Source organism: Urocitellus parryii, chromosome 3, assembly GCF_045843805.1.
Source record: "Urocitellus parryii isolate mUroPar1 chromosome 3, mUroPar1.hap1, whole genome shotgun sequence".
In the NCBI taxonomy this organism is placed as follows: domain Eukaryota; kingdom Metazoa; phylum Chordata; class Mammalia; order Rodentia; family Sciuridae; genus Urocitellus; species Urocitellus parryii.
In genome coordinates, this window is record NC_135533.1 from 81171191 (window position 1) to 81314536 (window position 143346).

At 35.8% G+C, this 143346-nt stretch overlaps 1 protein-coding gene across 3 annotated transcripts; it reads right to left on the bottom strand.

Annotated features, from left to right (window-relative positions):
- Positions 1 to 9374: 9374 nt before the first annotated feature.
- Hycc1 (hyccin PI4KA lipid kinase complex subunit 1) lies at positions 9375 to 84626 on the bottom strand. 3 transcript variants are annotated; one of them, XM_026414809.2, is made up of 12 exons: positions 84443 to 84626; positions 64996 to 65086; positions 52353 to 52431; positions 46985 to 47086; positions 41071 to 41250; positions 40085 to 40165; positions 39461 to 39576; positions 38980 to 39075; positions 32649 to 32765; positions 29367 to 29454; positions 28695 to 28854; positions 9375 to 14241 (listed from the first exon to the last, which is right to left on the bottom strand). In XM_026414809.2, the coding sequence occupies exons 3-12, from the start codon at positions 52401 to 52403 to the stop codon at positions 13667 to 13669; spliced, it is 1566 nt and encodes a 521-aa protein (XP_026270594.1). In that variant the 5' UTR covers positions 52404 to 52431; positions 64996 to 65086; positions 84443 to 84626; the 3' UTR covers positions 9375 to 13666. The 3 variants fall into 3 exon arrangements, with proteins under 3 accessions (XP_026270594.1, XP_026270595.1, XP_077652108.1); XM_077795982.1 differs by lacking the exon at positions 64996 to 65086 and adding an exon at positions 15059 to 15354 and having other exon boundaries at positions 14161 to 14241; XM_026414810.2 differs by lacking the exon at positions 64996 to 65086.
- Between the last annotated feature and the right edge of the window lie 58720 nt (positions 84627 to 143346).

The window sequence follows — 143346 nt, forward strand, 5'->3', positions numbered from 1 at the left end:
GATAGGTCACTTTTCAGCAGAAAAAGTGACAGCCAGAGGCAATGGGATGACATATTAAAAATATGTCAAAACCAAGGATTTTTTATCAAGTACAATTATCTTTCAAAACTGGAAATGAAAATAAAAAATATTCCTCAAATAAACAAAACTTGTAAGAATTCATTGCTTTGCAGGCATACATCACAAGAAATACTAAAGGAATTCAGGTGCAGTGGAGCATACCTAGAGTCCCAGCTACACTCAGAGGCTGAGGCAAGAGGATTTCTTGAGCTCATGAGTTCAAGGTCAGCCTGGGCAACATAGTGAGACCCTGTCTCTTAAAACAAAAAAACAAAATGAAATATCACAGGAAGTTCTTCAAGCTAAAAGAAAGTAAACCTAAAGGGAAGTTTGAATCCACATAGTGACACAAAAATCATGGGTAAAGAGGTAGAAATAGACTGAAGTATAAGCACTAATTTCTTCTTTCATTTTTGTTCATTTAGCTGATTTACAAAGTAAACATATGAAGCTACCCATGTGTATATGGCCACGTGTGTACATTATTGTGTCTATACCAAATAGAAATACAGTATGCTGGGCAATGATAGCAAGAGAAGACGGCCTGGAGTAAAGTATGGGATTAAGGAAATGACACCAACTAGTGACCCAAACCCACAAGAACAAATGAAAAGTAACAAAATGGTAATAAGAAACAAGATCCAACCATATGATGTTTACAGAATACACATTTTAGATTCAAAGACCAAAAAAATAAAAATAGGTTGAAAAAGGAAGTACCGGTAAAGATATGTTATGCAAACATGAGAAAGCTGCAACGGCTATGTTCAAGCAGACAAAACAGACTTTACAACAAAAAAATTATTAAAATAAAGAGTGACATTTTATAATGATAAAGGATCAACCCATTGGAAGACATAACCATTGTAAACAAACAAATAAAGTCTTATTTAAGACACCCACATAAAGACTGTATTAGGTTGAATAATAAGTCTGCCCCCCCCCACTGGCCCTGAAAAAATTTAATGTCCACCTGGAACCTCAGAATATCCTTTTATTTGGAAGTAGGGTCTTTGCAGATGTAGTTGGTCAAGCTGGAGCCATACTGGGTTAGAGTGGATGCTAAATCCTTGGCTGGGGTTCGTGTAAGGGCATGTAAGGACACTAGGGAGGAAAGCCATTGATGACAGAAGCAGAAATTGCAGTGATGTGGCGACAAGCCAAAACCTGCAGGCAACACTAGAGGTTAGGAAGAAGCATGGAAGGATTTAAGAGCCTTCAGAAGTTGCATGGTCCTGCTGCCACCATAATTTCAGACAGTCTCAAAAAATGTGAGAAAATTAGTTCTGTTGTTTTGTGCTCATTTGTTAACAACAGCTCTAGGAAACTAATACCCCAACCCTGAGTTACTGGAATACATTTTTGTTTATCTTCTACCTACTTAATATTGTAAGTAGGGTAAGAACTCTATTATCATTGAATTGTTTATTTGTTCTGTCAATTTTTCTTTAAGTATTTTGAGGCTAGTAACAATTTTTTTATTTGGAAGTATAACGATCTGATATTAGTATAGCCACTCTGAGTCCCTTTGGGTTGCTGTTTGCATTTTGTGTGTGTGTGTGTGTGTGTGTGTGTGTGTGTGTGTGTATAGTATGGTGCTGGGATTTAAACCTAGGTCTTCACCTGTGCTAGGCATGCATTCCACTACTGAGCTATACACCTAGGCCTTCTTTTTGGATATATTTTTTTATTTTCAACCTGTGTCTCTGTCTTTAAATCTGAAGCATATCTCCTGCAGTCATCATATAGTTTGTTTTTTTTTTAACCCAGTCTAACAATCTCTCTTACTTATATTTTATTCCTTTTCCAAACTACTTAAATGTTTATTGAGTTCTTAGTTTTAGGTCTTGCATTTTTCAATTCTAGAATTTCTAGTTAATTTTTTAAAAACTAGATTCAGGCTCTTATGAAATTCTCCATCTTGACTTATTAATCATTTTTAAGTCTATCTCTGATAGTTCTAGTAACTGTATCATCCATGGATCTGGAAGTTTTGTTTATTTCTTAGTTTACCTCTTTTTCTTTTAGCATTCTTGGGAAATTTTTTTTTATGCTAGAAATTGTATATGACACTTTGTAGAGTCTTTGAATGATATCTTCCTTCAGAGAGGGATCACCCTATTTCCTAGTAGAAAACAGAGTAGTAGCAGGTAGATCACATTAGTTCAATCAATAATTCAGGTGACTTGAACCAGGTTGCTATTTTAATAAGGTTTAATTTACTCTGATTCTCCTGTGTTTCTAGGTTATAGCTCTCCAGAGTTCTGGGTTATATTTTTGTTTTGTTTTTGATTTGTGGTGCTGGGAATTGAAACCAGGACCTTGTATATGTTAAGCAAGCATTCTACCACTGAGCTACACTCCAGCCCCTCTCCAGAGTTCATAATTGAGATTCCTGGATGTGTCCAAGGGCCTTTCTCTCGAGGGGTCCCCAGAGACAATTTTTGCCTGATTAATACCATGATGCAATTAATACAAGCTTCCAAAACCTATGCTATGGCTTTCATAAGGTTTTTGTCTTCCTTTTCTTTTTGTTTGTTGCTGGTTTTGTTTTGTTTTGTTGTTTTAATCTTTCTGATTTGAGCAATCCAAGGATTCAGCAAATACTCAAGCAGAGAATAGGCAGAGTGTTACAGAATCACTTCTCTGGGCCTCTGGCCTAATTGGGATCCTTGCTCTCCCAGTGCTAGTTGGCTTAGTGGCTCTTAACTTTCACCTCTCCAGTCCAGTGCATGGTTGCCATAATTTATTTCCTTCTCTGATTCTTAGCAGTAACTAAAATATTTTTTGTGCCCAAATTTGTGCCCCAAACTGGCCAACTCTGTAAAGGAAAAAGTAGCCATTGGCTATCTGCTCATTTCTCCTGTTATCTTCTGTATTGAGTGTCCTTAAGACCTCACTGCCACCCCAGGCTCAACAGACAATTGTATTCATGGCTATCATTTATTACAGAAAAACAATACACAGTAAAACCAGCAAAGGTGCATGGGGTGAAATCCAGAGGAAACTAGGCACAAGCTTCCAATAGTCCTTTTCCCATGCAATCATGCAGCATGAGACTAATTCCTCCAATACTATATTGTGGTATGATTAACATTTTGTCTGCTAGGGATGTTCATTAGAGACTTATTGCCCAAACTGAATATTGAGATCTGGGCATAGACACCCCCCGCCTCTGCACCTGCCCCCTGCCTCTTGCCACCTAGCACATATCATGATTCCAGACTCCCAGAAGGAAACTAAGTATTCAGTACAGACCATGTTGTTTGTATGAACAGTTTATACAGCAAAAACCACCTTATTACTTGGGGAATGGTGTGACCATTCCTGTAATTCAACTTCCCAGACATAAACCAAAGCCCAACCTTCTAAGAAGAGCTATGGATAGTGTCTCAGCCTACCACATTAACTCTTTTGGCATGTTTTCTGAGATTTTGACTCCTAGAGTTCTGTTTGGCTGAAAGTTCTTCAATGGTTTTAAACGGATATTAAGTAATTTTACCTAACATTGCTAGTTGATACTGAGTGTCACTCTGCTAAGGAAGCATCTGGCTATATTTTATTCTCTGCTGAACATTATATTTGAGAAATTGTAGAACTTGGGGCTTAAGATGATGGGACTTTTCCCCCTCCATGGAATATTTGTTTATTAACAGGCACCTAGAGGATTACTTTCACACAGTTTCAGGAATTGGGATGATTTAAGGCTGTGCTGAATTCCTTGTCCACGTATCTGTGAGAGAGTTGTACTTTCAGTTCACTTTTATTCCCATGGTGGCACATCGTAAGGCCAAAGCATAGCAGTTTTCCAGTCCTCTCCCTGACTGGCTGGCATTGACATCCAGCTTTGTCCTCCTCCAAAGCATTCTTTATCTCCTTAAGAAATGCTTCTCCAGGAAATAAGTTGTGCCAGTGCTGGTCTTGTCTCTTTAGATTTTCATGTTTAGAAGTAAAGAATTGATCAGATTATCCAATTGCCAATGGAAAAATAACATTTCTGGAAGTGGATTTCTACCTCTACTTGACTTCTTATGCTTAAAGGTTTTCAGATGGTGATAGGGCTCTTAGTATAACCCTTAGAAGCCTATCACCCTGGGATTTATGGGGATCAATTTCAAGAAGACAAACAGCTGCTTCTCCAAGAAGAGGAGATTTGATCAAATCAATCTTTCATTAAGCAGCTGTCTGGTCACCTTGGGGCTCATCTTACGATTGGTCAGTACTCCTGGAAAATTGGGCTCATGGCCATGGTGGTAATCAAAGTAGCCTTGGTGAATGGAGGTTGATCTTGTTGAAATCTGTGTAGAGCCAAGATCCTTGCAATATAGACACTTGAATATAGACTAGTTGAACAAGGATAGGATACCAAAGAGCTCTACTGACATCCTCAGAGTCACCCTAGCCACCTGGTTATCTAGCGCCTCCTTCACAATAGGACCTTTGCTTAGTGTTTATGTGGGAAACAATCATTGTTATGATCAAAATCCATTTTAAGAAGTCTATCCATAATTTTTTTATTTTTCCTTCCTTCTTTTTTAATGGTACTGGGGGTTGAATCTAGGGGTGCTCTACACTAAGTGACACCCTCGCCCTTTTTATTTTTTATTTTCGAGAGGGGGTCTCACTAATTTGTCCAGTCTGGCATTGACCTTACAATCCTATTTCCTCAGCCTCCTGAGTCTCTGGGATTATAGGCATATGTCACCACTTCTGGCTCCAACCATATATTTAGCACCCAAATTTTATCACTCACCCTCCAATCCTAATAATTCCATGTCCCCAGCCACCTGGGTGGGTGTAAATGGCATATTCTTGTGATATCTCCCCTTCCATGAAAAGCATTAAGAAATACTGCTCAGATTTATTCCCACTGGAAATAATTATTTTCCTTGCTGACCTCAAGAATTATTTTATAGGATTATAATACCACAGTCTACTTCTAGCTAGTAACAGTGTACAGTGTAGTTCTGCTGTATGTATAAGCAGGCTTAATTTTTTTTCTCTTCAGTGAACTGGCAAGTTTACTATTCCTAATACACATATAATTCATAGCTTTTGTTGCTTGCGTTTTTCCTCCTTTCAGGCATATCACTGCTTCATCAAATTTAACTTGGTTAATGTAAATGAATTAAAAGACTTGAAAGAATAAACATTCAGCTGGGGAGCAGTGTCTGTAATACCAGCAGCTCAGGAGGCTAAGGCAGGAGGATGAGAAGTTCAAATCTAGGCACAGCAACTGAGCAAGGCCCTAAGCAACTCAGTGAGACCTTGTCTCTAACAAAATATAAAAAAGGGCTGGGGATGTGGCTTAGTGATTAAGCACCCCTGGTTTCAATCCCTGGGACAAAAAAAAAAAAAAAAAGAGTAAACACTTCAACAAGATTTTGAACTACTGTGGAATTAGAAGAGAAAGTGGTACCATGTTATTTTGGTGAGGGGTTGTCTCATTTCAAGAGAAATGAGAGAAGAAAATGTTAGCAGAAAATAATGGACAAGACTAAAGTGGAAACCCGTGGCTGACTGAGGAACTTTACAAATTCTAAGGTAAATGTCCTGTAGGCTTTCATGAGTAGGTGTATGCCTACAATACAACCATCAAATAAACTTGTAGTTTCTACAAAAGGAAGCAAGTGAGATAAAAGCGAGAATTCATAGCATTGAAGTGAGGTCTTGCCTACTTTGTTGTTGGATGAGTCTAGACATCATTCATATGCACCACAGAGTACACAGGAGGGAATAATATGGCAGAAAGTAAGAAAAAGTAAATGTCATGGTCGAGCCCAGTGCCGCAGTCCAGCTGCAGCCCAGGAAAACTTCATCCATTTCTCTAAGTAAAAAGAAATATGATGTATTATAATGTACTCTTCAAAAAATTTTTATGCAGGCACATTTAAAATAATCAAAGTAGTCAAATTTTACAACCTTCATCTCCAGGAAGATGTACATTGGAGTGTCAGAGGAGTTTTGCAAATTTCTCTCAAACAGTCTCTCATACACTACCACCACTTTCCTGGATTAGATTCACAGTCTGTTTAGTAAAACAAGTCTTTATTCCTTAGCATGCACTAGGTATCACGTTAAAGTCCCACAGAGTTATGGTCCAGTGAGGGAGACAGACATATAAGAAGATAATCATAATACGATATGATCAATATTTGTATTAGAGCACAGAAGAAGTGTGACCCAGTGCTGTAGGGGCCAAGAAGCTTCAGAAGAAATCTACAAAATCTTCAGTACAACTCTGAAGGGTCACTACAGACATATCTATATGCTATACATTTGACTTACTGTCTTTGAATAGGGAGAGATGAAAAAGAGAACTGAACCCATCAGTGTCACCCTGGCTTAGACTGCAGCCCACCTATGTCCATGAAATTTAGTTGCTTATACCAGAAAATCTGTGCCCAGGACAGAGAATATTGTAAACAAACAAAAACAAGAATGGGCTCTAAATTTTTGTTTGTATAAGGGGATTCTGACAGGTTGGAAACAATAATTGCTTCTTAAACATGTTGATATATTAAGACTTTTGAAGAGCCTCGCTTACTGTGACCACCATTCCTAAACTTCCCTTCCTAGACAGAGATGCCTTAAACCATCTGTGCACAGATCCCAGAGTCCTACAAATATCTCACTTCCCAGATCTGAAACACAGCTAAGCATATCAAGGTGGCACATTGCATTTTTTCAGCAGAGTTTTATTCTTTGGTTTTTCTTTAATATCAAATTATCTAATAATATTTTGGGAAGTTAGACAATAACAGTTTTTTTTAAAGAATTGCTCATGTTAATTTGTACATACTCTTGTACAGAAAAACCAGGTTTCTATGCCAGGTCAATTCATCTTTCACTAACTAGGCTATGTTGATGTTAATCAGTGTTAGTTGGCTTTATATTAGGGAAGCCCCATTTAAAAGACAAGACCCTTTCAATAAGTCCTTTCTAGCTAAAATCCATTATCAGATAACCAAATCATTTGCTGTCAACTACTATACCAAGTCTGAGTTCATGAGTATCAAACTGAGGAACTTGTTGGGAATATCGGTTTACAAGTTTCATGCACAGTGATTCTGATTCAGGGGAATTAGCACAAGACCTAAGAATCTACATATTAAAAAAAAACCTGTTTTTCACAAATGTAAACTGCATTTATACCTCCCTTTGAGAAATAAATGCTCTCCTCCCCATATAGCTGTAAACACATGTATATTACGCATATATACACACCCACCTTAACTATTCCACTCACAATGAAAGTGGGGTCATACTACATACATATATATTTATATATATTTAAAATATATGCAACATTTTATAATACATTTTCCATGGCATGTTTTTTCCAGAACATATTATATAATTTTGTCTAAATCATCACATATAGATTTGCATTTTTTAAATGGTTATATCATATTCATATACACACACACACTATGATTTATCCATTTCTCAATTAATGATGCTTAGATTGCTGTGGGGGATGTATGTTGTAGATGGGCACAATACCTTTATTTATTTTTTTATGTGGTGCTGAAGATCAAACCCAGTGCCTCGCATGTGCTAGGCAAATGCTCTGCCACTGAGCTACAGCCCCAGCCTTGCTGTGGGTGGTTTTTTTGTTTTGTTATTCTTTTCTCTCTTTCTCTCTTTTTTCTATTACAAGCAATAAACAATGACTACCTTGCATGCTTATGTTTATATATTAAGCTAAATTTTATACAGAATATGGAAAACGGAATAAACATAGGAGAGTAGGACTGCTAGGTCAGAGGGTATATGATGCATTTTAAAGATTGATAGATCCTGCCTGTTGAATTGCCCAGTAATTCAGTTTGTACCAATTTGCAGTCCTAATTGTCTCAAGGTAATGACTTCTTCCATACTTATACTAGTATCAGCCTTTTTCATCTTTATCAATCTAACAGATTAAAAAAAGCATATTTAAATTTGATTTTACCATATCTTTAATATCGAATAACCAGAATTCGGTTTACTATGGAAATAATTATCTCAAGTTTTACAAAACATATCATAATTTCATTTTAGGAACTTTTACTTTATTTTAAAACTTAGCCCTATAAAAAAGACTAGATGAATGAATATCACTAGGTAGCACTTACTTAGCATTTTCTTTTACAAAGTGATATAAAAGTGAGAGTTTTAAGACCTGTGTTCGAAGTCTGGTTTTACCATTCATCAATGAGATGTTCTTGGGCAAGTCACCTACCCATTCTTTTTTAATATTTACATCTTTTTAGTTGTAGATGGACATAATGCCTTTATTTTATTTATTTTTATGTGGTGCTAAGGATCAAATGCAGTGCCTCACACATGCTAAGCAAGCGCTCTACCCCTGAGCTATATAATCGCAGCCACCCCGCCTACCCTTTTGAGAGCTTCAGTTTCCTCTTTTGTGAAATGGGGCTTCCACTCATAAAATGATTGTTTTGAGTAAGAAATGAGATAATCATCTTAGTTACAAATATTAGCTGTTACTACTGCCACATTAATAATGCAAGGGAAATTATCAAATAACTAAAATTGCAATCTTTCTTTGTAATTATGTTGATGTTAACAAGTCAGATTCTATTAGGTGAGTCAACTATTTAGTCATATATCATAGGCTACCACACTGTCCATGAAATTGGATTCTGGCTCTGGTTCTCTACAAGTCCTCCCCTAAAAGCAGCTCAGGAAATCTTTCCTAAAGTACTTAGTTCCTTTTATGAAATGGAATTATCCAAAAACACAGTTAATTATACACCAGAATTTTTTGCAAGTTTCTAAGAGGGTTTTTTTGTGAAGTACATACTTCATGTAATGCCTTTGAGATTTCCTAAAGCCAAAGAATGAAATTCTAAAATTTTACCCTAAAATAATACACTAAAGCTGGCATCAACCCAACTCAATCAGTGTCTAAAGTGTCTAGCATAATTCCCTACATAATCTCTGTATTCAAAAGGTAAACTCATATTCAAGTTACAAAAAAGAATAACCTAAACTTGCTTGTGCTTCTGGTATAACAAATAATCAACCATTGCCACGTGACCCATGAAGCACTTCTTCTTTGGATAGATACTAATGGACTTCCTGCACTCCTTATCCCTAGGCCATGTCAAGTACAAAAGCAGGAATGAGATATCATTGTCCTCTGGCTTACCCCTACAGCTCTCAATGGCTCAACTCACCTAAGTCTTCCTCTTTTACTTTTTCCATATCATGATGTTTGCAAATTTATATAATATTTTTTAATGAATAAAATGATCTGGAAAAATATTTTTTTCAGTTTTTATTTCAATAAAAGAAGAGGCAACACTTGCTGTATAAAGTACTACATATGGAGAACATTTACACAAACATACAAAACTTAAAAAAAACTAAACTCCAGTTTATTTCCATTGCCTTAAAAAGGTATAGAACACATAAAAATATCCAAAATCATGTTTGTTCTTTAGGAATGTAAACTCCAGGAATACAATTAGAAACAGTTATGCTTGCTAGGAAGAGATTAGTATCACTACATGATTTGAAGTAAAGATGAAAAATATACTCTCAGGTCCTGATGACAAAAGCAACAATCTGTGAAATAGGATCTTGTGTTTTCCAGTAAAAGCTTCATATTCAGACACAGGTACTCTAGAATTCTACTATCAAAACACGAAAACATCAACAAAAGTGTTCACTGCCAGTCTCTTCAGACATGCACAAGTTATAAAGTACAGAAGACAACATATTTATACTCTCTGATGAAGAAGTTAACAATATTAAATATAAGTCTGAATGAATCAAAGTATTAAGTACAATTCCACTAGAAACAAATCTAAAAGTACACTTTCATGCTAATTAAAGGACTACAGAGTTTTAAGTTTTCATTCAAAGATTAGGAAAACATTATTATACATTATTTTTTATCTACAATGTTTAATTTAAGTATCCATCCAATCATTTGTCTTTCTAAATGGGTTTTTAAAAATATATCCTCTAATTACATTATTCACTGTATGTATTTCCTTGATGTGCTTTCCTTTAATATAGATTTATTGTGCCTATAGACTCAAACATTAAACTGCCTTATTTTAAGTACTTGTTTAAAATTAGGTGAGTGCCTTTTTTCCCTCCATAACTTAACAGTTTAAACTTTTTTTGTTTTATTTTTCCAAAATAGGCAAAAATCCCTTAAAACTGGGATTATATTGATCTATTTTGGTTTAAAATATACATTTCCCCTTAAGTCAACTTTTTTTTTAAAAATGAGCAATATTTGCTGAACAGCTGCTTCACAATTGAAAAGAGCAATGAAATATATTGCTTTTTCAAAACAAACTTTAGTCATCATTGAAGGACTAAGAATTTCCACTTTTCAAGTCTGCAAAACTTGTCTTAAAGAGTTCCACAGTGATATACAAAAGACTCCAGGGTGCTTTCCTGTAGCTTCAGGAAGAAAAAGAAAGACACCTGCCCTGGGTACTCTGGGATATTCCCTTGAAAAGTGTACTTTTTTTTCTCTCCTGCTTAGATTCCAAGAGGCTAGTGCTGGGTCCAGTGTAGCCAGACCACTGCACCAGCTGGGTTTCAAGAGTGAGAAACTGAGTGATGTCAAGAATCTCTGGAGTTTTAAAATGTGCAGTGGAGCTGCATGTTTTGCTTAGATCCTCTGAACTGAGTGTGAGACCCCAGTTCTGTGTGGAATCCTTTTGGTTATTATTCTGGATACACAAGAGGTCTGTTAGCATCTTTATAGGAAAGTAACCTACCAAAGCTACCACCTTTCAAATTTGAAAGGTGAGTAGAAAAAGAGTAGTAAGCATAATAACAATTGTTGCCACAGTTAATATTATTCAATTTTCATAATTATTAGAAAAACTTTCAGGGTATATCCTTATTTGGAAATAGTATCAAAGGTATTACCAAAAAAATTTTATTAACATGATTCCACACTGCAGAAAATCAGCTGATACAAATCACTTGGAGCAGAAATTCAGAATCACTCATTCAATGAGTAAGCTTTCAGAAAAAAAATTTAAAAAGTATATACACATGCAAATTTATTGTGCATTGTTTCAAAGGATACCCTTTTGTACTTGAACTTGGAAGCATCTATAGCTGATTTCATTTGTGGTTAACAATAAAAATACTAAAAGTTACATTTGTATCACAAAAATTAATGAGAATCATTAGGAATTTAGAATTAGAAGACTTAAGAAGTCATGCATCAATGTTATTAAAAAGTTAATTAGTTGTCAAAAACAATGACAATTATAATGATCTACTATCTAGTATGTTTTATCTACGGTTGTGAGGCCACTGAAAATCCAACATATTCGACAACTAATTTGTCTGAACTCTGATACTCTCTTTTCAAATACTAATGTGCATAAAAGTCACTTGGGGATCCTGTTAAAATGATGATTTGATTCACTAGGTCTGGACCTGAAATTCTGCATTTTTAACAAGATGCCAGGTGACACCAATCCTACTTACTAGTCTTTGAACCACTTGAGTAGCAAAAGCCAAGAATAAAACCCAAATGAGGTTTCTTTACAGTACTACAACTTCAAGATTTGATCTTGCATTTGTGACAGATAATGTTTCTGCAAACTTATTCTGTTTTCTAAGCACCTCAAATTGCTTAAAAGGCCAGTCTTTAAAATTAGTTCTTAATGTTTTCAATACTGTTAGTAACTATGCCTAGGGGAAATTTTTTTGTTAAGGAGTTACAAAAAGACAATAGTAAGTTCACAGTGACATTTTACAAATATTTTACATTGTACACAGAATTACTATTAAATTTAATACAATGTCAACTTTCACTGTCTGGTTTCCCTACAGTTTTTGACTATACTTCATGACAATCAATATTATTCCATTTTATTGCTGGAAGTAAAAATATCAAATACAGTTATGTTAAACTACATTGTACTCAAGGATAATGGATAAAAACTAACTCATGCCTTTTGAAGAATTAGGTTTAAACTGATAGGCAAAGAAGTTATAGTCAAGCTGTATTCGGAGTGTAAATGCTTTAGCACATTTCAACACATCAAGTTTTTCATGTGTTTGAGTTGTACAGAAGCAGGAAGAAGAGGAAAGAATTAGCATGTTCTCTTTGTGAGAAGAGACCAGAGCTAGGGACCATGAGGAAGGACACCACTGCATACAACAAGTAAAGCAGCTCAAGAGGTGGACAGCTTCCCAGGCCCTCTTCCCCAGTCACCTTCTTTAATCTGCAGCCCGTCTTCCTTTCTCTCACTCTAAATTAGTTCTTAGATATACTTGCTTTACAGGGAACCTCAACCAGAGCTGAACTGACCACCACTAGAAAACAACAAAAATTTTTTATGTCCACCTAGAGGTCACCTAGTTCCCAATTGCAACCTAAAAATTTGTTCAGCTTCTACCTTTGTTGCCGTTCTTATTTTTGTTTTTTGATTGGGAGCAACTGAATTGACTCTTGTTTCTATATCATAACAAGAACATTGAAAACAGGCCTGTTCACAAACAAGAAACACATTTCACTCTTCATATTTCAAATTTAAGAATACAACCATAAACAAACCTAAATTAGTTTACATGTAAATGTCCTTTGTTCATATTTCACTATTCTTTATTTTTTCATGTCATTTTACAGATGAAAAAATGTATCTAATTTCCTTCATTTGCAATTCAATATCACAGCGTCGATGCTGGTTTCTTGAGAATTGTGTTGCAAGATTTACAGTGATTTCCAGGATGTCTTCAGTGATGTGTGCTCTAAGATAAAGGGATCCACACTAACTAGGATGTCCAAAGTCCAGAAGCAGGGTCAATCAGCTTTATGGCCTATCACACCTTCAAATTGACAAGAGATTTTTTCACCTGCCAAGTTCAGATCAAACATTTCAAACAACATTTTCTACCAGCAGTCCAAGTTTTGACATAAAAATGTTCCAAACATACCAAGAGAAATGCCCCTACCCATCTCTGGAATCACATAATCATCTCAAAGTACTGAGTTGTCAGGCATTTTCCAGTGCTTTGAACAAACTGTTCTAATCCTCAAGATGATCTGGCGACAAATATTTTTTATCAGGCACTTTTCATACTCATCCCTTTTGTTTTCTCACATGCCTGCTTGTCAGCGTGGCTTGCTGAAAGACCAGCTGTGCAAATCGTGGACTTGCTCCTCTGCCCCATTCTTTATGACACAGTTCCCTTACATGAGACCCCCTTTGACTCTGAAGGGCAAACACAGTTATGAAAATAGGAGGCATTAAAAACCAACTCACAACCTCACATGAGATGTAACCAACTTGATCAGACAACCTGCCAAAATTTACTGTTACACTGACAATCTCAGGGCAACAGTAACAAATAAGATTAAAACAAAACAGAATCAAAGGAAAACAGGAATGGGCAGCAAGGTCGGGTGTGGGGAGAGACCAAATAGCAAGAAATAACAAAATCGTATTTCAACTTACTGCAACCAAGACATTGTCTCCTTCATATAGTCAAGGAAGCCTTCAGAATTTAAGACATGGGGCTCCCATCAGGAATAGACCTGGGCATTTTCATAAAGAAGCAAAGTCGTATTTTAGGTGCACTGGTTATAGGAGAAAAACGTTACAGATTAATCTGTGGACAGAGTAATGCTAATACTAGGAGGTCTCTGTGGACCTGCTTGATACTTCAGCGGAAGGTCAGTCCTTTCTGAAATGTAAGCGAGCCTTTCATCTTGGAGACTACAAGCAGAAAACCTATTGGCATCTGTCCCAGTCCCGAGACCCACGACAGAGGGTGGGTTATGCGGAACTGTGACCCCACTGACTTGTTCAAAGGATTTACTAAAAACAGTTGAAGCAGTCTTAGCCAAACTATGGCTACTAGGCTTAGGCAGGGACTGGCTGGTGGTTAAAGTTAGTCTCTTCAAAGAGAGAAGCTCAAGATTCTCACTTTGGGCTCTCTGAGTTTGTTTTCGAGCAAAGTGATCTTTGCAAGATTCCCCTGGAGTTTCTTTTTCTTTTCCTCCAGTTTTGCTTCCTCCTGACCGTCTCTGGTTCTTTCCTACACTTGTCTTGTTACTACAATTTTGACTACTGTTTGATAAACCCGACTGGCTGGTACTAGACGCAGCCCTGGAATAAAATCCCTCGTCAACTTCAGATATCTCCATCAGTTCTTCTTGACCTGTTAATTCTGTATTTCCTAAACAAAGAAATGACAAAGATTAATTAACATTAAGTATCTCAAGCAATTCTTTTAAAAAGATTAATACCAAATCAATTGATCATACTGAAATCAATTAAACTTTATCATAATTTCACAGAGCAACAGATTATAGAAAAAAATCAAAGGATAAATCAAAACAGCTATTCTATAAAAATGACAAAAAAAATAGTTTATTGGAATTAAATGACAGCTATTTAGAATGTATTAAACAAAAAGCATGCCATAACCACAACCCACTATGTTTTTAAAGAGAGTTCTCCTATTATGCATGCAAAAGATCAGAAACAATTAGAAAATTTACCACACATTAAAAGTAGGGGTAAATTCTCCCCAGTAGCAAAACAGTATAAAAGCAAAGCTCTTACACCAAGAAACATTAAAAAAAAATAGTATTAGAATATTTTAAAGTGCTTTTTTTAGAAGGCTGAATTCTCCATTCCAGATTGTTTTATCAAATTAAAAAAATGACTATAAATATCACAAGCTCAAAACTTCTTAATATTCTACGTACATTGTCCTTCATATCAAATATGACAAAAATACAAAAATGGATAACTAATTTTAGATACCAAAACACAACCAGAAAATTACTTTGGAAGCAATTTTCTGTCTCAGCTTTCATAACAGTTTACTCAAGAGACAACATAGGTATTACCATTCCAAAGAGCATTAAGAGTCATTGAGAGAGTGTGATGCATAGGTCATGCACTTTGATTATTAGATGACATGCAAAAATTTTGTGACTGTGCAGCTGTTGTTTAACATGCATCAGTGTCCCTTTGCCTTGAGATACCTTGGAGTGCAGCTATAAAGTGCTCTGCTAAAACTGCACTCTGCCAGGTGAGTTTATTCCATCCTCCATCATTTTTCTTACAGATTTTTGTCTCCTGATCTCTGGCAAGCCTTTGCTCTCAGTTCTAGGATCTGTGGCTGTTTCCTGCACACCCTGCATATGCTGAGCATCAATCTCTCCTAGTGTTCTGCCTTTTTCCCCATTTCCGGTTCTCTCTCCGGACACATTTGTGACACTAATCTCAGGAATGACAAGGATGCCCAATTCAGTAGTATCATTATTGTTGTCAGGTTGCTCTAGAATTGAAGATGATAAGACAAAATAATGGCTGAAAACAAAACAAATAAAAATGCAAAACAAGAAAAACAAAAGACCCAAAACAAAAATTGGACAACTGAATGTTATGAATTAAGCCAAATATTTACACCATAGAAATTTTCATAGTTTACAATACTCTGACAGCACTGGAGACAACAGGATCATTTTCTTTAATTTTACAATGACAAAAAAATTCACAGAGCATCAGTTCATGTTCTGCATTTTTCACACAAATATTTTACATGGAATATGAAACAAATTGTAAATCAAAACAGAATTTCTATTGTTTTTAAGATAATACTGTGACCACATGAACTTATGTCAAGCCTTAGGCAAATGCTCAAGAATGTACAACCCTAGCTCTTAACATCAGGAATGAAGCCACTTCGAAATTCCATTCTGTACCCTTAAAATTCTATTTTTTATTAGACTATATTGAGACTGATTTAATAAGCCATGATATTTGGGAAAGTGATTTTTCATTTATGATACCATGGTTAGCAATGCCACAGGTATAGTTTTTGTCTCACACACCCACCATAAACATGAATTTGGCTGTGAGAGAATTAAGCAGTCAATTTCATCAGACTCATACTGATTCCATAAATTTAGGCCAGCTTGTTACACTTCACTACTATCCTGGAGAAAAATAAAAATTGATTTGAACAAAACAATTGGCTGTCAGTTCTTTCTTCTGAAAATAGCCATTATAATAGAAACAAAGGAACAAAACCCCTAACTAGTTAATATCTGTAGTTGTGATTTTATTCTGTGTCTTAAATCACAAAGTCACAGTTCTATTCAAAACTGTTAAATAACTATCTGTAGCAAATGGAGGGGAAAATAAAATAAAGAGATCTAGAATAGTCCAGTTCAAAACAACACAAGACTACATGAAACAGTATATACTCATTAAAATTGTAGACACAAATCTGCCTGAGGAGCATTACCTTCTATTTTCAAATATTTTTCACTAATGATGCAAAAGGCTGAGAAACAGTATCAGGAAGTAAAGAACTTAGACTAGAGCCACACAGTTTCACTGCCTAAGTTTGCTGCATAGTGGTATCACTGGGGCATCTGTAAAAACTATGGATGCCTGCCTCCTCCTACCCCTAGACATTCTGATTCACCATTAGTGTGAGGACCTGATATTAGGGGTCTTAAAAGCTACCAGGTGACTAATATGAAGAAAAGTTTGGGAAGCACTGCTCTGTTCTGATTCTTTCAAATTGGGAAAACTTAGAAGTTGATGTGGGGGTCCTGCACACTCTGCCCCGCAGCAGTACGCACTCCTGGAAGTGTGCACGACCCCCAGACTGGCCCTGAGCCTGTGAGCCAATGTGCTGCTTTGAGTAGTTCCCCTTAACTTAAGTGCCTCACACACTTTCAACCAAAGAATCCGTAAATGAAATTTCAAGTTCCTAGATAGGCTAAAGACTGGGTAAAGCAGTAGTGACCAGCTGCTCCTGGATGCCCTGTACTAAAGGTTTAATGAGACTAAAAAATCTAACCAAACCCATTTCCCATTGCTAACAGCTGTCTTCAAAGTCTTACTGAGGTAAATACCAGAGGTCACTGGAGCTGAGAGGAAAGTCACCATGGTGCTGTTGGGCAACAGCCAAGACTTGTCCATTTACTTTGTAGAAGCCATTTCACAAAAGACCATTAAAGGGACCTTCAGTCTCAAAAGAAAATCATAAATGGTTGAAATTATACAGACAAAAAAATAGCTTACAAATATTAAAATGTAACAAAATTAAAAGATACACACAGGCAGCCTAATACAATAGAGAACACTGAATGGCACTAAATAGGTTTTTATTTTTGAGTATTCATATAGATTATTCAATGATATTCATGATATTCTCAAAACAATATGTTGGTGAGCCTCTGAGGTAGGCTGCTTGATTCCCATTTACAGAAAAGGAAACTGAAGTTCACATAGAGCTACACAACTATTCAGTGGGGAAGCTAAATTGTGAAATATTTTGACTTCAAATGTCCATTTTAATATACTAGAAATTCTAACTCCTCAATTCATTAGAGTCAATTTGAGTTAAATATCCTCTGACATCTCCCAATTATGTTTAAGTTATTTGCTTAGATTCCTGGTCATTTCATAGACAGCAAATTATTTTACTTTGGCTGAACACAGGGCTAGACCAAATAAATTCTGAAAGAAAGTCACAACTTCCAAAGTTAGGTTTTTTTGTTTGTTTTGTTTTTTAGTTATGGGATATATATATATATAAAAGTTAATAATGTAAATATGCTTCAATGGTGAAAATTTGCAAGAAAAACTAGAAAATGAAAAAAATATTATATAAAGCAGCACTGGGCAATTGAATTATTAATCACATTTATCAGGTTAGTGGTAAAGATCTTCAGTCTGAGGAGAAATTATACTTCTATAGTTATAAATTATATACTTATAAATAATTATAATTTTTTTAGAAACATGAAATTAAATGGCATAGAGAAAAACGAGATCATATGTTTTTCTACGAGAACAAATCTTTGACTAACTGATGTATGCTAACAGTAAAAAATGGTGATAATGGGAGATTTTCTAAAACTGCTTATTAAAGTCATAAAAAGAAAAGCATGTAATTCTATACAGAACAAGAAATAACAGAAACATAATTCTCAGGAAAATTACACACTAAGAAAGGTAATTATGTAACACAAACAAACATTTGTTACTTGATCTTGCTCCTTAACTAATCTGGTGATTTCTTCCTGTATCCAACTCTGTGACCTGATCCCCCATCAGCCTCCACTTTCTTACTGGTCTCTTGGCTGTCCTCCAGGCGGAGAGTGCTATCCCCCGAGTGGCTCCTTAATACCTCAGGTCTTTTCCCAGAACACTTTTCAGTGAAGCTTCCCTGGTCAACTCCACAAAAGTTTCAATATTATATTTGAAATGCCCTCTTTACCTATTTTGCTTCTTAGTATTTATCACTTTCTAATGTACAATTACTTATTGTTCTTGTTTACTAGATAGATTCTTTTCTTCTGGTCACCACTGCATACCTAATATTTGGAAAAGAAGTTTCTATATACTAGGCATTCAATGAATGTTTGATGAATTGAAAGAATCTCCTGTTATGAGGTGAAATTACTATTGGAGTAAATCAAGGTGGAAAAACATATAGAAGACCCAAGAAGTGTAACCTAGGAACGTATTTTTTTCCTTTTATCCAGTCAAGTAATATACAGATTATGCTAATGAGAATTTTTAGATGGCAAAAATCAGCAAAGGCTCTTTGTTTTGGAAAAGTGAAGCAGCTATTTCTAAACATAAATTCTAGTAAAATGCATAGTAACATCAAAAAGATCTTTTAAAAAGTGTATAGTTGTTTTTAATGCTTTCCAAAACATAACATACATAACTAATAAGAGTAATTAATCATTTAAAAAATTATATAAATGATGTTTTAGGAGAAGATAAATACTAAAAAATAGAATTTGGTTTTCCCAGAACTTAAAAAAATCTATACAAAAGGAGTCAGGGTTAATTCATATCTATAAAATGTTAATACTTAGATTTGATTTCCAATAATTTGAAAAGTTCAAAAAAGATCTAAAGAGAAATTTCTTAGAGAACTTTTAGTTATGTAAACTCTATGAGTGTAAATTCTCTCTGTATTTGGAAAAGAATACTTTTAATAGACATTTCTAAATTGGTTCTCAAAAGCACTAAAAAATTTCTCCCTAAATGATTTCTTCTTCACTTTGAAAAAAAAAAAAAGTACAGCAGATGGGCAGAGTGGCACACACCTGTAATCCCAGTAATTTGGAGGCTGAGGCAGAAGATCTCAAGTTTGAGGTCAGCCTAAGCAACTTAGGGAGACTGTGTCTCAAAAATAAGGTAAAAATGACTGGAGATGAAGCGTTAGTTACAACACCCCTGGACTCAATCTCCAGTACTGAAATAAACAAATAAATATCAAAATTAAAGTTTAAAAAGGGGATGTAACATAATGTAGAGTTTTTGCCTACCATGCACAAGACCTGGGACTTAATCACTGGCATTGCAAACAAACAGAAACAAAAATTGCAAATATCATTAAAATTGTTCATAAAAATTTATGATTTCTCTTAAATATTAAATTTTATAATCCCAAGTATCTATTCCATATGTCACTTGTGAAACAACCCCAATTTTTGCTATTATAATTTATTGTACGGCTACCCTGTTTTATTAAAGATGACAATATTAATAAAGAAACACTTTGCATATTTATAGAATTTACACATCTTTGTGAGTCTAAAGAGACTGACTACGATATGAGTCACTTACAAACTTACTTATAAAAATAATAAAATAAGCCAAAGCTTTTATTATACTTATAATGTTTGTGTAATACAACTTTTGACATAATTATGAAAAGTATTTCAGAATAAACTCCAAAAGAAAGTCATACGCATACCTTTACAACTTATTACATAGAAATTTTAAATGGCATAAGATGCCTGAACAAATTCATACTCTTCAACCCGGTCATTTTATAATTACAATTTATTCCATCCAATGGAAGAAAAATATCTACATTTAAATCTATAACACTGTTCCTTGCAGTGTTATTTGTAGATGTAAAAAATAGAAACAAATTATTTAATATATTAGGGACATGGATAAGTAATTGACAGAATATCAACTCAATGTGATATTATTTAGTTGTGAAAATAACTAAATTCACTAAGAAAACTTGAGGAAATGCTTGACAATATTAACTGAACAAAAGAAAAATACTAAAAATATTTAAATAGGGTGCAATTATGAAAAAATCATACATATATGGAAAAAAACTCTAAGCACTGGAATAAATGAATAACTCCTTACCCAGTTTACTATCATTTTATTATACTATATTTCAATAAGAAGGAACAAGTTACTTTTACCCTGTCATAAAATTTTTTATCATGCATTCACACAGCCATGCATTCAACTACAATTTATTGAACATCTAGATTGTGTCAGATATTGTTTTAGGTACTGTGGATACAATAGCCAATAAGACAAAGACTTTGCCCTTGCTGCAATATAAGAACTAAGTAAACAAGAGAATTGGGACAGAAAGTGCAATGAAGAAATTAACCAGGATGGTGAGGAAGAAAGACTTTAGATGGGCTGTCTGGGAAAAACTCTCTGTCAAAGGGATATTGAAGCTGAGATTTGAATGATGTAATGCTGGCTACATAATGATCTGCAGGAAAGTGCAATTTGACACAATTTCATAATCCAAATTTTAGCTCAAATATCCCAAATAACTAGATCAAGCACTTAAGAGAGAAATGATTTAGTATGTTAAAGGGATAGAAGAAAAGAGTCTAGTGGACTAGGGTGAAGTAGTCTTAAACAAGGTCAGAGTAGTAGGTCATAAATGTCATAATATAAAGGCTGGATTTCATTCTGAGTGAAATGGGCAATCATTGACAGGCACAAATATAAACTATTTGCACTTTTTATGAATAGAAATAACACTGTGTAACATAAAATATTGAGCATAAAATATACCCAAAGTTAGAAGAGATACATTGTAGCAATGTTCAACCTCAGCCAGTAATTTGCTAAGCAGATTAGAGAAAATGTAAACTGCCACAGAAAGAGTAAGTATCAAGAAGTTAAAGGCTGCCCTCTGAGCAAGGATGGAAACAAAGACTTGGATACAGAAATCCTGCTCTTTAGGTAAGAAAAGATCAGCCTAGGGCACACAGAGAAAGTCTGGACCAGAATAATTTATTTAGACTCATTGGAGCTATTTCCAGTTTTCTCAAGTAAAAAACAGTCAAATATTTCACTTTTGTTGTGCACATAGAAAATGATAGAATTCTCCTTATTGAGGTGAATTCAAACACCCTCAATTACTTCTTTTGTCATCTTTATTAAGCCTCAAGTTAAAACACACACACACACACACACACACACACACACACACACACACACTTTGAGAATTGCAGCATACAAACACTGCTGGCCCAGGTGAATGCTTTATGATTATTAAAGATCCTTGTGACTTGAGAGACCAAAAACAGATAAGCAATACCTATTACAAAGCTATCTATAAAGTCTAATTTCTTCCTTGGTATGCAATGTGCAGCAAAAGCTCATAAAAAAGTGAAGGGGCACAATATTCATTAATAAACAATAATTTCCTTAACTATAGCAAGAATTATATAAGGCCTCCTTAGTAAAAACGTAGAACACAGTAATTTACAAACCAGTGCTTTTGACTCATAAGACCAATAATTCTGAGCTATCTTGCTGCTGTGCAGATTTTTTTGACCTTATTATATCTGGAAATAGAGTAAGATTTTTTGTTCTCTTAAAAAACTGGATAAGACAGAATTCTCTACAGTCTTTTCTCTCTTAAGCCTAATGTTCACATGTGTCAAATGTACCAACAACATAACATTTTAGCTCTTTAGCTACTATGTCCTTTTTTGTTGAATCATCTAACATTTCCTAATATTTTTCTTTGCTCTCCATGAATATAAAGTTTTCTATCAAAAATGCCAGTTCAGTCAGAAGGAAATTTTTGGCCTAAATGTTTTATCATCTATATTGGGAAAGGAAAATTTGTTCCTCAAATAGCATCTGAGAATGAAGAAATAGAGCTTCTCAAAAAACTGTCTTTTTTATAAAACTGCCATAAATTGTTTTATTTTTTAATTTTCCTTAAGTATAAATAATTTCTAAAATAAAGCATGTATATTATAAACTTCTAATTGAAGCTAAAGAAGTGATTCCAATAGCCACTTCCTAAAAGTTTGCACTTTGGAGCAAAAGTAGGTTTTGCTACTTTTAATTTTAAGACTAATTTAATTAATTTAAAATAATTTTAAAAATTTTAAAATCATTACCATTTCTTTGTTTTCCAATGCTTTTGTTAACTCTAAGGAATTTTATTTCTCCTCAGTTTAAGACTTTGCTCATAAAGTCATGATTCACAAAATAAATATTCCATCTGAGGATTTATGACAGTCTGTTTTCTGCAGTATCTAGAAAGATGATCTTAATATTTTGAATATTCATAAACATTTATTTAAAAATATTTTACTGAAATATGTTTATAATTTTTCACACTTGTTTAATAGTTATAAATTAGTTTCATGCCTCAAAAATGTTATTATATTAAAAATTCATTAACATTTTCTATATCACTAATCAAATTTAAATAAATTATTTTCAAACATGAATTGTACTTTTTATTATTGCTTATTTCCCCCTCATGTAACAAATTAGTACTAAACCACTGAGAAAATAATAACACAGATTTCTTTCTTTTATAATCACAAGTCTCTAACTTAGTTACAATAATTTAACTTTATTTAAATGCTATGGCATTCATTAAATAGAAACAGTTTTACAAACCAAAAATGTAATAAAATTGTTGTAACAAGATGAAACTGCACTTTGTTTGGATTCAATATATGTAAAATGTATTTAGTTTGAGTTTTCATTTAAACATTTCATATGATTATATATTCTAAAATTCTCAGGATATTTATTTTATATCAATAATTAGAAGATTTAAAAGAGATAAGATTTCTTGCCAGGTATGGTGGCACACACCTTAATCCCAGTGGCACAGGAGAATCACAAGTTCAAGGCTAGCCTCAGCAATTTAGGGAGAGCCTGAGCAAGTTAGCAAGACCCTGTCTCAAAATAAAAACAGCATAGAGATGTGGCTCAATGGGTAAGTGCCCCTATTTTCAATCCCCAGTACCAAAGAAAGAGGGGTGAGGGATCGATCTTATTTTCAATTTATATTAAATACATTTTCTAGTAGATGGACACAATGCCTTTATTTTATTTATATGTGGTTCCTAGGATCAAACCCAGTGCCTCACATGTGCTAGGCAAGCACTCTGCCAACTGAGCCACAATCCCAGCCCTCAATTCTTTTTCACTACTTAAAATTTTATACTCTTAGATTTTTCAAGTCAAAATAATTTAAATACAATGTTATTAAAATAAACTACTTAACATATCTGAGGACCAAAAGTAGGACAAAATTCAAAGTATCTAATTTGTAAGTATTATTTTTATTATTGCAACCTACCTGTTTGCAAAGGTGTATCTATACATAAATGAGAAACACAAGTTCAATCTAATTCTATTTTGACATTAACTTGAGATTAGGTGAGGATAATAGGTATTAAAATAACATTTTTAAAATTCTGACTGCAATAGTGACTTAAGTGTTAAATAATATAATTCTACATTTCAGGACTACAAAAATCATTAAGATGATTTTTACGATTTCATAACATATGTATACTTCTGTGCTTTATAGTACTCTTAAACTATACAAGTTTATCTCAAAGTATCCAATTTATTAAAGGGCTAATCTATCACAGAACTATTTGAACAGCAAAGTATTCAACAAAAACCACAGATACAATTACTGTGTAGGTAATAAAACTCATTATAGTTCTTAATTAACAATTGCCTTTATGTGGTGCTTTAAAGTATACTAAATACTTTCCACTTACTTGTCGAATCATCTCACAAATACACAAGTGGAAAGAACGGTAGGTAGTAAAAAAGATGGGGATTTTACTGGTTAAACCTTTTTAAAAATATTAGTTGGCAAAAATTATAAGCACTCACTATTTGCAACCATAAATAAACCAGGGGACTTTTATAGAACGAATGAGTGATACTTCAATAACTATTTTAAAAGAAAGAAAAAATGCTTATGTTGGAAAAACAACAAGTATAGATAATTTTTTTTTAAAAAATAGAATAATGAGTCATATGATGGGGGGACTCAGGGGAAGCAAACAAAAAATAGCAAGGAAATTTGCTCTGGAAGAGGGGCAGCAATGGAAATAAATAAAAATATATTGTACACTAGAATCAATGCTAGAGACCCACTCAGGTTCAAGAAAAGGGGCTCTTACAGTTACAGGGGTAGATGATGAAGATAGCTTTAGAAACAATATTTAAGAAAAACTATAAAAATAAAGCTTAATTATAAAGAAATCCTTTGTTTCCATTTTAGCTAATGTGTTTATTTTTAAAGGAAATATTTAAGCAAAATTGCCCTTTTTGATTAACTTCTTAAAAAATTACAAAAAATTAACATATTACTTCACTAAATTTTAGCTTATTTTTCTTAATGGAATTTTCATTTTGATTCTTGTTATTGTGATCATCATCTATTCATTTTTCTCTTCCTTTATTTAATACTTTTTGAAGTTTACTCTATTTTTATCTTCCTGTAATTGTATTTTCCTTTCCAATAATGACTTCTAGATAGCCCACAATTTGTAGATGGCTTGAAAAATCTGCGTTTGAAAAATAAACCTTTGCCTTGAATTATCTACCATCTAGACTGAATGAAAACTACCACTATGCAAATAAAGCTATTATTTATGAAGTTATATTCTTTAAAAGTCAAAAGCAATAACACATTCTAACTTTAGTTTCCAAACATATGCATTGACATGGATTCATAAAAATCAATATAATTTTTCAAAGAATTAAATACAATGTTTAAAATTTTTGAAACACACAAAATTTTAAGTTAAGCCATGTCAGTACAATGTTAAAATAATCAAAGTGAAAAGTGGTGATAATCAGGTGAACATGCTATTAAATGTCAAATAATTCTCCAAAATAATACCTCTATTGAAACCAAACTTTAAAAAATTCCATTAAAATAAGGATGCACTGTCTGATCAAAATTTGAATTATAGGACCTTATGAATGCACTCTAGTGTGGGATGTTGGTAGTGGAGAAGGCTACATGTGTCGGGGGCCAGAGTAGAGATGAGGATGCTCTGTACTTCCTACTCACTTTTGCTGTGAACCTACAACTGTTCTTAAAAAAAAAAAAAATGAAGTCTATTAATGATAAAATAAAATACAGGGTCAAGCAAATAATAGAATGGGTCAGAATACAATTCTGAAACTTTGGGTTATTATTTAACAACAACAATAAAACTGCAGCAAGGGATGTATAGTCTGAAATATGTGAAAATGTTAAGACTAAAGTAATTTTTTACCTTTCATTAGGATACTTTGCACTAAAACATAAACAGTGGATGGATGTGTGGAGCTTCAGAGAATCCTGAAATTCATTCTAGAATAGTTAAAAAATCTTTTAAGATATAGTAATTAAAAATAACTTTTAAAACACCAGAGTGTAATTTTTGGCTGTAAAGATAATTAAAATTTGTTTTCTGTTACTAAAAATAGAAATGAATAAATGTGGCTTATTGTTACAATCAATGTATTTGTTACTGTATAATAATTTCTGATGTCTCAGATATGCAAACACATTTGTTCACTAGTTTAATTGTGTATAATGATAAAAGGAAATGGAAAGGAAACAAGTGAAAAAAGAAAGTCCTGCTTGGCTGCTTCAGTGGCAGAGCCTCACTTTTTCCCTCTTCTACCCAGATACAAAGGAAAGAGAGGCAAGCAGAGAGATATGGGTGGAATGGGAAACATATTTATGGCTCCATAAATAAAAGAATCCTAAATGTGTTTTCAAACAGTCACAAATTGAATTTACATTTTACAGTACTATATTCTTCAGAAACATTGTGGTGTAAAAAGGCCCTTGTGGGTTATCCTGGAATCTGGAAGTCTTTTAACACTGTTTAAAGAAATGTATTAATTACATTTTGTTGTGATATATATATATATATTATATATATATATAATATATATATATATAATTTACTTACAAATATAATTTTATGTATAAATAAAACCAAATTTAAAGATTTATAATCTGAGAACTATCTATATATTTAAGAGATATATAAAAGATATTTATCTTCTCCACAGGAATTCCATGCTGGCCAGAGAGCTCAGAATAATAATATACCCTTAGAGGAAGAAAGACCATGAGGATTGAAAATTTTTTAAAAAGCCTTTAATTCAGCAAAACATGGTAACTTCATGAGAAATACTGCTTTAGGAAAGTGTCATGGCTTAAGTGTGTTTCCCAAAGATCCATGTGCTGTAAGCTTAGTCCCAGTGTGATACTATGAGAAAGGCAGAACCATTCAGAGGTAAGACCTAGTGGCAGGTATCTGGGTTACTGAGGATGCTACCCTTGGAATTAATTGATATAGGACCCTGATAGAGTGGGTTGCTATAAAGTAAGACCACCCACAATGGTTGGCCTCTTCTGTGTGCAGCTACTTCTCTTTCCTCTCATTGACCACGTTGTGAACCAGCCAAGGGGGACCTTGCCAGATGAGGGTGCACCAAACAGATGATGCTGCCTGATTTTGTTTGGACTTTCAATCTCTAAATCTGTGAGCCGAAAAAAATTTCCTTTCTTTTTAAGTTCTCAGCTTCAGGTATTTTGTAATAGCAACATAGCAGGAAAGCTAAGACAACCTTATAAAAGGAGAATGCAACCTATCTGTAGAGACAGAAGGACCTTTGACTAGGAATACCATATAGTCCACCAGATGAAGAGAATTCACACTACAGAAGGTGGCAAACAAGGCTCAACTGTATTCTGTATCTGCTCATGCACATGACCTGCTTTTCATAGTTGACTCTCTTCTATGACCTTTTTTGCTATCATAAGCAGAAGTTGCTCAAGTGTTGTGAGGTCTGAATAAGTATAGGGGGGAAAGGCTACTTTAGTGAGGCTGCAGCCTTGAAACAGTGCACAACCCCTCAACTGGCAGCCAAAATTGAACCTAGAGGATATGTAAAAACTTAATAGACAATATATTTAAATAGTCTTTTCTCTTGTTTTGGTAATTTTTTCCTTACAAAATATTTCTGGAAAACAGCTTCCATTTTATCCAGTGTAATACCTGCTTCTGTTAAACACACACTTAGACATGCACACACTCTCACACATACATGCACAAGAGAGCTTCGATACTTTTCACATTTTTAACTATAGGACCTACATTTTCCCCCCTAATTCCCCAAATGACAACCTAAACAGCAAGAAGGGAAAGTAAAAGAGAAATTAAAATTCATTCTTGCATTTTTTGTAGCAGTATTTTGGGTCCAAGTATGGCCATAGTGTCCTATAGGGTCTAGTTGGTTGCTTCTGTGCCTATTTTCATACATTAATGCCATCACAGAAAATTTGACCATTGGAGGACTCCCATATCTAACTAAATTACTTTCTACCTATAATATAGTTTCATTCAACAGCATAATTTTTATTGAAAAAACTGAAGTATGTTTAGATTTTGTTGTTTTAAATAGTACCATAATTTGATAATTGCAAACATCGCCACCTTTTTTATGCCTTCCTATTGGACTTTAAGAAATTGTCACACTGACTTAAAAACAGAAAATGAGCAAACATAATCATTAATTAAATGAGATCATTTCATCCTCATTTTTTTTGCACACAATCCCCCAGAGTGTTTAAGAGAGAAAATGACAAATGTTCTCATCAGCTTTCTACTCCACCATACATAACCTCTTCCTTCTCACTTTCCCTTTTCTCTATAGAGACCATAGAGCAGCTGAACTCAATACAGTATACCAAAAGAGCTACAATTTTCACCTCAGTTTATAGTAGAAAAACAGAGACAGGAATTTGTTTTATCCCCAATACACATTTTGCTTGGGGCAAAAAAGTAGCTGCTTGCCTCTCATCCAAAGGTCACCTTCTGAGGAAGGTAATAATAATCCTCTTCATGCACTGATTCTTGCCACTACAATGAATTCTAGGTAGGAGGAAAGTTATAAAAAGAATAAGCAATTAAATAAGGAAAAAAATAAAAGACAAAGGAGGAAAATGGGAAAGTATTAAGACCATGAATAAAATTAACTTCCAGTAAAACTTTAAAATAATAAAATTAAGCAGACAAGAAGAAAGATTAACACAATCTTGAAAGAAAATTAACATAAAAAATTGGAAATGCCTAGGGTTGCATCAATACATCTTTACCAGGAAGTCCAGACAAGATGTTTAAAGTCCTTGTTAGTTGTTCTGCTTTTATACACAAATTTACTTGCTATGGGTTCATTGAGAAACAAGAAGCATTTATTAAGAGAATATCTGAAAGTAAGAATAGAAAACCAAAATGCATGAATAATTGAAAATGCATTTTTCTAACTTTCCTATTCTATTGAAATTCAACTTAAAAACTAATACAACTTTTAAATAAATTTTCATTCATATGTGTACCATAGGGACTCCATTTTCCTTGTCTATTGCCGCTGGATGATAAATTAGGAATTAAAGTGACTCCCTTCTTCCAGGATACTATTTACTAAAGTTATAAGTTCCAGCACCATAAGTGCAGAGCAGAATGTAAAGAGCCATGGATGCTCTAATTGGAAGAGTTATGTATTTCTTACCATGTCTTTTCCACCTATGACCTCTTATTGACATGCTGGTTACTGCATTTCTTGATATTCTAGAGGAAGTTGGTGTGATTTCAACTTGAATACACCGTGTACCTTCCTTACTAGATTTCATGGCACCATGAGGCAATGAAGCCTTTATTGCATTAGCAACCTAGGAAGGAATAATACAGTTTGAGATTGACATTATTTTGCCCTGAGATAAAACAGGATAGGATTTTTTTAAAAAACACTCTAAAATATTCCATAAGACAATACATAAATCCTCTAGAATAAGGAGTAAGAGGCTCAGAAGGAAATTTACAGTTAAAAACAATACGTATGTGATGAGGTTAAAAATTTCAAAACATTAAATCAAGCTTCCTAACGTCTACATTAATTAACAAATGTACCTTAAGGAAAACATTATGTTAAGTTCCTAAACATAAATGCTAAGGAAAAATTCTCATAAGTTAAAAAGACTCACATATCTAAGAAGTTCATGTAATGAAATTTTAAAATTGTAAACATACCCCTTTAAGTGTAAAACTTCCTATATATAACAAGAACAGAATCCCTGAGTAGTAATGACATATCAATGCACTATGAATGACTTTTTCTTAATTTATAATTCTAAACTCAAAAAGCATAAATTTTAAAATATATATAAATAATCGAGGCACCTACCAGCAATGGCTCTGGATATAATTCTAGCTGGGCTCTGTATGTAATATCATCCAATGCTTTTTGAGCTAGATCCCATTCTCCATTATATCTACAAAATTAAGCAAATTAAATAAAGTGTTATTATTTTTAGTTAATTTTACATTATTGAACAAAATGTAATGAAGAACTATTTACTGAGGAAAATAACAGATCACATTAGCACATTGCTTAACGTTCTATTCTCCTTAAAAATGAATTTTCAAATCTTTTGAGTTTCTTTCAATTGTATCTGAAATCCTATTAATAGCAAAGAAAATTTTATAGATGTACATTTCTTCTCTAAAGAACATGACTATTTATAGAACAAAATCAAAAAAGCTAAGGCAGTTTCAAAGCATTTTATATTTTTAAAGCAAACCAGAACATAATAAATTATATACCTTAGAATAATGTTCAGAACACTTTATGGTCAAATTATTCTGTATCTCCTGTGGCTTTTAATGAGAACCAACCACTACTCAGTGTTCTGGGTACTTATTTCTTAGTGCACATGATGTATGAAATATGAGGGGGAAAAGTGTGTGTATGTTGGAGTGTGTAATACATAAGAATAATTTTCAAAGGTGTACCAAACCCTTCCTAACCATCAGCTAAATAATAGAGGTAAACAGAGATATAATGACTTGGTCATCTGTCAACAAAACAGAGAGTCATGAATGATATCTAAACAACTGGAAAAAGAATTACTTCCATCCTAAAAAACAAGATAGATCCAGGTAGTCTTTAAAATCATTACTTTTCATGAATCCATCAAAGAGCTAAGGTCCTAGACAACCAAACAGCCAGAACCCTAAGATGTGGGCCCCAATATAAGTGCATTTTGCATCGAATTCATCTAAACCTCTTAATAAATTCCTTAGAGCCAAAGTGCCAAATGGATGAGTCATTGGCTAGTGGGAGAGTAGAATGTCTGGGGAGCACATACAAGGTAATCCTTTATCCTCTCAGGCTCTTCTCCACACACCTCTCATAGGAGCTCATGTAGAAGCTCACAAGAAATACTGGAAACAGGGCAGGGGACCAGTGAAAGCTGCCCTGGAGTAGTACAGGGATGAAGGACCTGAGTGGCCACTCATATGGGAAAGGCACGAAGACCTAGCCAGACCCTTTTCTCATGTGGAAAAAAAATTTTCAAAGCTTTAGGGGAAAGAGCAGCAAACCTTTTCACTCTAGGGCATAGGTAAAGACTGTGGTTCTAAGGAAAGCAAAAGAAAGTTTAAAACCTCATTCTATGTGAGATCACTAGGGGTCATTTACCTAGAGAGGAGCAGAGTCACTGAGAATTCAGGGGCAATAAGCCTGCTTAGAGCTGAGGCTGGACCAGGACAATAGAAGACACTGTTTGCTACCACACCCCCATACCAAAACCTGCAGGCTACTGCACACCTAAAAAAAATCAGCAACACTCTATTGCTAGAGGAGGGGAAGAACACAGAGAGAGACCCTCTGTGAGGTACAGGCACTCAGGAAAGCTGACAGTGGAGCAGGAATATGGAAGAAAACCCTCCAGCAGCCCAGCTCCCACCCTAATACCAGGTAGAACTAGAGGAAAGGGAAGTAAGTGGTACCCTGGAGGTAACCATAGCAACAGCAAAACCCAACTCCCTGCCACACACACACACACACTCCTGCCCATAATAACTCCACCAGCAGCCTAAAAGAAAAGAACCATGCCCATTTCAGGCATAAATATTTACCTCAGTCTCCACTGTCCTATCTCTGAACAACATCATAAACAATCAAAAATTACAAGGCATTCAAAAAGCAAGATTAAAAATAATCCTGTCAATAAATAAATCCATTAGTAGACCCAAATTCAGAGATGATCTAGATATTGAAGTTGTCAGGAAAATTAACAACATGCACAAACAGATGGAGATTTCAGCAGAGATGGGAACTATTAAGAGTTGAGTGAAAAAGCTAGAAATAAAACAGAAACAGAGATGAAGAACACCTTCAGTGTCCTCACAGTAGGTTATTTCAAGTCTACAAATTGATAAAAGAATAAGCTAATGTGAAGATAGATCAACAGAAATTACTCAAAATGAATCAGAGCATCAAAGAACTCTGGGATAATATGAATGATGTAACACAGGGAACAAAAAACTTTTTAAAGGACCAAACAAATATTTCAGGCTTATGGGCTATATAGTCCTTCTCACAACTACTCATCAACTCTGCCAGTGCAGCAATAAAGCAGCCACGGTGATATGTAAACAAATGAGAAAGACTGTTTCAGTAAAACTTTGCAAAAATGAGTCGCAGGTCAGATTTGATCCAAAGATCAATAATTCTGCCTTCAGCCAAGAAGCATACAATCAATGGGGGAAAATTAAAGTGTCAAATGAATATAATCCAAAGTATAGTATGATATGTATGATAGGAGAATTACAAAGAAAAAATTATGGTTCAAAGAAATAACTAGTCCCTACCTAAGTCATTAGGTAAGACTGTACCAATATAAGAAATTAATAGTAAATTAGTAGTGAACTATTTCCAAAGTGGTTCTAAAATGCTTTGGAAGAGTTAAAATTTCTGGAAACAGTAAAAGACATTCATTGGGGGAAAAACCAATTTGGAATTTATTGCAAAAAAAGAGTAATGAAGAAAGGAATGATGGATATATTATGGTATTCATTTTCATTCTGTCCTTTAATTAAAGAAAAATGATATGTTCATAATCCCAGATACTCCAGAAGCTGAGGTGGAAGAATCACTGGAGACCAGGAGTTAAAGTCCAGCCTGAGCAACATAATGAGAACTCCCCCACCCACACACACAAAGTTAAGTCAGGCGTGGTGGGATATGCCTGTAATCCCAGAAACTCTAGAGGCTGAAGACAGAGGATCATAAATTCTAGGCCAGCTTGTGCAACATAGAAAGACCTCATCTCAAAAGGAAAGGAAATGAAAGGGAAGGGAAGAGAAGAGAAAGGAAGGGAAGAAAAGGCAAAGAAAGGAAGAAAAATGACAAAATATTTTAGTTGGTTTAAAATTCTTCAGAGCTTTAAAAGATATGCTTTAAATAATAAAACTATTATTAAGATATTGATACTTATTCTTTCATAAAAATATGCTGATTGAGACTATAATATAGTAAGAAATAATAATAATATAGTATAATATGCTATATTATAATAATATAGTAAAATATGCTATTGAGATTATAATATAGTAAAAATAAATTAACAATATAAAATTTTCCAAAGATCAAAGGTTTGCTTTGTATATGAGATAAACTTACAAGGCAAAATAAATTCCTGTTAACATTTGCACCATGAATCCTGAAGAAACTGGTATCCTGCTACTTACACCCTTGTATTTTCTTACATGTTGTCGAGGATATCCACAAACACAGATTCTAGAAAGACAAAAACAAATACATTTGTAAAATTCATAAAAGTTTAAGTAATTTATTTTTAAACATTTTAAGACAACAATAAATTAGGTATATTCTTATAACAAACCTCATGGTATCTATAAAGTCAGAAATCAGAACATTTGTTTGCAACATTTTCCTGAATAAGTTAGATTGGAAAAAAATTATAAAGTTAGAGGAATGCTGATATATAGTAAGTGAACCAGATTCATTACTGGTTGGTCTAATAAATTTGTTCAATTCAATTATTAGTGATTTTTGACAACAACAAAAAATATTACACAGAACTTGTCATCAATAGATCCACAGTATGACTGTCAATTCCTGACAAAGTTCTTGATACAAACTTCAGGATCAAAAAATTACTATAAATTTGATTCAAAACTCATGCAATATACCATAATAAATTTCAGATATATTATTCAGAATATGTTATGATACAATTAAACTTGATAATTTGAAAGTCCAAATGACAGGAAAAAGCTGTATAAAATGACACATCTGAATGATCACACTTTGTAATAAACAAAGAAGTGTCTAGTATGTTCTAAAAATAACATATACACAGTCACAGTTATCTCTGATCTGTGGGATTATAGATCTATTTTCTAATTTGTCTATATGTATTTTCTGAATTTTCTACAATATACATGAGCTTCTTTTAGAATTATGCATTTCTATTTTTAATAAATTTACTAGAAAATGGCTGCTTTCTCATAATGTGTTGTTTGGTATAGTACTAATTAATATAGTACTAGCCAGTAGACTGTAATCAGTTACCTACTTTCTCCTCTGCTCACTGCCTAGAACTTAGAACTTAGCCCTCTATTCAATAAATCTATAACTTCATTTCAAAATGCCTAATTATCACAGATCATTTCAAAAATATCTCCCTGGGAATGTTTTTCAACCAAAGCAACTTTATAGAATAAATACATACACATTTGATATTAAGAGGATCTCAGAGTTATTTGGAACTAAGAATAAAAAGTAAGAGAGAGACTGACATGGTGCCAAATAAAATATTAAAAAGTCTGGGGATATGGCTCAATGTTTAAGCGCCCCTGAGTTCAGTCCCCAGTACCCCCACTCCCACCACCAAAATAAATAAATAAATAAATAAATAAATAAATAAATAAATAAATAAATGTAAGTGGGAAAATAGAAAACTTAGCTTCATGTGAAATAAATTAACTAATTTTGTCTGAAGTTACAAAAAAAAAATTATACCCAAACTAGAGTAAAGACTCATCTTACTCTTGTTATCTAAAGAAGCAAATTTAGTTTTACTTTCTTACTTTACCACAGAGTGGTAGCAAATAACAGAGAACTAATGTATGAAAGGATAGGATTTTTCAATTAATCCATTTATCTATTCAGTAAATGCTTATTAGAAATTGATATTGTGCCAGATACTAGTAATTCAGATGAAAGATGTAGTTCCCATAGAGATCCACAATTGAATGGTGGAGAATGTGCAGTAGGCAAATATCTGCAATGAACAAGTTCCAGAGTTGGCAAGAGAAAAGAATGGACCTCAGGTGAAAGAAGTAGATGGTCAGAAAGGGCTTCTCAGAGAAGGGTTCCCTTTGACCTGAGTCTTGAGAAAAAAAGTGATATTTTCCATTTGGAGAATAGGAAAGGGCAATGGCAGAGGAGAAATAAACAGCATGACATTGAGGAGCCCGGGTAAATTCTAGCCAGATGATTGCTGGGACACTAGCTCAGAAATAATAGAAACTAGCTAGCAAGGTCAGATCCTGAGGTGTTTTATAATGAGTAAGGTTTTATTACACAGAAAATGGGAAGCAAATAAAGGTGTTTGTTTTAAGCAAGGAAGTAACATGATCAGATATATTTTCTCTTTCTTTTTTTTCTTTATGGTGCTGAGTATTGAGCCCAGGTCCTCGTGCATACTAAGCAAGTGTTGTACCACTGAGCTACATCCCTAGTCCTTTTTATATTTTTATTTTGAGACACAGTCTCACTAAGTTGCTGAGGCTGGCCTCCCAAGTAGCTGAGATTATAGGCATGCTCCACTATGCCCAGAGAAGTTGTTTTTTTTTTTTTTTTTTTGTTAATACTACTGTAGAGTGGGAAAAGTAGTACTTTAGAAAAGATGGTTCTGGGGCTGGGGATGTGGCTCAAGCGGTAGCGCGCTCGCCTGGCATGTGTGCGGCCCGGGTTCCATCCTCAGCACCACATACCAACAAAGATGTTGTGTCCGCCGAGAACTAAAAAATAAATATTAAAAAAAAACTCTCTCTCTCTCTCTCTCTCTCTCTCTCTCTCTCTCTCTCTCTCTCTCTCTCTCTCCTCTCTCACTCTCTCTTAAAAAAAAAAAAAAAAAGATGGTCCTGGAAGGACTTTCCAAGGAAGCAACATTGAGCTGAGACCGGAAATCTAGCTGTATCTTAACTAATAGCAGGATCTCTTTTCTCCATTTCTTTTAGTACTTGAGAATTCTCTGAATCACTCTTGCATTATCTGATCTCTCTATCCAAAGATACTCATTTCTCATATACCCTTCACTGTATTTAAATAAAATGCAAAAACAAAACTAAAACTGATACAGAAATACTGATGTTTCAGTTCACCAGGGCTTTTCCCTGAAGTCCTCTGATTTTCCTATAAAATCCAAAACACAAAAGTCCAACCTTGACAAAGGGTAACTAAGTGGTATCATCTCTATTCTGTGTTCAGTTTACTCTGTGGTTATAGATGTCTGTCAAATTCTTAAACTATGTTAAAATAAAATCTCTTTTGGTAAGTATTGTGCCAATACATTTGTGGGAGAAGATCTGAGAATCAATTTGTAAGTGAGGAAAACCTGGCTGTGACTCTCATTCTCCATTGAGAGACACTTGTCTCATTCTTAGGGTAAAGTAAACTTTTGAGATTGCTGTTAATAAACTTCTGCATCATAAGTTCTAAGGCAATCAGAAGCCCCATTCCAGTGAGGTTATTTAGGGAGCTCATGTATTCATGAATATACCAGAACCTAAAGTGGAAAAGAAAGGCCAACTACTATGATCAGATCTCCAGATCACCAGACCAGTGGAGAAGTCTGCCTTAAAAAGGAAGCAATTGTTTTTCTAATTTTTAGTTTGAAAAAATATTTAAAATTTGGTCCAGCTGCACTTCATAGCCATCTGGAGAAAAGATATGGAATATGAAGTGATATTAACCAATATCAAAGCTGCTTTCCTTTCTGTTCTGCTTTTTAAGAAGTAGGGAGAAGAACAGAAGCCTAGGAAAGCAGAAGAAGGATAATTTAGGGAGAAAAGAGAAAATGAGAAATTGCCTAATTAGTAATGAGTGCTTCCCCCCCCCCTTGGCCTTTTGTTCTCCCAAATTAGGAGATTAATAAAGACTGCATCTTCTGTTACTTCCCATAAGTGAAAGCCACACACTAAAACTATGTTCAAATAGTTGGAGGAAAGGTTATTTTGATTGGACTAGGAAGGATGGACAAGATTTAGATAGGTTAGAAAAAGGTTTCCAAATAAAATAACAAGCAATGGAAAAATAAGCCTTAGATTCTTTCAACAAGGAATCTAAAACAACCATCACATGGCCAAAGGACTAGATTTGCCCCACAACCAAGGGATTACTTTAACCTCTGGGAAACCCTATACCATCCCCAGCAGCATCATGAAGCTCATAACTACTGTCATCATTCATAACTTACTGAAGTTTTGTCAACAACTTTCTTTCCATAGATACGAATCAGGCTTAGTTTGACTAAATACAAGTGTTTCTAATTATTTCTGATTCATCTTCAAAACCTACAAAGTTTCTAAATTAGAATGTATCATAATTGATTAAGGGAGCCAGGAGTTAATGAATAACTGGATGTCACCATTGAGAATACAGCAATAGGGAACCGAAAATAGAAATTAAAAACCTAAACAACCAAAAAAAAAAATAGGAATGACAGTTTGATGGAGTTCCTCTTAAATAATGGCTTAAGAGTTAGTGTAATTTAAATCTTTTGAAGTACTCAGATTTCTTCCCCCACCCACATTTCCTTTACAGCTGGTGAACATAGAAATAATTTCTCTTGGGGTATAAATTCATCTAATACATTCCTACTAAAATCTTCCTTGGCCAAAATCCTACAGCTAGAGAAACATAGGCCAATCTATGTTTCTCTGCTTTCAAAACAGACTTTTACTTGCATTCTTCATTGAAGTGTTACTCAGTTCCCTGATTAGGTAAAACTGTCAACTGTCTACCCATAATTATCAATTGTCTACCTATAATGTAAAAGTAATTCTATTAGAAGGCAGTGCATTAGAGTTACAGAGGACAAAACAAGCCACACATATTCTTTCCTAACTTTTCCATCAGTGGTTTTGGGGAAACATCTACAATGGTTCTTATTAGGACAGTATTCAAACATCTATGGAGCTTCAAATTTACATATTACACGTAAACAAACACATGTTCACACACACACATATACATACACATATACATACGTGTGTGCACATAACATATTCTTGGGTCCTATCATCTGACACATTGCTTCAAAGTTTCAGATCAAGACCTGGATGGTGTAGTGTGTTTCAAATTCTACAAGCAAAAACTGCATATCAAGTTTCTACTTAAACTAGTATTTCTGAAGTGTTGGTCCTTATACACATTTTAGTACATAACAAAGTATTTACTGGACCACAGTGAAATCAGAAACAAGGAAAGCTAAACTTAACCCACTTTTCATTTATGAATTGTCGTTCTTCCCTTCCAATTTTTTCCCTTTTTGATTTTAAAAATAGTCTCCCTTGGGGGCTGGAGATATAGCTCAAGCCCCTAGGTTTCATCACACACACACACACACACACACACACACACACACACACAAGTCTCCCTTTTGATAAATCATAAATAATGTTGCTGTTAGATACTTACAAAAACTTAGCAAAATAAAAAGTTGGTAACACCACGTAGATAACCTACATGCTCCACCTCTTTGAAATGTTTGTAGATCTGTAGAACTCAAGCCAGGCACCTCTGTCTTTAGAAGGTTTAAAGCAAGGAATATATCAGAAAGGTTCCATAAGTGAAAGAGATGGCACTGGCATTATCTTTCAAGTTTGCTGTAATTCAGAAATTATCTGAAAGACTCTTTTCACTTCTCTAACAAGCCCCTTGTCTTTTTAACTCCTTCCTCAGCTGATCTTGCATGACCAAGTTCTGCTTTTTTTGTTTATTTTATTTTAATTGATTTTATTTCTAAGTATTGCTCAATAGACTCTCCCTCTGGCTAAGTTTTATGTTCTAAATAATTTCCCCAAATACAAATTGTTTTCTACAATTTCCTTAAGTTTATTTGAGCTATCAAAAGCAATAATTTCTCTTTTCTGTTTCATTTTTATTTTATTTTATTTAAAGGTAACATGTTCATCACAGAGAAGTAGAGAATCATGGAAAAATTACAGAGGAGATAATAGAGGGCAGCTATAGATGAGCTATTATGTTATAGAACAGACTTATGTTATATAAGCTTATTAGTAACAATAAAAAGGAAAAGGAAAAAAGACTTTCCAAACCTTCAAATAAATCATAATTCCACAAATGAGAGACAACCATTGTTAATGTCCTTGTCATATTCCACAGGTACAAAAATAATAATATACTTTATAGTATATATGGTTGCCATCATATTATATATGCTATTAAATATTTGAATACTATTAAATACTTGTTGATAAGGGAAGGAGTTTTTAATGTTTGCATAATATACCCAAAAATATTTATTTAACCCACATTTTCACTCAATTTTTCTTTGAAAGAAAAAAACTTAAAAACATGTATCTCCTACTTATTTCTTGGTATCAAATTAAAGGATGGTAAACATAAATAGATAATAGCAAACAACACAACAAAAAGCCCAACCACATTCCAAAAATGGTAAGGTCTCAGGCATTCTACCCTTTCAGACATGCAGCATAATCCCTTTTTGATTAAATATTTCATTTAAATGTGATCTAGCTTGACAGTCTCCATTATGCTTTTTGTGGCTATCACTTAGAGGGAGCTTTCTATGTATTCCGTAGATTGAGCTCCATAGGACCTTACTTAAAAATTTAAACAAACAGTTACATAAAAACAAAAATAACTGAAGTATATAACAAACTAATAATCCTAGATTAAGATATTCCAATATTAAAACATTTAAATTTCAATTTACCTTGAACAAATTTGACACAGTGATTGAAGAGAAACACTGGGCATATAGGTTAAGGCAGCGTTGTAACACAGCAAAAGGAATGTCAACACTTCAAACCTAAGGAGGAGACAAAGGAATGCTAACACATCTTTAGAATTCTAAAAAGTCAACCATAACAGGGAAGAGGGCACCTTAGGTGAGCTATTATGTTAGAGAACAGATTTATACAACATAAGCATATCAGTAACAATAAGAGCTAAAAGGAAAAACGACTTTCCAAGGGATAACAGCCATACACAACATTTTAAAAACTCAATGTTCCAGATGACATTTGAAGCAGGGTGCAATGACAAATCTAGATGTTTTTCTATTCTACAAAATGACTCAATATTCAAATAAGTTACTACATATAACTTCATTAAACAGTATTCAAAAATTTACTGAAATCATTTTTTGAAAAATTATTGTGGGTAGGATAAGAAGTTTTGGCTCCACAGCATACCTATTCTGTGCTGTCAGCATCTCCCTTTGAGGATGAGGTCCACTGTACACGACTTTTGATAAACCATGTTGGGAGAGCGCACTCTCGGTCAGAGCCATGGACCCAATACTGGAAGGCTAAAGAAAAGACATTTGAACAAAGGAGAAAACAGCTATTCTGTTGAAAATGTGATGTTTAGAATATAAACCATACCAAGAATGGCTACTAGAAACATAAATCTTAACAATATTAATTCAAACTGCCTATCAAATTTATGCTCGAAGATTTAATAAAAATTAAAAACCAAATCACAAATGACAAGTAAAAAATAGCATAAATTCCAAATATACTACCATGAAAATATACAATTACCATGTACAAAAAATTTTAGACTAGTCTTACCTATAAAAAATAGCAAGCATTTCAAAAATAATACTTTCAATAGATCTCTGAGTATCTGATTTTAGATCAATGCTTAATGATTTTGATTTTCCATTTCATCTTGGAAATAGTAACACTTTGGTGCTTTATAATTTTTTAAACATTAAAACTTATCAATATTTTTGCACATGAAATTATAATCTAGTTTCTGACCATATCAAAGCTTAGGACCCAATAAGCTTACTTTGATAAAATGTCACTTACTTCATGATATACAGATGGTTTGGATAAAGATGGAATCGTAAAACTCAATACTTTGCTATGTCCCTGTTTGTCAACTATTTCCTACAAAAGTGAAAGAAAAATGCCTTAAAATATTTGCTTTTATACACACGAATCTTAAAACTAAATTTATATTGTTAGGCTAAACTATTTTTTAAAAAACTGAGTAGAAAATTTTAAATTCTTCAAACTCTTAGCCAATGACAATCCATTATCAATTATTCATAAATAACAGTCATTTAAAAGTACATTCTTCTACATTTAAAGTAAAAAATAGGGCTGGGGTATAGCTCAGTGAATGTTTGCCTCTCATGTATAAAGCCTTGGGTTTAATTCCCAGCTCTGGAAAAAAAAATTCTAAAATAAAGGTAATACATACTTTCTAGGATAACTGAGATATAGATATACTATCTTAATAATCATTGATCTTTTTCATGCAACAAGCTACAGTTTCTAAATTAATTAATGATTTAAACATAAAATATGTCAAGAAAAGAATCTTAAAATTCCTTTCCATACAAAATGTACAAGCCATTAAGTTTATCATCATAATTAACACACAAACTACTAATAATGCAAAATACATGTAAAACAAAGATGTAAACTCTGGAGATAGCACAGATTTTATAGAACTATGACTGGTGAATATTAGACTAAATCTTTTCTAAATTTTTTGAGAAGCAGCCTATAAAAGTTTAAATTGTTTTTATTTAAAATTTTATATAATATTAATATTTTGCAGATACCACTATAAAAATTTTGAAATCATATGCTTTTCAGCTTTCAAACAATTCATAAAGGTATATTTAAATAATTATATATGTGACTGTAGAGTTCCCAATTTCCATAAAAAGTTATTTTGGGGAGAATACATAAAAATAGTACTAGCTTTATTAAAACAAAAAGTAGTTGCAAAATTATGTATTTGATTTGGCAAAAAAGCATTTGTTAATACATTAAATACAAACCAAATTATAAACCCCTAGAAGAAGAGCTTCAATACATCCACTGCTATGCACATTTCTGCTGGCTGAGACTGCAAGGTAGCACCAAATCAGTTCTGGGAGAAACTGCAGTGTAAATCGAAGCAACTGTTCCTCTCCACTTCGATAGAATTCAAAGAGCTGATGGCAGACAGGTTCTAGCAACTGGAAGAAAGAAGAAATGTTAGTTCAAGAACTGAACTCTGTTTGAATGACACTATCATATAAAATATAAAAAGTTTTCTCAGATCGATAACTACAGAAATATACAAATGTTTTAACTTTTTAAGCAAAGTATTCACTGCTAAGCTATTAATAAACCTTTTGAATTCTGGTAGAAGAACAAAAATGCAATGCAAGTATTATGGACACATGTTATCTTTGACATATTCTGTAACTCTGAGGTAATATTGTTATTTAAATCATGTATTTGAATGTCTTATAATAGCTAAGTTATAGGAAGTTTCTTCCTTAACGCCTTTCTTCTTAATAAATTACTTGTATATGTGTGTGTGTGTGTGTGTGTATATATATATATATATATATATATATATATATATATACATACATACATATATAGTTATAGTTATAGGGTAGAAGAAATTGAAATGGAAATCCTGGGCAGTTACTGTCACACATTACCCCTGAGCTTATAATTAGGCAGCATGTGACAGCAATGACCGAAGTAGAGAGGATAAATAGTTACAGAGTGCCTAAATCTAGATTCTTATTGCAACCATGGTTAATTGTCCCTGGATAATCTAAACATTGCTGTAATTTTGTTTTAGACATAGTTCATAGTCATTTATAACATTTTCCTTTCCTCATGCTACCAATTTTATCAAGTTAGTAGAATTGACTGCATCTTTATCATACTCTTTTTAAAAAAACAGCCAAAAGGCAAGATAAGAGAACCACTTAGGTAAGTGTTGTCTTAAAGCCTAAACAATGATCACACACAAATCATAATCAAATATGCAAAGAGATTAACAAAGGTACTCATTTTTCAAGGAAACTATCAGTTTATTGTATTTTTCAATAAATTATATTTCACTGACAGTGAACAGATTTGAATCAATTTACGAAACAAATTTTCCATTACCAATAATTTTAGTGAGCAGAAACCAACTTACAGTAGACATTTTTATTTCATATAAGTCAAGTATATAAATAATATAAAGTCAAATATTATTTGTATAAGTTTAATAAACACTGACTATATCAATAAAGTCTATCCTAAAAAATTATCTAACTTCTAACAATTATTCTTCCATAAAGAATAGTTTTTCCAATCTCTAATGGTCTTTGGAGGACAACTGATATCCATTCTATCCATGGAAGATAATAGGAAATTTAAAGACAGGGGGCAAAATACTCCATCCATAGATGGCAAGAAAAGGTTTCAGGGTAGGAAATTGGAAGAATGGGATTAGAGGTGCCAGGAAAAAAGACTTTTAGGAAGGTCTAGCTTTTGGAAGAGTTTTTAAAAATTTTCTTTGTAGACCAGCCAAAATAATCTTATAATATCCCTAATTTCTAAATCCCTGGACAAACTTTGATTAAATCATTTCATAAAACTTGATAAGTCTAATAAGTGTTTGCAAATTGGAAAATTTATTCAAGACAATCTACTTGAACATAAAATCAATTTTAATCAAAACATACTCAAAGGCTTTATAAACAGTTCCAAATCCCAAATTAAATGGGTTTTTGCTTAATGAAAGCAGAACAAAATGAAGGTGGATTCAAAGGGAGATAGAATTTATGTTGCAAAAAGATTAAAAGAAATTACCTATTTGAAACCACTACAGATAAATATCAACATCTGTTCAATATTTTCCAGTTTGCAAACAACTTTCCACATATGAATCTGGTCAATTTCCACATCACTACAGGTAGAATAGCACTATCTACACTTTCCACATAATGAAATTGATACAAAAAGGCTATCCACCATGAACAATATCACACAGCTTACAAGGGCCAGAAAGGAGTTAGGTCTTTTGACTCCTTTACAACCATACCTTTAATATGTCATAAAAGAATAAAATAAAATACAATGTGGGAAATACAGGCAATGTTTGACACACCTAACTTGAATATATTTGAGGCAAGCCATGGAGCATTAGAACATGCTGTGCTCTTAGTGTCTGGGTTGAATTCTTTAATGTATTTTCTCATGGAAAATTGCCATATATGGCAATTGGGGTTTTAAGTACTAGTAAGAAAGAACCGTACCTCAAGTATATTTTCATGAGTTAGGTGGGCTTTTATGAGTCTAACAAGAACCCAATCACTATTATTCTGTCCATTTTAACATACTTCCTAAGTTCTAAACTAAGCTCAAATGAACTTCTACAACAATCCATTCATCAATTAGAAGTCTGTATCCTAAGAGAAATTCCTAAAGGTAGAAATGCGACACAAAAATGTCCCCTAATCACTAACCTAGGAAAAGGCTTTTAACTAAGCAAACAAAGAATAAAGTTTGAAGAAAATTTTAATTGAATAATTACTGATGAATATGAGTAGGAAAAAGATACAGAGAAGTTGTGAAGGCACTGTTCTGGTACCAGCAGTCAATGGGACCTGACCTCCATCACGCTGGGTTTCCTACTCCTAGAACATAGGAGACTCTATGTCGCTCTTTAAAAAAAAAAAAAAGAAAGAAAAAAAACCCAAAAACAGTTGATTTCATACAAGACTTAAGCTTTGTTATCCTCTAATTTCATATTTATCTTAAAATTACAGTTAATGAAAAAGCACCATCCAAACAAACTGCAGGTATGCCTATACAAACTGTCTCTTTGTACTTTTCTTGAATACAACACACATACCTTAGGGCCCCATGCCCACTGTTCCCCTCCTGGAAATCTCTTGCCCTCCCTTTTTTTCTCTAACTGATTCAAATGTTGACTTTACCATCACCTCCTCAGTCCTGATATATATGTCCCCTACTCCATTTTATTTAGCTTCTCCGCTTTGTCATAGCATTTATTATAATATACATTTAGGTGTTTGTTTAATGTCTATTCCACCTACTAGAACACAAGTTCTACATATAAGATGAAGAATATAGTCTATTTTATTCTCTGCTATATTCCTACCTGGTTCCTGACATGTATTCAATAAATATTGATTAAATGAATAAAACTGAATAATAGAAAAATACTATTAGTAAAATACAAATACCAAATTTCCCAAACTTCAACTAACACCAAAATCAATGTTCTAAATTTCAAAAATGCCAAGAGACAGTCATATGAACTCTTCAGGAATATTTCCAAATTCAGACACAAAGTATTCTAAAGAACAAAAGGGAGGCAACAAAGTTAAAGTAGAGCACATTATTACATTTTAGAAGACTGGGGAAAAGCCTTGAAAGGCTGAGGTGTCTTTTAAGAATACACAGTACACACTGTCTCACCACATTAATCAGAATAAAAACATAAGACAAAACATTTATAAAACTTCTGAAACCAGTGCTTCTCCAAGTGTGGCCCTTAGACCATCCACAAACTGTCACCAGTCCCCAACAACAAAAACACAGAAATTGAGAGGAAACATTTAAACACTCTTAAAGCAATTTTATACTGTTGTAGTAACCAAATGGTGATCACCAGACTTACCAGAGTTTAGGACAGTTAGGGATAACCAAATATGTGTGATGCCTCACATCTGATGTGAGTTGTGTCTCACATTATGCACAATACTAGTCTGTGACAAATTGGAAACAATTTTTAAAAATCATTGTAGTGAAAGACTACAATAATTTAAGAAATATTGCTCTGAATCACTAGAGCTGTAGTCACTAAATTTATCTTAATAAAAGAAATGCTCTAATTAACATACCCAATCAGAAATTTATCCTATGAACTCTTTCCAAAGTAGCCTGGTTAAAACACATGTCAAAAGAGGAATAATTTTTAAGCCTTCCAAAATAATAAATAGTACCTGACAAGCAAGTTTAATTTGTTCCAAAAAAAAAAAAAAAAACATAGCTATACTTACTTTATTAGGTCAAGTAATTCTGAAACAAACATGGGAAATAAAAACAGTTCCAAAAAATGGTTTTGCTTTTAAGGCAAACCTTTCAAGAAAACAGGCTAGCTGGGTACAGCAGCATGCACTCATAATCCCAGCTTCTTGGGAGTCTGAGGCAGGAGTATCACCTTTTTTTTTTTTTTTTTAGTTGTAGATGAACAGAATACCTTTATTTCTTTCTATGTCATGCTGAGGATGGAACCCAATGCCTCATAAGTACAAGACAAGCACTTCACCACTGAGCTACAACCCCAGCCCCAGGAGGATCACTTAAGTCCAGGAGTCCATGACCAGCCTGGGCAACATAATGGTACCCCATCTTAACAAACAAACAAATAAATAAATAAATAAGAAGAAGCAGGCTATCCATACATTCTATACAAATTAAGAAGCTCTGCTTTGGAGAAGAGGAGGAAATAAATCCAATGTGATTGTTAATTGTTATTCCAGTTAAAGTTTGTTGGCTTGTCAATATAATCCCTGTAGCATTTAAAATGTATAATGAATGTATTTTATAGTACAATAAATAGAAGCTGGGCTATTCTACACTACCACCAAAAGAGATTAACTATTCAAATAACAAAAATCCTGGGTTGGGTAGTTTCACTCTAAGGATATATGGATCCACTTAAGACTAGACTCAAGCCTATGTCTCTTTACCACTGAATAATGAGATTAGTGGTATTAGAGACTATCACCTCATTTACCAAACTTAAGAACAAAAGAAATTGTGTAGATCTCTCTCCTGTACCCCACTTCTCTCCACCACCACCCAGCCCTATCCAGGTTCAGGTTCTTAATAGCTCCCTGCTAGGCCATTGTTTGTTATAGACAGCCCCCTGTCTTCCTGCTTATACTTTTCCCATTCTCCAATCTACCCGCCAGTGAGGGGGGGAAGTCTAAACTACTTAAGATAGAAGTCCAGGCTCATCCTGGTTAAGCCCTATGGCTATCCTTTCAGCTTCAGTTCTACCAGTTGGACCCTCTTCTTGTCAACTATTGCATTAGCCTATTTGCCTTTTACCAAGTACCATGCCTTTTTATTTTTCATGCCATTTTCAATCCTTTCTATTTCTCCTGTGAGTAGCAGGATTTATAAACATCAGAATCTGTAGTATAGATTATCATCTTCAAATAAACTGGCTTCCTGACAAAAAGAAAAAGAGGAGAAAGGGAAAAGGCTCCAGTCTATCCAAACTACTTGTCCTTACAACACCTTGTACATTCTCAGGCCTCTCTTGGAATGTTATTTGCTTTGCCTGCTGGAAAACCTGTCCTTATCCACACTCTTAGTCTATCTTGTGTTGCTGCTATAACAGAACATTACAGGCTGGATAATTTATAATAAATAGAAATTAATTCCCTCATAGTTCTCTGGGCTAGGAAATCCAAGCTTAAGGGGCTTCTTGCTGCATCATCCAACAGCAGAAGGCAGAAGAGCAAGAGGGTGCCCAATTGTCCCTTTTATAACAGCACCAGTCCCACCCATAAAGATGGAGCCCTCGTGGCCTAATCACCCCTTCAAGGTCCCAACACTTAAGACTTGTTACAGTGGCATTTAGATTTGGAGGGGACAAACAAGCAAACCATAGTGCCCATAGACCCAATTAAGCATTGCCTTGAAAACACATTTACTTATCTCCTCCTCATTTTCCCAGTTAGGATAAAGATCATGTGTTATTGATCTTGTGATTCTCTATTGAACAGCAGAGCAGACAGCTTATGATGGGCACAGATATTTTCTAAATGTATGTAGCTACCTACAGTTTTCAAAAGTACAGAGATACTTCACAGTAAAAAATCAGCAATCGATCAACAGAATGGTACTAGCATAATGAACCATAAGAGTACTTACCTCACTTTGTGGCTCCTGGATGACTTTATAGAGTGATGAAACTAAAGAACTCTTGTCTTTCAAATTTGTGGCATAATTTGGTAAAGATGTTTCTGGCAGTGTCTAAACAAATTAAAAAAAAATTCATTTTATTTTTATGAAATTCCAAAATAAGCAAAAAAAAAAAAAAATAGATTAGCTGTTGCCAGAAACTGGAATAGTTGGTGGGGGCGGTGACTGGAAGTCACTAATAGGCACTGAGTTTCTTTGGGGGATGGGAATGTCCTGAATTAGATGCTGGTGTTGGTTGCAACATTGTGGATGTACTAAAAACTATTGTATTCACCTTAAAATAGTGAATTTTATATGGTGTGGATTATATCTCAACAAATAAAATAAAATGTATTTTATTCTCTTATCAACAGAAACATAAATTAATACCAAACCATCATCTTTAATTACAGTTTGGGGTTAGAAATGAGAAAACAAACTGGGTTTAAAGCTATAGATATATTTTTGTAGCATTGTATAAATTATAGTTTCATTAACTATGTTGATCCTGCTTCATGTTATATAAGGATTTGATAACATTTCCACCTAAAAGCCACAGATCACCTGATCCAAGTAACTACTGAGTTACATGTTGAGATTATTGAGCTGATCTATTTTCTGTATTTGGACAGAAAATTTAAGACTTTTCAGAACTGGAGAAAAACATATCCATACCCCCAGCAAACTAAAATGTCATTAAAAGTGTGGACAACCAATCACAGCTTGCCAGACCTACCCACCCACACAGGACACCAAGACCAGAGAGGAATGGAAAGAGACAAAATTCAGTAAGAAGTCATAAAACTTTGGGTAAAATAGCAATAAGGAAAAGGAAAGAAAGAGAGAAAGAAAGGGAGGGGAAACAACTCATTATAACAATAACAAAAACATATGCTTCTAGAGCATACCCACTTCTGTAGCATTGTTATTTTTCCTCTACCAAATGACTTTTCTTCTTCAATCGATGCTAATTCAGTGGATACCATGTCTCAAGATATCCTTGTCACTCCAAGATATACACTATTTCTTACATATCTCATAACCTTGCATTTCATGATTTTACATGGATTGTGGTATGTGATATAGGTATTTGTATGCATAAACAGGGGTAGAAAATTAAACCACCGACATTCTCATAATTAGGATACTTGATTCATTTCTACTTTATTCTGAGCTCCTTGAGGGAAAGAACACTCTTATCGTGTTTCCCATTCATGTCACTCAGCACAAAGCCCCATACTCAAATCTTTGCTGAGGGAACATATTACAAAGAAACAGAATAAGAAATAGAAGCTGTCACTGTTTACCCTTCAGAGGGTTCTTTCAAAAGAAGTCATATTTCACCTTAGAATACAAAAGTGGATAGTTTTGATTTAATCTAATGAGAGAATTTTGTTTACCAGAATGGTAAGTTAATGTGAACTATTTGGGAACCTTCCACCATTTTCCAGAGGAAGAAAATACTTTCAGTGTACTGCTTACATAAAGAAGAGATTAGGGCATTCTTCAATATTTCAAAAGCAAGTAACAAAAGACATCCAGGTAACATTTCATTTCCGTAATTTGATTAAGAGTAACCTCACACTGGGGAAATTTATATAAAAGGGACTAATGGTCAAATATACAGAAGATTTCTAATTCCTGAATAGAAACCTACAAGCCTAAATTATAAGTATAAAATAGATATAGATAAATATAGTCTATATGAAAACATTATATAAATGCCTAATATACATACCTAGTTACATATATTTCTAGTATAATTATACCTATAAAGTTTAAGAATAAATGAATTAAAAATACAAATATTTTAAAATTGCTATTGAATAGAAAATTATAATATTATCTATACTATCTAGGCTAAAATTGGAACAGTCACTAAAAACACAAATTATAATCCTCAGTGTATGTATCAATTTAGCTTCACAGAGTACAATCTTTTCTGTGAAACAGCCAAAGGAAGAAAAAACAACTTTTTTTTTCTGAAAAGTCAAGGTCTGGGAAATACCTTGAATTGGGACTACTACAGTTGAATGAGAGAAAGGCTATCTTAAAATTTAGTGCAAAATTATTATATATTATTCACAATTCTGTCATTATTTCATTTTATGAATGTCTGTAAAAGCAGTGGGATATAACTGCTATGTTTACAAGGGATGCTTTGAAAAACTTAAGATCTGAAAGAAACAGATGAATATAAGTACTGTTACAAAAAAAATTTAAATTTTCTGGTAGCATACTAGTTCAAATGTACTGGTTTTCTTAAGTACTAGTAAGGTTTCTCATGTTTCAAATGAAGATGAAAAGTAATAATGGAAAATTATGTTGAAATTATTCTTGGCAAAATTTGAAGAAGACAGATGCTTCATACTGAAGTATCATTTGGCAGATGGTTTTTCAAAAATGTAAGGAAATAATATGGGTTGGGTGGAAGAGAATTAATGAAGATGGACAGATGGGTAAAGAACCACTAAATAAAACAAACTTGATCAACAACATCACACTTAAAACTGGATTTTGAGTAATATACTGAGATTTAGTGACTATCAGGAAAAAAAATGGAGTCTGGAAATCTGTTAGCTATTCTGAGAAAAACATAATATAATTTGCAAGGTAATATTGTATAAATGAATCTTTGGAAAGATAGAAATTAAACCATTCATGAAATCTTAAAATGAAAAATCCAAGTTTTACTTGTTTATAATGAAAATACTAATAAGAGATTGGATAGCTTTTCCAAAGGAAAAAAAATGTTTCTTTCATTTTTAAGATTTTAAACAAAAGACTTGCACAAAGCAAATTGCTGTCTCTGCATTTCAGAGTCTGTTGAGTCAGATTTTGAGGTTAGGAGTTCAAATTGTCATCATGGAAGAGCACAGAACTAAAATCATCTTCACAGAGCAACTACTTCAAATTTTCTGAAGACACTGAGATGTGGAGAAGTTATATGATTTTCCCAATGTCATAAAACCACCTAGTAGGAGAATTAGGATTAGATCAAAGGGTATATGACTCTAGGCCTACTTAATAAATCACAATGATTTTGGCCTTATTAATGCCATGGTTATTATTAAACAACCAAACTGAGATTTCTCTAAAAATAAGTTATGTACCCTCAAAACCTTCCTTCTTAAGTATTTTAACTAAAATATGCAATTTAATAACACAAACCATTTCAAAAGACAAGTTACTCTAATTTTAAAAGTACTTTGCAGATTTATTCCCAAGCAATTTTCTACCTTCTATTACCTCTGGTATGCTGGTTTAGCCTGACAATCTTGTTCTTTTTATCAAAACACAGAGCTGAATTCAACACACATTAACATAATTCAGAATAACACTCAAAATCATTTTCAGGAATGCCTATCAAATTAGTCAAGGAATAGGAAATATCTTTCCTTAAACTGGCTGTCATAAAGACTTGAAGATAATTTAAACATTTGTGCTAACAAATTTATTGGAAACTAGGTAAATTTAATATGGAGGGTAGGGAGAAAATAAATTATATTATTTTTTATTCCAGGTGGCCTATGATTTCACTCTCTCCTCCCAATGGAAAATTTTCCTTAACTTTACATTAAATTAATTTTAAAATGTAAGAAAATATTGCTACCCAGTGTAAGGATGGCCTTAGGTTTTAGCCTAAGCTACTCCATTTTAAAACTCCAGTTTGAAACCTGCAGTCTCACCTGGCACCTATAGAGCCCTCCAGTATGGCCCTCAGGCACAAACAAGTCACTTCTCTCCACCCTGATACAAACTCAGAATGAAGTCTCTGGCAGACCTGCCTCCCCCCCCCCCAAAAAAAAAAAAAGGGAAAAAAAATCATGATACTACACATCAAATCATATTCAACACTTTTAATGTAGAAAAGAAAAAGCTTAAAAACATCTTGAATGCTTACTACTAAGACAAACTTAGCAGAAAAAAAGCACATACAAAATTTAATCAAATTATTAAAAATTATATAAAGCACTATATACTGCACACTTTTATAACATTCTGTAACACTTCACGATGACAAGGGATCCATATAGAAGGATGCTCAATTCATGACTATAAAAGCTGAGAAAGTAAAATTCTACCCAGACACTCAACAGGATTAGATAAGAGACAGATAAGGCCAGCTGCAAAATGAATAGGATACATTGCTTCTCCCAAGGTCACACTGCAATTGAAAAGTGTCATAACAACCTCCTTTTTTGAATGATTACTGAATTCTTACTCCCTGAAAATCCTTGTTGTCCAAAAGAGATTATCAAAAACTTTGTTATTTAAACATATGTCAGTAACAATGAAACATCCCACTCTTGTCTGAGGACATAAGTCACTTTGACACAGAGAATCAATCTTGATTTCCAATGCAGGCGCAGAGCTTCAGATAAAGGGTTTCTGAATACAACAGTCCAAATCCACGTTACTGTTATAGTTTTCCAGACTGCAAGATCCTGGATCCACTTTGAAGTCCACACCAATGTGCCCATTACAAACAGCTCTGCTTTGTTTTGAATTTATCAAAATACAGACAGCTTTATTTAAATATCACCTATATTCTACCCTTCCTTTTATACTGTTTATCTTTTCCTTTATTTGAGGAAATGTCCTTTCTTGTGCAATCTCCCTCACTGCAACAAGTCAATAAACCTGATAATGTCAGACTGTAAGTTTCTCCCTGAGGTTTTGGAAGTGATGGGTTGAACAAAATCAAAGTGACAATTTCAGCCCAAACCTTTTGCTTCTGTGGTTTATGATCATGAAGCTCACACAATTTTGGTGTTGTATAAGGACAGAAAAAAGGAATTAGCTGGTTTAGGGAACACAATTTTAGTCGTGATTAAAAAGAATTCATGAGACAAGCAAACATGAGATTTATGTCCTTTACCAACTAATAAAGATTATATACTTCTTAAATAACCACTGGGTTAGCCAACTGAGAAAGATCCATTGGTAGAAACCTGGGCAAGTACTTTCCCATCTTCTCTCCATTGTTGATCATGCCCCGTGCCACTGCCCTCCCCCATGACTGGGAGAAACATTTTGACAATGAATCATTGATGGTCACTGGAGAGTCACATCAACATTCATAACCATTCTTAGTGGAGCTGCAGTGAAGGGAGAAAATACGCAAGCAAATAAATGGATAAACTCTGAACCACCACTCAGGAGAAAACAGAAATTAATTTTCTAGAAAAAAGATTACCATGTGTAAATAGTTCTCTATTAAGATATTATTAACATGCTTGTCCCACAGCTATTTATCTTTTCAGTCAATATACAATTTAAAAAGTCACTGAAAACTTCTCTGAAATATAATTTTTAGATTAACAGTAAATATTACCTTAAACTCTGACAACCATTCCTCCACAACCCCTTTCTCTGAAGTAAACATCTTTCCACATCTGTTCCAAACCTTCAACCTGAAAATCAACATAGAAAAAGGTTAAAATTTGAATATTTTTTATTCAGATTACTATACATAGAGGTAATCCTATAATGTTAAGGCCATTTGTGAAATTAAAATCATTCAAACATAAATTACCACATTCATTTCAAAACCAATGTGCATAAACAAGACTTAAAATGCAAGTATTTTGACAAAAGTATAAATACCATAACATGATGAAATTGGCTGTGCAATTGATTCAGCTTTCAGGAATGCCAGCTGCAAAACATATTGAAATTTTTTCTCTAGTTTCCATTAAATAATTTTTAAAAAGATCATTTTTCTTAAAATTGCGGAAAATATTTCAAAACTGTGAAAAATTAAGAATACACCCAAAACTGAATCTATAGAAAGAATTAAAGTAATTTAATTTGCTTATTTTTCAGTTCTTCACAGCAGCAACTACCTAGACAAGACATTCAGTTCCTTAATACCTTAATATTCATTTTTTTAAAAAAAGTGACAGTATCCAAAATACTAACCCTATTCAACAGTACTTATTCAGAAGATTGGGCTTTACATAAGTAAGAAGGGAAAACAACAACAAGCAAGCTAACGGAAATGTGTAATTTTTTCTGGGGGTGGGGGTGGGGGTTACCAGGGATTGAACCCAAGGGTTCTTAACCACTGAGCCACAATATCCCCCAACCCTTTATATTTTTTATTTTGAGAGATGGTTGTCAAGGCTGGCTTTCAATTTGATGATCCTCCTGTCTCAGCCTCCTAAGACACTGGGGTTTTAAGCATGTGCTGCCATGCTCTGAATAATATTTTTTGTTTCAAGCAAATTTTTTGTTAAAAGTACAATCTATTTTCCTTCAACCATCCATCTGTATGCAAGTATACTTAGAAACTGTTTCCTAAGGGAAAACTTTAGCTCTGTCTAAACTTCCTAACCCCTTGACTCTACACAAATACTGGAGTAGCTTTCTTCACTTTCATCAATGTTACAATGTAGCAGAACCTGAGGCAGAACTGCCAAAAACTGAATCCTGATTGTTCTATTGCTTATTTGTAGGATAAACTTTGGGCAGGATATTTGACTCACTTTTCATCAGTGAAAAAGTAATAACCATAGAACCCATTTTCAAGGGATTACTGTAGGATTAAATTTTAAAATGAAGATAAAAGCACTTATTACAGGGCCTGGCAATAGAGTATTATTACAGGCAGTATTATTATTAAAGAACATTACAAACTCACATAATCTTTGCTACGCTGTTCATCAAAGTATACTGAGCTATCTTAATGAAAAACAGAGATTCTTGCGGATGAATATATTCATTCATTCATGATGACTAGAGTTTTATGTATCTCATTTTTTAGAATAAAAAATAGCTCATTTTTCCTTCAATAGAGTCAGACTAACAGAAAAATCACATATTTCATTACATTATTGATTTGTCAGAACTGTATGGACAAAGTTGGCTTTGGAATGTTATCCTAAATGTTATCAAAAGCATGCTAGGTCACATTATCTCTCCTATAAGCCAACAAAGGACAAAATTCACATCCTCAGTTTTCAGTACAGGAAAACTCTCCCTTAAAATAACTGGGGCTGTTTTGTATTATGAGTATTTTGAATCTCATAGCTGATTAGCTTTGCTCTAATTCTAACAAAATTGGGAGCCAAAGTTTCTGCCCTAACTTTGTTCACATAAAAAGCAAGCCTAGATCAACTTTTCTATTGCCTTAATTTATATCATTACACTTGTTTTCTTTTACCCTGTATCTACTTAGTTTTACTCCTTTATACATATTTATGAAGCAAAGTAAACATAAATACACAAAACTTTTCCTTTATATACTCTATTGTTTAATTAAGATTAAAAAGTCATCACAAATAGTACACCATATCAAGTTACAAAGAATGCGGCATGTATTTTCCAAAAAAGTTCCAAATAACTTTATAGTTAAAATTAAGGCAAGGGCTGGGTTGTGGCTCAGGGCTGGGGCTGAGGCTCAGCAATAAAGCACTCGCCTAGCATGTGTGAGGCCTTGGGTTCAATCCTCCACACCACATAAAAATAAATAAATAAAATAAAGGTATCATGTCCAACTACAACTAAAAAATAATTTTTTTAAAAAAATTAAGGGTAATTTTTAAAAGAATCAGTAGGAATATGCAAAGTTGCCAAGTAAGGCATCTTTGAACAACAGTGATGGAGCTATACTTCTAGATAGCAAGGCTTACTATGAAACTTACCAAAACTATACTAAAATTATAAAATGATATTGTCATAAGGGTAGAAAAACTAACAAGGAATAGAACAGAAACAGACCTGCACATACATGGTCACCTGTTTTATGGCAAAAGTGACACTGAATTCTTCAAGGAAGAGACTGTCTTCTATAATAAACAGGACCAGACCAACTGGACTATTACATGAGGAAGGAAAAGAGAACTATGATCCTCTGGCTCATACCATATACAAAAAACAGTTCCAGTGGAATCATCTGATTATGAATGGTAAAACACAAAGTTTTCAAAAGAAAACATTAGGAGAGTAATTTCATAACCTTAATGTAGGGAAAGATTTCTTAAACAAGAGGCACAAAACACTAATCATGGGGGTGAGAGAATAAATTGAATTTCATTAACAGTAAAAACCTCTAATCATCAAAAGGTACTGCTAAAGGAATGAAAAGACAAAGTTACGGAATGGGAAGAATTACTTAAAATTCATATATAGCTGATAAAAGCCTTATATCCAGAACAAATGAAGAACTCTTATAAATTAAAGGCAGACAACCCAATAGGAAAAACAAGATCATCCCTTAACCAAGTGGAAATTTGACACAGGAATGGTGCTCAACTTTGTTAGTCATCAGGAAAGCGTCAACTGAAATGTAGAATGAAATATACTGCACGCGCACTAGCGCACATACATACACACACACATACACACTCCAAAGTATGGCTGAATGAAAGATAATACCACCAAGTATTGTAAAGTTGGGAGCAATCATAATATTCACATAGAACTAGTGTAAATATAAGCTGGTATGATATACTGGAAAACTTTTTAGCAATGTATATCCTCTAAACTTGAACATATGCACATTCTATACACTCAACAATTTCATCCATAAAAATTAAACCCAATAGAAACATGCACATATACATATGTTTAGGAATGTTCATAAGAGCAGCAATTTTTTAAATAGCCCAAACTAGGAACAAATGTCCATCAAAAGTAGAATGAATAAAGTTTGGTATAGCACACAGAGTATTTCACACAACAAAATATCTCTATGAATAAATAAATTAAAACTACAACCATGCCATGATGTTGGGCAAAAGAAGGCAGATAAAAGAGTACATACTCTATAATTCCATTATATAAACTTCAAGAAACAGGTAAAATTAATTAAGTTAGAGGTTGGGGGAGTGGTTGCTCTTGAGGTTATGGAAACATTCTGTTTCATCATCTAGGAGCTGGTTACATAGGTGTGTGCATTTGATGAAAATTTACCAAGACTAATACTTATGATCTGTGCATTTTTCTACATGAATATTATACTTTAGTAACAATAGTCAGCCCCAGGCATCTTATTTTCCATCTGGGATCAAATGGGAGAGCTCTTTGTATAACTGAACTCACATGAATATTCACTTGGTTAGTACTGATGAGCTCAGGGGGAAAAAAAAAAACCTGTCCTTCCCTGTATCTCTTTATCTCTTTTTGTAGAACTCAAAACAGAAACTTTTGGTCTTACCATTCCTCTCCGCCTTAGGTCCAATGGGACTAAAGTCATTATTCCCTTCATCCTTGTTGGTATCAGCACCACAAAAAGCTACAAACTCCCAGGCTATCCTCATCTCCTATAAACAAATCTTCATAACTCTTTGCACATCCTCTACCTATCCTAATCCTATCTCCTATCCTACCTATCCTAATTCTGAAGAAAAAATCCCTCCACTGTACCCTCTGCAATTGACCAGCAGACACTGCTTTCCCTGCATGCAAATTTCTCAAAGTGACTCCTTTTCCTCACACTGCCCTGGAAGAAATCACTGGGCCTGAAGGTAAAGCAGGTATCTTCCTTCCTCCATGTTATCACTCCAGGTCATTTTCCTTCTCTCCCACTGAACCATCTAACCAACACTACTTTGAAATGGGTAGTTTTCAACCCACACCCATGCTCTGCAGTCTTCCATCCCTCCCTCCATTTCCAGACGAGCTGAGCTCCAGGCTCACTATCACCCTGTCAAACCACTCCTACTTAAATTCTTGGTGATTTTTTCCCTCACCCCCATGATTTTTAATTACTCCAGCAATATTGTTTTCCTCCTTGTCTGAGCTACTTAACTTTACGATCATTGAGCTGTTCTCAAACATGGTCATGGGCACTTTATGCTCTTAAATGTCAATGTAACCTTAACAAACACCTAATGGTCAAAATAAAACAAAAGTGTAGTCCTGATATATAACACCTAATGGTCAAAATAAAACAAAAGTGTAGTCCTGATATATAACCCAAAGTATAAAATAAATATATACAAGACCCCACTAATTGTTATTGTTTGGATATGAGGGATCTCCCAAAAGCTCACGTGTGAATTAATGCAAGAAGTTTCAGAGGAGAAATAATTGGATTATAAAACCTTAACCCAATCAGTGAATTAATCACTAATGGGATTAACAGAGTGGTAACTAGATGCAGGTGGGGTGTGACTGGAGGAAGTGTGGCTATGGGGTATATATTTTGTTTCTGGAGCTGGAGTCTCTCTAGGCTTTTTTTTTTTTGAGAGAGAGAGAGAGAGAGAGAGAATTTTAATATTTATTTTTTAGTTCTCGGCGGACACAACATCTTTGTTGGTATGTGGTGCTGAGGATCGAACCCAGGCCACACGCATGCCAGGCGAGCTCGCTACCGCTTGAGCCACATCCCCAGCCCCTCTAGGATTCTTAACCACCATAATGTGACCAGCTTCCCTCTGCCACACACTCTGCCATGATGTTCAGCTTCACCTCAAGCCCTGAGGAATGGAGCTGGCCTTCTCTGGACTAAGACCTCTGAAATCATGAGCCTTCAAATAAACTTTTCCTCCCCTACGGTTGTGCTGATCAGATCTTTTAGTCAGAACAGTGAAAAAGCTGAATAAAACACTGATATAAATCAGTTATTAAATAAATAAATAAGAGATAAACCCTTCTTTCAAAAAAAGTCCCAATAACAAATGTAGACCCTTTCCCCTCCAGGAGAAAGAGCTTAGTACCTGTCTTGCCTCTAAGGGTAGGCTGGAAACAGTGATTCACTTCTAAAGAAAAGAGTATGGAAAGGGTGAAATGATAACAGTATAGTGGAGAACACTGGGTTGACCATGGTTATCATCAGCTATGATGCCAAGTGAATATCATGTATGATTTGATGTGATGAGAAGGGCACCTTGCTCTGTGATAGTCTTTCTAAAACTCCATAAACCCGATATAACTATGTGACAGACACTAGAGGAAACTCATTATGAAGAATATTCTACAAAATAACTGACCAGAGCTCCTCAAAACTGAGGTCATGAAAAACAAGAAAGAATGAGAAACTAAAAACTAAAATGAGACCAAAAGAGACTAATGATGAAACAATATGGTATCTTAGATTAGATTCTGGACCAAAAAAAAAAAAAAAAAGGATAATGATGAACACAATGGTGAGATACTAATAAATCCTAGAATTTAGTTAAAAGCCATGTAATAGAAGGACAATGTACATTGGTAAGGTAAGATGACAACATTGTGGGACAAAAAGAGGTATAGGGTATAAAGATATTCTCTGTACTATCCTTGCAGCTTATCTGTAATTCTAGTTATTTGAAATAAAATAAAATAAAAATTATTGAAATCCCCAAAAGACTTTTTACATATGTAGGTTAATAGCTATTGATATTTACTGTGTCATAAATTATAAGACTTAAAAATTTCAAATGACAACATATAATTTTAAATTACCAAGTGAAGCCAGCTCCTGGAGGATGTTATGCTAAGTGAAAGGAGCCAGGCTCTGAAAGATAAATACTGCATGATCTCATTTATATATGGAGTCTAAAAAGGTCAACTCTGAGCAGTAGAAACTAAGAGTAGAATGGTTTCCAGGGGTTGAGGGTAGAGGAGATATGTTAGCCAAGGGGTACCAAGTTTAAGCTAGACAGGATAAATAGTTCTAGAAATCTAATGTATGTGAAAAGTTGCCAAAAGACAAAATCTTTATATGTGTGTGTGTGTGTGTGTGTGTGTATACACACATACATATATATGTATACATAATTTTTTTTAGTTGTCAATGGACCTTTATTTTTATTTATTTGTATGTGGTGCTGAGAATCGAACCCAGTGCCTCACACATGCTAGGCAAGTGCTCTACCACTGGGCCACAATCCCAGTCCAAAAGACTAAACCTTAAAAGCTCTCACACCCCACCCCCTACAAAAAATAAGTATCTTAGGAGATGGATAATTAGATTTATTTAATCATTGAACAATGTATACTCATATTAAAATATTACATTGCATACCATAAATATGTGCCAATTTTATTTGTTAATTATACTTTAATAAAATTGAATACCCCTCCCCCAAATCTGCATAGGGTAAAACTTTTTAAATTCTTTCAGGTGACAAGTTTCTTTTAACTTCATGAAAATGAAAATTAAAAAGAAGATAAAGCATATAAATATTAAAAATGGTATTTAAAAATTATTCATTTTGTGAAAAAGAGGATTATGTGGATAGGTAAGTTTTAAAGAAATAGAAGATAAAAAAGTCAACACTGTTTGTTGACTGATACTTTTCTTTGTCCTCACCACACTGTATTTAAAAAAAAAAACAAAAAAAAAACTTTCCATTTACCCTGGGCTCCAAGATGAGTAACAGTTATAACTACAGGCATCACTAAAGACTAGGTAGAACAAAAAATAAAGTGACTACAAAATAGAAACAATGATTTAAAAACTGTTTCTCTCTACCAGCAGGCAGCAAGAGTCTTTCTACAGTTACTAACCCAGCCCTATATTTTATACCTAATATGTAACTTATTAACATTATGGCAAAGCCTTGATTATATAACTCTGTAGGTTGTATAAACCTAAATAGATACATCAAGTAATATTCAAAACATATTCTCACATCTTTAATATATATATATGTTCTTCTCTAAGGTAAAAGGAGTAAAATTTAAAAAGAATCTTCCTGCTGTATAACAAAACTTCCTATTTTTCTCAAATATGTTCAAGAGAAGAATATTTAAAATTGTATTAGAAAGTTTACTGAGGTTGTATGCAGTACTTCACAAGCAGAATTAATCTGTACAAAATTAATTTTTATATGTAATATATAATAAAACCATTTTAATCAAATATATTATTCTTCAATTTTTGTACTATATTCTTATCTTAACTCTAATAATGACTACCAGATTTCATCTTCCAGTGTTGTCACCAGAGACACAAAACATTAAATTGTTTTACTATTACGCAATTGAGGAAAAAATACAAAAACAAAAATCTGAACTGTAAAACTAGAAATTTCCTAATTTCTACTATTATTTTACATTATCTTCTTTATTATGTGGTATTAACTATAAACTACAACAACAAAAAATTGTATCCATTTGCCTTGTGTATTATGAAAATCAACCTTCTATAAATTTAGAATAACCAAATTTCTATACACAGATTATGACATATCACTGTTTAAAATTTCTGTCCTATGCAATAAAGCCATTGAAGTGTTTAAATTAAGTGCTGTCAGATTAATAAAATTCTCAGGTGAAGTTCAGGAAAACAGAAGAGAAAGAAATGTCCAAATTATGTTACAGAACAATATTGATACCATCTTAGGTATTTGTTGTTGTTGTTGTTGTTTAGAAACGGACAGATCAACTGAAGAGTCCTATGAAGGAGCAGGAACTCATGAAGGAACAAGGAATCTGTGCTATTTCTTGAAATGAGGAGTTGTTGAATGCCTCATGGCAGTCCTGTGCCCTTGAGCAAATAAAGCTTCTGCTCAAGGCACAGGAGATGCAATATAATTTTCAGGGCTAGTAAGAGAGGGGTAGGGAGTCTTTCCCAAAGCCCATTGCATAGGTCTTTTCTCCTCTGAATAAAAATTTAAAAAAAAAAAAACAAAACAAGTATCTGGCTATCAAGAAGTGAACATAAATTTTTACTCAGGGAAACATTCTTTGACTAAATCATCTTTTGCACAACCCATGGATAAGATCACATTGGGATTTCAGTGTACTATGACAACCAGCCCAGTGTTTTTCTGTTGGGAAAGCTAGAGTAATTGAAGGAAAGATAACAATCCCTCTTCTTATTTCCATCTTCCTGTTCTTCTCAAATCTTCTAGAACTTCAGAAGAATATCTGATTTGAACTCTAATAGGAGTTTAGAAAGAAGTATTTTTCAATAACCATGTTGATATCTAGAAGGATCCTCTTAACTAATTAACTAATTTCTCACAAGAACATAATGAACACAGTGCCAGAAAACCTTTGAGGCCGGCCTTAAGAAATCTGCAGCTTCCACCTTCATGCATGTGTCCCTCTGGGAATCCAGTGGGCACACTGTATGAAGCCCAAACTACCACAGAAGCTTGCAGGGAGAACAGCTGAGGTGCCTGCTGAACTGCCAGCTGAGAACAGCACTACATGCCGACCATGGGACTGAAACATCTTAGACCTCCCAGCCAAGTCAAACCTCCAGATAGATGATTGCAGTTTCTGCTACCAACAAGAAGAGTATCTGCCCAGCTAAATTTAGTCAGCCTCATATTTTTAAGAGATAATAAATAGTTGCTATTTGAAGCCACTAAGTTTCAGGATAGTTTATTAGGCAGCAACAGAAAAACCAAAACACTATCTTAACCAAATATTTGGACAGATCGGCTTGGTGCAAAGCATTACGGTAACTCCTAATGGAGAGCATTAGGTTGATCAAAGAGATGGTTCCTCCCATGAAGGAGTTAGACTTTTCTCTGAAAACTTGTAATAAAACCCTTCGTAAACAGGACATAATTCCTGAATTGTCCAATAAAGGTGATTACATTCTTCTCATGTGTACTTTTTTGCTTGATCCCTATTGTCAATAATGACAGACATTATGAAACAGTTGGCTAGAATTCAAAGTTTAGAGAACCATGGCCACAGAACAAAAGAAAACTCACTGGCTAATAATCATCTTGTCATAAGTGTTATACTTAATCAGTGGAGGAAGCAATCACAATTGCCACGATATTATATAAAAGCTTTTTATTAAGCATAAATAATCTAAATACATACATATCTTGATGCCAGTTCCCTAGAATACAATCTTCCTGAAATGTCAAATGATTTTATTTGAATTTTCAGTTAAGAAAAATTGTTTCATCTGGATTTTTCTGCTTTCTGGTATTAGATCTTTAAATTTTCAATATAATTAATATTAAAAAACTTTTAAAATGTAGATACAATAAGGAATTCAGGTTTGATAGAATAATTAATAATCAATAATGCTTATCACTGAGAACTTCAGTGTAAGATAGACTATTGAAAGAAAATAACATTTTCAAAATGATAGATTGTTTTTTCCTCTTTCTAGGTTTAAGAAAAACTCATAAAAATTAGGGAGAAAACTAGAAGATTCCTAAAGTCCCTGCTTATCCTACAACTATACATAAAAATAAATTATTCAAAAGCAAGTTAACTAAGATATGCAATGTAAAGTAATACTTGCTACAATTAGACATTTTTACAGATAATGCAATACTTTAATGTTATAGATAGGGACATATGTAGAAGACCATAAAATTCATTTGTCCAATACTCATACTGACTCAAAGCATCAGATGAACATACAAGTTGCTTCCACAATGTTGATGTTTTCCCAAGGGATGATTTTTACTAATTTGATGGCAAAATCCAGAACATAATTCTACGTAAAATGAATTCAAATTAATCCTAAATTTGGGGGTTTATAAAGCCATTCCTTCCACAAAATGGAGGGATAAGATAGACACAAGAAAATTGGTACAATGAAACTAAGAAACACATTTCCACTCCATTAGAAAACCACAGGTCATAAAGCCCATCACAAACTATGGTATGGAACAGAATGCTTTAAAGAAATTACTGAACCACTCAGGCATGCATTATTCTAATATCAATTTAAAAAGTGCTCATCTCACCATTCTGGAACCTCTTAGCTCAGAGAAATCTAATTCATCAATAAACTGCACATGATTTTAGTCAAGGCTATTTGAATGCTAGCTCAAAAAAGTGGGAGAGAATAATTGTATATATATTTTTTAAAACTGCAGAAATCTAACGATAGGAATTGTAGCATAATGAGGACTTAAGGAAACCCGGATCTGTTTTCTAAAGGTAGCCAGTTTATTGTGACTTCTCTGATTTGTTTGGTGCACTCTCTATTTGCTGACTAGTTTCTTAATTACCCTGCTCTTTTGGTTTAGATATATGTCTTCCTAAAGCTCATATGTGAGACAATGCAAGAAGGTTTAGAGGTGAAATGATTGGATTATGGTCCACATAACCCATCAGTGAATTAATTTCCTGAAAGGGATTAACTGTAACTAATAGGTAGGCAAGTAGGGTGTGGCTGGAGGAGGTGGGTCATGGAAGGGTGTGTGTTTCTCTCCCTCTTTCTCTTCCTCTCTCCTGCCATGTCCAAAGCTGGTTTCCTCTAACACTTTTTGCCTGATAATCTGCCTCATCTTGGGCCTGAAGAAATGGAGTTGGCATAGAATAAGATAGACTAAGATCTCTGAAACACTGAGCCTCAAAATAAACTTTTCTTTCTCTAAATGTTCTTGTCAGATCTTTTAGTCACAGTGGTGAAAAAAGCTGACTATAAGACACTTTCCTATGGCCCATGGTGGTTATTCTAATCCTATCATGACATTTTTTCTGTTCCAGGCCCACATTCTCCTCTGCAGCAAACCTGTATTTCTCAATTTCCCAACTCCAAATTCTTTATATAAATCTCTGATTTTGCCAGTTCTTTATTTTGAGTGTGACTAAAACTGGCCAGTCCAGAGATGGCCTGTCCTTGAAATAGATGTCTACCCTTGGGCCAACATTTGAGACCAAAAGTATAGGATCATGTAGATACAGTTTTATTTAGAAGAGTCTTTGTATGAGCAGAAAAGGTAAACATATCTAGCATCTAGTGCAAATGTAACAGCTTAGAAGAAATCTAACAAGCTATCAGGCTATAACACGTCTATCAAGAAAAACCTAAAATTGTATAACCTTCCTTAGCAATCAAGTATCACAGAAAGTGTTCTTACTAGGCTTGGAATCAGCAAAACAAGAAGACCATTTTTGTAAAAACTCCTTTCAAATAAGGATATTCTTATCATGTATTTACCCAATCAATTTTTTAACATCTGTTATAATGAATCCTTGTTAAATTGATTTACATATAAACAGATACATAAACATTGTCCAGAGAATGAATAAGTGAACAAAATTATAGATCTTTACTAGTTTGAACCCAGGGCCTCATGCATACTAAGCAAGTGTTCTACTGAGATACATCTCCATCTCCAGGAAGACAATCATATTGTTTTTATTTTGAGACAGGGTCTCACTAAATTGCCTGGACTGGTCTCAAACTTGCCATCCTCCTCACTAGCTGGGATTACAGGCATGTACCATGTCTAGCTTCTGAGTTTTAAACACCACATTTACCTCATTAGTTACCTCTTCAAAGTAGTTGTTAATAGTTTGGATCCCAAATGTTCCCCCAAAACCTCTTGTTTTAAAGGCTTGGTCCCCCATGCAGCAATGTTCAGGACTTTTTGGAAATGATTAGATCACAAGGGCTCTGACCTCATCGATAGATTAGCCCATTCAGTGATTTGTAATTTGATGGCATTATTGGAAGGCAGTAGAAACTTTAGGAGGTGAGACCTAGTTAAAGGGAATGTTCCTTGCAGGCATGCCCGTAGGGACTCTGGTCCCTTATCCCTTCTCTCTCCTTCTCCCTGTGCTTCCTGGCTGCCATGAGCTGAGCAGCTTTCCTCTGCCCTGCCCTTCCACCACCATGATATACTCACTGACCCAGAAACAATGGAGCCAGCTACCATGGACTGAAACCTCTGAAACCATTAGCCAAAATAAATCTTTTCCTCCTTTAAGTTATTTTACCCAGATATTTTCTCACAGCAAAGAAATGCCAACACAGTTGTTGATATTATAACATGCAGTAAAAGTTGTTCTAGAATCCGGGAAATTCATACTAGAGGAAAATCTAAAGAAATTCCAGTGACATGTTGTAAAGTCATACCAATATAAGTAATAGTTAGTGCAATAACAATAAATAAAGATTCCCAAAGTAGACATAGTCTAGGCATAGGGGGGCCCACACTAAGTAACTATCCATGATAAAAATCCAAATCTTAATATGTTTAGTATGGGAAAGAAATAGGGGTCTATGCAGAGAAAGGTTCCAGATTCAGCCTTAAGTTAGAAATCTCTAAAATATATAATAGGAGATTTACCAATGAGGAAATAGTAAATATGTATAAAAATCAATTTACCACAAAGAATATGATTGTCCAGGAATACAATGCAGAAAGCAAAATAATTTCAATGAAGTAGAATCATCAAAAGCCAGGTTTTCATTAGGATCTAATGGAGAGAATATAAAAACAATGATGTGGGCAATTTATTTGCAATTATAAAGGTAAGAAAAAAGTATTTCTGCTTTTTGTAACTGAAGACAATGCCATTAATGGTAAATTTTTCACATTTAACTTTCTCATCAACAAACCAATGCATCAATTACTTGTAAAATGATGAATAATTGAACATACTTCCATTGCCTTACTCTGCCCTTTTGCCTATATTCCAACATGAAAACTATTATACAGTAGCCAATATTACTTATAAAAATATTCTAATGTGGTTTTTACATATTTTGGATTCATATATATTTTGTATCATTGGCTTTAACCAAAGAAATGACCTTGAACTTAAAGTACTTTTCAGTTTCCTTTAAACTAATAACCTTCTCTAGCATGCTTGATGTAAAAATCACATTTACAAATGTTTAAAACTATAATAGAAAGTGATAATTTCATTGCAAGAGTGAAGAGAAATGGCTTTTATTATTCACTTCTAGAACATTCATAATCATTCAAGAATATAAATATAAGCTATCTTTAAAAATAAAGCCCTTTGGTCCATTTTCTTGCCAAAGGATTTCTTACATATGTGATTAAGTAGCTGCCTTTCAACTTGTTAATCAAATAAACCATAGAACAGTTAGGAAAATTAAGGGGGAAATGTTTGCTTTTCATTTAAGAAAGGTCCTCAACATTCATTATTTTTAACATCACAAATTCCCAGAAAACATTAAGAACACCACCAGTGTATATAATGCATTTTTTGAAATCATAGTTTTTAAAATAAAATTATATAACAATTACAGGCCAAGTTAGTTCAAATATTATTAGCATAAATGCATATAGTATCTAATAAATAGTTGTTGAATAAGGGAATAAATTTCATCTTTCATAATGCCTGTCAAATTTACCATCTGCTCTCCATCTCCACAGCAACACCCTGAGTTTGGGCTCTTACTGCTTTTGCATAGGCTGCTCACACAGCACTCCTGTTTCTGGTCGACTCCCTTCTGTAGTACACTAGGCATGTTACTACCATACTAATCTTCCTGAAACACCACTCTTATCCTGAATATATCATAAGATTAATGAGATCTTTCACTGCAAACTTGCCCTGTAACATGGCCACAATTTACCTATCCAAATTTCACTTATCATAATCTTCAAAATACACTGTCATTCCAACTTCCATGTGCTTCCCATTCTGGCTTCCTTTTTCTCCTCTGCTTTTTACAGACTACCCAGGAAAAACTCAGCCCATACCAATGAGTTATATGGGTTGCCAAGGCAAACTGTCAGGAGAGAACTATGGCACTGCATCTGTGAGCCACAATAGCATCATCTGATGGTTTAAAGATTTATTGATGGATATAGATAACCTTGACTTAGAAAATCTTCCATTACCATTTTTAGAAATTCTAGAATCCATTCATTTAGGCACTTCATTAAATATCACAAGTGAATTATTTTAAATGTAGTAGGTAGAAATCTGTAAGAGCAATTATTGACCGAAATAATATTTTCCAAAATGTTTGTATCATCTTTTACAAAACACAATGATAGCTATATTAAATGATTCAAGTATTGCCTCCGTAAGTCAAAGTCCATTTAACCCTAACAAACTAATGCATACATTATAAAGTCTATGATGACAGATTTTAAGAGATTGCTATAAAAATTTGAACTTTAAAAATTATCTCAACAGCATTTATTGACATGATTATTGTACAATTGCATGGTAAATAGCATAGGGATAAGGAATGCTTTTAACATATAGACCAAGATCTCAAGTTGACATATTTGTTTTCTATCATTCAAGTTCATACTATTTATTAGACTATAGGCTTGATAGGTAGGAACAAAGGAGAATAGGACTAGGCAAAAACAGACATAGACTGGGAGGTCATGTTAAGAGATAATGCATTCAACATTTTTATGTACACAAAAGTCAATACTGCTATCTATTTAAACTGAAACATTAATAATTCAATAAGCCATTGAGTGCTTAAAGAGTATAATGCAAAGTGATTCTATTACTTCGCACAAATGGCAAAAGAACAGTAAAATATGGTCTATGTCCTTAAGGATCATATAACCCAGATGGCAAAAGAAGAGAATGGAATAAATGAGGAGAAAAATGAAACAAGGTAGCACCCTACATTTTCCAGATAAATAATTACAAGTGTTAGTATCATGATAAAATTATAAGAACTACACAAAATCATTAATGTAGAATTTAAATGCAGGTTCTGCTTAACTATGCAACTATAAAACAATTGCAAAATTTCTGTTGAGGAAAAAAATAATGCAAACAAAAAACTGAACACTTTGGTAGAATACATATCTTCTATATCCTCTAATACTTTTGGTCATCAGAGTTCTTTTTTAATTGCTATACTTACATATGGATTTCCAGTTTTCCCAGCACCATTTGTTGAAGATGCTATCCTTCCTCCATTGCATGCTTTTAGCCCCTTTATCAAATATAAGATAGTTGTAACTTTGTGGATTAGTCTCTGTGTCCTCTATTCTGTACCATTGGTCCACCCACCTGTTTTGGTACCAGTACCATGCTGTTTTTGTTACTATTGCTCTGTAGTATAGTTTGAAATCTGGTATCGGTATGCCGCCTGATTCACACTTCCTGCTTAGAGTTGCTTTTGCTATTCTGGGTCTTTTATTTTTCCATATGAATTTCACGATTGCTTTATCTATTTCTACAAGAAATGCCATTGGGATTTTGATTGGCACTGCATTAAACCTATAGAGAACTTTTGGTAATATCGCCATTTTGATGATGTTAGTTCTGCCTATCCATGAACAGGGTATATTTTTCCATCTTCTAAGATCTTCTTCTATTTCTCTCGTTAGGGTTCTGTAATTTTCTTTTTCTTTTTTTTTTTTATTGGTTGTTCACAACATTACAAAGCTCATGACATATCATATTTCATACATTAGATTGAAGTGGGTTATGAACTCCCAATTTTACCCCAAATGCAGATTGCAGAATCACGTCGGTTACACATCCACAATTTTACATAATGCCCAATTAGTAATTGTTGTATTCTGCTACTTTTCCTATCCCCTACTATCCCCCCTCCCCTCCCCTCCCATCTTCTCTCTCTACCCCATCTATTGTAATTCATTCCTCTCCTTGTTAATTTTCCCATTCCCCTCACAACCTCTTATATGTAATATTGTATAGCAATGAGGGTCTCCCTTCATTTCCATGCAATTTCCCTTTTCTCTCCCTTTCCCTCCCATCTCATGTCTCTGTTTAATGTTAATCTTTTCTTCCTGCTCTTCCTCCCTGCTCTGTTCATAGTTGCTCTCATTATATCAAAGAAGACATTTGGTATTTGTTTTTTAGGGATTGACTAGCTTCACTAAGCATAATCTGCTCTAGTGCCATCCATTTCCCTGCAAATTCTATGATTTTGTCATTTTTTATTGCTGCATAGTACTCCATTGTGTATAGATGCCACATTTTTTTTATCCATTCATCTATTGAAGGGCATCTGGGTTGGTTCCACAGTCTAGCTATTGTGAATTGTGCTGCTATGAACATCGATGTGGCAGCATCCCTGTAGCATGCTCTTTTAAGGTCTTCAGGGAATAGTCCGAGAAGGGCAATAGCAGGGTTAAATGGTGGTTCCATTCCCAGCTTTCCCAGGAATCTCCAAACTGCTTTCCAAATTGGCCGCACCAATTTGCAGTCCCACCAGCAATGTACAAGAGTACCCTTTTCTCCACATCCTCGGCAGCACTTGTTGTTGTTTGACTTCATAGTGGCTGCCAATCTTACTGGAGTGAGATGGTATCTTAGGGTGGTTTTGATTTGCATTTCTCTGACTGCTAGAGATGTTGAGCATTTTTTCATGTACTTGTTGATTGATTGTATATCCTCCTCTGAGAAGTGTCTGTTCAGGTCCTTGGCCCATTTGTTGATTGGGTTATTTGCTATCTTATTGTCTAATTTTTTGAGTTCTTTGTATACTCTGGATATTAGGGCTCTATCTGAAGTGTGAGGAGTAAAAATTTGTTCCCAGGATGTAGGCTCCCTATTTACCTCTCTTATTGTTTCTCTTGCTGAGAAAAAACTTTTTAGTTTAAGTAAGTCCCATTTGTTGATTCTTGTTATTAACTCTTGTGCTATGGGTGTCCTATTAAGGAATTTGGAGCCCGACCCCACAATATGTAAATCATAGCCAACTTTTTCTTCTATCAGGCAAAGAGTCTCTGATTTGATATCAAGTTCCTTGATCCATTTTGAGTTAACTTTTGTGCATGGCGAGAGAAAGGAATTCAGTTTCATTTTGTTGCATATGGATTTCCAGTTTTCCCAACACCATTTGTTGAAGATGCTATCCTTCCTCCATTGCATGCTTTTAGCCCCTTTATCAAATATAAGATAGTTGTAACTTTGTGGATTAGTCTCTGTGTCCTCTATTCTATACCATTGGTCCACCCGCCTGTTTTGGTACCAGTACCATGCTGTTTTGGTCACTATTGCTCTGTAGTATAGTTTGAAATCTGGTATCGCTATACTGCCTGATTCACACTTCCTGCTTAGAATTGCTTTTGCTATTCTGGGTCTTTTATTTTTCCATATGAATTTCATGATTGCTTTATCTATTTCTTCAAGAAATACCTTTGGGATTTTGATTGGCATTGCATTAAATAGAGAACTTTTGGTAATATCGCCATTTTGATAATGTTAGTTCGGCCTATCCATGAACAGGGTATATTTTTCCATCTTCTAAGGTCTTCTTCTACTTCTCTCTTTAGGGTTCTGTAGTTTTCATTGTATAAATCTTTCACCTCTTTTGTTAGGTTGATTCCCAAGTATTTTATTTTTTTTGAGGATATTGTGAATGGAGTGTTTTTCTTCATTTCCATTTCAGAAGTTTTGTCGCTGATATACAGAAATGCCTTTGATTTATGTGTGTTGATTTTATATTCTGCCACTTTGCTGAATTCATTTATTAGTTCTAGTAGTTTCTTTGCAGACCCTTTTGGGTCTTCTAGGTATAGAATCGTGTCGTCCACAAATAGTGATATTTTAAGTTCTTCTTTTCCTATTTTTATGCCTTTAATTTCTTTCATCTGTCTAATTGCTCTGGCCAGTGTTTCGAGAACTATATTGAATAGAAGTGGTGATAGAGGGCATCCCTGTCTTGTTCCAGATAAGTACATGAAAAAATGCTCACCATCTCTAGCAGTCAGAGAAATGCAAATCAAAACCACCCTAAGATACCATCTCACTCCAGTAAGATTGGCAGCCATTATGAAGTCAAACAACAACAAGTGCTGGCGAGGCTGTGGGGAAAAGGGTACACTTGTACATTGCTGGTGGGACTGCAAATTGGTGTGGCCAATTTGGAAAGCAGTATGGAGATTCCTGGGAAAGCTGGGAATGGAACCACCATTTAACCCAGCTATTGCCCTTCTCGGACTATTCCCTGAAGACCTTAAAAGAGCGTACCATAGGGATACTGCTACATTGATGTTCATAGCAGCACAATTCACAATAGCTAGACTGTGGAACCAACCTAGATATCCTTCAATAGATGAATGGATAAAAAAATGTGGCATTTATACACAATGGAGTATTACTCTGCACTAAAAAATTACAAAATCATGGAATTTGCAGGGAAATGGATGGCACTAGAGCAGATTATGCTAAGTGAAGCTAGCCAATCCCTAAAAAACAAATGCCAAATGTCATCTTTGATATAAGGAGAACAACTAAGAACAGAATAGGGAGGAAGAAAAGAGCATGAGAAGAAGATCACCATTAAACAGGGGAGGGAAAGAGAGAGAGAAGGGAAATTGCATGGTAAAGGAAGGAGACCCTCATTGTTATACAAAATTACATATAAGAGGAAGTGAGGGGAAAGGGGAAAAAAACAAGAGAAGAGAAATGAATTACAGTAGATGGAGTAGAGAGAGAAGATGGGAGGAGAGGGGAGGGGAGGGGGGATAGTAGAGGATAGGAAGGGCAGCAGAATACAACAGACACTAGTATGGCAGGATGTAAAAAAGTGGATGTGGAACCGATGTGAATCTGCAATATGTATAGGGGTAAAAATGGGAGTTCATAATCTGCTTGAATCAAATGTATGAAATATGATACGTCAAGAGCTTTGTAATGTTTTGAACAACTAATAATAAAAAATAATAATTGCTATACTTAAATCTTTACCATGTAATTGAAAGAAATGTTCAACCTTCTCACTGTTGCTATCATGTGCTTTAGAAAAAAATTAGTTGTGCATTATTTTTAACATTTTTCTATGCTACAAAAATAGCAATTCTCAAAACTTTACTCTTAAAAATTATTGAAAGCATCAGTTTATACCCAAAGGACCTACAATCAGCATACTACAATGACACAGCCATATCAGTTTTTATAGCAGCTCAACTCACAAATAGCTAAACTATGGAACCAATCTAGGTGCCCTTCAACAGATGAATGGATATCACAGGGTGACCAACATCTCTGCCAGGGAATTCTTGACTGCTCAGAGGAATAAATCTCCTGAGAAATTAAAGTCTAGAATAATTAGTGAAGAACAAAAAACAAAGAGTTGGAAAGGATAGTTTTAAGGAACTGGACCCTCTGATAGGTCCAGTCCACATAGGAGCTGGAGCTAGACAATTAGAAAATGGCTCCCTTGGTTTATTTAAGGGAGTACATCAAAGGGAGGGGTAAGGTTTCAGGGGGTGGAGTCTTACTTCCTGACATTTTGCAGTCAGCAGGTTGATTGGCATCTTAGCAGGTCAACCCCATCTCCAGTGCTGTGTGGGATGTGGCAAAACTTGAATAGGGTTCACAATGTGTCTGGGCAGTCTTCCACAGAGGAAATGTCCACTAGAAGTTCCCTGACACCAGAATTCCCTATTCATTAGGCTACAATGCACAACAGTCCACACATAACTCCAACAAGTGGCTCCCAACAAATGGATAAAGAAAATGTGGTATATATACACAATGGAATATTATTCAGCCTTAAAGAAGAATGAAATTATAGCATTTGCCAGTAAATGGATGAAACTGGAGAATATCATGCTAAGTGAAATAAGCAAATCCCTCCCAAAAATCAAAGGCTGAATGTTTTCTCTGATAGGCAAATGCTAATTCACAATAAGGGGAGGGGATGGTTAGAGAAGAATGGAAGTACTTTGAATTAGGCAAAGGAAAATGAAGATGAGTAGGAAGAATAGTAGAATGAATTGGACATTAATACCTTATGTGCATATATGATTACAGGACCAGTGTTATTATACATCATATACATCCAGAAGAATGAGAAATTATACTCTGTTTATGTATTATGTGTACTAATGCTTTCTACTGTCATATATAACTAATAAGAACAAATTAAAAAAGTAAAAATAAAATTATTGAGAATTTGAAGAGTTTTTGGTTATGGTGGTTATACTTACTAAGTTTTATCATATTTGGAATTTTTAAAGGCAAAGTTTTAAATATAAATTCATTTAAAAGTAACAATGATAAATGTATTATGTGTCAACACAAATAACATTGTTATTTAAAAATAATGATTTCCTAAACAACAAAAATTATTGAGATGAGTAGCATTATTTCACATTTTTGCAAATTTCTTTAATATCTTGTCTTAATAGAAGACATCTAGATTCTCACAATTGCTTTGGAATTTAAACTAATATGATTATTTTGTTTTGATTGAATATATACATACACACAAACACACACATGAATGAAATATATATAGCAAAAATATGTATAGCAAAGCACGGTGGCACGTGAATATAATCCTAGCAGCTCAAGAGCCTGAGCAGGAGGATTACAAGTTCAAAATCAGCCTCAACAACTTAGTGAGGCCCTAAGCAACTTAGAGACACCCTGTCTCAAAATTTAAAAACTAACAAACAAAAAGGGCTAGAGTTATGGTTCAGTGGTTTAGTGGACTTGGGTTCAATCCCTGGTACCAAAAGAAATACATAAATGGCATACTGGGCATACTGATGGCAGTTAGACTGCAAACTACAGAGTCTATAGAAAGAACATAATAGGGTACTGAATTAAAATCTTCACATTTAGATCCAGTACTGTCACTTGTTTGCATCTCATTTTGAGGAAATTCTTGGTTTTAGTATTTTCCTCAGTTGGAATGAAGGGAAAGAAATGGGATTTTTAAAAAATTATACTAGAATGGGAATGGGGTATTGCTCAGTGGTAGCATGTGCTCAGCATATATGAGGCCCTAAATTCAATCCCAAAAAAGAAAGTAGAGAGCAAGAGAAGAGAGAAAGAAAGAAAAGTATATCACTGTTATTTACCATAGTGCCCACATACCAGTAGCAAGGATGCTCCAAACATATACAAATTTGACTGAAGTTTAAATGCCAAAATTAGACAAAAATTCTCACATCTTTATAAATTGGAGGTCTCTTGTCTATTTTTCTTTGCTTTATGACAAACATATCTCCACCCACCCCGGGACTAGACTTTTATCCCACTATCTAGTTAATTAAGTTTACCCTACTTTCAGAACTCTAGTAAACTACCTCCAAATAATGAAAGAACAACTGTTTTATTTTTTGCATATATTCACAACTATCTCTTTCAGCAAAGTATCTCAAAACATTATAAAAGAATGACTAAATACAGCACTATTTGATATATGACTCAATTTTTAAATGTCAAGGAGAAATAAAGGGTAAATATTGCATACATACTTAGCATGTAACAAAAAAATTTTGAAAATGGCCATAGCAATTCAGTATGACTGGCTGATGATTACAGGGTGTGGCAATTACCAAAGCAATGTGTATGAGCCCAAAGGTCCTGCTTTACCCCTGTTTCACTATACTGCAGACAGAACAATGTTACTAATATTATGCATAAGCAATAAGCATAAATTAACACCATATTTAAAATTATTTTACTCAATCTTCTTCCATCCTCTACTTTGAAAAAGCAACCAAGTCTATTAGCAGAGGTTCTTGAACACTTAAGAAAACAAATGACCCTGTCCATCTCCTCTCTAAAACAACCCATTCTCTCCCTTGAGAGCATTTTTCCCTGTCTTCTTTCTCTTCTAATAAATTTTGCTATACTTAAAAAAAAAAAAAACTTAAAGCCCCATAAATACTTTGTCCTTGCCAAACCAAATAAATCCAATAAAACTAAATATTAACCAGCTGCTTGCCACTGTATTGGGAGAAATTTGAAAGGAGGAAAGTAATTATTACTGTCTCCATTAAACTATCCAAATTTCTCTCTCTCCCAGGGGAAACAGTAAAAAGTCTTGAGGTTTTGGCATTAAGTTTAGCAATCTGTTATTTGGGAATAGGCAAATTAAGGGTATTTGAAGTTTTGCTACATCCAAGCATACAAGCCATCTACATTAGTTTGCTAGAGCTGCAATAAGAAAGTACCACAGACAGAGTGGATGAAGCACAGAAATTGATGTTCTCATAGTTCTGGAGGCCAAGAGATGTCAGCAGGGTAGATTCCTTCTAAGAGCTATGAGAAAAGGATCTGTTTCAGGCCTTTCTCCTTGGCTTATGCTTGGCTATCTTTCCCCCCATGACTTCACCCTGTCTTCCCTCTGTCTTTCCTAAATGTCCTGTTCTTTAAGGACACCAGTCATTCTGGATTAGGGACTACCCTAAAACCCTCATTTTAACTTCATTGCCTCTGTAAAGACCCTACTTCCAAACAGAGTTATAGTCCGAGGTACTAGAGGTTAGGACTCCCAACACATTTATTTTGAAGGGGACACAGTTAGCCCATACAAGCACCTAGGACCCAGCCATGAATCTGGCTCTTTTTTTCTTGTACTAAACATGCTTAAATATCAACCACTTATTCATAAGCTACTAACTCTGCCCTTGATGCTAGGTTTACAAAATGAATATGACACAGTAGCTGACTTAAGGGATTATGGTCTATTAAAGGAGACAAGTAAACCTAAAACACAGGAGAAGGAAGCACCTCTGAATCTTTTTTTAAATAAATCAAGGTATAAGCAATAAAGTAAAATAATAAAAATAAATGCTCTGAGGAAAATGAGGAGGAACATAAAGGAAAACACAAAACAAATATTATGTTTCAATTATTTTGCTATCATTTTGCTTTTAAAGAGGGTAAATCCCCTCTTTCCTCTCTCTTCCTCAAACATAAAAGTATACAGAAATATACTTTCCAAAGCACAGCTCTACTTTAATTCCTTAAAGCTTTTTGCATTCTAAGTAGCAGTTTTCCCTACTGCAATGTTGGGGACAAAGGAAGAGGGAAATGTCAAGAGAACCAAATTCCAATTAACTTGTGGGTTGAGGTTTTAGCATGAGTCATTGCCCTTTAATAAGCTGGAATGAGACTCTCAACCATTAAAGACGTCTGCCAGTTGAGACCCAGATGTTCAATAGAAAATGGGGGGCAAAGAGGGAGGTGCAAAGAGAAAATGCAAGAAAATGTGGTTGATGGTAGTAAAGTCTCCTGAGAGGGCATCAAAACAAAAGCAACAAATCTTGACTATGCAAAATTCTATTTGATTCTTCCCAATCAGAAACTTAGTGGATCTTATTCATGTAGTTGTTTTTCTTGGTTTAAAAAGATCACAGTAAGCAAAGCAGAAATAAATAGTTCAGTATAATCACCCTTGTTTGTATTAACTGGGATAGAAGCCGATTTGTTTTAGCAAAGACTGAATTATAAAATTATTTTTCAATAATATCAAGTCTTATATTAATATAACAAATGTACACTATACATTGCTGTATAGCTGAATATGAAACTAAAATTGGTATGGCAAAAAAAAATTCTATCTTGGTTCCTCCCAAAGTATGTGAAAGTGCTATAAGAATGTTTAGATCCCTAAAGTATTTTAAGCATTTCTTTTTCCATTATGCATTGCTTCTGAAGAAAGGGTTTATTCCCAAACATTTGCTTGGACCCTTCTACTAGTAATTCATTCCAGATTGATGGAATCAAAATTCAATACTTCACCTTATATTACAATAAACTCTCTGGAGCTTTATAACCTGGTGATATGAAGAATATATCCTCTGATTACTATCTTGTGACCAACTCAATAAGACTGTAATGAAGAAGCTGACCTTTTTATGAGAAATTCTACAATATATTTATGTCTCTCATGGTGAAAACAAGTTTCATTCTTATTTATATATTCTTTCTTGACCTATCCTTTCTTTCCTCTCAACCTTATTATCATTATTATAAGTAAAAAAAAAGTATTAAAGAACATTTTATCTGCAAATAACAGCAATTATTAAAAATTAGATATTAGTATATATAAAAGATTATTAATAGGATTCCTTTTATAAAACGATTTAATAGGTTATTAATAGGATTCCTTTTATAACACAAATTATGGCAAGCATACTTGAAATTTTGCCCATTCTTTCCTGTAAGAAGAGGCGTCATACCTTATATTCCTCTTACAACATTCAATAAACAGAAAGCACATGGCATAACAAAATTAATGCCAACTTCAGAGACAAAAAAAAAAAATGACACCTCAGCAAGTTACTTAACTTTCTGAGTCTATTCTTCCTCAACTATGAAAGGTGGATGGTAACTTATACCAAATGAAAATGTTTTAGAGATTAAAAATAATACAAATAAAGCACCAGCATATAGTAGATATTTAACAAACAAATTATCACTAACAGAGTATTTATCATTTGGACAACTGAGAATTTATTTCAGGAGCTTACAGTTCCAAAAAGAGGGGTCCAAGAGGGGGGTTTCATCAGATTCCAGTACCTTTATTCTTCACTGATCAACTCTAATATTGTAGCCTTTACCTCCAATGGCTCACCATCAACCTATTCCTTAATGTACTTTATAACATAAACTGGATTTTCATCATATATTCTCCATGACCTTATAAACAAATCTATCAGCTCTTTCTCAATGCTCATTCTTTCTCTTTAACTTTGTAACAAGTGTCTTCCCTGCTGAAACTCTGTTTCTTGACTTCACTTACTTCAAATCTTCTTGTTCCATCACCCATGTAACCATTTCCCAAATTTTGAACACTTATTTAACAGTCTGTTTGATTTGCACATTCTAGTTGATGATGCCTTACCTTATATTCCTTATACTTTATATCCTCTTACAACATCATATCTAATATTCCTCTTACAACATTCAATAAACAGAAAGCACATGGTCTCCCATTTCTAAACTACTATAGCCATTCTCTGTCCCCCATATCTAAACTACTATTACCATCCTCTCCATTTCCTTATCAGGACCCACTTGAAGTTTCCTAATTTCACAAAATGGTCCCTTCCTCTTCTCAACTACTCAAGTGTGCACTGCTTTAGGCACTGTGTTGTGTCTCTGCCATAATAATATCCATTGACTAAATAAATCAGCAGAAACTTTGAAATTCAGATCAAACAGGAATAGATATGTCCAGAAAGTTCCAAGAGGCCAAAAGGACTTTTTATATCTCCAATGGAAGAAGATGGGAGTACTGTTTATGTATTGATTAGACCCAGCACCCTAAATGAATTAATTAAACAATGTATATTTTAAAAGTGGAAAGACAAAAGAGTTCAATTTGATAAAAATGGAGTTTGTAAATGTTGCCCAATTTAAGCACTTTTAAGGCTTACATTATTCTCTTAAATTTCCAAGCTTACATGTCACTTTATACAAAAGTAAATGTATATCTTTCCATAGCTGAAAACTAAAATAATTTGCATAGTACAGTTTTAGAAATCATATATAATATTTTCATTAAGTCAAGTACAATGACTGATGAATCCTTATGCACATATAGGAGAAAGAAACTTATGTTCATCACGTAACCAAAAGGCTTTTTGTTCAAAAATGCACAACCAAACAAATATCACTTACCAGTTACTAAATGCTACCCTGTTGCAAGAATCAAAAACAATAAATGTTTGAACTACAATAAAAAAAATACTATGTTTCCAAAACTCCTCTATCTCTTTTATATGATACATTTAACATAACATTCTTTACAATATACAAACAGATTCCGGAATGCAAATTAATCTTGAAGACCACAAGTTGAAATGTGAAGTAAGTATATTACCCAAATATCAATTTTAAGTTTCTCCATCTCACCCACCCCACTCCAGGGTCATTTACTTTAACTTTATTAGGCTATATTTATTAAAATAGCAGATGCGAATTCATCACAGAACTGACTGGTAATAATTATAATGGGGTTACCAAAATTTGAAACAAATTGTACAAAAGAAAAACTTTAAAATGCTCAAATAAATGATTAAATTTACTTATCAAGTATAAGAAGTGAGAGAAGTGTCATAGAAAAAAATTAAAGAAATTGATTTTCAAATAGAATGGCATCAGATAGAAATTGAGTTTAAATTGTCTGTACTCTACCACTAACAAGGTGTTGATTTGAACAAGACTTAATCTGTACAATAGGAATAATAATTCTTACTTCATAAAATTAAATAATTAAATGAAATTAATTATGCAAAATATTCTGTAGTACTTAACCACATATTAGGAGTCAATAAAGTATATTAAAGACCTAGATATTTTTACAGGTAAACTACTTCAATCCTTCCAAGGAAGAGATTAATTGCCAGAGGATACAGAAAAGATGGACAGCTTTCTCTCCCCGCCAAACCTAGCATATTCAAAAACCAAAATGTTAAAAGCAAAATATAAAGGATATTTACTATATCACTCTCACACAGCAAATCAAATATAGCATTACTTTTAAAAGACAAGTTATTATCAAGTGACCTTTATCCTAATTTGGTGAAATATATTGAAAATTTTCTAATACAACTCATTAACCAATAGGTAAAAGAACAAAACCATATTATTATCTCAATGTAGTGTGAGAGAGTTTGATCAAATTTAACATCTATCTCAGTTCCAGAAATGGGAAGGGAAGGGGATAGAAGAGTATTTTCTCAACATGCCATAAATAAAAATTTTGAATTCACAACTGTGAAACCCTAAAGTAATTCTCATTTAAATGAGAAATGAGCCAATAATTCTCACTATTTATTACTATAATTTAATGGTATTCTAGAAGTTCTGATCAATGCAACAAAAGAATTTATTGTTGACAAGAAGACCAAGTGATAATCATTTATAAATGGAATAAATGAGTTATTACAAAACCCATTAAATGGGTAATGGTTAGCTAACTACTATCTCTTCATTCAGAATTATTAGAAAGAACAAATATTTTCAAAAATTAATATGGTAATTAGACAAACTATGGTAAATCCATATGCTGGAATATTACACGCACATTTTAAATTAATGTTGTGTTGTAAAATATAATATTTTATTGACGTGAGTAAGCATTCACAACCTGTTAAGGGAACCCATAAGCTGGTGAAAAAGCAGCACATAAAAACATTTTATTTATTTATTTATGTTTTATTAGCTACACATGACATTACAATAATCTTGGCAATTTATACATTTGAATCAATTGGGGTATAAATTCTCATTTTTCTGATTGTACAGATAGCAGATTGTGTTTGTTTTTTTTTTATGTAAATACCCATTCCAAAAGACCTATAAGGATATTAATAATAAGTATCTCTGGATGATGGCAGGTAAATGATAAACATTACTTATCATTTGGAAAATATTAAATAAATATTTACTTATCATTTAGAAAATTCATGAATGCATAATAATATTATCATTTATCATTGTCCTTGTCCTACAATGACATTAGTAATTAGGAAAATATAGAACATTTATGATATTCTTGTGACCATAGGGACAATTATATCTAAAATCATGCTAACATTGATTCTTCCATTGTTTTAAGCTGCATTTTAATCGATATGAAAGAAATTTTCAGAGTTCTAGAAGACAATCAGACAAAATACTTCACTCCATCTTTACTTATAATCAAATACAATGCCAAATAATATTCAGATATTAGCCATACTATTCTCATTCCCCTGCAAAAGATAAGATTCAAGAGTGAGGAACAAGTTCTGGACCTCGATATCCAAATCCTGAACTAGAAATTGTAAAAAGAAAATGAAAGTGGTGGGTAAACTTATGTATTATCTTCCTCAGGTGAAGAACATGGGTATTTGACAACTAATCTCAACTCTTCTCTGTCTCATTTTGGAGACATCTCTCCAATGATTTATAAGGCAATATCCAAAGGGCAAGCACACAGGATTTCTTTTGAGTAAAGATGCTTTAAACAGGAAATTGTCAAGTGTGAAATGTTCCCTTTCCTCCAGGCAGATATGCAGCCTAAGAGAAGGCCAAAAAGACTCTGGCAGTACTTGATTCTCAGTAATAAGCAATTGACAAACTGTTGATTCCATCTGCTCTCCTCCAAAAAAAAAAAAAAAAGACAAAGCATTCCACAGTGGTGCCAGGGGTCTCAGGCTTCATGCAAGGGGCTTTTCTAAGTGTATCCATTTTGACAACATTAAGATGCTCTCAAATATTTTTGAGTACCTGAGAGATACTACATAAACCCAATATTGACACTATACAACAACAATGCTGGTAATAAAGGAATATACTGTCTTTAACACAATTTGTTGTTGTTGTTGTTGTTGTTAGAGATGTTTTTTCCAGAATTTCTTATTGGCCAAGGCTCTGAATTCCTTCCATTTCTATTTTCTCAAGGACTTAGTTCCAATAATCATCTCATCTTGCCTGCATCTCTTACCTTCTAGTCTCTACTTTGACTTTTCTTATGTGTGTAAACAAATAAATATAACCTTCCTTCAACCTCTGTTCTTTGGCAGTAGTTTTCAACCATGTCTGCAAATTGAAATTATCTAGGGAACTTTTTTTAAAAAAAAAAATGCAAGTAATCTGACAGGAAGTGGATCGCTGGCTTCCTTGGATGAGAGGGAAAGATTATGAAGGCACATGAGCAAACTTAGGAAGGTGATGGATATGTTCATTATTGTGATAGTGATGATAGTTTCACAGTTGTAAATGTGTCAAGCATTAAATTCCATAGCTTAAATATGTGTAGTTTATTATATGCCAATTTACTTCAAAAAGCTCTTGTTTAAATAAATACCAATGTCTGGGTCCTATCTTGACCTCAGTGGAAGGTATAAGACTCCTTCTGGCAATCAAAATTCTCAAAATCCCAGGATATTGCCAGGCATGGCTATACATGCTTATAATCCCACAATTTGGGAGTCTGAGTCAGGAGGATTGCAAGTGTGAGGCCAGCCTGGACAACTCAACAAGACCCTATCTCAAGATAACATAAAAGAGGGCTAGGGATATAGCTCAGTGGTATAATACCCCTGAGTTCAATCCCCAGAACTGGGGGGTAGGAAGGAAGATGCCAAATGTGTAGTCAATTTCAAAAACGACTGCTCTACAGCTATTATTTTCTCCTTTGTTCACTTTATTCTTCCTGAAAAGCCTCAAACACATCCACTTTGTCACTATCCATTCTTTTTCAACCTTCTGAAGCTTGGTTTCTGAACCAACCACCTCTCAGCTAACATGTACTTGCAGAAGTTACTTCTGAACTCCTGACAAAGTCACTGGTCACTGGGTCCTCTTCTTATACACCACTTCACAGCATTTAAAATTACTGACCTGTTCCTACTCCATTTGAAAATATCTCTACCCTGAGCATCTCTCCTGCTGCTCCTCCTATATTTCTAACTACCATTCCTCTATTTCTTTCAGACTATTCTACTTGTTTCTGCTATCTATCAGAGTATGTGCTCTGGCTGCTATTTTTATCATGCTGAAGGCTTTCCCTGAGTCATTTCTACAAAACCAAATCAATACAGCTTCAATTCAACCCCAAATCTTCTCTCCAATCCTGATTCCCTTTATAAATTCCACATCCATAGACCTAAACATCTCTCTACATCTTTATCTGCCTGATCCACTCACTGCTTCCTCAAAGTAAAAAAAAAAAAAAAAAAAAAATAGAACTTAATCATCTTTCTTCAATGTATGTGCTCCTCATTTCCTATCAATGAAACCAGTTCAAATCCTCATAGTCTTTATTCCTCCTCTTTTCTTCCTACCTCACTAAGCCAGAGTGAGGGTATAAAATACAAATCTAATAAAGAATTTCTCATTCATCACCTTCAAGCCAGTCTCTTTAGCTAAGAGTAGAATGCCCTGGCATGACCCTCTACCACCCTCACTACCTTATCTCCTGCCATTTGCTTACTACCCCTTCATCAAGCCATGTCAATATCAATGTTATTGACTTTGTCAACAATGTTAATTGACATTGACCTGTCACCATCAGTGACTTATCTAACTGCCACGGTTTTTCATACCTCCTTGCCTTCTCACTCATTATACTTCTTTGAAAACTCGTTACTCACCTCTCATGATCAAAACTGAGCTGCATGTTTCCAACCTCACCTACAACCAAAGTGAGTTGGCCATCTTCTACACAAGCTCCCTTACTACACCAGGCAATCACTATTCATAGTTATTACATGATATTCTAAATGTTGCTCTACTGTAATATTACTAATATCTTATACATTAGACAGTAAATTCCTTGAGGACAAGAACTATGACATTCATCTCTGTACTCCTAGTAACTATTCAGCTTGGGGTAATGCAAAGTAAATTTATTTTGACATAATTTTAATTATACAAAATGTCTTGAATACTAAAAAATTTTTAAGGTTCACTATAAAATAAATATTAGGAAATAGAATGTTGAAAAACAGAGTTGACTGAAATGTATTTCTATCTATTGTCAAAACTACACCACTCTAAAAACCACAACCAAGAGCAGATTTTATAAAACAGAAATACAACAACAACAACAAAACAAAAAAAGCACAGCAGGGACATCACCCAGGCTTAGCCCATCTCTCCACACGTATCCACACCAAGGTACTGTTCAGGGATCTTCTAGTCCCTCTATGGTAATAATTTTAATAAATCAAATAAGGATAAAATGAGCCAAGTCTAAATGTGTTTTCTAACTATGTGATGGTTTTCCCCCTTGTCCGTTTATGATTTGAATATCTGACTGAAACCATTCTTGATCAAGCAGATCCTAAGGATGTATTTTTCATTCCTGCCTGAAATTCAGGAATATGTTGAGTACTAATATTCATCTTTAAACCTTAAAATGTATTAACCTATGGGGGGGGGAATGCTTACAAATGATGACTTTGGATGTAGAATGTTCTTATGGAAAACAAACCTCCCAGAACTACCACATTGACTCAAGGTTACACAAATCCTTATGCCTTAAAGTCGACAAAATTTTTAAAACCTCAAACTGTAAAGTATTCCATGAACCAAAGAGTTAGCATACCTGCTCTAAAAGCTACTGTGTAATCCAAAGGACAAATAATTTGCCAAAGGACCCCTTGGCCCTTCTGCCTGTAGTAGTGCAGTCTCTGAGATAAGTAGTAGCTGCCAGTGCAACACACTCCCCCTACCTGAAGAGTGGAGCCGCTGCTAGGCGTGTGATAGCGTATTTATCTGAGAACCGATTCTGTGCAGCACCAAACCAAGAGGGCAAATTAAAATCTTTCAGGAATGTCTAAACTCTGAAGGTACAAAGCACACATGTGCACGCTGAAGGGTGGCTGTCTAGTTTTGCTGTAGCGTGCAAAACTTGGGGTCTTTTAATGCAACAATTTTCAGCTAAAACCCCGACGATTCTCGAATATGATAAAGTCAGCCTCGGAAGAGAAATAACTCATGGAATGAAGAGGGCAAGGGCTGAAGAGATTTTCGTACATAAATAACCAAGGAAGGAAATGTGGTTGCTTTCTGAACCTTTCTGCCTTGCATGGGACCAAAGATCAAGAGGAGAACGCTGCTTTCAAACAGGAGCGGGGTCTACAGTGACCATTTTGGCAACCAGACTGGCCGAATAGCGGTGGCCTCCCCAGAGTGCAGAGACAGCGTGGGAGGGATGGGAAAGGCGGGAGCATCTCCTGCTGTGAAAAAGAGGCAAGGGGGCTCCCACTTTAGGCCGACTCTGCAGAGGGGGCCGGGGGTCTGCGGCACCCGAGTCACGCCCGGAGGCTGGACCGCTCCCTGCTAGGAAGGAAAGATACTCGTGTTCGCGCGCACAAAGCTGCAGTCTTCCAGGCTTCGGGCGGGCTGCACCCAACTTCGGGGCAAGCAGCGGCCGGCCGCAGCCCACCCATCCGTCCCGGACGCCCCCAGCGCCCAGCGTCGCCTCGCGCTCACCCACCGAGCCTCGCGCGAAGCCGTTACCCCCAACGAAAACGCGGCCCTGGGGACAAAGCCCTGTCCCCTCCCCGCCGCCGCCTCGCCCCGGCTCCTCCCTGACAAAAAAGTTATCGGTCGCCGGCCGCCCTGGGGCCCCGGCGTGGGTCGCTCGGCCAGACTCACCAGAGCAGCTTCCAGAGCTCCAGCTACAGAACCTCGACTTGTGCGGCTCGCAGCGACCACGGCGGCGGCTGCTCTGCTTTCTCCAGAGTAGCAGCACCACCTGCCCCCCTTCCTCCTAGCAGAACGGGTCCGGGAGAGCCATCTTCCCCCTCCTCTCACTGACTGACAACCCAGCCCCGAGAGCCGCCACTGCCGCCAGCCACTCTGACAGGCACTACTAGGGACCCGTCCCCAAGCAGCCAACCACCACCTCCCCACACCAGTTCAGCCTATCGCCGTCCTTCAGGGTGGGACCAGAACAACTTCTCCACCAATGAGAGTCTTCCGTTGCTGGGCTTGGGGCGGGGCCATCAGGTGGGAGGGAGGGCGGCTTGAGTGGGCGTGGTCTGAGCAATGGGCGTGACCGGGGCACTTCGGGGGGGGGGGGGGGAGATGATTGACTGTAGGGTTTGCGGTGGCCGCTAGGAGATAGCGATCAGTGAAGGTCTCTTAAACTCTGAGCCCTTGGGGGTTTATGGTCTTCTCACAGAAAATAAGCCTCACCAGTTGATGTGAACTGTAATCAGATAAGAAAAACAAATTGATATTTTAATTTATTAGTCAAGAGGATTTACTTTTCAGTAATTCAACACACAAGAATTTATCAAAATCTTATCGGATCCCCTTAGGGGAAAAAAGGTTCGTTTTTTTTGCAAAAGGTAATTTAAAACTCTCCTCCACTTCTTATATCATTGTGTTTGGCCTTAGCCTGAAGAAAATTCCAATATATTTCCCTAAATTGTTTCCATGGACTGTTTTTATTTTCTCTGTCTTACCTCCCCTAGCTTCCCCCAAGACACTACACTAAATGTGGTGTAAGGACTGCAAACCTGACCGTATCTGAACCAATTCCTGCATATAGTTCCACCATTTTTTACCTTGCCACATCCCTCTCTAGTCCAATCTAGATTAATTAGAAGGAAAAACAGACCTCCAACCTGGAAGACAGGAAGTCATTCTAGCTTTACACTAGAAATGGGAAGGATTTCTTCAAAAGCACTCAGTGATCTTTTCAAACATGCCAAACACATAAATAACAAGAGGGAGGGGAGGGAAGAGTGTATGGGGGGCAGGAAAGATGGGGAAATGAGATGGACATCATTCATTACCCTAGGTATATGTATGACTGCACATATGGTGCGAAGCTACATCCTGTACAACCAGAGAAATGAAAAGTTGTGTGTAGTTGTGTACAATGAACCAAAATTCACTCTGCTGTCATATATATATATAATCAAATTAGTTAAAAATATGTCTGGGTATCAAAAGGGTATCAAGCAAGCATTTTCAGGTAATCATTAGAGCAGATTGCTAAAATAGTAAGAATCCCCTCTCCAAGGGCATAGCCAGATTTATAAGAAAATAACACAAAATATAATCATAAAGGCACCAGAGCCAGGTTCATGAGCAAAAAGAATTCAGGGCAAGAGACGATTGGGTTTTAGAAAATCAGAAATCTTCAAAAGGAAGATGATGTTTGAGTTGGAGCTTAAAAGATAAACAGGAGTTTGCCAGAGAAGAAACGTAGCAGTCATTTTAGAAAAAGGGAACACCATGTTCAAAGTCGCAGAACTGTGGAAAGGCACAAAGTAGTTGGGGAACGTTGAGGAAATAGATGAGGCTAAAAGGTGAGAAATAGTCAAAAATTGGGCTAAAGCAAAAGATTGAGGTGAAACTGTGAAAAGCCTCATGGGCTGGTATAAGATATTTAGAGCAGCTCTGTCCAAATGTGCTTTCTGCAATGTCAAAAATTTCCTCTATTTTTGTTGTCTAAAATGGTAGACACTAGACACATATGGCTATGGGGCACTTCAAATAATGCATGACCAAGGAACTCAAGTTTTAATTTTACTTTTAGTAACTCCCTGTTGGACAGCTCAAGTTTAGATTTTATTCTAAAGGCAATAATGGACCAACAGAAGTTTTTAATCATGTAACCAACATAATCAGATTTCTTTTAAAGGGTGAGAATTCTAAATAACAGTGTAGAGTATCTGTTCCCTTTGAAAGGAATCTTAATAGATCAGACCAGGGTACTGTTGGAGGATTGACATGAACATTTATATCTCCTGAGCCAGAACCTGGTAGGTGGGAGTATTTACCTAAAGCAATATGGACAGGAAATTCCAGAGAGTATATTATGCCCTAACTTCTTAGAAAATAACATCCAGTGAAATCCAAGAAGTCCTGGGGAATAAGGAGTAAGGGACCAGATAGAGAAGGAAAGCCAAAGGATCAACTAGATCATAAAATAAGGAGAAAAATAAGAGTAAGGAAAGAAGTGCACATAAATGTACGTGTGCACATTCTCTCTCTCTCTCTCTCTCTCTCTCTCTCTCTCTCTCTCTCTCATTGAATCAGCTTTTACTGGCCATTGGCCATGTGGACCACTGATATGTTAGCTGGATTTCAAGAGTCAAGGAGTCTGGTGGCAGGAAAGCTGGTTAGGAACAGGGCAGAATTGCAGCAGCTGACGACCTGAACCACACCTGCAGAATTGGGAATAGAAGGTAGGAGAAAATATTGACTTCCTGTGCTCTGCAAGGCATTTGGTTTGTCAAGGATGCAAATGAATGCTAGATGCTTACAGTGTAGATGGCTGGATAAGAAACGGGTGAAAAGTTAAGCAAAGATTCATCATTTAATGCAACAGAAGAGATGACACAAGGCAGGGGTTCAAGTGATTTTCTAGGGGCAGATCAAGCCTTCCAGTCACACCTATCCCCATCCCATCAAGGGTGGTCAGGGAAGGCTTCATGAGGAGGTATTGATAACCTGAGCTGGGTCTTCAAAAATGAGAGGAATTTGAATCAGAAAAAAAAAATGTGAGAGGAGGAAATTTATAGAATGACTAAGAAAATAAAAGGAAGAGGGGAAGCAGAAGGTTCAGAGGGTGTCAGAGGAAATTGGGGCCAGACAGAGCCTGGCAAGCTTGACTGTAAGTAGATAATAGAGAACCTTGAAGACAGAATGAATGTTCAGAAGGAAAATATTCTCTTTGTGCCACGTGGCTTCTTGTCTGCTCATTAGAATCACTTAAGATACTTCTAAAAATATTAATGCCCAAACCACATCCCCATTCCAAGTAAATCAGAAAATTGGGGTTTGAATACAGAAACTTTTCTTAAAGCTTCCCAAGTGGTTAGAAAATCACCCAGGGTTGAGATCAGGGGGGTGGCATTGTAATATTTTAATTATGCTGAATCAGGATTGTACATAGGATGGATTGAGTAGATAGAAACTGAAACCTGCAGGGGCCAGGTTGTGGCTCAGCGGTAGAGTGCTTTCCTTGCATGTGTGAGGCACTGGGTTCGATCCTGAGCACCACATAAATAAAATAAAGGTATTGTGTTGTGTACAACTAAAATAAAAAATAAAAAAGAAAAGAAACTGAAATCTGCCTATGCATATTTTTATATAATTTGTTTTCTTCCTGCCAAAAGACAGGAAGCAGTTATTGCCTAACTTCACTTCCCGTTTTACAGTGGTAAGGTAATATAAAAGTCAATCTAAGACTTCCTCTAAGTCAAAGTAAAACCAAAGTACAAGTTTCACTCTCCACCAGAGTTTGTGCATATAAAAATAATTTCCAACAATAAAAGTCTGCAGTTAACTGTTACACATAACCATTTATATTTTAGTAGCAAAACACCAGGAAAATGCCTAAGAGAACATTCTGTTTTAAAAGGGAAATGCTTTTAACCTACTTTATAATAGGCAGCATATTCTAGACCCTTCCTATCCATCTTTGCTAGTCTCTGATATCTGGAAGCACAATTCTACATTAGCTATTAAAATACATTTACCTTCTTTAAAATAAGTTTTTGAAAAGGCCTGTGAATATTATAAAGCCTAAACATTGTCCTTATAATATTAAATTTCAGGGACATTAAGGAAAAAAATAGCTCAAATATATTTCTGATAAAGTCAGCTAAGTAACATGACTTTTACATAAAACAAGAGATTTTTGTCTTGAAAAAAGATGTAGAAAATGTTAATATTTTACTTTAATTTTTTATGTTATGTTATAAGAAAATGAGAGAGAGAGAGGGAGGGAGAGAGCATGTGCATCTCAAGGGTCACTGAAGGACTTGCTGTGTCAGAGGTCCTTTCTAAGGAAACTACCCTGACCAGAGCCCCCAATTGAGGTGACAAGCAGCATGAACCCTGATCTGTACCATACAACCCCCTTCATAGAACCATGTAACCTGGGGGCAGTCAAGCTTTAAGTAACCTGATACAAAAACTCTAACCAAACAGTGATGGCAGTGACTACTTACACCCAATGTCATTTAAGAATGTGAACTGGAAATGGGAAGAGAAAATCAATCACATGGTGAAGCTAAAAAGGCATTAGAAAGCAGATTTGAGAAGCCATAAGTGGGATGAGTAATGAGTAAACTGAAACCATTAGGTAGAGAAGAGATGTACATAGTGAAGAGCAAAGTGATTGGCAACAAAGGTCCAATATAAGTAGAGATAGCATAGAACAGGTGACAATCACAAAGTAAGGTAGGGAAGTCCTGTTGTTAAGGGAACAACAAGATAATCCACTTCCTGAAGCCACACTGGAGTGCCCCAGTTCCCACATCTGTGAGGTCTAGTTGCATCTGTTCCCAGAATCCCATAAGATTCCCATCTCCCTCTCCTAAACGTTTCCTAAGAGAATATGGTATTCTAAATGAATTGTCATAACTTTTACCCTGCATAAAACACTAAATGGATTTCCAGAGTTGTGGACTGTGATGCTATGATACATATTTTGGTTTTCATCCAAATTCCTGACTCATAACTCCCATAGCCTTTGTTATTTTCTAAGTGACTAGAACAAGTAGGTTAAAGTATTTATTTGGTCATTAGTCTTTGGTTCCTGAGGCAACCTTAGAACAGCTTCAGAGGGATAAAGTTGAAAAATAATCTTTTGCTGTAATGTTGGACACTCTAGGCCCTTTGACCTTCTCCGGGCCTCCTTTCACCTGCTCCTCTTTCTCCCTGAGGGAGGCCAAAGAAATTAGAAACATATTCTAATCGTCCCCTGCCTTTTAGTCTTGGAGCTACCTATAAAGAAATTCTTTGACCTACCTCGTCTGATGGTAGATTATAAGACCACCATTTCAGAAGGGGTCCTTCCTTACACCGAGGCAGAAGGAATGCTGCACAGAGAAGCTGAAAAGAATCTGAACAGACAGGCTTTGCCGGGCTTCCCCAGGCTTCCCCAGGCTTCCCCAGCTTCCCCGGGCTTCCCCAGGCTTCCCCACTCAATCTGTTAGCATTGGATCACGTCCTTTTGTCTAATCACATATCTAATGATTGTCCATGCTTCAATCATACTTATGCAATGAAGTCCCCATAAAGACTCAAAGGGACAGGTTTCAGAGATAAAGGAGAGCTGAACACATAGAGGCTCACAAGGTGATTAGGAATTCATCCAGGTGCCGGAAGGTGATGGTACCCCACTGAATGGGGACAGAGCTCCTGCACTGGAGACCCTTCTGGACTTCACCCTATATATCTGTTCATCTGGCTGTTTATTTGCATCCTTTAAAATATTCTTGGCAAGCCGGCAAACCTAAATAGCATTTCCCTGAGGAGTTGGGTGGGCCATTTCAGGAAATAAACAAAGACAAAAGATAGGGGTCATGGAAGCCCCAATTGGTAGCCAGACTTTCAGAAATTCTGGAGGCTCTGACTTGTGACTAGTGTCTGAGTGCTCAACCTGTGGGATCCACGCCATTTCCAGATAGTGACAGAACTATATTGAATTAGAAGAAACCCAGCTGGTGTCTGCTGCAGGATTTCTTGATTGCTTGCTGATGGGGAAAAATTCTCACACTTTTGGGGATCATAGAAGTGATTCCTATTGTGAGGATATGAGAGGAGAAACTGCTTTTTTTTCCCCTCCATTTCCTTAGTTGGATAAAGTGAAAGAAGCTGGACCAATTTCATTTTGCAAAGAGAACTTTACTCTTCAAGGTTGGTAATGGGTTCTTCTAGGAATAACATTTCTGGAAAGGAGAAAATATTCTTCATATCTTAAAAAAGACTCATAAATTAAAACTTCATAGTAGGTATTTTAAGGAGGAAAAAAAGTTGTCTTCTTCTTGTCTTTTAATAGCTGAGCCAGCCTGGCTCATTTTTATAAGCAAGCTATACAGATAGGGGTGGAGAATCCAATGACTAACTGCTACCTCAAGTGATTGGAAATGAAAAATATCCACATATATCTTCTAAGACATGTTATTAGCCAATGCCTGCAAGAAGAATTTTTATTGAGAGAGAAATATCACACATCTTATAAATCATGTTTTTGAAGAATATTTTATGATACAGGAAAAAGACATTTCTTTTATCACATTAGATGAAAAAGATGGATACAAAACTACATGCATGCCATAGTCACAATTTCATAAATGTTTATGTCAGGAGGACATGTCAGCAACAGATAAGCATCGAGAAATCACATAAGAATTTTACGTTCTTTTTCATGCATGTTTTTAATTTACCAAATGTACTACAATAAATGTTAGTTTTATAGCCAAATAAAAAGCAATACACATTATTTTTTAAGATGAAAAGACTGTACATTGCTTATTGTTAATTCTGCCTAAGTGAATCTCAATTAAACATTTTTCCTTTCACTTTAAACCAATGCATTATTTTATTTTAAAAAATTAAATGTACTCATAAATCCTAGAGAAAAGCTCTTCTTGTTGCTGACAAGCAGAAGACCTCACCAGAGAGTATAGAAGTATGAACTTTATATAGATTTTCTCTGCCAAATGAGGACCCAGAGAACAAAAAATAACACAAAGGAAATATGTTGGTAAATATGATAAACAGTGACTCCCCCAGAGGAAATTGACTGTGGTTTGTCATCTTTGGGTCCTCTGCAATAGTAAAATGCTTAGGCCATAAAGGAACTTCAGAAACACAAGTTAAATGAACACATGAAATGCTGGTAGCATTCTCCCTCTGTCTCAGTTTAGTTTATGAATTTTTTTCAGGTTTGCATGCCTATCCCCAAGTCCCGAGGCCAAGTGTTGGAAAACATGGCATTTCCCCTTTCTGACAACTTTCTGTATTCATTAGAGCAATGCATTTAAAGTTGTGTTCAGTTTAATATCTCATTGTGTGTCACTTTGAATGTTTCCAAAATCCTATCTCTTGTGTTGACCTCTGTGCCCAAGAGCAGAGGCAGCACCCGGTCACACACTTCCTTTGTTCCCTTGCCCTTGGCACTGGACTGCCAAGTCAATTCAACAAGCTCAAGCACTGAATGAAGGGATGGATGAGCCTGAGACCTCGAGGCATGAAGAGAGATGAAAGGAATGGCAAGAAGAGGCACACCCTCAAACAGTTCTGCAGCCCACTGTCTCTGATTTCTAAGGGCTAAGGAAGTCCAGCAAATGAATAATACTTGCATTTTTTTCCATTTTGGTCTCATCTACTTAGTCATCATCACCACACCCTGGTATTTATGCCAATAAAAAAAAAGTGCCAGTGAGTGAGCACACCACCACTAAATGTTCAGTAAGAACAAGCCTGGCTTCCATCAATTCCACCACCACTGGGAAGTGGCCCAGCCCATCATCGAGACAGTCTCTCATAATGCTGACAAGCCAAATCACACATCCTTTCAACTCCTGTGTTTACCTTAGCACAGACATGTTCAGGGCAACTGCCCTTTGTCATTTAAAGAATACCATCCACAAAACCTCTACCTATGGGCTGGACATGGTACTAACCCTTAACGTCTCTCTTGAGGATTTTTTTCAAAGCTGAGGAGAAGAAGCCACACAGCCATCAAAAACTAAGCAAAGATTAAGTGGTAAGTCCTTAAGAAGGAGTGGGGTTTCAGGAAAGTAAATGGGAAGAGTAGAGAAAGGAATGTAGATATCTCAGTACATAGTACATAGGACTCAATTCTGGAGACCGTGGGCAGGATGACACTAACTGGGGCTGAGAAGAGTCAAGATGATTGTTTAAGGAAATTAGACAAAATAAAGATCAAGGAGAGGTGGGCTATATAGACCTGGGTCAGTCCTATCAGTTCTTCAATTGTAACCTTTTAAAATCCAAGTACAGTACTTCCCCCTTCATGGCAAAGGATTTGTTCCAAGACTTGCAGAGGTGCCTGAAACTGAGTATAATGGCCAACTTTATACATGCTGTTTTTCCCTACACCCACATACTTGTGAGAAAGTTTAATTCATAAATTAGACATAGATTAACAATGATAACTAACAATAAAACTAAACAATTATAATATGCTGTAATAAAATTGCTAGCAACATTCTGCTTGTACCTTGGGGCCCTATTAAATAAAATAAGGATTGTTTGAGCACAAGCACTGCAATACTACAATGGTCTGACAACTGAGATGGCTGCGAAGTTACTCATAGGCAGGTAGTATATATGGAGTGGATACACTGGACAAAGGGATGAGTCATATCCTGGGCTGGAAGAAGCAAGACAGCATGAGGTTTTTATCATGCTACTCAGAAAAAATTTTACACTTATGAGCTATTTATTTATGGAAACTTCCATTTAATATCTTCAAACAGCTGTTGGCCATAGATAACTGAAATGGTAGAAAGCAAAACCTTGGCTAAGTAGGGAACTATTGTACAATAAAAATATAGAAAAATAAAGAACACAAAAAATATGATTAGCTCAATGTATTGTCACAAGGCACACACTATGACCAGGTCAAGAAAAACAATAATGACTCAATCTAGAAGCCTACTCCCAACCACCACTCCTACTCTTCTCCCCAAAGATAACCTGTTCTGACTTTCAATGCTTTAGTATATTTATGCCTAATAACTTTCATTAAGTGTAATCAAATAGAATAGGTACTTTCCTGTCTGGCTTTTTTCTTCCAATATTATGTTTGCAGAGTCTATGTTTCTTGTAAATTTGATTTGTTCATTTTCATTGTTGCATGGTATGAATACACCATGATTTATCTGATGATTTCACAGCTGATGGACAGTTGGGTTGTTTCAATCATGAAGGGGCTTTAACAAAGAATGCCTCTGGGAGAATTCTGGTACCTGTCTCTTTGGGCACATAAATATGTACTCCTGTTATATTTTTCCAGGAGTGAAATTGCCCAGTTAGGATCAGCACATGTTCTCCTTTAGTGTCAAATCATTTTCCAAAGTAATTGTGTCTCTTATACACCCACTAGTGGAATATAGAATTCCAGTTGCTCCAAATCCTTGCCAATATTTGAATTATCAATGTTTTAAATTCTAGCTATTCTGGTGGGTGTGTAGCTCTATCTCATTGTGGTTTTAATTTGCATTTCCCTGATGACTAATGCAAACCTTTTCATGCTCTGCCATTTTAAAGCATCTCCACATGTCTGCTTCATTACAAATCACTGTTCAGCCACATTTAGATTTGGAATCAACAGTCATTTATTAAGTTCCCGCCTGTGAGTCAGAGTCTACATGTGTTTGATGCCTCTACATACTCAATGCCTCCATGGATTGGGCCTAAAGATGGTACTGAGAGAATTTTTCTGGACTGGGTAGTCTCTGGCCAGGCCTGCTGGTTTAGCTCTAGGATATGTTATCATTGACATTGTGAAAGGAGAACTTCTGGGTGAAGAATGTTCCAGCACAGGTAGGAACAAAGAGGTAGGAATAAGATTGAATGTGGAGAGTGAACACTGGGGATGGATTTTCAAACTTTACAGCTTGAAAAGAGTTGATGACAGTTTCTAAAACTAAATCATTTGACCTATCAGTCATATAAATAGGATGATAATTAATACTGATCCAGATAATGCCAGTCCTCATAAGCAAGAAAAAGGTGAACTGGTATTGGATGGTATTGTGAAATAAAACTTTCCCAGGAAAATCTTTCCCTGAATGACTCAGAGAAAACAGGCTGTCTGAAAATGTGGGTGAACCTCCAGTAACATGATGTACTTTGAAGGCCAAAGACAGGTTACCTTCCCTTCAAATTCTACCTACAGACAGAATTTTGCCCAACGCTGATGAGAGGCTCTTTCTATTTTAGAAAAAGGGTCTCTGAATTACCCTCCTATGAATCCCAGCCAAGAGGTGGCACTGGCTGGACCTGCCCTTGCTGCTTCTTTTTCAGGATGACTGAAGTGTATGAATAACCCATGCAGGGCCTACTGATTATACTGAGATACTATAAATGTGTAGAGAGTGGCCGGTAATAAGAACATTAGGAGACCACTTGGGAAGGGTAACACATTACAAGTCAAATAGCAACCATAAACAGGCACACTTTAGTTAGCTGAAATCTCACTGAAAGGGAAACCCTACAGGACAGATAGGCCTCTAATGAGTAGAGAGACCAAGAAGAGCCTAAAATAGGGGGCTACATTCAAGGAGCAAAGAGAGCAGCTCCAGGGTGAGCCAGGAGCTAGCTGGAAAGGGAAGGAGGAATTGTGGAAGGAATGGAAGCATGAGGTCACCTACAAATTTTCCCTAAAGCCAGCCTTGCCACCTAAAGAACCCTGAGTTCCTGGGGCAGCCAAAGCCACCACTGAACTTGAGAGAAATAGCATTTTGGCCTCTTCATCCCCCACTCAGATTGCCACACAGCACACCTGGGGTGCACTTGGACAGATCAGGTTGACCTCACCTGGTGAGCCAGTTCTTCAGATCCATCCAGCTGGCCCAAACAGACACAGCTGGGCTGTAATATAGGCATTGTATTAGTCAGCTTTGTGTCACGAGAATGAAATACCTGGAGCAGGCTGCTTCTGAAGAAGAAGTTTATTTAGCTCACAGTTTTGGAGGGTCAAAGTCCAAATGATATATGCAAGTTTTAAAGTGAGGGTTGACTTGGCTGCATCATCTCATGGCATAGATGTCAATGGTGGGAGCAGGTGCAGGAACAAGAAAGAGGGACAGAGAATAGAGCAACACAGAGGATGGGAAGGCCCTTGCAAGGCTTGCTCCTTTTCTACCTACTCTCTCACAAGAACTGCCAAGTGGTAATGCAAGAACTGCCATACTATCCAGTGACCTGAGGACTTCTCACTAGGTTCCATTTCTTAAAAGTTCTACTATCTCAGTGGTGTGGTGGCTCACACCTGTAATCCCTGCAACTTGTGAGACGGGAGAATCTCAGTTCAAAGCCAGCCATCAGCGACTTAGTGAGACCCTAAGCAACTTAGAGAGATCCAGAATCAAAATTTAAGAATTCTTTTAAAAAACAGGGCTGAGGGTATGTCTCAGTGGTTAAGCGCCTTTGGGTTCAATCCCTGGTACCAAAAAAAAATAAGTCCTATCCTCTCCCAGGAGCACCAGCATGAGGACCAAGTCTCTGCAACAGAAATCTTTGGGGGTGGGCGAAGGACACAATTAGATCATCTCCAAGCCATAGTGGGCACATTTTAATTTCTGTGCAATTTATACCTCATTTTGTTTATAAGAACTGAGAACATCCTCCTTATTCAGATGGCTAGGCCTGTGCCAGTGGTATATATCTCCCTGGAGAGAGCTCTTCCTCTCTTTTTCCTTCCCTGGGAGACAGAGGAGATCTCGGTCACTGAATTTGGATTCAAAAGTTAAATCACTTCTAGAACCAGAAAGGTTGTAAAAGACACCAAGCGGGGAGTGGAATGAACTAAAAGCTGAAAGCTCACATTTCTCATGAAAGATGGGTGACCTTGGACAAGTCACTCGTGTTCTCAGTTTTCTCACCTGTGAAATGAGGGGCTTGAACTCTGATCTGAAAGTTAAATATTTCCTTAATTGGCACACAGTAGCTTTGCTCAAAGTTTTTCCCTGAGGTTGGAAGTATGGCAAAGGAGGCCTGGAGATGCTCCATTTCCTCCTCAGATCCTGCCTTGTTCTGTCCCTAAAAGGCTCTCCTTGCTCTGCATCTCCTAGTTCCCTTCTCTCTGCATCTGCCTGTATCTGGCCAATGGAGACATCTGCAGGAGAACTAGGGGTTGGAGGAGAGGGTGAGAGAGCAGGTGTTAGGGTTTCAATGTTTCTCCCCTCCAAAAATCATTTGATCATACTCAAGTCATGAGGTCTTTCTTGCCTTCTCTCTCTGCCCCGGGGCCTTTTGCCAATGCTTTTGACTCGGCATTCAAGACATCATCTTGAAATCTAAGTCACCAAATCTGTTGCCGCTTTGATATCGAACTTCTCAGCCTCCACAACTGTGAGCCAATACATCTATTCGTTGTAAATTACCCACCCTGTGATATTCTGTTACCGTCGTGCAAATAAGCTAATACAGCAAGGTATTTCTCCTCTGCTTCTTTTTGCTTTGGTGTCCTGCATCTGCAGGAGCAAACTGTGACCTTTTCCCTTTTCTCCCCTTGCTATCTCTGCCTACCAGCAATAACAGCCTCCCACTGCTGCTTATCCTTGAGTACCTCAGCATTGTTGCTGACTCCCCTAACCATGCTTTCATCTCTGTAAATAGTCTAAATATGAAATCAACCTAAGTGTTTATCAACAGGTGAGTGAATAAAGAAAATGTGTACACACACACACACACACACACACACACACACACACACACCGTGGAATACTATACAGCCTTTTAAAAGGATGTAATGTTGTTATTTGCAACCATATGAATGAAACTGGAGGGTATTATGTGAAATAAACCCAACACAGAAAAACAAATACTGCATGATTCATCACTTACATTCATCCACTTACATTAAAAAGTTGATCTCATAGAAGTTGAGAGCAGTTAAATTGCTTAGCAGAGGCTGGAGAGGAGAGAGGAGAGGAGAATGGGAAAAGATTGATTGATGAGTATGACAGTATGATTACATAGGAGTAATGAGTTCTGGTTTTCTATTACACAGTAGGGTGACTATTGTCAATAATATATGGTGTATTTCCATATAGGTAGAAGAGAGAATTTTGAATGTTTTTACCACAAAGAAATGGGGTTTAAAGTAAGGAATTATTCTAATTACCCTGGTTTGATCACTATACGTTGTGTACATGTATCAATGGATCACATTGTACCCCATAAATATGTACAATTATTATGCATCAATCAAATACAATTTTTTTTTTTTTTACAAAAACTCCGCCGTGGAACTATTTTGAATAGGGAACTTGATTTCCTATCGGGACTTGGATATAAAAACTTTCTCTTTGAAAAGGAAATTATGAGTTATGGCCCATGACTTCATACATGTACATGCTGAGGGTTTCGCTCTTTTCCTGGTTTCCAAAAAGAGATGCGATCTTGTGGATTTTATTTACTTGGAGAAGAGAGAGAGAGAAAGAGAGAGAGAGAGAGACAGAGAGAGAATCAAAGAGCTTTCTTCCTTTTTAATCACTTGGACTTTTGTTTTCCAATTGGACTTCTTGCCGTGCAACAAACTTCACAAAAAAGAAATCCAGGAGGAGAACTGCTTCAGTTATCTGACTAACACAAACGGTCCCTCTCCTCCCTCTGCACACCTCTTCCTATCCGAGTTATTGGACTGACTCCGAAATGGAGCCAGATTCATCAGGCAGTTTCCAAGTTTTCCCTTTCATTTTGCATCCCAAGATAGACATGATCCATGACTTTCATTTGAATACATTTGGGTTTCAGTCGGGGGTTGGCAGTTTTTCAGAAGGGCTGTGCCAAGTTTTCATTTCCTTACTGAAATTTACATTCTCCATTCTTGGTTACAACCTTCCTCTTCATGCCCTCTGACTCCCCATCCCCCAGCTGGCCCGCCCAGTCATTTCAGATGGAGGTCACCACCTCATCCAGCAACTGAGGGATCTGAGAAACTGAAAGTCTGTCACAGATACCCTAAATTTGACTAAAAATGTCTATGAGGCCATTAAGAACTAGAAGCATTGAAAAAATACACAAGAACTGGAAATGTTGAAGTTGCAGAAGATTGGGACAAATGGGGAGTTTGCACTTGTGGAGAGATGAAACCTGGAGCTTTCAGAGCAGTAGAGAACTTCGAACTAGAAGTAGGACTGAAAAAAAAAATTTAAAGAAAAAATAGCACAGATCAGCCTTTTCTGGGGAGCCTACCATGGGACATAGTGCAAAATGTGACTCCTCTTAGCCCCCAAAGCATAGTAAAAGCTCCTATAGTCATAAAGCCTTTTTAATGGTTGAATTCCCATGTCCCCTCTCAAAATATTTGGCACAAAAGCTTTTTAAAGATCACCTATTGTCACTATCTGGTTGCAATTTCAAGGAACACAGTTTGAGAAACACATACCAGAGTGGTAACAGAAACTCGGAGAAAAACATGATTTCTCTTGTCCCCATCTTCTGTTTTTTGAGCAAAATGGATCTTGCCTTGGAATCCCAGACTGCTGTTCTTTTTCATCCTGATGAACACCTTAGCAGAAAATGTTCTGCCGTACCACACTGACAAGCGTTAGGTGTTCCTCAAATGTTCATTGAATGAATTACTGATGGAATTAAATGAAAACCACTCTGAAGCACTTAGTGGAGGGTCTGGAACAGAGTGAAGTGGGAACAATGTGATTTTTTTTTAAAGTTCTACTAATTTTTTTTAGAGAGAAAATTTTAATATTTATTTTTTAGTTTTCGGCAGACACAACATCTTTGTTTGTATGTGGTGCTGAGGATCAAACCTGGGCCGCACGCATGCCAGGCGAGTGTGCTACCGCTTGAGCCACATCCCCAGACCAACAATGAGATTATTGCTAGTCAGCATAGTCTTTGGTTTGGGGAACACAGAAAAACTTAAAAACATGTTATTATTGGTTCTCCTTCCATATGACTTAAGACTTAGACTCTGTCCTAAGGTAACACATTTTTTTGAAAGAGAATCAAATATTTCTCACAATAAGATGACCTTTCACACAGAGAAGCCTACATGAAACTGTATCCAAATCACAGGCAAAATATTGTCTGCTTGTGGTCATAAACAATGAATAGCATGTTTCTACAAGTAAGAAATGAACTGAGTAAATAACATACATCTTCCAATTCTGTGGTGCTAGGAGGCAGATCTAATATGCTATTTGAGAGTTTGCCTCTTTCTCTTTAATATCCTTATCAGAGTCGCAGTTATTTATGGGAACAATATAAAAGCATGAAAGAGTCAAAGTAATTTATTTTCACTTCTGCCCCTACCTGGACTCATAAAACAGAACAGAAGCTCTAACTAACTGGCACTCGTTAAGATTATGTGGACCAACTTCCTTAGAAGGAACGTATCTTGTCTGAGAATTTCAAGTGTTTCCTAATTTAGTAATGTACTGGAGTATGTTTCTCACCAACATCTACTAACTAATCACACTGAATCTTTTGAAAGAGAATTCTTTTTCCTGCCCACAGTATAGCAAGAAAGCATTAAGAATAGGGTCATTTTTTTTTTAGCACTTTCTGTGATTTAAAGCTCAGAAATGAATGTGTATTTTATGTATTTATGTATCTCATTAATGAAAGATAAAGTCTCCCGTTATTAACAAGAGGAAAAGCTGGCACTAAATTAAAATGATTGTTTTGAATACATGTATTTTCATTTGACTGAGTCTTAGGAATTGATCTGACTTTAAGTAGTTAAATATGACCAACATAACAGAAGCTCTGATTTGAATTAGCCAAACAACAAGGACATTTGCACAATGTGGCATGCTGGGAAGTACAGAGGAAGATCAGCCTCAGGCTTGGCTGATTCCATGGCTCAGTGATGCCATCAAAGGCTTGAGCACTGTCCATCTCTCTACTCTGCCATCTATAGCACTGGCTACTGAGGCTGGTTTCACTCTTCATGGGGATAAGACTGCCACCAGCAAATTGTAGAGCAACATCATTTATTATTCATCGGCTCTAGGACAGAGTAAACCCTCCAACCCACTACAATGAATCCTTGCCTTTAATCTAATTGAACCAACTGACCACAGAGGCCCATCCCTAGAACAGGGGAATGACATTGGTCGTCTTAAAACCAGGATTCTCAAAATGTGGCCCATAGACCATCAGTTTAAGCTGCCAAAAAGCTGTTGGGAATGCAAGTTCTTGGGCCCCACTTCAGATCTACTGAATTGGAAATGATGAGGGTGGGGTCCAGCAATCTGAGTTTTAACAAATCCTCCATGTATTCTAAAGTTTCAGAAGCACTGTTTTAAACTAATTAGAATTCACCCCTAGAGATGGGGAAAGGGTGGATATGTTAGATTAGATTCTGTTAGAAAGAAAGAAGGACAAGTTATGCTCTTCTTTCAGTGTCCAAATCTTGGGATTTTCAAGAACAGTTTCCAATTTTCCTTTTCACTGGGGGTTGCAAAACATGGTACCATGAAGATGAAAACCTGAAACTCTCTCATATGGTACAATGTCTTGGAAAGATAGTGAGAATATACCGTGAGAGCTGAGTTTCAGTTTCAGTTCTATCACTGATTAACCCCATGTCCTTGAGAAGTTCACTTAGACTCTCCGGATCCCATGTAAGAGTGTTGGTCTTTAAATTCCTAAGGACAAAAATGATTGTAGCCAGCATTTATTAAGCGCTTACTATGTACATGGACCACCAAGGATTTCACCTATCACTCTCTCATTTAATACTTGAAATAGTCCCTTGAAGTATGTAACTTGCCCAAACTCATTGGGCTACTGAGGGAATAATCTGGGATTCAGGTCTGTCTGACACCACAAATTGATTTGCTTAGCCACTATGCGGTACTTTCCCACCCTCCCCCATCCCCTAACAAACTCTCTGTGATTCTGTCATTTATTTGCTATCTTTTAGGACTAGCTCATTATACTTTTTAACACAGAGGCAGTTGGATATAATGAAAAGAATGAAGACTTTGAATTTTAGCTATAATTTTAATCTTGGTTTCACCACTCCCCTGATAAATGATTGGATAAAAGTTATTTAGCTTCTCTGAAACTTTAATTTTCAATTATAAAATAACACTTTACATGGTATTTGTAAAAATTAAAAGAGGATAGATAGATAGATAGATAGATAGATAGATAGATAGATGGATGAAATTATACATATAAAAGTGCTTAGCTCAGTGACTGGGCTATAGTAGGTATTCAGTAAGTATTCATTTCCTCCCTTGGCTGTTGCCCTGTGGGAAATGTTTTCTGCTGAATGAAGGGGGATTATTTTGGAACATTTATTTATTTATTTTCCCAAAATAAATATTTCCATTCATAAGTGACCTTACTAAGTACCACCAGAGATGTTGGAAAAATTCTGCCTGTGACTTATTGCCTAAAACTTTTCTAGACATAAAAACCCAGACAGAGGGCCCTGTGCATACAAGAAAAGCCCTCCTTTCCATCTCCCCTTGTCCGTCCTCTCTCTCAACATCTCTTCTCATACTGTTCTTCAAGTGGGATATGCAAGGCGTACATTTGAATACCAAATAATATTTTCAAATTTTGGAAGTACCTCCTCTTAACCTGTGTTAATCTCAAAATAACATAGTCTCTATGGGGTATGGAATCTGCTCTTTCCTTTCACAGGCCCTTCTGGAGGGGTGGACAGTACCCATAGGGTTTAGAGAAAGCTATTTACCTCATAACAATTAAGAACCATGTTTCCTAAGAAAGAACATTCACTTTGAGCAACCACATCAAGGAGGAAAGAATTTTTCCCTGTGAACTCAGAAGGGTGTGAGTTGTACATATTTCATGGTTTGCTTCTATGGTTTTGGAGGATTGTTTAAGACATGTATGTTGTAGCATAATCATCATATTATTTTTAACGGCGAGAAGTCATAAATTAGGAAACATTCATTTCAAATGCTCGAAAAGTAAGAAGCTCCTTATGTTTGCTTTAAATTTTAATGCTCCACTGGTTGTGAATAACAGACAATTGAAGAATAACAGACACTTTGTAGTAATGGCTCCTGAAGTTACTTAATGCTTATGCTTTTTTGCAACATTATTTGAGCAAAGTGGTCATTAATGGCTGTGTGTTTTCCAAGACCATGACCAACACCCATTATAGTCAGATTTTGAAGTAAATGCTTGACATCAGATAATTTAACTAGAAATAACCCTCTAAAATGCCCTTTTATTGTAATCAAAAGGCAGTAACAGATAATGAAGATGAATGTATACCACTTCCCTCTGGTTGATACATAAAACCCAAAATTATAAAACAAAATTTTATGATCTCTTTAACACAATGCCAAGAAGTCCAACAGCCATTTATTTTCTGTCTTTATAAGAAGGGAGAATATAAAATTGAGAAAATATCCAAAAATATCACTGCTGGTAGTCATTCTGTAAGAGTAAAAGAAATTGAAGTTAAAGTGTAAAAGACCGGGCATTGTAAAGTTTCTAGGCTGCAAAGCCTGAGTTAAAAAGTAAAGGACTAGGTATTGTAAAGTTTCTGAACTACACACAGAACCTGAAATTCCTGGGGCAGTTAAGACAATGCCCCACTGACTACTTAGTTGTTCAATAATCTAGGACCCAGTGCAGTTTGGCATGTAAGCATTCAAGGCCCAAACCAATCAGTTTGAATGTGTACCCCACTTAGGAGTGACCAATCACCCCCGCCTGACCTGTTTCCCCCAATGAATGTACTAATCAAATTTAAGAATTGTTGTTTGATTTTCCCACGCCTCATGATGATTTGTTCTGATTTATGCAAAGTCCCCGCCCTCCCCAAAAAGTGTACTTAAGCACTGCTCAACCCCTGCCCGGGGCTCTGGGCTGCTCTCCCTTCTTGAGTGAGCACGGAGCCCCAGCGTGCTGAAATGGATCCTCAATAAATCCCCTTCTGCAATTGCATGAGTCAGTCTCTTGGTGGTCTCTTCCTCCGACGTTTCACCGGACCCTTTACAATTCTTAATCATTCAAACCCTATAATTGTGTCAGATTTTCCTGTAAGTTTACATATACTTAATTTATGTGTATATATATATATATATATATATATATATGCATAATGTTTAATTATTCTAACTCTACTGTATGAATACATGTTTTTGGTTACTAGAACAATAACTGGTTTAATACCAAGGATCTTGAGATCCTTGTGTGGGGTGAAGGCCAGGAGCACCAGTATTTTTTAAAGTTCCCCCAGGTGACTATAAGGTATAGGCAGGGTTGAGAATCATTCATCCCAAAGATTCTACCAATGACACTTAGACATGATTGTTTTTGATTTTTGTGGAGAGTGGAGTTTATGGTACTGGGAACTTAGGGGCACTCTACCACTGAGATATATCCCAAGGCTTTTTTATTTTTATTTTAAGACAGAGTCTCACTAATTTGTGAAAGCTGGCCTCAAACTTGTTATCCTCCTGCCTGAGCCTCCTGGGCCTTGGGGATTATAGGCATGCACCACTGCACCCACTGAACACGTGTATTTTTAACTTCACTGGGAAGGTATTAAATACTTCTAGCAATATACTTTTCCATCTATTTCTGTGGTATAGGCAAATTCTGTACAGATTGTCACCCAGATCTCTCTTTAACTTCCCATTGAGCAGAAAAAACCAAGACAGTTATTTGTTGGTGTGTGTGGTGTGTGTGGTATGTGTGCGTGTATGAGCACGCATGCATATGTGTGCAGATATTTAATAGCAAAGCTCTTTGTCTTCTTTCCAAAAGAAATTTCCTTCTGAGTTAAACCAAGGACACTGAACAAAAGAGAACTGTCAGCATTGGACAGGAGAGGGGAGGGCTCATGCCTGTCCTATGTTGCTCTTCCTCCTCCATTACCACTGGAACCCAGGGGCTTCCCACAGCATCATTTTAAAAATCTGCCTTTTAAATACTAGGGAACTTCACTAGTCTCCCAGAGTGTCTCTCAAGGGAAGGCCTATTTCACAGGTGACATGAAGGCCTCCAGAACAATCTACTAAAGTCATGAAACAATCAACCCCGCCCAGAAAATCCTGGATCTACCTCTCCTTGACCATGACGCACTATGAAACACCGATGACTGGAAGATTGCTCTCCTTTAACTCCTGGTAGGGATAGCGGTACACAGAGCATTTTCTAAGAATGAAATGAACTCAATGGTAGACGCTTCTTCCTCGTACCTGCTGTCCCTCTGCCTCCAAATTGGGTCTCAGGGAACATCCCAAAGGATCCGAGAAGGAATACCCACTATGAGAAGGCAATCATTGTCCTGAAAGTGGTATGTGGAAAAGCTCAGCCATTTTGCTTTAATGATCTAGGGATGGAGTTGTGGGCAGGTGGCATATGAATCTTGGTTTTTGTTTAAAACAAAACAAAGAAAGGCTAGTTGGCAGCGGTTCCTCTCTGTTGCCACCTTGAGTCTCCACTCGAGTCCTCTTCAGGCTTTGTACTGAATCACAAAGACATACACTGATCATTGTGATTCATCATACAAAACTTGGAGGAAGATGCCATCTGAAAAGTGCAGGGTGCAGAAATGCCCCCATGCTTTTAGGCAACCCTGTGGTTAATTTTGTTATTTTACAATGACATAAACCGGTGCTCAGAGAAGTTAGCCAACTCCACCCAGGTCACTTAGTGGTGGAAATGGGACTTTGCCCCATACCTTTCTGACTCCACAGCCCACTAGCTTTCCACTGTTAGCCTAACCCAAGGGGAAAGAGTTTTGTTTGGAGAATGAGATTTTTTAAAAAGTGAGCTATTTTGGAGAACAGATAAATTTGGGATCAGACCAGGCTGAAATCAGTACTTTAGTAAGGGTTTCTAGAAAGACACACAAAAATATGGACTCCAGTCCCTCGCAATCAGGGAGCTGGGAAAGAAGGAAAAGGAGAGGAAGGACCTTAGAGACAATCATACCCAACTTCAAAATCTTGATAATGGATTCTGATATCTAGATATTAACTAAATACATACAGTTCTGATAGGTTTTCAAGAAAGCAAAAAAGAGAAGGTCATTTTCTTGGCTATGGCATGAAACCAAGAGGGCAGCTGGGCAGCTTCTCAGCAAGATGACAAAGTGGACTAAGAATTGGCTCCTTTACTACACAAGTGGAACCCAGGGGAGATGCCAGGTTGCAGTCTTCCAGCATGGACCAGCAACTGCTGGGCCCTAGAGGTGCACTGATTTAAAATTTCCAGACCAATTAACATTTACCAAAGGGCCTGGAGCCCAACTAAGCCTAAACCCTGCCTGCAGGAGTTCCACCTATGGAATTACCTCTCCCACTTTAGGAACCCCACCCTGAGTGTGGAGCCAGCATCATACTCCAGACAACCCCACCTAACTGCTAAGAAAAAAAGATGAGAATCTTTTGAACTCCAACAGAAACAATTCTTTAACTTTTCGTTAAGATCTTTTTTTTTTCTTTCCTTTTTTAAAAATTTTTGTTTGTTTAATTGTGACCTTAATGGTTCATGGATATTTGTACATATTCATTATTGTTATTTTCTCATTTCTAACATTTTTGAAGCCCGTTGTTTTTCATTGATCAGTTTTTTGAGAACTAGATGTTCAGTTAGTATATTGCAGTTTTGTTTTCTTTATTTTTATTTTATTTTTTATTTTTAATATTTTTACTTTTATATATTTTTTCTCTCACTTATCTGTTTTCCTTGATTCTTTTTCTCTTTTCTTCCACTAACAGCCAATCTCTATTGTTCTCTCTTTCACTCTTCCTTTAATTTTTTACTTCTATCCTCTCTCCTCCTCCTTCACAATCATTGTATCCTACATCACCTCTGTTCTCTTCCTGTCCACCGTTTGAAATTAGAAATCCTTTTGCAAACTTATGGTTTTTATTGTAGGCAATAACTGATCGTAACATTTCTGTTTATTGTGACAACAATGTAGACATCATAGCAGGAACTATTTGTTTTACTTAGTGTTTGCATTGGTTGTTGTAAATATTTGTCTACCCCTAAATGGTAAGGTACTGGAAACATTCAGGGACACTATAAGTTCACAGGGTATAATCTCTACTGCTTCAGATCCATAGTGTTCAATGGGTAGATACACAAACAATATGAAAAAGCAAGGTTTGGAAAAAATTACCCCAAACAAACCAAGATACTTCAAGAATAGGATCCATCAACACCTCAGTGGAAGAAATATCAGAGAAGAAGTTTAGAACGTACATAGTTAACTGATCTATGAGATAAAGGACGATTTAAGGAGTGAGATCAGAGAGAAAATACAAGAAGTTAAAGATCAGTTCGATAAAGAAATAAAGATTCTGGGGAAAAAAATCATGCAAAAATCCTCAAAATTAAGGAATCAATAAACCGAACTAAAAATTTAATGAAAACATCACTAACAGATTAGACCACTTGGAAGACAGAGTTTCAGGCAATGAAGACAAAATATGTAATCTTGAAAACAGAGTTTACCATACAGAAAAGATGTTAAGAGAAAATCAACAGAACTTCCAAATTTGGGATAACCTGAAAAAACCAATTAAGATTTATTTGGATAGATGAAAGCTTGGAGATACAAAAGGAAGGAATTCCCAAGTTTTCTGTGAAATAATATCAGAAAATTTCTCAAGCCTAGAGAATGAAATGGAAAATCAAATACAAGAGGCTTACAGGACCCGAGATTTACAAATCTCACATCATTATGAAAATGCCTAAATACAGAACAAGGATAGAATTTTAAAGACTTCCAGAGAAAAATAAAAGATCACATTTAGAGGGAACTAATCTGGATCGCAGCTGATTTCTTAGCCTAGATCCTCAAAGCTAGGAGGTCTTGGAATGATACATATCAAGCTCCCAAAGAAAATGGATGCCAGCCAAGAATACTATACCCAGAAAAATTAAGCTTCTGGATTAATGAAGAAATAAAAACTCCCATGATAAACAAAAGTTAAAAAGAATTCACAACTAGAAACCCTGCACAATAAAATATACTCAATAAAATATTTCACAAACCTAAGAATGGGAGAAAATATTTGCTATCCATACTTCAAATAGAGATTAATCTCTAGGATATATAAAGAACTCAAAAAAATTAACACCATAAAAACAAATAACCCAATCAATAATGGGCAGAAAAACTAAATAGACATTTCATAGAAAAAGAAATATGATTGGTCAACAAATATATGAGAAAATTTTCAACATCTCTAGCAATTACAGAAATGCAAATTAAAACTACACTGAGATTTCATGTCACTCCAGTGAGAATGGCAATTATCAAGAATACAAGTGATAATAAATGTTGGTGAGGATGTAGGGAAAAAAGTATACTCATACATTGCTGGTGGGACTGCAGATTGGTGCAACCCCTCTGGAAAGCAGTATAGAGATCCCTCAGAAAACTGGGAATGGAACCACCATTTGACCCAGATATCCTACTCTTCGTATATATCTAAAGGACTTAAAATCAGCATAATATAGTGATGCAGCCACATCAATGTTTATAGCAGCACAATTCACAATAGCTAAACTATGGAAACAACCTAGGTGCCTTTCAACACATAAATAGAAAAGAAAAGGTAATGTGTGTACACAGTGAAATATTACTCAGCTATAGTGAAGAATGAAATTATGGCATTTGACAGTAAGTGAATAGAACTGGAGACTATCATGCTAAGTGAAATAAGCCAGTCCCCCCAAACTAAAATCTGAATGTTCTCTCTGATAGGTGGATACTAACACACAATAAGGGGGTGGGGAGGGAAGGGTAGAAGTTCATTGTATTAAACAAAGGAGAATTAAGGGAAGGGAGGGAATAGGAAAGAAAGTAGAATGAATCAGATATAACTTTTACTATGTTCATATATGAATACACAATCTGTGTAACTCCATGTCATGTTCAGCCACAAAAATGGAAATTTATATCCATGTATGTATAATATGTCAAAATATATTCTACAGTCATGTATTACTAAAAAGAACAAATAAAAACTTTATATATATACACAGTTTTTATATTTCCTATCATGTGACATTTTAACTGTATAGGTCCACATTCAAATTTTTTGCTCATTTTATTCTTTGGCTTGTTGAAGCAGTTAGCAGAAGAAGCCAAGATAGTCTGATTTGTCACAGGTGGTCAAGCATGGTGACATTTAGCATTGGTTAAGGCACCCAAGTGAAGAGTGATGTCCTACAGATGACTTCTGGCAGTCTACCCAGATCTGTCTTGGTAGAGATCCACAGATCACTTACTGATCATTAGTTTTTTTGCAATTTGTCCTTGAGTAATTCCTAGGACTTGTGCTTGTGGATAGGATGATAAATCATAATGAAGTGAAGCTTAAACAAATTTAAACAATGAGCCTTAAGTAAAAATTAGCCCAATCATCCTCACTCAAATAACCAACTGCAAAAAAGAATGTATAAGACAATCAAGAAAAGATGAATGCTGACTGTATATTTGATAATATTAGAAAATTTATTCCTACTTTTTCTTCCCCCAGTACTAGGGATTGAACCCAGAGGTACTTTACCACTGAGCTATACCCCCAGTTCTTCTTATTTATTTATCTTTATATTTTGGAACAGAGTTTCACAAAGTTACTAAGGGTCTTGCTAAATTTCCCAGGCTGGCCTTCAACTTGTGATCTTCCTGCCTCAGCCTCCTGAATTGCTGGGATTACAGGCCTGCAATAAGCCATGTGTAGCTTATTGCCTCTTTCTACTGGTATAATGGTAGTATCGTGATTAGTTGGCTTCTTGTTTGTTTGTTTAGAATATTTATCCTTTAAAAGTACATATAAGACAATCTGATACAGGCTTTATCTCTGGAGCCTGCATTCTTGAAATCTGTCTCTAGGGTCCTTCTCATAAGCTCAAAGGCCCAGTTAGCAAGTGTTGAAAGATCCGTAGGAACAATGCAGTGCACCCTGAAAGCCAGAAAATGTAATTGCTGACATTCAGGGATGTGGCCCTGCAGTTCTCTCAAGAAGAATGTGAATGCCTGGATCCTGCTCTGTGGAATTTATATAGGGATGTGATGCAAGAAAACTATAGAAACCTGGATTTTCTGGGTCTTGCTATCTGTAAGCTATCCCTGACCACCTTTCTAGAGCAAATGAAAGCATCCTGGAATTTAAAGAGACAAGAGACAATGGGCATATATCAAGAAAACTTCACCTTTGCCAAAATAATCACCTCTACCATGAAATTTCTCATCCTAGGGTTGGGTCTAAAAGCACAGTTTGATAATTATTCACTCTAGAGAGTAACTACATTTCTAGGAGAATTATTTGAAAATCCAGTGCATTTAATCCTTTTTCTGATTTAAAGAAGAGAAACTTGGCAGCAATGGCAGATCTTGCAAGTAATTGACAGCGTACCCCATGATTTCTTTCCACTGATATCTGAGAGTCCTGGTCAGACAGCACATTATTACAGCTAATTTTAGTTTTTATAATGCCTACAAACTACCTGCTTATTCAATGGTGTTTGTTGCTGCATGCATAGGGAGTCAAAGAATTGCAGACTCCAAGGACAAAAAAAAAGTGCAAATTTCAGAAGACTATTTTTTCAATTATTTTAAATATTCTTTGCAATATTATTTGATCGAATGATTGAAATATCTAAAATTTCAAATATTCTATAGGGCGACATAGATACAAGAAGGCAAAATGAAATTGTAGCAAATTAACTTACTATTTGAGAAAAAATTTTCATTGATAAAAAGCATATTTTCATTATAAAACCAACATAATTTGTTAATAGAAACAAATAAAACCATAATATTTAATAGTCATCTTTTAAAGAATGAATTAAAAATATATTTTTTAAAGAGAGAGAGAGAGAGACAGAGAGAGAGAGAGAGAGAGAGAGAGAGAGAGAGAGAGAGAGAACTTTAATATTTATTTTTTAGTTTTCGGCGGACACAACATCTTTGTATGTGGTGCTGAGGATTGAACCCTGGCCGCACGCATGCCAGGCGAGTGTGCTACTGCTTGAGCCACATCCCCAGTCCCTAAATATATATTTTTGAGATAAGCACATTTTTTTCAAATGTTTTCCAAATGAAATCATATTTAACAGGTTTAAAACTCTACCCAAAAATCACAGTTTATGTAATTAGTCAGCTTTGTAGTTTGACAAGTTAAGGTTTTGATGTATAGATTTTTCTTCCAAATTGAACCCAATATATACATTCCTTGGGATAATATCTATAACTTTCATTGGGATATCTATAATTTTGACTTTGGAACATTCATCATTAAAAAGATAATATCTGCGTTTTGGAAAACTGATAATTATGGGGGAAAAATCAGCTGTGATCAACAATGAGAACATTTTGCTTTATTTATGTTCAGCTCACAAACCTATGTATAACTATGCTGTAAATATTACAAGTACAATTCTTGTTTCTTATATACTTTATTTCACTTGGTATTAAATTGATATGCATTTTTCAAGTCACTAAAATTATTTTAAATTGTATAAAAACTACCTTCAAAAATATTTACAAATGAAATGACACGATGTCTGGAATTTATTACAAATAATTCCATGTTAGGGGGGCAGAGTGGAGTGGAGAAATAGGTGGGCAAAGATGACACAAGACTGAGTTAATAATTAGAGAATCAGAAAACTACTTGGAGGCTTATTATAATATAATGCACATATATTATCTATTACTTACTATTCCCTGTTCTACTATGTTTCAAATTTTTCATTAAAAAGTTTTGGGTTTTGGTTTTTGTTGGGTTTTTTTTGTTTGTTTGTTTGTTTGTTTAGTTGGTTGGTTGGTTTTTGTTTGGGGTTTTTGGTGTGTGTGTGTGTGTGTGTGTGTGTGTCTAATCATGAAGATATATGGAAATTTTGAAGTCTTTGGAATCAGATAGACCCGAGTACCAATACGTGTTTCATTTCACTCCCTAGTTAAAATCTTGCCTAAGTCAAAATTCTTAAGTTTATAGAACCTTTACTTCTTTATCTTCAAAGAGATGAGACTAATTTATACTTTATAAGAAAATTCAAAATTAAAAGAAATCAGCTCTACAGCTAGCGTAGTAGACATTCAGCAGCTATTGTTACAGAGGTAGAAGTCATTAACCATGTAGGTGTTTGAAACAGACTTGGAACAACATATCTTAAGATTTCAATGGAAATCTCAAAGCAGAATGAAGTAAACTAACAAAGAAGAAGAGGTGGTACCTTTTCACTGAGAGCCTGAGGTTAGAATTTTTCTGCCCAGGCAACAAGACAATTATTCAAAACACAAAGGAAACAACTTTCTACTTAACTCATTTCTAAGGTAACCATTGTATCTTTAATGACACAGTTCAGGCATAAATTGGACATGGTCTGCAAGGTCTCAGATTTCATTCCTTTTAGGATTTGAATGAAAATTGCAAAGAAATACATCCTTGCCTGGGGGAGAGAATAAGATCCAAAGGTTTTTGGGTTTTTTTTTAATTGACATTTTTCTCTAATTTAAATTTGTGCTGTTTTTAAGTCTCTTGTGTGAAAAATGAATGCTTATTAGACATCTGTGTTTAGAATCTCCTATAATAACTCGGTTAATGACTTTTCCATCCAATCATCCAAACCAGAACTCTGGTAGATATGGTCAATCCCCATACTTCCCTTACCAGGTCTTTCTGTACATACTTTCAATTGATTATCAAGTCCATCAGTTTTATCTCTCAAATCTCTTTTGTGAATATCCATTAATCTATACTTACACAGTCATTGCCTTTGGACAGGTGTTCAACATCCCACACCTCAATTTCAGCAGTAATCACTATACTGGTTCCCTTTCTAGTATCTTCTTATTTTAAAAAATACTCCAGCATGCTGGCAAAATAATCATTTTAACACACATATCATATCATTTAATTATTCTGAATAAAATATTCCAGTTACTTCCAACCATCTACAGAAGAAGTCCAAATTCCTTAGCATGGCATAAGACGACCTATGATTTTCCCTCATCCTCTTATCTAACTACATCTCCTCTTCAACTTCATCCTCTGTTCTCTGTGCAACTTGCATGCACATGCATATGCCTCTTTTTAAAAACCTTATAGTATTGCTGGACATGGTAGCCTGTGCCTGTAATCCCAGCAACTAGGAAGGCTGAGTCAGGAGAATAGCAAATTCAAGGTCAACTTCAGCAACTGGACAAGATCCTGACTCAAAATAAAAAAATAAATAAAAAGTCTGGGAAGGCATCTCCATGGTAGAATGCCCATAAATTCAATCCCCAGTACCACAGAAACACCAAAAAAAATCCAATAACATTTAGTAATATGTGTATAAGTACACACATGCACATGAAAACACACACACGCACGCACACACGCACACTCCCATACTAGCCTATGAGCTTTCCTGGAAAACAAAAATCTTGACTTGTTTATTTTTACCTTAGATAGTTTCTTCTGCTTAAAATGTCCTTCTATTCCATTTCATTTGTGGCTCATCTTCCAATTAGCTTCTAAACAGATAACATCCTTCTCTCCTTCAGGCCTGACTCTGAGACCTCACAGATCCAATTTTTTTTAGCATAAAAATGTTGATACAAGCTTCTGGATTTCTTCTAAAATTAAATTTCTAGATTGAATCATGGGTTTCTTCCAGTATGTTAGCCAGCTTTTAAACATTTACTCAGATCTTTCTCTCATTAGGCCATTTTTAACAGTCAGGTTCATTGAGATAAAATTTACAAAGAGTTGGGGCTAGGGTTGTAGTTCAGTGGTAGAGCACTTGCCTTGCACTCGTGAGGCCCTGGGTTCAATCTGCAGCACCACATAAAAATAAACAAATAAAGATATTGTGTCCACCTACAACTAAAAAGAAAACAATTTACAAAGAGTAAAATCCATCCTTTAAATTGTACAATTTTATGAATTCTGACAAACAGATCCAGTCACATAACCACCACCAAAATTAAGATGTAGAATATTTCTACCATCCCCCTAAAGTTCCCACAAGCCCCTTTGAGGTTATCCGCAAGCCCATGGTGCTCCCTATGGTTTTAACTTTTTCAGAATGTCATATAAATTAAAGCATATAGCATGTGGCCTTATATACAGTTTGTTTCCATTAGCATATGCATTTAGATTTGTCCTTTTTGTTGCTGAATAGCATTGTACTATGTAGGATTTCATTGTATGTAATATACCACAGCATGGAGGTGCAATGCTTTATTTATACCTTCACAAGTTGATGAAAGTTTGAGTTGTTTGCATTATTTTGGTGGTTATGAATAAAGCTGTTACAAACACTTATGTGTAGGGTGTTGTGTGGATGTATATTTTCATTTCTTTGGGGTAAAACCTAGAAGATGAGTTGAGTCATATAATACATGTATTTTAAACTTTATCAGAAAAGCTGTCGCACCATTTTTAAAGTGGCTGCACCAGCCAGGGGGCACAATGGACACGCCTTCAATATCAGCTACTCAGGAGGCCGAGGCAGGAGGATTTCAATTTCCAGCCCAGCCTGGGCAACTTAGCAAAACCCTGACTCAAAATTTAAAAAATAAAATAAAAAGGGCTGGGGGCCATGTATATATGATGTGTCAAAATGCATTCTACTGTCACATATAACTAATCGAAACAACTTTAAAAGAAAAAGAAAAAAAAGGGATGGAGTTTTATGTAGCCCAGTGGTAGAGCACTCTCCTACCGTGTGTGAGGCACAAAATTCAATTTCAAGTGGGGGGGGATATGAAGAAAGGGAAAAAAGAAAGAAAAGAAAAGAAAGTGGCTGCACTGTTACCTACCACCCACAAAGGTTTAAAGGTTCCTGTGGCACAGCATCCTCACCAGCACTAATAGATGTGCAGTAACCTCTCATTGTGTCTTTAATTTGCATTTCCCTAGTGACAAATGACTTTCCTTGTTTTTGCTCCATCCCTATCCTTGTCCATAAAATATTTTATGAATTTTTAAATGGACTTCCTGTTTTTGGGGGACTTCCCTCAACCTAATCTAAGGTAACACTATTCTTCCCTAGTGCCCCCTACCTTATTGTGAATTAGCATCCACATATTAGAGAAAGCATTTGGCCTTTGGTTTTGTGGGATAGGCTTATTTCGCTTAGCATGATATTTTCCAACTCCAACCATTAACTGGCAAACGCCATAATTTCACTCTTCTTTAAAGCTAAGTAATATCCCATTGAGTTTATATACCACATTTTCTTTATCCATTCATCTATTGAGGGAGACCTAGGTTGGTTCCATAGTCTAGCTATTGTGAATTGAGCTACTATAAACATTGATGTAACTGTGTTACTATAGTATGCTGATTTTAAGTCTTTTGAGTATAAACCAAGGAGTGGGATAGCTGGGTTAAATGGTGGTTCCATTCCCAGTTTTCTGAAGAATCTCCATACTTCTTTTCTCATAGTCTTTTGAAGAGTAGATTATTTTAATTTTGGTTAAGTCTGATATGTCAACTTTTTCTTTTCTGAAGGTTGGTACTTTTTTGTGTGTGCTAATAAATTTTTGTCTAACCCAAGGTTGCAAAGATTTTCAGCTGTTTTCTTCTACCAGTTTTATGATTTACATTTAGGACTGTGGTACTTTCTGAGTTAAGTTTTTAATACAATATGGGGAAATGAATCCAGGTTCTAATTTTTGCACACATATGTCCAATTGTTCTAGCAGCATTTGTTGAAGTCTACCTTTTCTCCATTGAATTATCTCAGCATGTTTGTCAAAAACCAATTGGCTATATAAGTGTGTTCTATGTCTGGTTCCTGTTTTGAGGGTTGGTCAACTTCTCCCATAAAGAAACAAATAAGATAGACCTTAGGCTTCAAGGCCATCCTGTCTCTTTCACAAATATCCTGTTTTGCCATTATAGGACAACAGATGAGCATGGCTGCATTTCAACAAAACTTTATTTACAAAAACAGACAACAGGTCAAATTAGTCCTACAAACCATAGTTTCACAAATTCTGCTCTAGTTTATTCTGTTGATTTATATCTTATTACAATATCTTGACTACTGTATTTGAAAAGTTTTGAAAATAGGTAGCAGTGTAAGTCTTCAAACTTTTCACCATTCATTTGTTTTAGCAATTCTTTCAGAGAACAGTTTTGACTCTTCTTTTCTATGTAAATTTAGGATACAGTTGTAAATTTAGGATACAGTTGCTAGTTTCTATAAAAGATAAAGTCTGCTAGGATTTTCATTAGGAATTGCACTGAATCTATGATCAATTTGGAAATAATTGCCACCATAATAATTCTGAATATTCAAATCAGTGAACATATTTCTTTAGAGATTTTGATTCTATTGCCAAAGTTTTCTAATTTTCAGCATACAAAACTTACACATATTCTGTTATACTTAGAACTTAATGCTTTTAGTGCTATTGTAAAGTGACATTTTTATTTCAATTTTCAATTATTCCTTGCTAATAGAAATACAATTTTTATGTATATTATTGCTTAGCTTACTTATTAGTTCCAGTGTCTTTTTTTTTTTACATTCTTTGGCATTTTCTATGCAGAAAGCCAAATTACCTGGAAGTAGAAATACTTTTGTTTCTTCCTTTTAAATTTTTTTTTGCCTTTTTTTTTTATTGCACTATGACTTCCAGGAAGATTACAGCATTGAGGAACATGGATAACTTTCCTTGTCCTGACCTTAGCCATCTGCAAACCATAGAGAGGGCCTTTGCCAATCATCACATCTGCCAGCAACTTGATCTTGGATCTCCCTTACTCTAAAACCCTGAGAAACAAATGTCTGTTGTGTATGCCACAAAGTCTATGGTGTTCGGTTATAGCAACCTAAACTAACAAAGACAACTAGTAAATATGGTATTAGCTATAGGTCAGCTATAGGATTTTCATAGATATCCTTTATTAAGTTGAGGACATTTCCTTCTTTGTTTTATCTACTTAAGAGTTTTTATTGTAAATGAAGATTAAATTTTGTCAGCTTTTGGCATCTATTGAAATGATCATATCATTTTTCTTCTTTGGTCTACTCATATGGTGAATTATATATATTTAGGTACAAATATTGAGCAACTTTGCCTTCCTGGAATGAATCCCACTTGGTCATGATGCTTTATTATTTTTTTAGATAATCCTGAATCTGATTTGCTAGTATTTTGCTTGGAATTTCAGGAGATTTATTTGTGAGGATGTTGGTCTATAATTTTCTTTTCTTATTATGGTTTTGGCTAGTGTTAATATTAAGATAATGCTGAATTTTCCCATGCCAACCTTCCCTGAACAAATCAGATAACTTTTAAATTTTCACCCACTTACTTGATGAATATTTAAAAACAAAAGACCACTTCACAGTGACTTCCTATAATTAGAAAAATTTGCATTGATAGAGACTCTCTAAGACATGGATGTTAAGCCATGAACTAGATTTCCCCAATGATGGAATGACTGAATCTAGGATACCAGCTCCTTATTATTAAAGAAGAAATCCTAAGCCTCTCATTATGTATATTGCTGTATTTTCTTAGTTTTTTAGTGGCTTTGGACTAGTTAAAGACACATATAAAATCCAAGTGAGTCTGTTTATATAATCGCTATTCTAATTTTTGTTTTTGAAAAAATGCACACTCACTAGATATATGATCTCCTTTTGAACAGGACATATAACATATTTATCTTTGTATTCCCAATGTTAGTACAAACTTAGGAAATTTGGTGTGTTAGCATAATTTATTTAATGAACAAAAATTAAATTGAAGCTCTTAATTTTTAGTTCATCTTTTCCTTGTACCAAATTTTTCTTATTGCTGGGCACAGTGGCACATATCTGTAAACCCAACTGATTGGGAGGCTGAGGAAGGAAGATCCCAAAATCAAGGCCAGCCCAGGCAACTTCAGAGACCTCGTCTGAAAAAAAAAAAAAAAAAAAAAAAAAAAAAAAAGAGTGATAAAGTGGCCCTGAGTTCCCTAGTGCTGAAAAAAAAATTCTTTTTGTTAAAGGATGGTCTCTGAAGCAGCATAGATGTTATAAAGGCTAAAACTTAACTCTTTTACTTGAGGTATTCAATTTGTCTTTGGGGTTTTACAGAAGAAAACCCAGATTTTATTAAATATAATTAATGGTCGTAGATGGAGTCTGTTTCAATGTGGAGGCTTCAATTACTTCAATACCATGTTGAAAACTTTGAAGTCTCAAATTGCCAGCTATACTATGTATTGAATTATAATACTTTTGACTATGCATATTCTTTTCAGAAATATTTTAATTAGGCTTCAAAATCTCCTTTGACTTTCAAAGTAACTACAACTTTATGCTTCTGGCAACTCTGAATCTGTGCAAGAAAAGACATTTGCATGGTGCCCTTCTAATCTGTATGAGAGACAAAGTGAGATTGCTGAATTCCATGCCTTAGGTTAGTGGATCAGGTTAGCCAGCCTACACTATGATGACATCTACTGGCCCAACCAGGACTGAACACCCAGAGGAAAATTTCAGAATGCAGGCAGCCTTTGTTTTCTCTTTTTTGTTACTAACTGTTAACAGAAGGTACACTGTCCAAATTTCTTGAAAACAGAAATCCCGTGTTCTTGAGCTGTGTATCTCCAGTGCTATCATCTAGTCACATTAAAAATGTTCCAAAAGAAAAGATTAACATTAAACAAAGATGAGTGGGGGGAGAGAAAGGGAGAGAGAAGGGAAAGCATATGGAAATGGTAGGAGACCCTCAATGTTACACAAAATTACATAGAAGAGGATGTGAGGGGAAAGGGGGGGGACAAGGGAGAGAATTGAACAACAGCAGATGAGGTAGAGGGGGATGATGGGAGGGGAGGGGAGGGGGGATAGTAGGGGATAGGAAAGGTAGCAGAATACAACAGTCACTAATATGCCATTATGTAAAAATGTGAGTGTGTAACCGATGTGATTCTGCAATTTGTATTTGGGGTAAAAATGGGTGTTCTTGAGCTGTGTATCTCCAGTGCTATCATCTAGTCACATTAAAAATGTTCCAAAAGAAAAGATTAACATTAAACAAAGATGAGTGGGGGGAGAGAAAGGGAGAGAGAAGGGAAAGCATATGGAAATGGTAGGAGACCCTCAATGTTACACAAAATTACATAGAAGAGGATGTGAGGGGAAAGGGGGGGGACAAGGGAGAGAATTGAACAACAGCAGATGAGGTAGAGGGGGATGATGGGAGGGGAGGGGAGGGGGGATAGTAGGGGATAGGAAAGGTAGCAGAATACAACAGTCACTAATATGCCATTATGTAAAAATGTGAGTGTGTAACCGATGTGATTCTGCAATTTGTATTTGGGGTAAAAATGGGAGTTCATAAACCATTGAGTCAAATATATGAAAGATGATATATCATGAGCTTTGTAATGTTTTGAACAACCAATTAAAAAATATTTTAAAAAAAAAGTGTTCCAAAAGTATGTCGAATGACCATAAATGTCATTGACTATAATCTAACTTTTTTAAAAGAGAGGTTGCAGGACTGGCCTGATTTTACACGACTGGGAGCTGGGCTTTGCCTCTTTTGCCTGACTCAGGAGGGAGGAGCTGAATGACTGTGGTGTCCTGCTTCCAGGAAGGTTATGACCTCCTCTCCCACAAGTCAGAAGGGGACAAGAAGGGGGAGGGGAGATGTTTCCTAATGGCTGAAAGTGATCACCATGGGAAAGTCATTCAAAATTCATTTCTATGAGTAGAAATTTTGAGTTACAGCTTTGTACAAGTAGTATTGTATTATCAAGGCTGTCTGGGGTCACTCCCCAGCTTTATCACTTGCTGGTGACAGGGTCTCAGGAAAATTATTTCAGCTGACCCTACCTCAGTGTCCTCATGTGTAAAATAGGGATAATAACAGTAACTACTTGACAGAGCAACTGTGACCATTAAGTTAGTTAATGGATATAAAGCATCTGTAACAGTGGCTGACAATCCATGGGTCATTGAGAGGATGTGGAAATAATGTGGGCTTCAAGTCATAAGGGTTTCAGTTGGAGTCCTGACTCTGCTCTTTACCAGCTGTGAGATCTGGACCAAAATGCTAGAGTCTCTGTGCCTAATATATAGCTTATATTAATGAATGGGTTTTCAATATGGCCTGTTTTAATATTACATCTGGAACACTGTCTTCATTTCTAATCATTTCCTCCTATTGATAGGTCTGATTGGTATCTAGTGACTTAATCAAATTAAAGGCTGGGGATATGATTCAGTGGTAGAGCACTTGCCTAGTGTGTGTGAGGGCCTAGGTTTGACAGCCAACAACACACACACACACACACACAAAAAAAAAAAAAAAAAAACCAATCAAGTTGTTGCTGCTTTGAGTCTTACAACTCAGTCTCCTATAGTTGAAAGATAACTAGACCTCATACAGTATCTCAAATTAATATATGGCCAAAAGAGTGTTACAAGTAAAACATAATACAAAAAGAAGGGGGAAATACTAGGAGAGGTGATAGCCATACTTCAGTAGATATTTCATTCTATGACTTCCTTTAGTGCTGGAATTTGGACATCTGAGTAGGAGGCAAAGATGTGACTATTTACTTCTTTGCTGCTCCTTATGATTCCGTGAAGCAGAGGTGCAGGTGCTGTGGTACACTTGGGCAATCTTCTGAGTGTCCTCAGTTTTTCTTCTACCAAGATGTTTCCTCCTCCCTATCTTCAATATGAATATCAGCATAATTTATTTTTTGAGAGAGGATCTGGCTTTGTTGCCCAGGCTGGTCTCAAACTCCTGGGCTCAAGAGATCCTCCTGCCTCAGCCTCCTGAGTAGCTGGAATCACAGGTACCTGCTATTGCACCCTATCTATGGTTCTTTGGGCCCTTCTTTTGGCTGAACATTGCAGAAGAGGGAAAAACCTGACAAATGAATTTATCCAAAAGTGTCTTTGATGTATTTAATCACAATTTACAATGAAGTATCAAAACAATCACAACTTACAGAGTAAGGTACAAATATACATCTCTAATAAGACTTTAGGCAGGTAGAGATTTTAGGCTAGGAGACTCTCCAAAGCGCCTCACAGCTCTTGCTGTCTGCTTTCTTGGTCAAGAAGTCCCACAAGTTCTGGTGGATTAGGCTTTAGTGGGCAGTATGTACCTACTTATGCCCTGAGCAAGTGAGGTGCAAGGTAGGAAGGCAATAAGGGTATGAAGATTCACTTTCTTTGGTTTTATGTCTTCATTTGGGGCAGGATGTTTTCCATAGAAACAACTTAAGCAAGCACATGTAGTAGCATCTAATTGGATCACTATCTTTTCTCCTAAGTCATGGCTATAATCTTATCTTACATTTTTTTCCTGATAGTTAATGTTAAGCCTGCTGGGTCATGTTCAGTAGCAAAAGCAGAACATTTGTATTTTGTGACATTTTTATTTCATCAGGCCCAAACTCCCAAAAAACTCAGGTCAAAGATTAATTGTTGCCCTGAAATTGCACAAGCCATTACCTAAACGTCCACTTTTTTTGAGCTTTTTATGGGGGTATTCTAAAAATATTTAAGCATTGGTAGGCAGCAGGAGGTTCAGAGGAAGCCTTGTAAAGATCATGATTTGTTAGACCGCCATTCTGCTTTCTGGGATGAAATGGTAATCAATTTTAAAGCCTATGACTTTTTTTTTTTTTAACAATTGAGTTGAAACAACTAAAAGCAATTTTTGGTTTTTCACAAGGATCCAGGGAGTAAAACTCTGTACCACACTATTAAACATTTCTTGGCAGCTTCCTGGATATGCCTGACAGCTCTTGGCAGAAGCTGTAATAGAATCGTTCTTCTTCCCTCTGTCACCCTAGCAATTCACAGTTGATTTCTAGTACTTTCTGGGAAAGGCAATTTTCAGTCCTAAGGGACATCCAAATGAAAAGCAGTGTTTAATTTCATCAAACAAAGGATTAAGTAAAAAGTCTTTTTCTCCTTTGGGCTCCTACAAGCCCTCTGTTAGAGAGATTTGATCACATGAGCACTTTAGGAAGTAAACTTCTATCATAGATGATGTACCATTTAAAATTGAAACATTTGAAGGTAACCTGTTCAATGCATTCCTTAAGGGCTGACATGCATTTTTTAAAGAAATATTACAAATAGATCTAAAAACATATTTATTAAATCTATTTTTTCCCTCTTAATAGTTTTCTTTTTGGTTGGAGGGGGGCAGACTTTGGTTTACAGAAAAGTTGAGCAGAAAGTACAGAGAGTTTCTATGAACTTCCACTTCTCCAGATTCCTCCTTCCCTCTTCCTTATAGTTTCCCCTACTATTAGCATCTTTTTAGTGGTACATTTGTTACAGTTGAGCCAATATTGATACATTATCATTAAAGTCCATAGTTTACTTTAGTGTTCACTCTTTGTGTTACATATGTTATAACATTTGATAATGACATATATCCATCATTTTAATATTAGACAGAACAGGTTCACTGCCCTAAAAATCCCTATCCATCTCTCTCCTTGAACCCTTGGCAACTACTGACTTTTCTTCTGTCTTCATAGCTTTGCCTTTTCCAGAATATCATATAGCTGGAATCAATGTGTATGCTTTTCAGGCTAGCTTTATTTTTCACTTAGCAATATGCATTTAAGGTTCATCCATGTCTTCTTGTGACTTGATAGCTTATTGCTTTTTGTTGCTGAATACTATTTCATCGTGCGGGTATTCCACAGTTTGTGTTTTCATTCAACTATTAGAGGTTGCTTTGGAGTATTAATGAGTCTTTGAATAAAGCAGATATAAACCTTTTATGCAGATTTTAGTGTGGACACAAGTTTTCAGCTCATTTGGGTACATCCCAAGGAGCATGACTGCTTGATCATATGGTAAGATGTGTTTGATTTTCTAAGAAACTGTCAAGTTGTATTCCGAAGTAGCTGTAGCATTTTGCATCCCTACCAGTAATGAATGAGAGTTCCTATGCTCAACACCCTTATTAGCATTTGGTATTGTCAGGGGTTTGGACTTTAGCCACTCTGATAGGTGTACAGTGGTTTCTCATTGTCTTAATTTGCTCACATACCTTTTAAAGTGTCTTAAAACAAACTTCTATCTTCTGGATCTGGGGTCCTTGATCTTGAGTTGAGAAACAGAATTCAGGACTTTCATGAAATTGTATGTAAGATTATGTACAATTTTCTGGGAGATGGGACTTATTTTTTAATATTTATTTTTTAGTTGTAGTTGGACACAATACCTTTATTTTATTATTTTACTTTTATGTGGTGCCGAGGATCAAACCCAGGGCCTTACTCATGCTAGGTGAGCAATCTACCACTGAGCCACAACCCCAGCCCCTGGGACTTATTTTTATTATTAGAAATTTTAAAGAGTTTATCAACAACAAAAATGAAGAGTTCTTTTTAACATCATTTTATTACTTTTATTTAAAATTTAAATTACTCCTAACAGAATCGATTCAATTTAGAGCTCATCCCTCTTCTATGAAATGGACATATTCAAGTTTATGTCATGTCATTGTTACAAGCATTAAAAACATGTGCATGTAAATAGTCTCACCCATTGGCTGGCAGCACTCACCAAATGATAGCTCTCATTATGGCCAGTATCATCATTATTACAATTATTATATTACTCTGTCACTACTGCACCAGGAACATAAAACATGACAATGACAGTACTTGCCAGTTTGGGTTATATATTTGTGTGCTATTTTCAAAGACACATTTCCAGCTCTGTGAAAGAAGACTTATTCTGCCTTCAAAAACATTTGAAGCAAAGTCATATGAATTTGGAGTAATAATACAGTTTATTTCACAACACTGTATACTAAAGAATAGTAGTTATTTTTCACAAGTGAAAAGTCACAAACTTTTAAACTCAACTCTTTTCCGCTAAGGCTTGGGGCGGGAATGACGGGGGCCTTGGTGATGAAGGAGGATCTTCTCCATCAAAGCAGTGAGTCAGCTTTGCAGCCAGCCCAGGCAGGCCTCTGCTTGGACCTTTGACACAGACTTGTGCAGCAGACACTGTGCCTGCCACAGCCATTCTTCCCTCATCAGTGTTATTAGAATGCCAAGTTTGTTATACAAAATTACATATAAGAGGAGGTGAGGGGAAAGGGGAAAAAAAGAAAACGAAAAAAAAACAAGAGAGAGAAATGAATTACAGTAGATGGGGTAGAGAGAGAAGATGGGAGGGGAGGGGATGGGAGGGGGGGATAGTAGAGGATAGGAAAGGCAACAGAATACAAGAGACACTAGTATGGCAGTATGTAAAAACATGGATGTGTAACCGATGTGATTCTGCAATCTGTATTTGGGATAAAAATGGGAGTTCATAACCCACTTGAATCAAATGTATGAAATATGATATGTCAAGAGCTTTGTAATGTTTTGAACAACTATTAAAAAAAGAGAGAAAAAAAGAATGCCAAGTAGCAGACAACAGTAGCTTAGGGAAGATAGATTCTGTACCTGGGAATGAATCATAACTGGTCACATTAACATCGTGTTGTTATTTATCAAAACTTTACTCATACACTAGGATGAAAAAGGAAAAGGGGCTCAGAGGGTAGGTCAGTGGCAGAGCACTTGCCTGGCATGTGGGAGGACCTGGGTTCAACCACCAGCACCACACCAAAAAAAAAAAAAAAAAAGGAAGAAGAAGGAAAAGAAGAGGAGCTTATGGGACTTGAATGTCTGTTCTGCTACTTAGCAGCAGTAGAGTCTTATGCAAATTATTTACTATCTCTGAGCTTTGTTTTTGAAATTTTTCAAATGAGGAATACAATACTTACCTGGTAGCATTTGTTGCAAGAATCAAATATAAAGATAAAAAAATTCTCTTACTTGATTTCTCATTTGATTATGCAGACTCAGGCACAGAGAAAGAGTTTAATTCACTGACAATATAAGTTATTGTCTAAATTGAGATTGACCAGGTAACAAAGACATAGTCATCCTAGGCTTGATAAATGGATTTCCTTCCTGTTATGTCTCCTCCCTTTCACATTCACTTGCTCTCTTTTCTCTCTTTCATCCTTCCTGTACTTCCTCCCTCCCTTTCCAATTTAGAAATAATCTTGTTCAAATTCTTCACCTTACATACAGCTTCATTATGACTGGGGGCATTTCCATCCCCACAAATCTTTAACTTTCCTGGCCAAGGGAAGTTTGAGGGCTTCTCCAAGACATCAGTGAATTGTGAACACAAGGTCACCTCCACTCTAGTTACCTGTGTCTTCTTAAGCTACCCCAAATCTGCACTTCATTATCCCTAATGTCAAATACTGAATCTTTTTCAGATTCCACAACAACAAATGCAAAATCCCTAACACATGTAGGAGACACTATTGAAAGACAGGGGGTAGGGGGAAGGGGTTTACACCTAGAGATACCGGGAGGCATCAGCAGGCACAGCCTCTCAACTTCAGACTTTCCAGGTGTGAAACAGATGTCAAACTTGGTGTTCCTCCCATCCCGGGGCATATGTCAAGTTCTCCAAACGGGTCCATTAAGGCCTATTTAGCTGGCTTCTGATGAAGTTAAATAGATGAAGTCTCATCCCTTTGTATCCTCTCTTCTTGCAGGAAGCAAACTGTTTCTCTTTTAAGTCTCTTTAACATGAATGTTCCCATTCTCTGAGATAAACTGAGAGTGGGTCACAGGCTAATACAAGCAGAATGGGCCAGCCCAAAATGGCTTAGCCTTTTCTTTAGGACATGAGAATTATTGCCACCTACTATATTATTTTTGCCCTTTGGAGCCTCTGCCCAAACACTGAGATAACAGAAAAACTTATGTGAAAATCCCATTCCCAAAGTATATTACAATATGAAATAAATGTTTTAAATGAATCTTCTCCCAGAGATTCTTAAATGGCCATTCCAGGAGCTGTACTTGCTTCCCACCTAATTGAAGAAGAGCACTATTTTATATACTAAACGTTTTTAATGTTCTTGATCCTCTTCCTAGGTCTCTAGATATCTTTGAATTCACCCAAATTTGGTGCCTAGGATCGACGCTTCATGGGGACCTCTGTCCAGGTATAACAAAATATTTTATTTGATGAGCTGTAAATGGTAGTTGAATCTGACAAGATTTGCAGCAAAAACTGAAAATGCTTAGTCCCTGAGGCCATGATACAATTAGGATCTCCTAGGTTGATAAGACCAGAAAGGATCTAAGAGACCAGTTAGACCTGAGCTGTGAGACAGCTGAATAAGAGTCACTTATTTGCTTTCCTTGTGACAAGAGCAGCTAAATGAGGTTAGGATGCTCAAAGGCCATGCAGTAGCCAAGCTGACTGCACTGCAGAAGTCTCAACACAGACCCTCAGTCTCAGGGGCCTCGTGTTCATGCTAACTGAGCTAAGACTGTAGAAAGCAGTGAGAAATACCATAGGGTCCTTAGAACGTTGTCTCTCCCTTTGTCCAGAATGGTTCTTAAATATATGCAGCTCTCCTCTTGCCTGAATAATCAATCTAACAGTCTGAATTTTCCTGTAAAGTTTATATCAGTATGATTCTGGGTTTTAAAAGGATTGTAAAGTTTCATGGAGACAGAGGAGAGAGACACTATCTTCCACCAAGGCAATGGTAACTCTCAGATTGTCACTTTGATAACATGATGCTATCGAGGTGTCTTGTTCTCAAGGTATCTCTGACAGCCCCATGTTCCAGCACAGTCAGAGAACCAACACAGGTAGGTACAGCCTTTGCTTTTAATTGTTGAAGTCAGTTTGCCTCCCAGACTTTGGCAAGTTCTGAAGGAGTTGGAAATTTGTTTGAAATCTCCTGCAGGAAATTCTACAAAACTCTCTGCTGGATAGGATCGTATGAAATAAATGGCATGTAGGAGGTGGTTTCCATTTCTTGAGAGCCCAGATAAGAATAACATTAATTTTGTGAGTTATGATTCCTGTTAGAGTAACATACGTAATAAATGTCCTAATCTTCCCAGACAGCTGCCAACCAAGAGAAGAGGTGGGATTTCTTTCTGAGATGCTGAAGTTTACAGAGCAGCATCTTGTCCAAAAGTTGTATATCCTGGGATTTGGCCCCAGAGAAAGGGCAATGCAGGAGGATGGCAATGCAAACAAGACTTCTCATGATCAAAGATTAGGGTAAGTAATAAACATGAATGACAAGGACTCCTAGGACCTATAAGGAAGTAACAAAAGGTAATTTGGAGATGGCACATTTTATTTATCTTCTCTATTCTTGGATAATTTTCATCACCCCTGGACTGCCCTCAATCCCCAAAATATGTACAAACTTACATTTAATAATTGTTTTCAAGTGCATATCAACCTCAGGTCACACATGTTCTAGATTGCTCTCCACCATGTTGCCTAAAAGTTATTGACCCAAAAGTGAAAACATGATTTTTCAAAATACTATTCAGCTTGAGCCTTAACAAGTTGAAAGTGTCAATGTGACAGCAGCAGTCTTTGGGGTTTTATTTTCCTCCATATTTTTAATTGGTGCATTATAGTTATATATATAGTGGGACTTGTTACATATCAGTACGTGCACACAATATAACGATATAATTTGGACAATATGCCTCCTCAGCACTTTCCCCCTCCCTCCCTTCCTCCCACTTCCTAGTTCCTTTCCTCTCTTCCATTGATCTTCCTTTGCATTTCATGTGATACCCCACCACCAACAATTTTTATTTTCTTTTTCCTCTCTAGCTTCCACATATGACCCTTGACCTTCTGAGTGTGGCTTATTTTATTTAACTAAAAACACTCTCAAGTTCCATCCATTTTCCTGACAATGGCATAATTCCATTTTTCTTTATGGCTGAATCAAACTCCATTGTGTGTACAGATCACATTTTCTTTATCCATCCATGTGTTGATGGATATCTAGGCTGGTTCCTTATTCGCCTATTGTGGATAGTGCTGCTATAAACATGGTTATCTCTATAGTGTGCTGACTTTAATTTGTCAGAATAAATACTAAGGAGTGGTATAGCTGGGTCATATGATAGTTTCATGCCTAGTGTTTTGAGGAGCCTCCATACTGATTTCCATAGTGGTCGTACTAATTTACAATCCCATCAACAGTGTAAAAGTCTTTCTTTTTCTCCACATCCTCTCCAGCGTTTATTATTATTTGTATTCTTAATGTCTGCCATTCTGACTAGTGTAAGATAAAATCTCAGTGTAGTTTTGATTTGCATTTCCCTAATTGCTAATGATGTTGAACATTTTTTTCATGTGTTTGTTGGCCATTTGTATTTCTTATTTTGAGAAGTGTCTGTTTAATTCATTTACCCATTTATTAATTGGGTTATTTGGGGTTTTGGTGTTAAACTTTTTGAGTTCTTTATATATTTTAAATATTAATCCTCTGTCAGAAGAAGAGCTACCAAAGACCTTCTCCCATTCTGTAGGTTCTCTCCTTTTTATTTATTTTTCTCTCTTTACATTCTTAATTGTTTCCTTTGCTGTGCAGAAACTTTTTAATTTGATGCCATCCCATTTAATAACTCTTGGCATTATTTCCTGAGCTTTAGGGGTCTTGTTGAGAAAGTCATTGCCTGTGACTATATGCTGGAGTGTTGACCCTATGTTTTCTTCTAGCACTTGCATAGTTTCTGATCTAATTCCTGAGTCTTTGATTCATTTTAGTTGACTTTTGTTGAGAGTGAAAGATAAATAAGGGTCTAATTTCATTCTTCCAGAAATGAATAACCAGTTTCCCCAGCACCATTGATAAAAAGACTATTTTTTCTCCAGTGTATGTTTTTGGCCCCTTTGTTAAGGATCAGATGGTTGTAGATAAGTAGGGTTTTTTCCCATGTCTTCTATTATGTGCCATTTGTCTAAGTTTGTTTTTATGCTGCTACCATGCAGTTTTTGTTACAATGGTTCTATGATATAATTTGAAGTTAGGTGTTGTGATGCCTCCACCATTACTTTTTTGTCTTAGAATTGCTTTGGCTACTCTGGGTCTTTTAATTTTCTAAATGAATTTTAGGGCTTTTTTTCTAATTACATGAATGTCATCAGTATTTTGATGGGGATTGCATTGATATATTGTTTTTGGTAGTATGGCCATTGCAACAAAATTAATTCTTCCTATCCATGAGCACAGGAGGTCTTCCCAGCTTCTTGTGTCTTCTTCAATTGTCTATAGTTTTTATTTTAGAAGTCTTACACCTCTTTGGTTAGATAGCAGCAGTATTTTGAAAAATCCACATGCTTCTCCTCAAAGCATCTCATCTGGGCATGTTGGGAGCAGGGTGGTAACTGGGAATGAAATAAATAAGATTCAACTTCTGACGTGTGAACTAAGACTTTGCAATGAGACACCTGTCAAAATAGTTTACATCTCTTGGGCTTCCACTTAACATGTTAGGAGCAAGAACAGGAAAACCAAATCTTTGAGTTTTTCTTCTTTTTCCTATAACACTATGGGATGAAACTTCCTACTCTGAGGAGAAAACAAGAGGAAAAGTAAAAGGAAACCTCCTCTTATGTTTCATGGGATGGTGAGAAAAAAACAGAAGAAGGAAAATGTGGAGGATAAGAAATTCACATTCCAAGGCGGTTATTTTACCCGTTTGGGATTCTGGGACAGCTATGCTGGGAGAGCTATGCTTTTCACCTCAGAAAGAGATGTTCTAACATAATTAGGAGAATGGCACTGAGGTTCCTGAAAGATAGAACAATTTGCATTCCAAAGCCTACCTTAGCATCCATGTAAGCTGGATGCAGAGCTGGGAGCCAGACGCTTCCTCTGGACCTTGTTATACCAGAAATATTCAGGATGGACAGCCTGACCAGGGACTGGTCAGGAGAGAGACCTGGAAGTGTTTACAGCAGAAAGAACTGAGGGTAGGTATTGATTGAACCAGGAACAAACAGATAACTTTAACAGCTGCTGAAATCTGTAGGCAAAACCTGGTTCAACCAACCCAATCCATGTACACTTGGTGATAAGGACAAGGCCATAGGCAGCCTTCACCTAACCCTACACCCAAAGAATATAGTAAACTATCCACTTGCCCTGTAATTTCAGGCAAGAAGCCATGAGGGTGAAATGTGACAAGTTTCAGAACTTGAGAATTCCCTAAAGATTAAATAACTGGATCAGAATACATTTTAAACCAAATTAAGTAGAATTTGTTTGGTTTTATTTTATTTTTTTCCCACACAAGACTAAATCAGCATAGACAAAATAAAGAAATTAAATCTCTTTTAAATTTCTGTATGAAAGATGATATGTCATGAGCTTTGTAATGTTTTGAACAACCAATAAAAAAAAGAAAAAAAAAGATAGTCAAGGAGGCAAACTTTATCTTATGTGTATTTTATCATGACTTAAACTAATAATAAAAATATATATGAAAACAAAAAAAATTTCTGTATCATGAGTAATTTTGCAAACTTGCTATAAAAACACTGAGATAAATATTAAATTCACATGATATTGCATTTGATCCCACAAAATAAATAAATAATTTCAATATTTACAACTATACTATAGGCAAAAATCTTTTATTTATGAGAGGCATGAAGAATAATCAGCATTATTTGGTTTTTAATATCTAATATTTTACTCTTATAGGTTTTTGTACTCGGAATTGAATCCAGGAGCACTTAACCACTGAGCCACATCCCCAGCCCTTTTTTATATTTTATTTAGAGACAAGTTCTTGCTGCGTTGCTTAGGACCTCGCTAACTTGCTGAAGATACCTTTGAACTCATGATCCTCCTGCCTCAGCCTCCCATGCCACTGGGATTACAGGTGAACACCACTGCACCTGGCTCTTATCAACTTTTTAAGTGTGATAGATGACATCATTTGCTCACAGTTCTTCCATTCCCTCCCCATCTTTGCAAGGCTCATAGTAAGTAAAGCATTCTTCCCTACTCCTTTGGATTTGGCCATATGGCTTTCTTTAAACAACGTAATGTAGACGGGGAAAAGAGAGTTGTCAGTTTTGAGCCAAGGAATTAAGAGACATCACATGTTTGCATTCTCTTAAAATCTGCCTTGAGAAAAGTCTGGAGAGATCACTACTGGGCCCAAAGTAGGAACATGTGAAACATATCCAAACCCAGATCACAGCCTGCAGGGCTACCTCCCCAGCCCAACTGCAGACCCATGAATATGAAAGTGGTGATTTGGAAATTACTTTTCATATACCCATAATGCAGCAAAAACATGACTTGTATATTAAGAAATTAACACTTCTTTAAATTGTAAACAATCATCCTAAACATTTATATACTATTCATATAACCAATAAACCAAATCACAGATATAATGCTTTAAAATTTCCCAAATATTGGTTATAAACTTACTTAAATGATTAAGCAATATATCTAGTTCTCATAAATATATTAAACAACAGACTATAGAACAAAGCATATACCCAATATTATATTGATTACTAGCACTGAAGGATAAGGGCAATTAAATAATTGCTTATCAACTGGATCTCGAATCTGATCACACAGTTCAAAATTATTTAACTCAAACCACTGGTTATTAAATTGAAATCCTTTTATAAGTGAAACTCATCTTTGCTTTTAATTACCTTTCCTATAGATTTGAATTTTTTGATCCATAGTTTCTTGCTACAAAATGATTCATTCTTTCATGTTTTCTACACTAAGCAGTACCTAACCAATGGTCTTAACACTGATATAATGGAGTAGGCTAAAGGCATAATTGGAAACTTCCATCTCATTAATATCTCATTATAACTAGTAGAATACCTAGATTAGAGCTTTACAAAGTTTAAGGGTGCATGCAAATCATCTGAGAATCTTAATAAACTACAGATTCTGGTTTAACAAAGCTGGAGCAGGACCTGAGATTCTGCATGGCTAATAAACTTACTGTGATGCTAATGATACTGGTAGTTAACCATACATTGAATAGCAAAGATAAGAACTATTTCTTCATGGATGATGAGGGATTGAGTCTGTGTAGTTAATTCTCTTCTTTTGGACATCTGACTCTCTTTTTTTTCTTTCTTTCTTGGGACACATTATCTTTCTGCATGGTTATTATGTGTGGTGATCAGTTTTTCTCTTCCTGGGACAATATCTATTTCTTCTGTTCCCTGTGTTTATTTTTTCTTGCATACACACAACAAAATGAAGATGTTTCTATACAAGGATGTTTTTTCATAGAAATGCAAGTTGCTGGGGAATGCAATTTGTTATTACCCTGTTGATCAATCTCTTTTCCATCTATTTGTAAATTCATTTTAGGATTCCTGATTGCCTCTGTGTATGTGTGTATGTATGTGTACATATTTCTCTGAGTTCTTCTTTGACCAAGTGGTAATATAATGTTCGTTCCCTCATTAATTCATGAATTAAATAAAGTCTCTCACATGAACTGATTTTATATCAACATGAGAGTCATGTGAATACAACACCTACTGTCAAAAATTGTCCTTTAGCCAGACTTATAGTTAGTTGGAAAAACCCTACTACTGTCTTATTTAGTAATTACTTTCATTAATAAGTAAAAATTGAACAAAGCATTCATCTTCACCATTTATCTTGTCTTAAATCCCACCTATTTTAACACTTTAACTTTTTTATTTTAAGTATTATTAGGAACTTAATGTAAATCATTATTTGATCCTTAACTTTAAAAAGTTGCCTCCCCTTTAATTTGGCTTCTTTGGAAAATTAAATACACCATAATACATTTTTATGAATACTTATTTTCTAGTGATAGAAGGATATTTCCTGACGTATTTAAAAAACTCTTGAGGGCTGGGGATATAGCTCAATTGGTAGAGTGCTTGCCTCACATGCACAAGGCCCTGGGATCAATTCCCAGCACCACAAAAAAACAAAACTCTTTTCCTATCTCAAGTCCTGGAAACTGCAATCATCTAAGGAGTCCAGGCCCCTTCGGGTGGAGAAAAGCCTCCCAGACTCCAGACTAGGTGTTCTGGAACTTTAACTTTTTTGGGTGTTGTGAACACCCAGTTCAAGGCCACGGTGAACGCTGGTGCCACCACTGCTGCTGGGCCATATGAGAAGTGGCAGAGCTGGAAAACACGTCTTCTTCAAGTCTTGAGTTCATACTGATTTTCCCAAATATGTTAAGTTGCTGTGCCCTACTTTTCATACAGTCTGGGTTTCACCAACCTCTAAGAGTTTTTACTACTTATTCCCTAAAGAAAATATGTTAGATCTTTTTTAAAAAAACAAAACAAAACAAACCACACACATAGATTTCCAGATGCAAAGAGGAAGGGCTTGGGGGCAGGAGTATAAAATAAAATTTATATTGAATTTTAATTTATTTCTCATTCTAATCCTGTGTGTATATTTTCACACTACTGGAGAATATAGAAATCTACTTTCTCCAGTAGTGTGATTTCTACTTTCTCCAGTAGTGTAAAATTAAAGGATTTGGGAAAATCACTTTAGAGACAAAATGGGAACAATATATGAACCATCATCAAAAAAAAAAAAAAAATTCTGTCTCAAACAATCTCAATCTTCATTCCTCTTGGCTTCAAACTGGTTTTCATGTTTGCTAAGAAAAGTAAAATATTCATTTTAACCTTCCAGCTGGCAGTGACAGAGAGCTCCATGGTCTCCAAGGACACTAGAACTATGTGTACAATCCTCTGGAGTTTTCTCTAAAGCAGGAAATGCAATTTTTTCTACTGTGTTTTTATTTTTATTTTTTATTTTTCGTTCTCTTTGCCTATGAAAATCAGATATCACTTACTTGATTCTAAAGAGTTTTCTTTCTCCCCTTAATTGAAGTTTTTGTCAGACAAGACTGTACCCTGCCCCACCTGGAGGGTTCAAACAATGACTAATGCCAGATTTTTTGATCTACAAGCTGTTCCAGTCAGTGTTAAAAGCAGCCACATATGAGCAGAAGGCTCAGGCATCCTCCCAGGCCCCTTTGTCAGACAGACAGCCAGAGGGCAGAGCGGGGTGGTCCTGTCTGAGGGATGGTGTCTTAGCATAGAGCTCAATGACCTGGGATTCTCTCAAGAAATTTAGATTGTTTTTCTAACCAAAACAATTAAACATTTAAAATTCTTGGGCTGGGGATGTGGCTCAAGCGGTGGCGGACTCGCCTGGCATGCGTGCAGCCCGGGTTCGATCCTCAGCACCACATACAAACAAAGATGTTGTGTCTGCCCAAAACTGAAAAATAAATATTAAAAAAAATAAAAAATAAAAATAAATAAAATTCTCTCTCTCTCTCTCTCTCTCTCTCTCTCTCTCTCCACCCCCCACCCGCCCCCCTCCTCTCTCCTCTCTCCTCTTTTTCTCTGTGGGCTCAAATAGTTAAAGGCTGCTGTGTTACAATAAGATTTTTCCTGAGACTCTATCAAAGATTACAGGATATACTCAAATACTTTTAGATACTTTGCGAAATACTTTGCGAAAATACTAAGCATCTGACTGAGAATATTATATTTCAGTCTTGAAAACAGTTCCCCATTACTAGTCTAAAGCCAGTAGCAGTTAATGCCAACTAAGCATTAACTTAACATTAACAATGAAGTGTTCCGTTCATTTCTGGTCACTGAGAAGTTAATATGGCCTCAGAAAAGGAGATTATCCTTTTTAAATAAAAAATGAGCCAAATTTAGGAACACATTTACATTACTATTTCTTTTGAAACATTTATTAAGGACAAAATTTGGGAAACTTATCCTCCCAAATACAGGGAAATGAAGAAATTGAGAAGAGATTGTGAAAAATCAAAGACATGAGGATGAAGATACCATAATACCCAGTTGCCCTACTTTCTGAAAAGATACTGGAATTTTAATAGGCAATTCACAAGCTTCATTTATCCAACTCCATCACATTCCAGCACTAGGTAAGCTTCATCAGTGAGAAGAATTTGTAATCTAGCTAAGTTCGTATGCTGACTTCATTTACTGTAGCCCTACAGTGAGCCAAGTCCCATGTTAGGACCAGAGACACAATAGTAGAGAGTTGCCCTGACCCAGCTACCAAGATTCCTCTCAGGCCTGATTTTAAAACAGATCGCTGACTCTTGTACTTAAGAGAAGCAGCATTAGTTATAAAGGCATCTGAAAAGAGAATTGTCATTTCACTTAAATAGAACTTGTTATGAAATTAGCTGATAAACAAAAGACATTTCTCAGAAGACAAAATGGATTTCACACATTTCAAACACTAAAATTCATGAGTAGAGACCTTACATATGACTCTGAGAGACCACGTATTCCAATTTTGTACACAAATCTAGCAATTGTAGTGCAGGAGAATACTGGCTCCTTTACAAAGAGAAATTTTGAGAACTTCCAATGCTCAAGGGAGTCAAACTGTGAAGTCCTGATTTGCCCTCCTTGTCTTCTACTGGGCATTATTACATGGTTTCCAAATTATATTTAACTAACAACCCACAATTGATAAAATAGTAAATGATGCTAGAGCACATAGTAAAGTTAGAGGTTACCCTGAAGGATTTGCTCAGGAAATAATGTTGCATAACCTTTAGAGAAATCACCTTCAAACATGCTATGGTTTTACTGCCCTGTAGAACATTAGCCAGTTTTATATCCAAACTAGCAATGTTTCCTTAGGCTAACTGTGTGTGTGTGTGTGTGTGTGTGTGTGTGTGTGTAAAGCACTTAAGGAAATCAATTATTTTACCTAATTGTCTGATTTCCAGTTTCCACACTAATGGTTTAAATAATGCTTTGACACAGTCTAACAAATAATTTTGTTCAGAAATTTTGCTCTTAAAGCTCTGTCTGATCCATACATCTGAGATGCCACCTGCCCTCAGTCTTTAAATGCTCACAAGTGCACAGGGGCTAGGCTCCTCTGTGCTCCTAGCGTGTCTACAGCAGGAGGGAGCCATCCTAACATCCACCTAAGAATATTGCTTTCTTGATTATTTTGGTGCCTATGTGGTCAGAATCAAAAGGGAGAGACTTTACTACTTTTAGTTGTAAAAAAATAATACCTTTATTTATTTATTTTTATGAGGTGCTGAGAATCAAATCCAGTGACTCACACATGCTAGGCAAGTGTTCACCACTGAGCTACAACCCCTGCTCCAAAAAGGAAGAGACTTTTATTCATAGAAACTTGCCAGGCCTCCCCTCTGAGGCTCCCTTCGGTTAATTGCCACTGGGAAGGATTGACACAAAAATAAATGGGCCCAGACCTTTGGAATACATAAGTATAACCATCTTACTATGATAAAATGTCAAACAATTACTATGCTAAAATATCAAAGCTCTGTGCCAAGAGAAGTGAGCCCTGGGGCCCTTTCTGAAAGAACTTTACGATATTTGTAACTTCCTAATTTTTGCTGTATTTGTTATTCCTTATTTATTCTCCTAAAATAAGTAGTAAAACTCAACATATGAAAAGCCTATGTCTGAGGAGAGGGATTTATGAGATTTTGTGTGTATGTGTGTGCTGGGGATTAAACCCAGGGCTTTACACTTGCTAACCACTAAGCTGCACCCCCAGACCCCTTTTTATTTCTTATATTTCCTATCCCCTACATAAAACCAATATTAGCAATTTGGTTTATAATTTTTCTATGTATTTTTAATATGTTCCTGCCAACTTTTAATGTCAAAATTATTTCTTTTTTAATCCTTTCCTCATAATTTTGAAAGAGTCTCCCCAAAGATTTTGAATGTTGGAATAGCCATGGACTACTTAGGAATTGTGCCCAACCTATCTGGGGAGGTAGGAACTATTGTTTTTTAATTTGTTTTTTCTATTGTTGGAAATGCTTGTTGAGGAAAAGTAGGTGGAAACATGGAATGGAAGAGGTTAGACAGTAAATCTAGAGATGCTCAAAGGAATTACCTAGAAAGTCTGGTCCACAAGTCCCCAGTGAGAAGGGAATGGAGGAGCAGAATTTCTACCAACTTTACAGGATCACTCTGATGTGTGTGTTTGCAGGGTAGAGGGATAGTAATGGGGAAGGATGATGATAAACATAAGCAAATATAAGCACAGGAGAACACAATCATACTAAAAAGGTGGAGTTGGGTAGTGGAGGTGAAACAGACGATATTTAAGGGAGCTGGACAAGGATGGTAAAGCTCAATGGAAATGAATTTGGAAAAAGGACTTGCTTCCTTCAGCCAACTTGACCTATGAAGTAAAATAGATTAATTCACTGCAACAGGTATGCATCCGTCATCTAGTCTGCTGGGCACTGTACTCAGTGTTAGAATTACAGATCTCACAGCTAACAAGACTGCCCCCGGGGGAGAGATCGATATGTGAACAGACAAGTAAAACACTATTTAATTTACTCAAGTAGTGTTTTAAATGTTCAGATAGAGACAGAGGAATGACAGATGACTTGGGGTTTTGTTGTTATATGTTTGCTTGTTTTTGCATGAGGGCAGAATCAAGGAAGACTTGTTCTAAGTCTTACTAAACCATGCTGATCCACTCCAGGCTGCACGAAACATCTGAGACCCGACAAGAGCAAAGAGCAGATAACAAGATCCAGAAGCTGAAATAGCACCATGGGTGAGGGGGTCTGGAGATGATATTTCAATTGTCTGGAGCACTGAGGGCAAAAGCCAGAGACCCAGGCAGTGATGAGAAAAAAAGGAAAGAGAAGAAAGTGGATTCTTCTTATTTATGCTGCAAGTAGATTTACTGTTGGCTATATTAGGATGGCTGATGTTAAGGCTAACTGTAAGATGGATTACAGCTCCCTTATTCGTTATTTGAAAAGCAAACCTAGAAGCTTACAGTCTTGTTCTTTAAGCATGTGAGAGAAAAAGCTGATAGAAAGGAGCCTCATTTGCAGTCCCAGAAGATCCCAGGGAATGGAGTGGCAGAGGTTGACACAAAGTAGGTTAAGACTCTGACCTCCCAAAGGATTGGGTTGATATTAAGTCCCTTAGAGTCAACATCTCCTTAAGGCAGAGGAGTGGAGGTGGAAAAGGAGGGAAATGGAGGAAGAAGATGGGTTGGTGGGATATATAAATTAATACTAAGGTAAATGGACCCTATTTGCAGGACTTCTCTGGAAAATGCCAATCACCCAAGCTGCCTTACTTCAAATGATGAATTAACACTCTGAAAGTTTTCTCTTGTGTGGGCAGAAGCTGATTGTCCCCACTCACCCTTGCTTACTGAGCCCTTCAATGTCGTGGATCCTCAAGTAAGAGATCATTTGCCAGGGAGGCTCATGAGAAACTGCTTCACATCCTGAACTGAACATCAGGAAAATGAGAGACATTGACCCAGGGATATGGCTAAAGATACACACTGTTATTCCTTCTCCTTTTGTAGGGACGGGTAGCAAATTTCTTTATTTGAAGGAATGATATAAATTAAAGAATTTAAATGGATGTTTGGTATGATTGCAAGGAAAGGTGAAGATATCTTTAGCCTGCATGCACTGCCTTTGTGACCAGGGAAGTCACTCCATGGCTATGTCTTTTATAAAATTTATTTATTTTAATTGGGTATATATGACAGAAGAATGCATTTTGATTCATTGTACACAATTACAGCACAATTTTACATTTCTATGGTTGTACATGACATATCATCACACCATATGTGCAGTCATACATGTACCTAAGGTAATGATGTCCATCTCATTCTACCATCTTTCCTTCCCCTATGCATGTATCTTGATATCCCTACCCTCCCTCCCCTTTGCCCAATCAAATTTCCTTCATTTTTCCCATGCCTCCCCTCTCCCCATTATGGATCAGCATCTACTTATCAGAGAGAACATTTGGCTTTTGATTTGGGGGGATTGGCTTACTTCACTTAGCATGATATTCTCCAGCTCCCTCCATTTACCTGCAAATACCATTATTTTATTCTCTTTTAATGCTCAGTAATATTCCATTGTGATATATACCACAGTTTCTTTATCCATTCATCTACTGAAGGGCATCTAGTTTGCTTCCACAGTTTAGTTATTGTGAATTGAGCTGCTAAGAACATTGATGAGGCTGCATTACTATAGTATGCTGGGTTTAAGTCCTTTAGATATAGACCAAGAAGTGGGATAGTTGGGTCGAATAGTGGTTCCATTTCAAGTTTTCTAAGGAATCTCCATACTGCTTTCCAGATTGGTTGCACCAATTTGCAGTCCCACCAGCAACGTATGAGCGTGCCTTTTCCCCCACATCCTCACCAACATTTATTGTTGTCTGTATTCTTGATAACTGCCATTCTGATTGGGGCATGAGATGAAATCTTAGTTTTGATTTTCATTTCTCTAATTACTAGAGAGAGAGATGTTGAATATTTTTTTATATATTTGTTGATCGAATGTGTATTTTCTTCTGAGAAGTGTCTGTTCAGCTCCTTAGTGACGCAGTCTGGCTGGGCACAATTCAGGAGCCACTTGTCAAAAGAAACGAACTTTATTTTTAGAACACACACACCAAACCACACAGCTCCTCAGGAAAAACCTTCAGAGCCCAACTGCCACCACCGGCTTCCCACAAGCCTCTCAACCTCCCCCACTCCTCCTGTTCTTGAGGCTGATTGGCTGGGTCGCGTGGGCAGAGCCAAAAAAAGTCCCCCAATGAGCAGCTCCGAGGTCTGAAAGGGCGGGGAAACAGCCCAATGAGCATCACCGCAGAGGAGCCAATCAGTTGGAAGCTAGAAGTTTGCTGGGGCCGCTGTGAGCCAATCATCAGCTGGCAGCTGGAAGTTTGCTGGCAGCTGGAAGTTTGCTAGGGCCCCTTTCGGCTGTGGCTCTCAACACCTTAGCCCAATTATTGATTGGGTTGTTTATGGTTCTTTGTTTGTTTGTTGTTTTGTTTTGTTTTTGATGTTAAGTTTTTTGAGTTCTTTATATATCCTGGAGATTAGTGCTCTATCAGATGTATGTGTGGAAAAAATTTGTTCCCCAAATGTAAGCTCTCTGTTCACCTCATTGACTGTTTCTTTTACTGAGAAGAAGCTTCTTAATTTGAGTCCATCCCATTTATTAACTCTTGATTTTATGTCTTGCACTTTAGGAGCCTTGTTAAAGAAGTCAGGGCCTAATCTGACATGATGAAGATTTGTGCCTACTTTTTCCTCTATTATTGTAGGGTCTCTGGACTAATTCCTAGGTCCTTGATCCACTCTGAGTTGAGTTTTGTGCATGGTAAGAGATAGAGGTTTATTTTCATTTTGCTGCATATGGATTTCCAGTTCTCCCGGCACCACGTGGCTATGTCTTGTCATCACTGTCTCCCAGTACATGCTTGTCCTAGAGATATTCTGCCATGCCAAATTGGGGGCTCCTGTCTCATGCAAGTTGGTTACTGGTCACCCAGTTCTTTGATGGATTTTTTTTGCAGGGATTAAAACCAGGGGTGCTTAACCATTGAGCCACATCTCCAGCCCTTTTCTCTATTTTATTTAAAGACAAGGTCTCACTGAGTTGCTTAGGGCTTCACTAAGTTCACAATCCTCCTGCCTCAGCCTCCTGAGCTAATGGGATTACAGGCATTCACCACTGTACCCCACTTCTTTGATGGATTTTACCAGTTCATTGAAGTAATGGAGTCTCAATGAAGTCACAGAAGTGGGGGGTTCTTTTTGTCAGTGGTCAGTTTGGTCAGTTGCAGTAATGACCCTGCTCTCCCAGAGGTCATGGTCTGGTTTCTTGATATCCTGAAGGAAGATTTGGCCTCACTGGTTAATTCTGAAGCTACATCTATTTCTCAGCACATCTTCCTTTTTGTGTGTAAGATTGGAGAAGAAACCATTTGGCAAAATTTGTCAAAGCTACTTCATTGCAAACAAAACAAAACAAAACCCAATTTCATTGCAGTTAAAGTAGTAGCTCATGGACGGTAGATGTAGGAAGGCAGAGCTCCAGGTTATCTGGCAGCTGATGGCCTCCAATTTCCCATGGGAGTTCTGGAGTTGTTGTCATCATGGCAGTGTCTGAGGAGAGGTGCTGGCTGGGCTGATGGTGGGAACCTTAGGTGTATGAGCACACTGAGAGAAGTGGCGAGAAGCTGGTTTTGAGTCACCCACCCAGAAGAAAAGGGATTTAAGTGCCAGGTTCTGTCCAAGCACTACTGAGCAGGAAACCACAGCAACCTGTAGAGAATCAGATGTGACTGTGTTACTATTACTGTCCTTGATGGAGTCTGCCTGCAAACGGGATATTCTGTCAAGGTATAGATAAGTAGCAGTGGACATGCTTGAAAACGAGATGTTTGCTGTCCCTGGGAGAGTCTGCTCGCAAACGAGAGGCTTCTTCAAGGTTTAGATAGGTAACAACAGACATGCTTAAAAAGTAGATGTCTGCTGACCTTGGGAGAACTTGCCTGTAAACGGGATGTTCTGCCAAGTGGGCTAAGAGGGTGCTGAGAAAATTTTTTTATCTGTTCAAAACAAAGAGCAGAGCTCAGCATACTCCAGGCCGAAAGTAGATTAGCCATAAGAAGCGGGTCACTTCTGATTAGAAAGTAAAACTTCTGTATGCTATGTTTAATTAGCTGAAAGACCTGATTTATTGATGTTGGAAGGCTGCCTTCTTTGTTCATAATACTACAAAAAGATTGCTTGTACACAATAAAGGACTTTTTTTCTGCTGCTGCTTTGCTTGCTCTGCTTCTTCTTCTTCTTTGTTTTCCCATGCTGACCTGCAAGTGAATTACTGCAACAGCAACCCTCAACAAAGAACATCTGGCCCATGCAGTTATTCTTTCTTACTCTTATTATACAATCTCTGACAGGAAAACTGCTATTCATGCTTGAAAGATCTTTCCACATAGACTTTCTCCATAGTCACGGGCAAATTAAATGGTCTCCTCTTCCAGGTTCCTGGATCACTTTGGACATACTCATACTAAACCCTTATCATATTTTTATTTCTATGACATTTTCTCCACATTTTTTCAACCCATTTCAAATATCTTGCTTATTACCCAGTACATAGCAGATATATAATCATTGTTGCCTAAATGACCTGAATCAGCATTGGACTGGGCAGGCAAGAGTAGCAAACAAGTAGGCAAGAGTTGAACTATGCTGTGGAACAGACCTCTCACCCAGGCATATGCAAAAAAGGAAGTCACAACTATGCAGACAAGCCAGTGCTGGCCGGACAAACAGGCAGGGACTGCTGGGGTGGGGGCCAGGGAAACTACAACATAGAGTGGACACGGAGGGACCCAGGCTCACTCAGTGGATGGATACCTGACACTACTGGAGAAATATTTACTTCTCTATTCAGTGTTAGTGTAACAGGATTATGGGCTTGTGGTGTCAGATTGCCTGTCATGTTCTATCTCTGCATCCTAAGGCAAATTGTTAATGTCTTAAAAACCTTCATTTTCCTCATATGTAAAGTGAGGGTGGTAGTATACCCTGTAGCATATTTTATCGTTCCCATTAAGTGAGATAATGAAGGTGGATTGTTTGCGGTGCACAGCACATAGTGAGTATTCAGTATCCGATATCTATTTTATGACTCTGGCCACAGTTTTTAGTCTGCATGGGGAGGCAGTCTATGTCCTTTGGGGGAACATACTGTCCTATTCACTCAACTGGGCTTCTGCCATCAACTTTGGAAAGTACTAAGGGCAAAGACTGTTTCTACATTCAAAATTCCCTTTCATACTTAGTTGTTTGGTAAAATCAATACTTAAGTTCCTACTATGTTAACTAGTTTATGGTAGTAGACATTAATTATTTTTATTAAGTGAATTACTAATAAGTGACTTCGAGCAGCTAAGTTAATAGAAGGAAGTGAAACTGTTTACTAACATAATGAGAAAAGATTCAATTTGCAACCTACTATAGTGTCTTGTCTAGCTTAGTATTTTGCATAAATATTTAGATACTTGAATCAAGATGGTTGTGAGATTCTCCTTATCTATTTTAAGTACAGAAGATCCAGAGTCAACACTTAAGTTCATTTAGCAAATCTGTGGCAGAATCCTTTCTTTGGATGATTTATTGGCATGTGTGTTCTTTAACTAAAATAGAATTTCAATTATAAGCTGTGGTTACAGTGAATTAGTGTCTGACCCACAGGCAAACAGCCAATTAAGTAATTATAAGAAATGTATCATGCTCGTTGGGTTTCAATTACTTGAGGATATTTGAGATATTGCATTTCATTTTTGACTCTTTTTCATTAAGGCACTTATATATATAATTCATACCTTTTAAAATGAGAATGTGACTAATTATAATACTTTTTCTCAACTTTAGAATCAGATGAAGTAGAAAACTAAATGTTTGGCACTTTAATTGGGAAAAAGAAAAAGAACTACCATATTCCTGGGGCAGGGGAGGCACTTGGATTGACATATTGGCTTATGGTCCGAAGTCCACCGACCTTTCCCTTTGCAATCATGTTTGAAAGAGTGTTATTTCCTTATATTATATTTTCAAAGTCAGAATTCCCTTTTATATTTATACCAAAAGTGTGTGATTGTGAAGGACATTTTCTAATCTTTTTGCCTGTATGTGAATTTCTAGAAATATAATACTGGGAAATGCAAGGAAACCTAATAATGCAGGAAACCTAAATTTTGAGATATGCAAGGATAAATCAGTTCAGAGTCAGGTCCAGTTCTTCTGAATTCCTCTTCCTTCATGTTTAAGGCTTTGTTTGATCAGGGTCTAGGTAAGAGGTAAGAATAAATAGATATGTAAGAAACATAGGAAATAAGTTCCCATTCCTCCAGGATAGATCTTTTTACAGTTATCAATGTGATGATAACCATAATAACACACTACATTTTTTATTGCCTACTATATGCTAAACACCATTAGGTATTCCATTAGGTAATAGTTTCCCACACGAGTACAGTAAGACATGCGTTATTATCTCTATTTTCTATCTGGGAACCTCAGGTTCAGAGATGTTAAGCAACACACCTTGCATTACACAGATACTAAGAAATGGAGAAGGGATGGAATCAGATCAGCTTGATTCTATCATGCCACTTGGCCTCCTGTTATATCAAAAAACCTTCTCACAATTTTTGCCTAGAATCAGCAATGGACTAAAGTTTTGTGAAGCTTAAGTTTATATAATTTGAGGAGATATCATCTTTAAGAAAGCAAATACAAAAAATATATTATTTGGTAAGTTTTATGAAAATACATGACATTGTGAACACCTTATAAGGACCCTCCCCTGTCACTTAGATAGAAATGGAGC

Bases quoted from the DNA above. Each gene is read 5' to 3' on its own strand.
- Hycc1 (XM_026414810.2), bottom strand. From the start codon at position 52,403: ATGTTTACTTCAGAGAAAGGGGTTGTGGAGGAATGGTTGTCAGAGTTT. The intron at 39,076-39,460 runs GTATGCTGTGGA...TCTCCTCCTTAG, and splicing joins ATGCTGACAGCACAGAATAG to GTTTGAAGTGTTGACATTCC. The intron at 29,455-32,648 runs GTAAGTTTATCT...TTAATTTTGTAG, and splicing joins ACAGGAATTTATTTTGCCTT to ATATAATGGAGAATGGGATC.